This window comes from Coregonus clupeaformis, chromosome 36 (genome assembly GCF_020615455.1).
Source record: "Coregonus clupeaformis isolate EN_2021a chromosome 36, ASM2061545v1, whole genome shotgun sequence".
Classification (NCBI taxonomy): Eukaryota; Metazoa; Chordata; class Actinopteri; order Salmoniformes; family Salmonidae; genus Coregonus; species Coregonus clupeaformis.
The window spans coordinates 16,351,783-16,473,678 of record NC_059227.1 but is presented as its reverse complement, the minus strand read 5'-3'; the positions used below and the strand labels follow the sequence as shown (position 1 = coordinate 16,473,678).

Genomic DNA, 121,896 nt, shown 5'->3' with positions numbered 1-121,896 from the left:
GGTGTTTCGCCCCTTCGAGCCAATGCCTCCACACGGTCAAAGCTCGGACAACAGCAAACAGCTCCCGATCACCAACATCGTAGTTCTGCTCCGCCGGGCTGAGCTTCTTAGAGAAGAAGGCACAGGGGCGGAGCTTGGGTGGCGTGCCCGAGCGTTGAGACAGGACAGCGCCTATCCCTACCTCGGACCCATACACCTCCACTACAAACGGTAGTGATGATCGGGATGGGCCAGTACCAGGGCTGTGAACAGACCCCGAAGTTTGCTGAAGGCCAGGTCAGCCTCAGGAGACCAGCGGAGCCGGGACGGCCACCCTTCAACAGGGATGTAATGGGAGCTGCGACCTTGCCAAAGCCCCGGATAAACCTCCCATAGTAGTTGGCGAAGCCAAGGAAGCGCTGCACCTCCTTAACCGTGGTTGGAGTCGGCCAATTACGCACGGCTGAAATGCGATCTCCCTCCATCTCCACACCTGAGGTGGTAATGCGGTATCCGAGGAAGGAGACGGACTGCTGGAAAAACATACACTTCTCTGCCTTGGCATAAAGGTCATTTTCCAACAGTCGGGCCAGCACTTTGCGAACCAGGGACACATGCTCGGCGTGCGTAACGGAATACACCAGGATGTCATCGATGTAGACCACTACACTGCGACCAAGCATGTTCCGAAACACCTCGTTCACAAAGGACTGGAAGACGGATGGAGCATTCATCAAACCGTAGGGCATCACCAGGTATTCATAATGCCCCGTGGTTGTGCTGAATGCTGTCTTCCACTCATCCCCCTTTCGGATACGCACCAGGTTGTACGCACTCCTGAGATCTAATTTGGTGAAGAAGCACACCCCATGCATTGACTCAATCACTGAAGGAATGAGGGGGAGAGGATAACTAAATCTTATCGTCTCCTTGTTCAGTGGTAGATAATCATGCAAGGGTGCAGACCGCCGTCTTTCTTCTTCACAAAGAAGAAACTCGAGGAGGCGGGTGAAGTGGAGGGACGTATATACCCCTGGCGCAGGGACTCGGTGACGTATGTTTCCATAGCCTCCGTTTCAGCCTGCGACAGGGGGTACACATGACTCCTGGCAGATATAGCATCTACCCGGAGGTTTATCGCGCAATCCCCCACCCGATGAGGTGGTAATTTGGTAGCCTGCGTGTTTGAGAACCCGTGCGCCAATTCGAGGTATTCGGGGGGGTATGCACACGGTGGAGGTACTGTCTGGACTTTCCACCGTGGTTGCACAAACGGAAACACCTAGACACCTACCCTGACACTCTCGCGACCACCCCGTGAGAACCCTCTGTGGCCATGAGAAAGTGGGGTTGTGGAGTGCTAACCAAGGGATCCCTAATACCACAGGGAAAGCAGGGGACTCAATAATAAAAAAAAGTGATCTGCTCACAATGAGTCTCCTGGGTAATCATGGTGACTGGTGCAGTAACTCCCTGAACAAACCCGAACCCTAATGGTCGACTATCAAGTGCTCTGATGGGGAGTGGAATGGATAGGGGAACCAATTAAATGCCTAGACGGCGTGAGAATACCCTGTCCAAAAAGTTCCCAGCTGCGCCTGAATCGACTAGCACCTTACACTGGGGAACTACCATGTGATCGGGAAAGTAGATGGGTAGGGTACAGTGTGCAGCAGAAGGCTCTGAACGAGTGTGGGTGTTCGATACCTGAGGTGATGCGAGAGTGCCCTGCCTGCCACCTCCAGACCCAAAAGAGTGTTGACGACCACGTGTGGTGTACTGTCCCTTCGTGCCACCCGAGTGACACTGTCGCTGTCGTCCTCCGCTCTCTCGGACGGCGGCTCCACCCAGCTCCATCAGCTCGGGATCCGAGTCGGCCGGGGTGGGAACGGGCAGACCCCTTCCAGGACGTCCTCTGGCTGCCAGCTGGTTCCACCAGTTGCGTAAAGGACAACATGGTGTCCCGGCAGGCTAGCTCCCGTCAGACGTCCTCCCGCAGATGGCACCAGAAATGGTCGATCAAGGCCCGCTCATTCCACCCGGACCCCGCTGCAAGAGTCCGACACTCCAAAGCGAAGTCCTGCGCGGTCCTCGCCCCCTGCTTCAGGTGGACCAGCCGCTCGCCCGCCTCTTGACCTTCGGGTGGGTGATCGAAGACAGCCCAAAAGAGGCGAGCAAACTCCCCGTAGTTCTCCAACGCGGCTCCTCCTTCGTTCCAAACCGCGTTGGCCCACTCCAGGGCTTTCCCCGAGAGGCAGGAAACGAGGGCGGAAACCTTCTCCCGCTCTGATGGGGCCGGCCTTATGCTGGAGAAGTAGAGCTCCAGTTGGAGGAGGAATCATTGGCAGAGTGCCGCCGTCCCGTCGAACTCCAGTGGTCGGGATATCTGGATCCCTCCGGGTGCTGGTGTGTGGGTGGCTGGATCCGGTTGGCCAGCTGGTCTCGACAGATCGGGTCCTCTCCTCTCCAGGCGTTGGATGACCTGAAGAACCCGATCCATCGCTTCCCCCAAGCTGGCCAGCATCGTGGAATGCTCCTGGACCCGTGCCACGACTCCAGGCATGCACTCCTCTGCCGCTGACTCCATAGCGAGAGGTGGGTAATTCTGTGATGAGTGTGATTAGAAGGAGTCAGGCGCAGGAGCGTAAATCACAGAATACAGAGTTTATTCCGTTGTACACAGTTGCGCTGGATAGCGACAACAAAATACAGGCACAGGGGAACAATCTACCCCGGCAAGACAAGGTACGGGTAGCTCCAACAAAATACAGGCACAGGGGAATAATCTACCCCGGCAATACAAGGTACGAGTAGCTCCACCGAGCTACACTCATCTCACATAAAACAATCACCCACAAGGACAAGGGGGCAGAGGGAACACTTATACATAAACGAATGAGGGGATATGAACCAGGTGTGTGTAACTGACAAGACAAGACAAATGGAATGATGATATATGGAGCGGCAGTGGCTAGTAAGCCGGTGACGACGAACGCCGAAGCCTGCCCGAACAAGGAGGGGAGGCAGCCTCGGCGGAAGTCGTGACAAACCCTCAGTTTTAGCAACATTTTCCGTGTTGTTAGTCTGTATGTCCCACTCATAAATAAAAAATATGTACAATGCATTCGGAAAGTATTCAGACCCCTTGATTATTTCCACATTGTTACGTTACAGCCTTATTCTAAAATTGATTAAATTGTTTTTTTCCCTCATCAATCTACCCACAATGACAAAGCAAAAACAGGTTTTTTGAAATGTTTGCAAATGTATAAAAAAAAACCTGAAATAATACATTTACATAAGTATTCAGACCCTTTACTCAGTACTTTGTTGAAGCACCTTTGGCAGCGATTACAGCCACAAGCCTTCTCGGGTATGACGCTACAAGCTTGGCACACCTTTGGGGAGTTTCTCCCATGCTTCTCTGCAGATCCTCTCAAGCTCTGTCAGGTTGGATGGGGAGCGTCGCTGCATAGCTATTTTCAGGTTTCTCCAGAGATGTTGGATTGGGTTCAAGTCCGGGCTCTGGCTGGGCCACTCAATGACATTCAGAGACTTGTCCCGAAGCCACTCCTTTGCTCCTTTAATCTTTCCATCAATCCTGACTAGTCTCCCAGTCCCTGCCGCTGAAAAACATCCCTACAGCATGATGCTGCCACCACCATGCTTCACCGTAGGGATGGTGCCAGGTTTCCTTCAGACGTGACGTTTGGCATTCAGGCCAAAGAGTTCAATCTTGGTTTCATCAGACCAGAGAATCTTGTTTCTCATGGTCTGAGAGTCCATTACGTGCCTTTTGGCAAACTCTGAGCGGGCTGTCATGTGCCTTTTACTGACTAGTGGCTTCCGTCTGGCCACTACCATAAAGGCCTGATTTGTGGAGTGCTGCAGAGATGGTTGTCCTTCTGGAAGGTTCTCCCATCTCCACAGAGGAACTCTGGAGCTCTGCCAGAGTGACCATAGGGTTCTTGGTCACCTCCTTGACCAAGGCCCTTCTCCTCCGCTTGTTCAGTTTGGCCAGCTCTAGGAAGAGTCTTGGTGGTTCCAGACTTCTTCCATTTAAGTATGATGGAGGCCACTGTGTTCTTGGGGACCTTCAATGCTGCAGAATGTTTTTGGTACTCTTCCCCAGATCTGTGCCTCGACACAATCCTGTCTTGGAGCTCTAAGGACAATTCCTTCGACCTCATGGCTTGGTTTTTGCGCTGACATGCATTGTCAACTGTGGGCCCTTATATAGACAGGTGTGTGCCTTTCCAAATCATGTCCAGTCAATTGAATTTACCACAGGTGGACTCCAATTAAGTTGTAGAAACATTTCAAGCATGATCAATGGAAACAGGATGCACATGAGCTCAATTTTGAGTCTCATAGCAAAGGGTCTGAATACTTATGTAAATAAGGTATTTCTGTTTTTTATTCGTAATACATTTGCAAAAATTTATAAAAACCTGTCTTCGCTTTGTTATTATGGGGTATTGTGTGTAGATTGATAAGGAAATACATTTTAGAATAAGGCTGTAATGTAACTAAATGTGGAAAAAGGGAAGGGGTCTGAATACTTTCCGAATACACTGTATATAAGATAGAGAACATTTACCAAATTTCATCATGTTGTAATATGTTTGATAGAGAAGTTTAAATCCTGTTCAAGTGTTCACCAGTATGCTAGCTCACTCTTGCTCACTCACAGAGCTATGGCTAAGTTAGGCTCCAAATGTCCACCCTGTTAGAATATACCCTGTTAGGATTATGCACCTAACAGGTTGGAAAATGCACAAAAAAAAAGCTTGACCAATATGTTTTTCTGAAAGTCAAACATGTATTTTTTCTGATAGAATACTGCCAGCCCTGCTTCTGTCCTGTCTTCTCTTTCAACCATTATCTTGTGCTCTGATGAGCCTCATCTTCTTAATGCCCCTAACAAGCGTTCCATTCAGACTGCTTTATCTCATGAATTTCTCACTTTGTTCTCACTCCCATTTATCTCCCACCAAATCATGAGAGAATGGTCTACACAGTTTTTGGCCTATATATCTAGCTAGTAGTCCAACTGCTATTTTAGAGTTCTGGAGGAGGAAAAACTATGTTCTTCCAGCCATCTGTGGTAGTATTTTGGGGACATTTTGTTTCATGTTTGTTCCCTGGTATTTTTTACTCAATCCCACTGTTTCTGCAAATTGATCTGCTCAAAGTGATGGATGGATGGTGGTAGGCAGGCACACTGGGCTGATGTTGAGAGAAACTACACTCAAAGTACAGCATATACCAAAAATAAAAATGTAAATGTTACCTAATGTCCTTGGTTTTACCTTGTGATGTGACAATGGGCTGTCGAAAGAGACCAAGGCAGAGGGAAAGTGTGACATACCTCCAGGTATCTGTTTCACAACATTAAATATATATTTGGACAAATACAGTATATCATTTTTTGCACAGCATATGGTTTGAAACTTTCCTCAATCCTGTAAAAAAAAAAATTGATGTATGTTTTGTTTTATATAAATCTGAACATTAATACAGATTCATGCTGAACAGATTGTAAATTTCATTCCAAACATCACTAAACTGATCAACGCACACACCATATAACCCTAGGTGCCTTAGAAATGCCTTCCTAAGAACTCTAAAGACGTATTTTCTAAAGCTTCCACCCCAAACCTTGTTGTTGTAGTATTGTTGTTTTGTATACAGTATATTGCATATTTAACATTGTATTATTTTAAGTGTTTTGATAGTTTAGGATTTTACTATTTGATAATTATAATATATGATTGACGTTATGATTGTAAATTGGTTTACAATTCAGTCTATGACTGCGCGAAACCAATGAAACCTAATACTACTACTAATATAAATGTCAACCCCCCAAAATATTTTACAGAGCAGACTTTGAACTATACATTTTTTTCTGTGACGTTCAAATAGACAGAAGGCTACATTTTCTCTCAGGTACTTAACCGTTCTTCCAATATCTCACTCAGTATTCTGAACGGCACTCTTTCTGGCTACCTTCAAGGTCCCTCGACTACCTCCCAAAATTCCTAAGTGTCTCTGGGTCTGAATACTGTTCCATTTAAAATTCCAATTTGACCTTTATGCGCCTTCTAAAACTGTCTGGGAACCTTGCATTTAGATTACATTAAAAAGCTATAGGAAGAAAGTTGAGGTCAGTGATTGTGGCACCCATTTTGAAAAGTAGATTTATTAAAGATAGATTTCCAGACACACATACCATATTAATTCTTATTTGTGTTTATGACATGCTGATTTTGGCATTTAGATCCCACATGCAGAGAGAAATTACCATGACACTGAATTAATAGGCTAGTAGATGATACTGCAGTGTGACTCTCCGAGCTTGATTATATTAGGGCACGTAACAGAAAATGTTTTAAAACGTCCTGCAACAGAAAATGTGTTCCATGGTTCCCTGAGATGTGTATAGGCTTTGGGCTCTGCCCAGGTCACTCCCTAGCCACACCTATAGTCACTACCTCTGCATTCAGTTTGAAGAACGTTTTGGGGAAAAGTGTAGTTCAGTACAAACCGTTACGCAACTTAGCACATTTTTATCAATGTTCTTGAACATACTGAGGTGCGTTTGCTCTGTCTGGTGGGGTGTGGCTTGAAGCAATGACTAACGTATTCAAAGGGCATGCTGACAGCTTTCTCCAACCCATGACCCAATTCCTCCCGATTTTTGGAACCAGTCTTTCAGAACAACACCATTTCTGTTTAATTGAACGTTGCAGTCAATTTTTTCGTACTGAACGCAGCCCTGGTTTGAGTGGGTTTGAGGCATAGAGATGTGCCCAAAAGCCCGTTTTAGCATGGGCAGCGCCATTAAAGACTTTCACCATTTTGAAGTAGTCAACTGGGTGGGACTTCCTATGGGTTAAGGAAGGATCACAAAATTCCATCCAGGTCATCAGGAGGTATCAGCCAATGAATTATACTTGTGAGCAAACATTCCATAACTGCAGGTGGCAGTAAATCGCCAACCTTGGGTTTATACCTGTTCAAACAACACACTCTAGGTGGCAGTATGCACACTTTCAATTTGTTTACCAGAAAATTGACTTCTTCAAAATGGAGATGGCCTCAATGGCACCAAAGATATCTAGTCGAGTGACCGCTCTAACAATTGAAATACTGTAAATGTCCTCAAAGATAGAAGGCAGGAGGGAGGAGGCAAGATCAGGTGGGACCACTCTAGCCAATGAGAGGGCAGATAAGCGTGTGACCCTTACAAAAAAGATTGCAGTTTTGAAACTGCAATAAAAGTGCAGTAACTGCAGGCGACTGTGGTATTTTGGACGCAGTAATTGCAGAATAACTGCAGTGTGCTGCAGTTATACTGCACTGTAACTGCAGTTACACTGCAAAAGTACTGCAGTAAAAAAACGGTGTTATTTTGGACGCAGTATTTGTAGCGTACTGCAGTTATACTGCACTCTGACTGCAATCTTTTTTTGTAAGGGCAACAACAGGCACTCTTTTGTGGACTATTGACGTCCAAGGACCAATGTGTGGAAGGCTATTTCTAAGGCATATTTATCAATTGTGGGTTTTTCTCTGTGGATTATTTTCCTTTGGAATATTACACAGACTATCAATTCAACTGGTAAATCAATCTGTCCTTTAAATCAGGGTTTCCCAAACTCTGTCTTGGAGGCCCCCCTGGGTGCACATTTAGATTTTTGCCCTAGCACTACACAGTGGATTCAAATAATCAAAGCTTGATTATGAGTTGGTTATTTGAATCAGCTGTGTAGCGCTAGGGCAAAAAACAAAACATGACATCCCATGTTTTTCTAATGGGTTTAGTGCTGACTGACCATTATAAACAAAAATCAGTGTTTCTTGTTGGACAAGTCCAGGAAATCCCTCCCTGTTTCACATGGCATATGTTTAACAATTAAAACTTGAAGGCAAATCTAAAGAAATGCTTACCTTGTTTGTCCTTCATGATTGAGAGAGGTAGGGGAGACCGGGGCACAAAGTAACACTTATAGGTTTAGCTTATTTTGAAAATATTATTTGAGGTAGATTCATAATATTTGTATACAAACTACATACATATCTTAGCTACCATTACACACTGTAACAGCGTTTCTGGGACAGACCAGTCGTTTACAATTCAACCGAAAGTGGCGGTAACATGCCCCCCTTGTATTTCTACTTGTATTTCTCACGGGGCTAATTGTAACAGGCTGCAAGGTTAATTGAAATCTGCTCTGATTTGAATCTGATATAAACATATTTTCATTTAATCTTTCAGGCATGTAATATTGCCCTAAAACAGAGTAGCCAAAACATATACTTTTAGCTTTCAAAAGTATGAATATGACTTAAATATGAATATACTTTTTCTAAGGTATTATCTTACTTGTATTGGCAAACTTGATGTAAAGAAGTGACAGTTTATATCATTATGTGAATGTGTCTGAATACCATATAAAATACCATTGCATTTTAGGTAAGGGAGAAAATACAACAATAACTATACCTATCAAAAGACCACTTCTTACTGATAAAACAATTATTGCCTTTGTTTGTTAATTAATCATTGTTTATACAACCGGTGGGTCTAATCCTGAATGCTGATTGGTTAAAACCGCATTCCAGCCGATGTCTATTCCACAAGTTACCACCGGCTAAATCTATGACGTTTAAATGCCTATTTACTCTGTTCCATCTGATTGCGCAATCCACTGTCTCATTAGCCCAGCCAGGCAAGTTATAAACTTGATCTCCACTATAAAAAGCATCTAGACCTTATCTCACATTTCTTTTAGACTAACATTTCATTTTCAACAGCGGATATTTGTATAAACCTTGCTGTCTGTCTCTCCGACATTTGCAACATTGTTTCAATATTCAAATTCGAACTCCAGCTGTCCCATAGTAATGAACGTGTATGGATTGGGAGTCGGGACGAGACAGACAGGCAGGCAGTGTTTCTCAGCCAGTCGAAATCATAAATCAGCTGGCATAATTTTTATGGATATATACAAAGAAATGTCAATTGAAAAAAGGTAAAACAAAACGAAGTGCAGCTAGTTTGCAGTCTATCCAGCTTCAGTTTGAAGTTATTGTGTTAGCTGTGTTGTTAGCTAGCTCCCCTGAACAACAGTGTCCTGACGAGAGAGCACATTTTCTTTGCCAGGCAATATCACGCCTCATTAGCTCATTGTTATGGATGTCTCCAAATAAATGTCACTAGAAAAAGCTTAAACAAATGCAAATGAAACTACTGTTGTTATTCTGGCTGCACTGTTTGACATGACTGTAAGTTAGCCGTAGTTGGCTAGCTAGCAAGCAAGGAATAAGAACGTTGCCAGCCAATATGGCAATGGAACATTTAGAACGAACAACTGATACAGAAAGATAAGAATGAACTGGGCATGGTCTAATTCACTGAACAACCAAAAGCACACATCTAAGTTTAGCTTTCTTAATGAACCAGAAAATCTATAGTTAGTTCTGGTTGTTTATCGATGTTAGCTGGCTAAGTGATTGAAACTGCTTTGTAGTGTACCCCTGTGTTTATTTTCATTTTGTAAGTATTGTACAGTCGCTGGCTAGTATCTCCAATTGCAAATAAAAGCCTCACTCTGGGCAATAATATCTGCTCTACTTTGTTGCCTCCTTACTAAAACCTCCACTGCTAGGGCGGCCTCCGTTACAGTTAAAAAATATATATACCTTTTTGTATGTTTTTCATGTTTTGAATATACATTTTGATAAATTCCATCCATAGCCACTTGTTAGGAACATTTGTCACATTATTAATTCAAAGTGTTGTGTTTCTGTGACACCCAGAGGCTGAGAAATTGGCGATTTAGCTAATCTGACATACCGGTGCCACCTAAAGAAAGGAACTAATCTTGAGTCATGAACTCCAGCTGTTTCTGCAAGGTTAGACGGAATGTCTGGGCAGAATGCTAGTAGTGTGCTTTGCATTTTGAGTGAAAGTTTATGAAGACAAAAGCCAAGCGGGCGCATGGAATAATTTCATTTGGATGGATATGACAGAAACGTAAGCAGATATTTGATCTAAAAGGTGGGTGAAATGTTTGCTTCAGTATTCTTTAGTGCTAATGGTATGTGTTGTGTCGCTCACAGGGATTCAAGCATTTTCTGATTGGTTTAGGCTACAGAGAAAGGCATTTAAAAAGAGAAATGGCTTCTGACTAGGCCTATAGTAAAAGGTGTGTTGTGTTGGGTGATGTGGTAAAGTCTTGATGTATTTTGAAAACTGTCAGTGACAGTGTTGTGTTTATTTCCCTTGTGCGTGTGTTGTTGCCCTGGTCAAAATGGGTGCACTATAAAGAGAACAAGCTGCCATTTGGGAGAAACCTCCCTTTCTCTCTCTTTGTTGATGAGGTCTCTAGTGGCGAAGGTGTGAATGACATGTACCCACCAGAGGCAGAGCTCCAGTACCTGTATTTCCATATAGATGGGTCTCCTTCTCACACAGTGGGATGTGGTATTGGGCTCAGGGCAGCTAGCGTGGCTGGCTAAGTGATTAGAGGGTTTGGAGCGTAGTAGAGCAGAGGAAAGAGCAGCCGCATGGTGATTGGAGAAACAGTCGAGTCAGCAAGGTTGGTCAACACCCACAACACCCGCACTAGCTCACTCGCTCGCCTGAGTCACCATATCGCCTCTATGCATGCCCGTACTGAATTAATGTTGTCGAAATTGAATATTTCACAAAGTTATGGGTGCAAAATAAATCACAGGTAGGTAGAGAGATAAAAGTGCTTTCACAACCCTACTACGTATGGAGGGAACACAATTAATTTCCTGATGCACAGGCTCTGGTTAATTTATGAATGAGTCTCGCCCTGCGAGGGTTCTCGCTAAGGTGAGCTCTTGCTGAGGCGGCTACAGGTCATTTATCCCTATTCCCAAGTTTTTCATTTACTTTCTCTCCCCTCTCAATCAATAGTGGCAATCTATCTGTGGTGGTGTTAACGTGGTGTGGTCTGTTATTGGGACAACTGTGCCCTGAGCTAGGGACACACTGAGAGCAAGGCTTAGATGTAACAAACCCATATTTATAGCATCTAGTAAGCTGAATGATCTCCACAATGGTATTTCTGGCATGTATCTTCTTTAATCCTAAAGCAATAGTTTACATTTGAAAGGGCACTGCTTATTTTCAAAGAATGGTAAAAAGAGAATTGGCATTCTTCCATTTGCTGTCATCAGGTGCTCTTTCTTTCTTTCTGTCTTTCTTTCTGTAGATTAAAGGGTACTGTCACTGAGTTCCAGTCAGTTATTGTCGATGGGGTCAAAGGGCCCTGAGGATTCTCCATTGTCTTGGAGTGCTGGTACCTGTAGTTGAGCTGTACATGGGTCATTCCGGTTACATAATAATAATGCCAGGGTTGGCCCATGTAACAATGTTTCCATGGCAACAGAGTTCGCCTACCGTTTGAAGTGAGATTTGACAGGGACGATGGAAGAGTTCAGACAACAGGAGAAAATAGAAAAAACAACATGACGGGGTTAGAAAAATATGAAAGTGCTATTTGGAAAAAGTGCATTCAGTTGAGTTGATCTACAAAGAAATTGAAATCGGTTTTCTTTAGAAAAATGGAAAAGAGAATGAAGTCATTTTCTTGTAGACAAAAGTACATTTTGGACCCTTTTTAACCTGGCTTTTTCAAGGTTACATTCCTCTTCTGTATAATGCTGAGTACTACAACACAACATGTTCTCTTATGTAGCCTCCAAATCAGAGATTGTGGGTTAAGAGAAAGACACATCTCTCACATTCTTTGGATACTTTTATTAAAACATTACTTGCCTCCAACATACCATTTTTGTAAAGAATGTACATAATAATAATAATATGAATAATATGAATATGAATAATACTTTAATTAACACTCACTTCATCAGTTAAGTAGAAACAGTTTGCAGTTTTCAGGTTGGATTGTACATTTATATTTTAACGTTTGTCAATGAGGCTATGTCTGCACTTCTCTGCATTCTTTGACTTCAAGGCTGTACAGTAAGGGAAATCAACATGATCTTTTTCCCTTCTGTTTTTCTGACATGAACACACATTTCTTCTCCCCTTTACTGTTTCTTTCACACCCACTTTTTTTAAGCCACACGCTTACAGTACATCAAAATACAGTTTCACACGAACCCTCCCATCCCGCCCACACAAAGAGTTGGCTGCCTTGAGTAGAGTGTATAGTGCTGAGCTCTGGTGCTTTTATCAGACATTTGGTCATAAAGCGTCACACTGACAGAGGCAGCAGGCTCCAGATAGCTCCTTTCTCAGCAGAATTAAGCAGAGGATGAATTTCACTCTTCTACAACTACCCTTCCCCCACCACAGCTCAAACAAACCTTCTTATTGACCCTTTCTCCCTCCTCTCCTCTCCTCTCCTCTCCTCTCCTCTCCTCTCCATCCTCTCTTTCTCCACTTCAACTGAAGTGCTTCTTCAGAGCGAGTGGTATACCTCCTTTTCTAAGGACAACAAAGAATAAAAGCCACGCAATGCACTGTCGAAAAGGGGCATTTGAAAAAATCCCATATATTCAGGGAGGAACACATTTTCCAAATCACTGTTACACAACATACGTACGTCACTGAGCTGCAGAACATGGAGATTGTCCCATATTATTAATAAAGTTTTAAAATGGTTAATTTAAAAACATTATCCGATACACAATTATATTCAATAAAAACCATGTCAGTTCACTTGTCAGAATCAAGAAGGTGAATCTTTATCCTTCTCCAACAGACAGACAGTCTAGGCTATAAACATTCCTCTAGTTATATCCACAGTTGTTCACAGTTGTATGACAGGAAGAACAATACCATCCTGTCTTGAAACCCATTTCTCTCTTTACACCAAGCTCTCCACGGCTGGATAGTTGGAACCAGTCCAACCAGATCTTAGGGTTTGGTTACTCACTGATCACAACGATGGAGATGCTCCATTGGTGTCCAGACCGTCCCGTGCTGGCGGTCATGTTTCTATGTCGCGCGCTGGCGAGGGTTCATGGGGCAGGTTGGTGGAGTTGGGCAGGGTCTGCGAGTGCGACGTGTGGGGCGTATGTCCATGGCACACCGAGTTCTGCTGCAGCTCCAACGCCATGGCGTTCTGCAGGTGAGGGAACTCCTTCACTTGACGCCGGTACTCCAGGAACGTGGACGCCTTCGTAGCGATCGCCACCACGTTCTTCCCCACGAAGATGGTCGAGACTCTACTGTCCTGGAACAGGACCATGTTGACCCCACGGATCAGGATGGTGACCACGTTGATGGTGACTAGGCTGAGGATGGGATAGAGCATCATCTTCTGGGGCGACACATGCTCCCCTTGAATGGAGATCTCACTGAGCGAGACGCAGGGCAGGATGAGGAGGAGGATGTAGCAGTAGAAGAACATCAGTCCCTCGGCCCAGATGGGCAGGCCGGTCCGCTGAGGCTCCCACAGGTTGGCCTGGATGTCCAGAAGATCCAGAAGATCTAGAGCCACCCAGAAGAGCCTCCCCCGCATGTCCTCCTTCTTCCTGAAGGTCCTCACGTACTCCATGTGGTCCAGAGCCACTAGAACCAAGTAAAGCCCTGGGACGCATATGGACAGTAACAGAGTCAAGGCTTTCCGGGCCACCGTCTCCAGAGACTTCCTATCTGCCTTGCAGTTCTGGAAGACGAAGTAGAGCTTGATCTCCAGCACAAAGATGTAGAGGAACCAGAGGATCATGGCGTAGCCGCGGCGGGCCGTGCGCACCTCGGCGCCCACCCACACGGCCACATAGCGCAGCACAATGAGGAAGCAGATGTCCCCGACCAGCACGATGATGCACACGCCGATCTTCCTGGGCCCCTGGTTCTGCTCCACCAGGTAGGCGTCCATGAAGGCCATGCTGGTCATGATGACGATGGTGGTCAGGCACACGTGGCGTTTGTCCGGGGGTGGCAACACCATGGCGAGGACCGGACCCGACCGCCTGCTGGCTCTCCCCTCCAGTTCACGGCTTCCGAGTTTAGAAAAAGAACGGTTTCCTGTGGGAACACCAGTAAGTCACACAGTTCATCTATTGAGAGTCAGTCCAGTGAGTAAAAACAGTGAAGTCGGGAGGGGGGGGGTCTTTGCAGGGCTTCTGGCAGGTGATTTCTTAGGCCATGTGAACACAGGAACATCATCTCATCACTCAGCGCAGTTCCATTGATCCCCCTCTGCTAGTAAAGCAGGCGCCATAGTGAGGTGCTATATGGCAGACGGTCCATGACTGATACTGGGATGCTAATCCACACACTGAGGGGGAGTGGAGGATACACAGAGGGGTGTGTGAGGGCCGTGTATAGAACACAGTGTGCAATGTGAGGTTGTATGGGGTAGAGAAAAGCAGTGTGTTTGTGCAGCTCAGTCCCTCAGTGCGTGTGGAGGCTGAGAGATTCTGTTGCTCAGTGTGTGGCGGAATCACCCTGTGGGGCAGCACTGGCCACGGTGGTGCAGTGTGTGTGGCTCTGTCCAGTGGTGCAGTGTGTGTGTGTGTGTGTGTGTGTATTTGTGAATGTGAAATCGAGAGAGGAGTCTGCAGTGGCCAGATCCCCAGTAGCCATAAATCACAGAGACAAGGGAGCGGGGTCAGCGGCCCGTGGGGCCCTGCGTCCAAAGGCAGCTTCCCCGGAGGGAGGCTCTCACACTGGGCCAGAGACGGAGCATACTCTCCCCCCTCTGCCACGTGCCGGCCTCGCCACTGCCTGGGGGAGAGAGAGTGAAAGGAAGAGAGGGGGATGGGGAAAGGGAGAAAGAAAGAGAACTGTCAGTGCAACTGGGCTATATAACGCAGCACTCATTGCCAAAGACAGCAGGCCATCCACACGCTAGAAGCCAGGCAATGTGTCAGTGTGGTTAAAATGTGGTCTTGTCTGTTACACTGTAGGGAGGGAGGAAGATACTGCACCACTCAGGACCATTTTAGACCGTCTGTCATCACTATCTCACTGTGTAATAGGGAGTGCCTGAAGACTTGGTCACTGTTAACTTAGAATGGTAGGTAGAGGAGACTGGGGCAATTGTAACAGGGGGCAAGTGTAACACCTTGAGAAACAAGCTAGAGTGATACAACTCACACAGTACATGCCCATTTAGGTTCTCTCTCAGCTTGAAGAGTTACAGCCAAATATATCACTATTTGCATGTTTTATGGGCAAATGTTTGTTTTTTAGGGGTGAAAGTAGTTTTTATCCATTAGCTGTATTTTTCTTATACTGCCCTGAGCATTAATGTGCAAGAATTCAAACATGAATTTACATGAAAGCATTAACATGAATGACTATTGTTGTCTCTTGCTAGGCACATTAGGTTTTGTCATGGCTGCTGGGTTGGGGGCAATTATAACGCAGTGTTAAAATGACCCTGAGCCAAGCAGCCAAATGATGATAACAAGTGATTTTAACTTTATGATTGTATGAATTATACATGAATTATACAAATAATAACTTTAAATAGCCTTGGGGTCCTCTAGAGTGCCAAAGAAGTATAATCTGGGCACCATCAGACTATTCAAGATGTTTTGAGAGGAACTGAATGACCATGCAAAATAATGGGTGTTACTGTAATTATTGGTTTCAAACAAAGAAATACTAATATTTCTTGCAAAATCATTACATACGTCTATGATAATAGATTATTCATATTTTTTAGGTGCTACATTTGACCCAAGCTACTGTTACAATTGCCCCTGGCATAGAAGCAAATGTAACGTCCAGACTTTACTGATTAAAATCAATAGTGTGATCCTACCGTCTTATGTACAGACATATAAATGGTATGAATGATTAGGAGAGAGATGTAAGTTTCTTGTATAAAAAAATTACTAGCATAGTTCAAGTGGTCTCTGAGCAACAGAGTAAAAGACAAAAACTGTTACAATTGCCGCCAGTCTCCCCTATCATATTGTGATAAAAGATGATAGCTCGTACTAAAATAAAAAAAACTGTTTGGACCTTTGCCCCATTTACTCCTACATTTACTCCTAGACAATTCACAGGATCTGCATGAATCCCAAGTGATCAGAAGTGGGTACAAAATTGAATAGAATAGACTTCTCAATACACACACTTTGGAAGTTAAATAGACAGGGTATGTCTATCTATGTCAAATATGTCTCCATAGACAGGAGAAAATGTATATTCTCAATAAAAACAGAAGCCTCAATGCCAGTCAATAAAGTTAGAACATTCAGCCATCCTACTTAGTGTTGCTTAATTTACAGTAGACACAATATCAATGATGTATCAAACTTCCTTTCTGATTCTGTTGAATGATGTTTCAAGGTGCGTGCGGTTTGACCTGCTCAGTATTCATATTGACGTGCACGTTGAGCGCTATGACAGGTGAGGACATGGGTGCACTCGTCTGCGCTGACATTTTGTAAAAAAAATGGATGCTGGGTGCTAAACATTGCCAGCAGGTGCCAGCCACACAAGCTCGTTTTATCCATAAATAACACACCAACATATAAATGTTAGCACGGAGAAGAAACAGAACAGGGGTGTAAAAAGCGAAAGGAGTTAATTGAGCAGAAATGTCTCCTTCAATTGTAATTGGAGCGTCAGTCGTCACACTGTCACATTGTCACTTTGTCACGTTCGACAGCCGTGAGGGTTAACGTTCTGTCATAGATTTTGTCATAATAGGTATCGGTCAGTATAGACAGTGGTTGGGATCAGTCGTATAGAAAGAGAATGAATCACACATTATCCCTGTCACCTTGTCTACATTCTAAATCAACATATCAATTTATGTAGCATTTACATTTTATGCAGGATTTAAAATATACCGTAGATACTCTTGAACAACATTGTTTAACATTGAAGTGTCAGCATATCAATTTATGTAGTCAATCAACATATCAAGCTACACTATATATACAAAAGTATGTGGACATCCCTTAAAATGAGTGTATTCGGCTATTTCAGCCACACCCGTTGCTGACAGGTGTACAAAATCAAGCACACAGCCATGCAATATCCATAGACAAACATTGGCAGTAGAATGGCCTTACTGAAGAGCTCAGTGACTTTCAACGTGGCACCGTCATAGGATGCCACCTTTCCAACAAGTCAGTTCGTCAAATTTCTGCCCTGCTAGAGCTGCCCAGGTCAACTGTAAGTGCAGTTATTGTGAAGTGGAAACGTCTAGGAGCAACAACAGCTCAGCCGTGAAGTGGTAGGCCACACAAACACACAGAACGGAACCACCGATTGCTGAAGCATGTAGCGCGTAAAAATTGTCTGTCCTCAGTTGCAACACTCACTACCGAGTTCCAAACTGCCTCTGGAAGCAAAGTCAGCACATTAACTGTTTGTCGGGAGCTTCATGAAATGGGTTTTCATGGCCGAGCAGCCGCACACAAGCCTAAGATCACCATGCGCAATGCCAAGCTTCGGCTGGAGTGGTGTAAAGCACGCCGCCATTGGACTCTGGAGCAGTGGAAACACGTTCTCTGGAGTGATGAATCACGCTTCACCATCTGGAAGTCCGACAGACGAATCTAGGTTTGGCGGATGCCAGGAGAACGCTACCTGCCCGAACGCATAGTGCCAACTGTAAAGTTTGGTGGAGGAGGAATAATGGTCTGGGGCAGTTTTTCATGGTTTGGGCTAAGCCCCTTAGTTCGGGTGAAGGGAAATCTTAACGCTACAGCATACAATAACATTCTAGACTATTCTGTGCTTCCAACTTTGTTGCAACAGTTTGGGGAAGGCCCTTTCCTGTTTCAGCATGACAATGCCCCCATGCACAAAGCGAGATCCATACAGAAATGGTTTGTCAAGGTCAGTGTGGAAGAACTTGACTGGCTTGCACAGACCCCTGACCTCAACCCCATCGAACACCTTTGGGATGAAATGGAACGCCGACTGAGCCAGGCCTAATCACCCAACATCAGTGCCCGACCTCACTAATGCGCTTGTGGCTGAATGGAAGCAAGTCCCTGCAGCAATGTTCCACATCTAGTGGAAAGCCTTCCCAGAAGAGTGGAGGCTGTTATAGCAGCAAAGGGGAGACCAACTCCATATTAATGCCCATGATTTTGGAATGAGATGTTTGATGAGCAGTTTTCCACATACTGTTGGTCATGTAGTGTATGTAGCATTTGAATTTCATGTACAATGCAGCATTCAAAATATACCTGAACTACTCTTGCACAAAGTTGTTCAACACTGAAATAATTTGGTTAAGAAAATGAATAGAAGTGCATATACTGTACATAGCCTACATTATTCATCCAATAACATACCCTCTTTGTTTGACACTGCAAGACAGAATATCTCAGAGCTACATCTATGTTGATATGTATGCCAACGCCACTGAGACTCAGAGCTGCATTGGACACAAATGTAGATTGACATCTGTGAGAGGAAGTTTCAAGCAAAGAACAGTACATACTGTAGTTTCACTTCTGTTTTAGAGAAACACAAGGCCACGCTGCTATGTGCTTTTGAATAGCCTGATGTGTTAATGCTGGAGGGATGTTCTACAAGCAGTATTAACCAACATTCATTGTAAAATCATTAGGGACACATTCAGTCAGAATTTGTTTTTGCTTCATGAAGCTGACTGTGTAACATGCGTTGACATGAAAGGATAAAGTGAACATTTAAATGAGACATTGCCCCTAAAAGAAATGTAATTATGAAACTATGAAAATCATTTGTTAACGTATGTACCTGGCCAAGAAATATGTTAACACACTGTATTGTGATGATAATGTGATGGAAAAAAAATAATGTATGCACTCAGGATAAGAGCGTCTGCTAAATGACTAAAATGTAAATGTAAATAATTGCCTATTGAATAGTAGGCCTTCAAGGCTACAGGTATAGTAGAGTTGAAGTCGGAAGTTCACATACACCTTAGCCAAATACATTTAAACTCTGTTTTTCACAATTCCTGACATTTAAACCTAGTAAAAATTCCCTGTTTTAGGTCAGTTAGGATCACCACTTTATTTTAAGAATGTGAAATGTCAGAATAACCACTTTATTTTAAGAATGTGAAATGTCAGAATAATTGTAGAGAGAATGATTTATTTCAGCTTTTATTTCTTTCATCACATTCCCAGTGGGTCAGAAGTTTACATACACTCAATTAGTATTTGGTAGCATTGCCTTTTAAATTGTTTAACTTGGGTGAAATGTGTCGGGTAGCCTTCCACAAGCTTACCACAAAAAGTTGGGTGAATTTTGGCCCATTCCTCCTGACAGAGCTGGTGTAACTGATTCAGGTTTGTAGGCCTCCTTGCTCGCACAGGCTTTTTCAGTTCTGCCCACATATTTTCTATAGGATTGAGGTCAGGGCTTTGTGATGGCCACTCCAATACCTTGACTTTGTTGTCCTTAAGCCATTTTGCCACAACTTTGGAAGTATGATTGGGGTCATTGTCCATTTGGGAACCCATTTGCGACCAAGCTTTAACTTTCTGACTGATGTCTTGAGATGTTGCTTCAATATATCTACAACATTGTCCTTCCTCATGATGCCATCTATTTTGTGAAGTGCAATAGTCCCTCCTGCAGCAAAGCACCCCCAGTGCATGATGCTGCCACCCCCGTGCTTCACGGTTGGGATGGTGTTCTTCAGCTTGCAAGCTATCCCCTTTTTCCTCCAAACATAACGATGGTCATTATGGCCAAACAGTTCTATTTTTGTTTCATCAGACCAGAGGACATTCCTCCAAACAGTACAATCTTTGTCCCCATGTGCAGTTGCAAACCGTAGAATGGCTTTTTTAATGGCGGTTTTGGAGCAGTGGCTTCTTCCTTGCTGAGCGGCCTTTCAGGTTATGTCGATATAGGACTTGTTCTACTGTGGATATAGATACTTTTGTACCTGTTTCCTCCAGCATCTTCACAAGGTCCTTTGCTGTTGTTCTGGGATTGATTTGCACTTTTCGTTCATCTCTAGGAGACAGAACGCGTCTCTTTCCTGAGCGGTATGATGGCTGTGTGGTCCCATGGTGTTTATACTTGCGTACTATTGTTTGTACAGATGAACGTGGTACCTTCAGGCGTTTGGAAATTGCTCCCAAGGATGAACCAGACTTGTGGAGGTCTACAATTTTTTTCTGAGGTCTTGGCTAATTTCTTTTGATTTTCCCATGATGTCAAGCAAAGAGGCACTGAGTTTGAAGGTAGGCCTTGAAATACATCCACAGGTACACCTCCGATTGACTCAAATGATGTCAATTAGCCTATCAGAAGCTTCTAAAGCCATGACCTCATTTTCTGGAATTCCCCAAGCTGTTTAAAGGCACAGTCAACTTAGTGTATGTAAACTTCTGACCCACTGGAATTGTGATACAGTGAATTATAAGTGAAATAATCTGTCTGTTAACAATTGTTGGAAAAATTACTTGTGTCATGCATAAAGTAGATGTCCTAACCGACTTGCCCAAACTATAGTTTGTTAACAAGAAATGTGTGGAGTGGTTGAAAAACGAGTTTTAATGACTCCAACCTAAGTGTATGTAAACTTCTGACTTCAACTGTAGGTATGATTGGAGGGGTGTCCAACTCACAGGTGCCAACTTGAATTAGGCTGCATGCCCAATGTTTGGGTGGTCAGTAGTTACCACAGCCACAAAGTCAAAATTGGCTATATAGTAAAAATATACGAAAATAAAAATGTACTTTTTGGTCTTAATTTAAGGTTAGGGTTAGGCATAGGAAAACAAAAATGTACTTTTTGGTCTTAATTTAAGGTTAGGGTTAGGCATAAGGTTAGCAGTGATAAGGGTTAGGTTTAAATCCATATTTTAAGAACAGAAATTGCTAGTAACGACCCATTGTTTGAGGAGAGCCTTGTCACGAAACGTGGCGATGCCTTCAATTGTCTAGGCAACGCCACACACATTCACATAGAACCCCCCCCGAAATGTCCCTTCTCTGTCACGAATGTTGAATACAGTTATTTGAACTTACTCTGCCGATTGTCCGTGGTGTTGGTTCTTCAGCTGGTTGAAATTGTAGACAAAATATCCACGGGAAAGTATTATTAAACCGACTTCAAAACACATGTGTGTGGCAATCAAGATGTTAGTTCATGACCGAAGGCACATGCACAAGATGGAAATACATGCACGCGATGCATGCATAGTAACATGTGTTTATATGGTTTTGTGCATGGGCCAACTGGCACTCTAAAAATGTCGAGCAGCTGAAGGACCAACCGGTAGAGTTATTTCAAATGTAATTTTATTCAACATTCTGGCTTGTACGGAACATTTCCACGATTTTGCAGTGCTTTGTTTCAGACTGTATACCAAGAATTGGTATCAAAGTCAGATGTTTTCGGCAAAGGAGAGCCTAGGATTGTTTGCTGAAAAGAGGGATTCTAGGCCTCTCTTCTCTCATATTCCAGAAAGTTTTAGTGGATAAAGACGGAGCTATCCGTTTCTATTTGACCTTTTGGATTTCTGTTGGATTATTGACTTTATATCTTTGTCTTTTTTTAATGGTTTTTAATTGGACCTAAGACCCAAAGACTCAACCAGCGGTTCAGGTAGGACTAAGGTTTTCATTTACATCTTCAGATTGTTGGCTCTGACAGGACTATTAATTTGTTGATTTGATTAGTCTATTGATTTTCCTATCGATATACTAATATTGCACAGACCAAGTTCTCCAATCTTTTATTTCGGACAAGTTTGTGGTTTATGAAGGCTTGTTACAACTGTTTCAGTGGCACATAATATTTTGTTCAGACAGTAGCTTTGTTTTTTTACTTTGCCTTGTGTCTAGCTCTGTTTCTTGTTAATTATTTTTGTTTGGATGAAATCGATAGATTCACATGTTAAGAGAATGAAAGGAACGTGGTAGCTTTTGGAAAACACAATGGATAGAAGAAGCCTTGTAGAGATTTTGAGAGCTGGTACCGTGCACCTCGTTTGTAATCCTATCCAGTGTTTGAATGTTTAAAACCTATTATGTAGAACAGGGCCTAAGTAAGAGATTGAATTAATAAAATGTTGATTAACTGACTGATTAGCTGAAGGCTGTGGATCATTCACATGCAATAAGGAACAATGCACCCACATATATATCACATAATCATTTAACTGACATTAATTATAAACTTTGTCGGAGATTGTTTTCCTAATGAACGGATTAGTGTCTATATACCCGTGATAACATAAGCCCAGTAAATTGGACGGTTTGGACCTCTTCAGGAATAATGACTTCAGCCACAAAATGGGGAGAACCATGAGATATCATCAATGTTTCAGTGCTAAGTAGCACGTAGTGAAGGGAGGACCTAAAACTGTGATACATTTTGGCAGTAATGGATGATTGTTAATCTGCTCTGTCACATTGGCTGTTAAATCGCCTTAATCTGCTGAAACGTGGAGTGAGGTGTGTGGCAGCGCTTTGCATATCAATTATATTAGCACATTCGTAATGTGTAGCTCATCCACTGTAGATCAATCTTGGGGTTTAACATAGAGCTAGAATAAGTAGAATATACATTCCAGGACAATGATCCATTATGGGGATTGGCAGCCATATTGGGTGTACTATTTAAAATGTTTGATGAATTAACAACTATCACCTTAGGAATGGATATGCAATCAATTACAGTGCCTTCAGAAAGATTCACACCCCTTGACCTTTTCCACATTTTGTTGTGTTACAGCCAGAATTTAAAATTTATTAAATTAAGATTTTTTTGTCACTGGTTTACAGACAATATCCCATAATGTCAAAGTGGAATTATGTTTTTCAGAATTTTAACAAATTAATTAAAAATGGAAAGTTGAAATGTCTTGAGTCAATAAGTATTCAACCCCTTTGTTATGGCAAGCCTAAATAAATTCAGGAGTAAACATTTGTTAAGCAAGTCACATAATAAGTTGCATGGACTCACTGTGTGCAATGATAGTGTTTAACATGATTTTTGAATGACTACCTCATCTCTGTACTCCACACATACAACTACAGTGGGGAAAAAAAGTATTTAGTCAGCCACCAATTGTGCATGTTCTCCCACTTAAAAAGATGAGAGAGGCCTGTAATTTTCATCATAGGTACACGTCAACTAAGACAGACAAATGAGAAAAAAAATCCAGAAAATCACATTGTAGGATTTTTTAATGAATTTATTTGCAAATTATGGTGGAAAATAAGTATTTGGTCAATAACAAAAGTTTCTCAATACTTTGTTATATACCCTTTGTTGGCAATGACACAGGTCAAACGTTTTCTGTAAGTCTTCACAAGGTTTTCACACACTGTTGCTGGTATTTTGGCCCATTCCTCCATGCAGATCTCCTCTAGAGCAGTGATGTTTTGGAGCTGTCGCTGGGCAACACAGACTTTCAACTCCCTCCAAAGATTTTCTATGGGGTTGAGATCTGGAGACTGGCTAGGCCACTCCAGGACCTTGAAATGCTTCTACGAAGCCACTCCTCGTTGCCCGGGCGGTGTGTTTGGGATCATTGTCATGCTGAAAGACCCAGCTACGTTTCATCTTCAATGCCCTTGCTGATGGAAGGAGGTTTTCACTCAAAATCTCACGATACATGGCCCCATTCATTCTTTCCTTTACACGGATCAGTCGTCCTGGTCCCTTTGCAGAAAAACAGCCCCAAAGCACGATGTTTCCACCCCCATGCGTCACAGTAGGTATGGTGTTCTTTGGATGCAACTCAGCATTCTTTGTCCTCCAAACACGACAAGTTGAGTTTTTACCAAAAAGTTATATTTTGGTTTCATCTGACCATATGACATTCTCCCAATCCTCTTCTGGATCATCCAAATGCACTCTAGCAAACTTCAGACGGGTCTGGACATGTAATGGCTTAAGCAGGGGGACACGTCCTGCACTGCAGGATTTGAGTCCCTGGCGGCGTAGTGTGTTACTGATGGTAGGCTTTGTTACTTTGGTCCCAGCTCTCTGCAGGTCATTCACTAGGTCCCCCCGTGTGGTTCTGGGATTTTTGCTCACCGTTCTTGTGATCATTTTGACCCCACGGGGTGAGATCTTGCGTGGAGCCCCAGATCGAGGGAGATTATCAGTGGTCTTGTATGTCTTCCATTTCCTAATAATTGCTCCCACAGTTGATTTCTTCAAACCAAGCTGCTTACCTATTGCAGATTCAGTCTTCCCAGCCTGGTGCAGGTCTACAATTTTGTTTCTGGTGTCCTTTGACAGCTCTTGGTCTTGGCCATAGTGGAGTTTGGAGTGTGACTGTTTGAGGTTGTGGACAGGTGTCTTTTATACTGATAACAAGTTCAAACAGGTGCCATTAATACAGGTAACGAGTGGAGGACAGAGGAGCCTCTTAAAGAAGAAGTTACAGGTCTGTGAGAGCCAGAAATCTTGCTTGTTTGTAGGTGACCAAATACTTAATTCCACCATAATTTGCAAATAAATTCATTAAAAATCCTACAATGTGATTTTCAGGATTTTTTTTTTCTCAATTTGTCTGTCATAGTTGACGTGTACCTATGATGAAAATTACAGGCCTCTCTCATCTTTTTAAGTGGAAGAACTTGCACAATTGGTGGCTGACTAAATACTTTTTGCCCCCACTGTATCTGTAAGGTCCCTCAGTTGAGCAGTGAATTTCAAACACAGATTCAAGCACAAAGACCAGGGAGGTTTTCCAATGCCCCGCAAAGGGCACCAATTGGTAGATGTGTAAAAAAAATATATACATATGGAATATCCCTTTGAGCATGGTGAAGTTATTAATTACACTTTGGATGGTGTATTAATACACCCAGTCACTACAAAGATAAAGGCACCCTTCCTAACTCAGTTGCCGGAGAGGAAGGAAAACGTTTCAGGGATATCCCCATGAGGCCAATCGTGACTTTACAACAGTTACAGAGTTCAATGGCTGTGATAGGAGAAAACTCAGGATGGATCAACAACATTGTAGTAACTCCACAATACTAACCTAATTGACAAAGTGAAAAGAAGGAAGCCTGTACAGAATAAAAATATTCCAAAACATGCATACTGTTTGTGACAAGGCATTAAAGTAATACTGCAAGAAATGTGGAAAAGCAATTAACTTTCTGTCCTGAATAGAAAGTGTTATGTTTGGGGGCAAATCCAATACAACACATTACTGAGTACCACTCTCCATATTTTCAAGCATAGTGGTGGCTGCATCATGTTTGTAATCGTTAAGGACTCAGGAGTTTTTCAGGATAAAAAAGAAACGGAATGGAGCTAAGCACAGGCAAAATCCTAGAGGAGAACCTGGTTCAGTCTGCTTTCCACCTTACCGAGAAAGACATACACTACCAGTCAAAAGTTTGGACACACCTTCTCATTCAAGGGTTTTTCTTTATTTTACTATTTTTTACATTGTTGAATAATAGTGAAGACATCAAAACTATGAAATAACACATATGGAATCATGTAGTAACCAAAAAAAGTGTTAAACAAATCAAAATATATTTTATATGTGAGATTCTTCAATGTAGCCACCCTTGGCCTTGATGACAGCTTTGCACACTATTGGCATTCTCTCAACCAGCTTCATGAGGTAGTCACCTGGAATGAATTTCAATTAACAGGTAGAGGGGGTATACAGAAGATAGCCCTATTTGGTAAAATACCAAGTCCATATTATAGCAAGAACAGCTCAAATAAGCAAAGAGAAACAATTGTCCATCATTACTTTAAGACATGAAGGTCAGTCAATACGGAAAACTTCAAGAACTTTGAACGTTTCTTCAAGTGTAGTCGCAAAAACCATAAAGCGGTATGATGAAACGCCATCCCATCTGGTTTGGGCTTAGTGGGACTATCATTTGTTTTTCAACAGGACAATGACCCAACACACCTCCAGGCTGTGTAAGGGCTATTTTACCAAGAAGGAGAGTGATGGAGTGCTGCATCAGATGAACTGGCCTCCACAATCCCCCGACCTCAACCCAATTGAGATGGTTTGGGATGAGTCAGATGGCAGAGTGAAGGAAAAGCAGCCAACAAGTGTTCAGCATATTTGGGAACTCCTTCAAGACTGTTGGAAAAGCAATACATTTTCAAGAAATGTGCTAAAAAGATTTAAACATGTTTTCACTTTGTCATTATGGGGAATTATGTGTAGATGGGTGAGAAAAACAACAACAATTCAATCCATCTTGAATTCAGGTTGTAATGTGGAATAAGTCAACGGGTATGAATACTTTCCGAAGGCACTGTATCTCTATGCTTATCACATCATCTCTCATAATGACATGTTCTTCATGCAACAAAAATACTATGGACCACAATATCTATTTTAGCCATTCTATTTACACTGAGTGTACAAAACATTAGGAAAACCTACTTAATATTGAGTTGCACCTCCCCTTTTTGCCCTAAGAACAGTCTCAATTCGTTGGGCATGGACTTCACCAGGTGTCGAAAGCCTTCCACAGCGATGTTGGCCCATGTTGACTCCAATGCTTTCCACAGTTGAAAAGTTGGCTGGATGTCCTTTTGATGGTGGACCATTCTTGATACACACAGGAAACTGTTGAGCGTGAAAAACCCAGCGGCGTTGCAGTTCTTGACACAGTCAAACCGGCGTGCCTGGCACCTAGTACCATACCCCGTTCAAAGGCACCTAAATCTTTTTTCTTTCTCATTCACCGTCTGAATGGCACACATACACAATCCATGTCTCAGTTGTCTCAAGGCTTATACATCCTTCTTTAACCTGTCTCCTCCTCTTCACCTACACTGATTGAAGTGGATTTAACAAGTGATATCAATAAGGGATCATAGCTTTCACCTGGATTCACCTGGTTGTCTATGTCTTTGAAAGAGCAGGTGTTCCTAATGTTTTGTACACTCAGTGTACATGGCAGCCACAACCTTGTTATCTTGTTGTTGTTTTAGACATCCAGGGTCCTATCTAGACTCTTCCTCAGGCCCAGCTATGTATCACACCAATGACAGAGGTCGGGGAAGACAGTGGCAGGAAAGCACCAATTTGTTTCTTTGCCAACTGCTCTAAAACACCACTGCCTGGAGAAGGGAAGAGAGGACAGGTGTAACAGGGGATGAGAGAGAAGAAGACAACAAAAAGGTTGCAGAGCTTTAATAGCTATCTAGGTTTAGCAAACACAGAACTTCAGGGGTTTAGAAAAGGATTTACAGGTAGATTATTTGAGGTATTTTAAAATGTTCCTTTCAGGTTTATCCTTTTTTGTTAGATTAGTGTGCTCTCTCAGTTTGCACTTTTCATAACACTTGATTATTTGGTGGATATGTTAGCTTTGTGCCCAAGGGCATTAAAGTATTTGAAAACTACTAGAAGTAGTTTCCACAGAAGTCAATGTTCTTTCGGAATGTTTGTTTGGTGAACTGTTGCCTTGAGTTAGACGTGTGTTTGTGGCAGCAGCACCTTAGAAACTCCATCCCTCATACCACAAAGCATTGAGCATCTGCCTCTTTTTACCTGTGGCTCGGTGTCTTCAAAAAATGCTTACTCATTTATCAAAGTCGTGATGTTTATGCTGTTGGGAAGATGCATTGTTATACATTAATGCATTAAAGAAGTGTACCATAGTACGAAGCTTGGCTACACCCACGAAACAGCTTCCTCCTCCCACTCAAAATACCTCAGGTCGAATATACAGTGTGTTCGCTTCAGTGTTTTATTTAATTCTGTGGTTTACTACTTTAGTTACTTCAATGTCAAATACACTGCAGTGGGGGACAGCTTGGATTTGCTGTGACTGAGGAGCTGCGGAGGCGCAGTCCGTTTTGTGAGATATTTACGTCTCGCTGTCATCATTAGTCTCCAAAATGTGATCCATATGTCGGCCTGGCTCTCTGCCATCGCTATCCCTCCCAGCAGGTGCTTTCTGATTCTGACATCCTTTTGTGTTGGGGCTGAGCAGGGAACACGCTGCCAGTTCTGGTGAGAGGTGGCAGATTGCCTCAGACCCTCCCAGTGGAACGCAGAGGAACTACTCACACAGCTCTCTCTCTACCCTGTTAATGTCTCATTGAAGGGGAGGAGGATGCTGACAGGATGGGTATCGTTGGATCATGTCTTTCTCACATCCACATCCATCACTTCCCGATCACATGCTGTAACCACATGCACCATATGTTTTTTTTTACAGCAGTAAAGCATCATAGCTCAACCACCTGAGTATGTTTGTTATACCACCTACTGGGGCCAATCATAACAAGCCTGAGTATGAGACCTGGGTTCAAATAGTATTTGAGCGTTTGATTGAGCCTGTCTGTAGTGCCAGATCGGGCGGAGTTTGCACTTTTGGGACTCTTCCATTGGTTCCATTGCACCAGGCAAGCTCAGTGGAACACAGCTAAAGTACATCAGAGAAAGCAAGTGCAATGGGATTACCCATATTGCATGACTGTATGTATGTGAGGCACTCTATTATTCAATCTATTGATTTAGCATATGCAAACTGCAGGACTCAGGGCCCTCACGGGGCTAAGCCTTGCTCCCAATGCATAATAATTGCAATTGTATATTTATTTATTGGCTCGAGCTAGGTGTGGAAATTGCCTGCTCTCTTTAGTTCCCTTGAATTTTATTATCATTATTTCAGGCTTATTTGTTTTCAGTCGTTCTATGAAAAAAATATTCCGAAGTCACCTCATGCAATTTAATGCGAGGCTTGGGTGTTTCGCGCGAACACTACACAGAGTGTTCAGCTATTAAGGCACATCTTAAAACCCCATTCTTCTCTCGGTTGCCTTACATTATTAGTGCGGTATCGCGGTATAATTTGGCTATAATTGCTTGTGAGGTTGTGGTGGGGCGGAATACTGAGTAGGACAACCTTTGAGTAAAGAGGCTGTGGCTAAGCTTATTTTACCATCCATTACAGATGATTAAGGTTGATGCTCCTTCACTGTAGCACTCTGTCATATTGTATGTTTAAAGAATTTGAGTGTTTCAATGCACTCTCCTGTGATCAGGATTCCTGAAGCGTATTCAAGCGCTTACACTTTTTTTTAAACAATTGTTGAAATAGGATCAAACGTAATCCAAATCCAATATATCGAACGTGACATGCGTTGGACGCGCAAAAAATACTCCCCTCATACTCCCCTAGGTTACATTTATGTTTAAAGCCCCTAAGCAGTCTCTCACTCAAACTCAGTCTCAACAGTAAAAACAGGGTGTCTTTTTCTCCCTTGTCATCATCAAAAGGCTATAAATGTGAGGAACGTCAAAAGTGGTGCATTCTTTATTCACAAAGCTAGGGGAAAGAATCAAAGCGAATCACGCCAATGTGAGTGATCATCAAACAGAAGCCACAGCCCTCTGACATCACATTCCTCCTGACAGTATAAGTCACTAATGCAGGGGAGGAACGAATAGTACTTGTAAGGGCCAAGCTCCTCATACGTGCAGAGAGTGACACTGTCACTGTGTGGGAGTATTCTTAAAGTCCTTCAAAGGAGAGGGGAATTTCAATCCCCTTTGGTACTTTTGTTACAGTATGGTTGGAAAGGAGAGAAGAAAAAGCGTAACATAAACATTTTAACCCACGAGGCCCAGGGTAGATGCATATTCCAGAGTCGGCAGAGCTACCACCAGACCCCTTGTTAAATAAATAGTCAAAACAGACCCAAAAAAATATATATTTAAAAGTTCCTTTCTATTGAAGTATCACATGGTATCTTTTAGTTTTATTGGTTAGCTAACATAGGGCTATTTTTTGGCCTGGTATTGATATCCCACCCTGTAAGTAGGAGGGGGAACCTGCACCCCTCAGCATAGCCACTCAAAACAGGGATGAAGGATAGGTGCTTCACATGGCAACAGCAAAGAAATATACTGTGGTTATAGTGGTTAGAAATATACTGTAGTTATTCCAGTTCTTGAAAATGCCTTATAATGATTCACATCCATCCTTCATGTCTTAAACTGGTAACAAGCTACAGTGGGGAAAAAAGTATTTAGTCAGCCACCAATTGTGCAAGTTCTCCCACTTAAAAAGATGAGAGAGGCCTGTAATTTTCGTCATAGGTACATGTCAACTATGACAGACAAAATGAGAAAACAAAATCTAGAAAATCACATTGTAGGATTCTTAATTAATTTATTTGCAAATTATGGTGGAAAATAAGTATTTGGTCAATAACAAAAGTTTCTCAATACTTTGTTATATACCCTTTGTTGGCAATGACACAGGTCAAACGTTTTCTGTAAGTCTTCAAAAGGTTTTCACACACTGTTGCTGGTATTTTGGCCCATTCCTCCATGCAGATCTCCTCTAGAGCAGTGATGTTTTGGGGCTGTCGCTGGGCAACACGGACTTTCAACTCCCTCCAAAGATTTTCTATGGGGTTGAGATCTGGAGACTGGCTAGGCCACTCCAGGACCTTGAAATGCTTCTTACGAAGCCACTCCTTCGATGCTCGGGCGGTGTGTTTGGGATCATTGTCATGCTGAAAGACCCAGCCACGTTTCATCTTCAATGCCCTTGCTGATGGAAGGAGGTTTTCACTCAAAATCTCACGATACATGGCCCCATTCATTCTTTCCTTTACACGGATCAGTCGCTGGTCCCTTTGCAGAAAAACAGCCCCAAAGCATGATGTTTCCACCCCCATGCTTCACAGTAGGTATGGTGTTCTTTAGATGCAACTCAGCATTCTTTGTCCTCCAAACACGACGAGTTGAGTTTTTACCAAAAAGTTCTATTTTGGTTTCATCTGACCATATGACATTCTCCCAATCCGCTTCTGGATCATCCAAATGCACTCTAGCAAACTTCAGACGGGCCTGGACATGTACTGTCTTAAGCAGGGGGACACGTCTGGCACTGCAGGATTTGAGTCCCTGGCGGCATAGTGTGTTACTGATGGTAGGCTTTGTTACTTTGGTCCCAGCTCTCTGCAGGTCATTCCCTAGGTCCCCCCCGTGTGGTTCTGGGATTTTTGCTCACCGTTCTTGTGATCATTTTGACCTCACGGGGTGAGATCTTGCGTGGAGCCCCAAATCGAGGGAGATTATCAATGGTCTTGTATGTCTTCCATTTCCTAATAATTGCTCCCACAGTTGATTTCTTCAAACCAAGCTGCTTACCTATTGCAGATTCAGTCTTCCCAGCCTGGTGCAGGTCTACTATTTTGTTTCTGGTGTCCTTTGACAGCTCTTTGGTCTTGGCCATAGTGGAGTTTGGAGTGTGACTGTTTGAGGTTGTGGACAGGTGTCTTTTATACTGATAACAAGTTCAAACGGGTGCCATTAATACAGGTAACAAGTGGAGGACAGAGGAGCCTCTTAAAGAAGAAGTTACAGGTCTGTGAGAGCCAGAAATCTTGCTTGTTTGTAGGTGACCAAATACTTATTTTCCACCATAATTTGCAAATAAATTCATAAAAATCCTACAATGTGATTTTCTGGATTTTTTTCTCAATTTGTCTGTCATAGTTGACGTGTACCTATGATGAAAATTACAGGCCTCTCTCATCTTTTTAAGTGGGAGAACTTGCACAATTGGTGGCTGACTAAATACTTTTTTTCCCCCACTGTATGTAATAAAACAGCCTACCTCTTAAGTGAAATTCTCCCTCAGTGAGAGTTAGAAACATATTGATATTGCCTGTGCAAAACATGGCACATTTCTCTAATGATGATTTGGTGCTCTGATCACCTCAGGCCGGTAGTGATTTTTATCCACTGGTTATGCAGGGGAGATCCACTTAATCTTTGTGTCGATATTTCCCCCCCAACTTCCTGTTTTGCTGTGCCTTGCCATTTATTTATTTCTCTCTCTCTCTCTCTCTCTCTCTCTCTCTCTCTCTCTCTCTCTCTCTCTCTCTCTCTCTCTCTCTCTCTCTTTCAGACTGTTGCATTTTCTGCTCTTGCCCCACTGGGGGAGTGGCGTCTAACTTCATTGTATTCATGTCGTATGGCATTGCTGGTATCATCACTGCCTCACGATATCTACGAAAACGACTCTCAAAAGATGGACACAACCCGAGACCCAGCACAACATAAAATAAAACAGTAATGAGGATTATGGATTTAAATACTGTAATTATTATCTCTTTAAAAATGTCTTTTAAAAGTTGTGAGTTTTGTTGTTGCCCCCGGGCCAGACGACTCCCTGTAGTTCCTATCCAAGGTAAACACACGCCACATACACTCACACACAAACACACAGTCTCCCTTCTCCCGTATGGCGTACTCAAGACCAACGTGTATTGAAGGGTGAAGGGGAGAGAGCAGTCACTTTCATGCACTGGCGCAACTGTGTAGAGTTGGAGTGAAAATAAAGTGGAGAAGAAGATACTGAGGGAGGGAGGTAGGGAGGGAGGGAGGAAGACACCAATACAGAGAAAATGAGGGAGGAAATCTCTCAAACTGATTGAGTGCCAGCCAGACACACAGGGAGAATCTAAAGCACAGGTATAATGAACCCGCCTATGTAGCAGTCCCAGGAAGCTTTCTAAAACAGAATGAATGTACTTTTTCTTTTCAATAGATTTCCGCTGAGACCGACAAATGAGGCAGACGCGTGTGGATATGTCAGACAGGTCTTCCAACCCCTTTGTGTGATTCATAATAATATTTTGGATGTTGTCTTGCGAATAACTCCAAAACAGGAGTTTTGATAAAATGTAGCGTACACTTAAAATGACACTCAACTGTCGCTCTCTCGCTCCCCAGGGCGACACCTGCTCTGTACGATAATGAAATGGAAAATAATATTTCACTCAGGTTTAGAGATTCCTGTTTAACGACGACAAGACACCACTGCATGTTGACTTCCATAGCAACCGGTTTCCGGTGAGGAATGATAGAAAGAAAAAAGTAAAAGTTGGGGAACTGCATCAGTCTCTAGCGAGTGAGTCAGTGTGTATGTGTCATACAATTCATGTGTACCCATGGGAACTGCATCTCCAAACATGATATTTAAAGACCAATGCCAATCTAGCTACACTCTTAGAAAAGGGGGTTATTTGCAGAGGGATAGGGTTCTACCCTTTTTGGAAGACGAGGGTTCTTTGTAAGGCAAAGGGTTCTACCTAGAACATTTTTCATTTTAAGAACCGTTGATGATTCTTTGAAAGGCAAGAAGGATTCTACATAGAACCCTTCTGAATCTGAATAAACTTTTTTTGGTATTTTGTTAATATTTTACCCTCATACTACCAACATATTTGACATACAGTGCATTCAGAAAGTATTCAGACCCCTTGACTTTTTCCACATTTTAATTGACTACAGTTAATGTTTTCCTCATCAATCTACACACAATACCCTAAAATTACAAAATGAAAACAGGTTTTTAGACAATTTTGCAAATGTATTAAGAATTAAAAACAGAAATACCTTATTTACATACGTTTTCAGACCCTTTTCTACGAGACTCAGGTGCATCCTGTTTCCATTGATCATCCTTGAGATGTTTCTACAACTTAATTGGAGTCCACCTTTGGTACAATTGATTGGACATGATTAGGAAAGGCACACACCTGTCTATATAAGGAACCACAGTTGACAGTGCATGTCAGCGCAAAAACCAAGCCATAAGGTCGAAGGAATTGTCCATAGAGCTCTAAGACAGGATTGTGTCGAGGCACATTTTTATTTTTTTATTTAACCTTTATTTAACCAGGTAAGCCAGTTGAGAACAAGTTCTCATTTACAACTGCGACCTGGCCAAGATAAAGCAAAGCAGTGCGATAAAAACAACAACACAGAGTTACATATGGGGTAAAAAAAACATAAAGTCAAAAATACAACAGAAAATATATATACATATCTTGGGAAGCGTACCAAAACATTTTTGCAGCATCAAAGGTCCCCAAGAACACAGTGGCCTCCATAATTCTTAAATGGAAGAAGTTTGGAACCACCAAGACTCTTCCTAGAGCTGGCTGCCTGGCCAAACTGAGCAATCGGAGGGAGAAGGGCCTTGGTCAGGGAGGTGACCAAGAACCCGATGGTCACTCTGACAGAGCTCTAGAGTTCCTCTGTGGAGATGGGAGAACCTTCCAGAAGGACAACCATCTCTGCAGCACTCCACCAATCAGGCCTTTATGGGAGAGTGGCCAGACGGAAGCCACTCCTCAGTAAAAGGCACATGACAGCCTGCTTAGAGTTTGCCAAAAAGCACCTAAAGACTCTCAGCTCATGAGAAACACGATTCTCTGGTCTGATGAAACCAAGATTGAACTCTTCGGCCTGAATGCCAAGCGTCACATCTGGAGGAAACCTGGAACCATCCCTACGGTGAAGCATGGTGGTGGCAGCATCATGCAGTGGGGATGTTTTTCAGCGGTAGGGACTGGGAGACTAGTCAGCATCGAGGGAAAGATGAACGGAGCAAAGTACAGAGAGATCCTTGATGAAAACCTGCTCCAGAGCGCTCAGGACCTCAGACTGGGGCGAACGTACACCTTCCAACAGGACAACGACCCTAAGCACACAGCCAAGACAATGCAGTAGAGGCTTTGGGACAAGTCTCTGAATGTCCTTGAGTGGCCAGACTTGAACTCGATCGAACTTCTCTGGAGAGACCCGAAAATAGCTGTGCAGCGACGCTCCCCATCCAACCTGACAGAGCTTGAGAGGATCTGCAGAGAAGAATGGGAGAAACTCTTCAAATACAGGTGTGCCACATTTGTATCGTCATACCCAAGAAGACTCAAGGCTGTAATCGCTGTCAAAGGTGCTTCAACAAAGGACTGAGTAAAGGGTCTGAATACTTATGTAAATGTAATATTTCCTTCTTTTTTTTATACATTTGCAGAAATGATAAAAAAACTGTTTTTACTTTGTCATTATAATAATAATAATAATAATAATAATAATAATAATAATAATAATAATAATAATAATAAATAATAATATGGGGTATTGGGTGTAGATTTCTGAGTGAACAAAATCAATTTAAACCATTTAAGAATAAGGCTGTAATTTAACAAAATGTGGAAAAAGTCAAGGGGTCTGAATACTTTCCAAATGCACTGCACATGGATTTCCAAGAAGCAACAATCATAGCAAAATATAAATGTAATTCTTATCAAAACATCATTAGATAAGTACATAATGTTACCTGAAATAAAAAATAACCAAAAAAGATAGTTATTTTAGCAAAATGATTTTGTGTATAATGTGAAACGAAAATATAATTTTTTCCCTTAAACAATGTGCAGCTTTTTTCCAAAGTACAATCCACAGAAGTAATAAAAAGCTACTAAGCTTATATGTAAGGTAATTTAGATTTTGTACACGGTCATACCTAGTTATAACCAGTTATAACCATAGGCGAGTACATAATCTGCAGGTGATCTGTCTATCTGGTCAAAATCACTGATACAGGTCCCCCTCCATCCTTTGGTGGTATGGATAACTTGTTATTATGTCTCCAAAGAAACCTGGATTCAAGTAAATACTTTTTTAGATTTTCCCCACAATAACTACTTTTCTCTGAAAACACACCAATAAAGCTCTGTGTGTCGATGTACAGTGAATCTGAGTTCTGTATTGCAGTTCTATCAAGTATTTATACCATTGGCAGACTTTGTATTCCATTGGCGGATTTTTCAATGCACAAATATATGGTGATTTTGGTTTTGTACACAGTCATACGACATGTGGTATAGAAAAGTACAATCTTAGGTGAGTACATGGGGAGCTATATGTCTGCAGGTGATCTGTCCATCTGGTTAATATGATACAGGTCCCCCTCCACCCTCTGGTGGTATGGATAACTTGTTATTATCTCCAGAGGAACCTAGATTCAAAGAAAGGTCCTATCTATCAAATTACTATAGTCGGAATTAGGTGTTTTTGGCTGGGACTTGAATTTGAAAAAAGTCCATACTGATACAGAAACCCTAAACAATGATTTATATTTCTTAAGAACATGTTTATTGGCAAAGTCATGAAAAACTGGAAGACTTGAATGAACCACCTTTGGGATATGATTTAAAAAAATATGCCTCTGGGGTCAAAATGACCCCAGTCGGTAGTATGAGAGTTATATAGTGCCTGAGCACTAGAGTTTACCTCAGCGTTTAAAAAACTTTAACATCAAGAGGTTGAGTAAAGATAGAGATTTGTATGTATCTGGTATTCCCTTCATCATTTTACATATACAGTACTGACATAGTTATCTTTGCCATGATTTCTGTCTTTAAAATGAGTATTTTCTGTGATTTTATTGAGCAGAGAGTCTGAGAATAAAAGGGAATCGGAGTGAACAAGGAGCGTATTGTATGAAACAAAGCAAATTGGCCAGTGCTACCTAGTGTTTTTTAGTGACTCAGTGGTGTTAAAGAACCCCAGTGTTGAGTGTGATTGTGTAATTTTTACTATGAATAGAGTAAAACACTCAAAACCATGCCCATCATTATCATATTTCCCAGCATCCTCTATTGCAGGTTGAGTTTCAGAATTCCTTGTTTCAATATCTGTGTTTATGCATGTACATTGATTGATTTATTAATCTTATGCTGCACAAAGATATATAACATATATTTTTACAAACTAATTCAATCTGTTAGTAGTTGGATTTATTGCACCTGTTACTGAGATGATTGTTCCAGTTTAGATGATTTAGGTAGTCTCAGTAATCAATCATTCCTACCCTGGCAGTCATTCTGAATGGTGGTTGCGGCTGATTCAAAGTTCCAATTGTTGGATACCCTCACTTTGGCTGGATTCCAATAGGAATTACACATCATTTTGCAAGCCAGTGACTTGTGACTTGAAGGACTGATGTGACCTGTAAAACCAGAAGTTTCAGACCACTGTGTTAGGGTATAACTAGGCCCTCAAAGAAAGGCCTTATGATATCATGAAAATGATCGGAGAGGTTGAGGGTAGAGGAAGTTCAGGAGTAAAAACAAACAAAATATAATTATTGTAAAATTGACTGTGTCCATAAAATGTATATAGTATGTATAAACTAGAAGTAGAGGCATTGTTGTTCACTAGTTTACTCCAATTAAGGAAGGGGTGGTGGGGTTGGAAAGTAATAAAGGGAAATATATATTAAAAAAGGAAATGTATATGTGTATGTATTTGTGTGTATATATATGTATATGTATATATATATGTGTATATGTGTATATATATACAGTGAGTGAAAAAAGTATTTGATCCCCTGCTGATCTGCCCACTGACAAAGAAATTATCAGTCTATAATTTTAATGGTAGGTTTATTTGAACAGTGGGAGTGTCACGATCGTTCCATGAAGACTCGGACCAAGGCGCAGTGTGATAAGCGTACATTTTATTTACTGTACTGCACACAAAACAAAACAACAAACCAAAAGATACGTGAAGTCCTAGGTTATACACACCAAACCAAACGGAACAAGATCCCACAATAAACTAGTGAAAACAGGCTGCCTAAGTATGGTCCCCAATCAGAGACAACGAGCTACAGCTGCCTCTGATTGGGAACCACCCTGGCCAACATAGATCAAAACGAACTAGAACCAAAAACATAGAAAACACAACATAGAAAATCCACACCCTGGCTCAACATTAAAGAGTCCCCAGAGCCAGGGCGTGACAGTACCCCCCCCCCCCCAAAGGCGCGGACTGCGACCGCGCCACACCAACACAACGGGGTAGGGGCCGGGTGGGCATTCCGCCTCGGAAGCGGATCCGGCTCCGGGCGTGACCACCACTCTCTCTCTACCCCCCCGTAGTGCCCCTGGTTTGGTCTGGCCCTGCTGGACTGGACACCGGTGGAGCGGATTGCTCTGGCTCCGGTGTGGAGCAGCTGACCGGTGCCGGACCAGGCACGGACCGTGCCGGACTGACGACGCGCACCACTGGCTTGGTGCGGGGAGCAGGAACGGGCCGGACCGGACTGACGACGCGCACCACAGGCTTGGTGCGGGGAGCAGGAACGGGCCGGACCGGGCTGGCGACGCGCACCACAGGCTTGGTGCGGGGAGCAGGAACGGGCCGGACCGGGCTGACGACGCGCACCACTGGCATGGTGCGGGGGAGCAGGAACGGGCCGGACCGGGCTGGCGACGCGCACCACAGGCTTGGTGCGGGGGTGCAGGAACGGGCCGGACCGGGCTGGCGACGCCGCACCACAGGCTTGGTGCGGGGAGCAGGAACGGGCGGACCGGGCTGGCGACGCGCGCACCACAGGCTTGGTGCGGGGAGCAGGAACGGGCCGGACCGGGCTGGCGACGCCGCACCACTGGCTTGGTGCGGGAGAGCAGGAACGGGCCGGACCCGGGCTGGCGACGCGCACCACAGGCTTGGTGCGGGGAGCAGGAACGGGCCGGACCGGGCTGGCGACGCCGCACCACAGGCTTGGTGCGGGGTGCAGGAACGGGCCGGACCGGGGCTGGCGACGCGCACCACAGGCTTGGTGCGGGGAGCAGGAACGGGCCGGACCGGGCTGGCGACGCGCACCACAGGCTTGGTGCGGGGGAGCAGGAACGGGCCGGACCGGGCTGGCGACGCGCACCACTGGCTTGGTGCGGGAGAGCAGAACGGGCCGGACCGGGCTGGCGACGCGCACCACAGGCTTGGTGCGGGGAGCAGGAACGGGCCGGACCGGGCTGGCGACGCGCACCACAGGCTTGGTGCGGGGAGCAGGAACGGGCCGGACCGGGCTGGCGACGCGCACCACAGGCTTGGTGCGGGGAGCAGGAACGGGCCGGACCGGGCTGGCGACGCGCACCACAGGCTTGGTGCGGGGAGCAGGATCGGGCCGGACCGGGCTGGCGACGCGCACCACAGGCTTGGTGCGAGGGACAGGAACAGGCCGGACCGGGCTGGCGACGCGCACCACAGGCTTGGCGCCGTTTCTCCTCTCCTGCCTGGGCATTCACTTTTGCCCATGGCCCTCTGCCCACGAATATGTCCTCCCAAGACCACCATTCGCCCACCTGGGAAATCGCCAACTTCTCCTCCTGGGCACGCTGCTTGGTCCTCTGGTGGTGGGATCTTCTGTCACGATCGTTATGAGAAGCGGACCAAGGCGCAGCGTGATAAGCGTACATTTTATTTACCGTACTGCACACGAAACAAAACAACAAACCAAACGATACGTGAAGTCCTAGGTTATACACACCAAACCAAACGGAACAAGATCCCACAATAAACTAGTGAAAACAGGCTGCCTAAGTATGGTCCCCAATCAGAGACAACGAGCTACAGCTGCCTCTGATTGGGAACCACCCTGGCCAACATAGATCAAAACGAACTAGAACCAAAAACATAGAAAACACAACATAGAAAATCCACACCCTGGCTCAACATTAAAGAGTCCCCAGAGCCAGGGCGTGACAGGGAGACAGAATAACAACAACAAAATCCAGAAAAACGCATGTCAAAAATGTTATAAATTGATTTGCATTTTAATGAAGGAAATAAGTATTTGACCCCCTCTCAATCAGAAAGATTTCTGGCTCCCAGGTGACTTTTATACAGGTAATGAGCTGAGATTAGAGCACACTCTTAAAGGGAGTGCTCCTAATCTCAGTTTGTTACCTGTATAAAGGACACCTGTCCACAGAAGCAATCAATCAATCAGATCCCAAACTCTCCACCATTGCCAAGAGCAAAGAGCTCTCCAAGGATGTTAGGGACAAGATTGTAGACCTACACAAGGCTGGAATGGGCTACAAGACCATCACCAAGCAGCTTGGTGAGAAGGTGACAACAGTTGGTGCGATTATTCGCAAATGGAAGAAACACAAAAGACCTGTCAATCTCCCTCAGCCTGGGGCTCCATGCAAGATCTCACCTCGTGGAGTTGCAATGATCATGAGAACGGTGAGGAATCAGCCCAGAACTACACGGGAGGATCTTGTCAATGATCTCAAGGCAGCTGGGACCATAGTCACCAAGAAAACAATTGGTAACACACTACGCCGTGAAGGACTGAAATCCTGCAGCGCCCGCAAGGTCCCCCTGCTCAAGAAAGCACATATACAGGCCCGTCTGAAGTTTGCCAATGAACATCTGAATGATTCAGAGGAGAACTGGGGAAAGTGTTGTGGTCAGATGAGACCAAAATCGAGGTCTTTGGCATCAACTCAACTCGCCGTGTTTGGAGGAGGAGGAATGCTGCCTATAACCCCAAGAACACCATCCCCACCGTCAAACATGGAGGTGGAAACATTATGCTTTGGGGGTGTTTTTCTGCTAAGGGGACACGACAACTTCACCGCATCAAAGAGACGATGGACGGGGCCATGTACCATCAAATCTTGGGTGAGAACCTCCTTCCCTCAGCCAGGGCTTTGAAAATGGGTAGTGGATGGGTATTCCAGCATGACAATGACCCAAAACACATGGCCAAGGCAACAAAGGAGTGGCTCAAGAAGAAGCACATTAAGGTCGTGGAGTGGCCAAGCCAGTCTCCAGACCTTGATCCCATAGAAAATCTGTAGAGGGAGCTGAAGGTTCGAGTTGCCAAACGTCATGCTCGAAACCTTAATGACTTGGAGAAGATCTGCAAAGAGGAGTGGGAGATGTGTGCAAACCTGGTGGCCAACTACAAGAAACGTCTGACCTCTGATTGCCAACAAGGGTTTTGCCACCAAGTACTAAGTCATGTTTTGAAGAGGGGTCAAATACTTATTTCCCTCATTAAAATGCAAATCAATTCATAACATTTTTGACATGCGCTTTTCTGCATTTTTTTGTTGTTATTCTGTCTCTCACTGTTCAAATAAACGTACCATTAAAATTATAGACTGATCATGTCTTTGTCAGTGGGCAAACGTACAAAATCAGCAGAGGATCAAATACTTTTTTCCCTCACTGTATATACAGTTGAAGTTGGAAGTTTACATACACTTAGGTTGGAGTCATTAAAACTAGTTTTTCAACCACTCCACAAATTTCTTGTTAACAAACTATAATTTTGGCAAGTCGGTTAGGACATCTACTTTGTCCATGCCACAAGTAATTTTTCCAACAATTGTTTACAGACAGATTATTTCACTTATAATTCACTGTATCACAATTCCAATGGGTCAGAAGTTTACATACACTAAGTTGACTGTGCCTTTAAACAGCTTGGAAAATTCCAGAAAATGATGTCATGGCTTTAGAAGCTTCTGATAGGCTAATTGACATGATTTGAGTCAATCGGAGGTGTACCTGTGGATGTATTTCAAGGCCTAACTTCAAACTCAGTGCCTCTTTGCTTGACATCATGGGAAAATCAAAAGAAATCAGCCAAGACCTCAGAAAAAAATGTGTAGACCTCCACAAGTCTGGTTCATCCTTGGGAGCAGTTTTCCAAATGCCTGAAGGTACCACGTTCATCTGTACAAACAATAGTACGCAAGTATAAACACCATGAGACCACGCAGCCGTCATACCGCTCAGGAAAGAGACGCGTTCTGTCTCCTAGAGATGAACGTACTTTGGTGCGAAAAGTGCAAATCAATCCCAGAACAACAGCAAAGGACCTTGTGAAGATGCTGGAGGAAACAGGTACAAAAGTATCTATATCCACAGTAAAATGAGTCCTATATCGACATAACCTGAAAGGCCACTCAGCAAGGACGAAGCCATTGCTCCAAAACCGCCATAAAAAAAGCCAGACTACGGTTTGCAACTGCACATGGGGACAAAGATCGTACTTTTTGGAGAAATGTCCTCTGGTCTGATTAAACAAAAATAGAACTGTTTGGCCATAATGACCATCGCTACATATATATATATATATATATTTGCGAGAGAAAAAAACATATGGGGGATTGGAAGTGATGCAGACAATTACATCGATGGAAGTTACAATCTATCTGCAATATTAAAGCTGATCTACCCCCCCCACCCAAAAAAAAGAAAAAGGCCTTTTGATATACAGTCTGATATATTGTCATAGAAAGTAACATTTTTTAAATAACAAAATAAATGGGTTCTTGGCAGAACCATTCATAGAGGGTTTTAGGAAGAACCTTCAGAAATTGAAAGGGTTATTAGTAGAACCATTTATAGAGGGTTCTATGAAGAACCCTTCATAGAGGTCAAGCCAAAGAACCCTATATGGTTAAACTTAGCACCTTTTTTTCTAAGAGTGTAAACACAATTTACAAATCGATACTCTATATACACTATTCAACAAAAGACATCCATATCAGTCCATCTTATTCCCCTAAGAGGCAGTTATGTAACATTGAAGCCAAACAAAACAACAGAACCGTGTTAGCAAACACAAAATGGCAGCTCAGTGGCAGCTTTCCCCATTGAAAAGAACATACCTCCCCTGCCACTGTACTACACAAACAGATGGTTATCAAAGGGACCTCCAAAGCAAAGCAATCCCCACACAGACAGATGCCATCTACCATCCACAGCCAGGGAGATCCAGCCAGGCTGTCTGGTCTCAATCCCCCCTAGAGGGAACCTAACTGGGGGAAGGATCACAGAGGAGTCTTTAACCCCCCTTCCCTCTTCCTCACCAGACAAGAGTGCCTGTCAGCTGATCGTTTGATGTCTGCGCCTGATAGGCTGGTCAGTGTGTAGTCGGTTAAAAGCCAAAGTGATCAATCAACCACCTGCTAACAGCCTCTCCAGAATGAGGACGGATCCCTCGACGAGCCAGAGAGAGAACCTCCTCTCCTCCTCCCCTCCTCTTTTCCTCCTCTACTCCTCTCCCCCACAGTACATTGTACTGATCTATACCTGACCTCCCACACAACACACAATCTGATCTAAGGCTAAGTGTGATTGACCGGGGTTCAAACCCAGGTCTCCTGTGCACCTCAAGATTTGGTTAGCCCCCCGAGCTAAAGGCCATTAGCCTGAGCCAATGTGAGTATTCAGGTCTAATGTAATTGGTATCTCCCTTTCATCACACGAATAGAAAGGGAGATGCCGATTTTAAGATGAACAAGTTTTTCACAGCTCACTATTACACTATCCCAAAATGTTCACCATTCATTCTCAACAGTATCTCAACAGTCTTCACACTCATCCCAATGTGATATGGATTAGGAAGGGAGCTAGTTTAATGAACCGATTAAAAGCCAAAGTGTAATTGAGAATGAAGAATTAATCAAAAGAGTGTTGGCTGTCAGGCCCTGACAAAACGGGACTAAAACACTCTTGAAGTTGTCAGCTCTCGTTTTAGCCGCTGTATTATTAAGACAGCTCATCATTTTCTTGGAAGGAGAGACAGAAGAAAGACGCTGCGGTGAGCTAGTTCATTTTGGATCTTTGTAATGGCCTTTGACAGAAACAGGCCTTTATTTAACTGCCTCCCACATAGACACGCAATTTAGTTTTTGCCAACTATAGGGTGCGGCACTCATAAATGATTCCCTGCTCCTTAGTGTCTCTCTCTCTCTCTCTCTCTCTCTCTCTCTCTCTCTCTCTCTCTCTCTCTCTCTCTCTCTCTCTCTCTCTCTCTGAGGCATACACACAATTACCAACCCATGCCTTTGAATACAAATACCAAAGCCTGCTGTTTCATGTTATTCATCAATGACACGATTCGAACTGGTCTCTCAAATCAGTAGACAACCAACTCTCTAGTCTCAAAAAACTGCAGGTCTGCTTTAGAAGGATAGACAGACAAGGTGAAGGTAAAACAAAAGCAACCACAACAACAGCAAGAGAAGAAGAAGACAACAAGAGGAAGTAGGAACAGCTGGAGACAACCAATTACTGTGACACTGAGATGCTTGACACAAATCCGCAATGACACGTTGTGTTGCTTGTTAGCGAACGAACGCATCATCACGACAGACGTGCGCTAACTAGAGACTAGTGTATATATATATTTTTTTTAAGAACGGAATTCCGAACTCCTTACATGTTTTTTGGGGGCTGAGTAGGAGCAGAAGCAAGGTGGCAGAAATGCATAGGGCTCATGCACGGATCCAACCCGGATCCCTCTGCTGCAGGGGGAAGCATATGTTTCCGGATGCGAAAGTATTACCCACTTGACCAGACTCTGGCCCGAGTCTAGCATTTCTAATGGGAAAACAAGGAGCTGTCAATCTAAACCAGATACACTTGTATTGTTATTTACTATAGTTTGTGGAACTTTGTTAATTGAGCATTATCGGGGCTGTTGTGATGTGTGTGTGTGCGTGTGTGTGCGTGTGAAGCAGTAAGTGTGTGTGTGTGTCTCTGTGTGCATGTGCGTCCATCTGTGTGTGTCTGCATGTGTGTGTGGTTATGACTGTTAATTGGTGCCGTGTGCCTGTGTTGTTTTGTATGTCTCTCCAAATCCTAGGCATTCTCTCAACCAGCTTCACCTGGAATGCTTTTCCAACAGTCTTGAAGGAGTTCCCACATATGCTTAGCACTTATTGGCTGCTTTTCCTTCACTCTGCCGTCCGACTCATCCCAAACCATCTCAATTGGGTTGAGGTCGGAGGATTGTGGATGCCAGGTCATCTGATGCAGCACTCCATCACTCTCCTTCTTGGTAAAATAGCACTTACACAGCCTGGAGGTGTATTGGGTCATTATCCAGTTGAAAAACAAATGATAGTCCCACTAAGCCCAAAACAGATGGGATGGCGTATCGCTGCAGAATGCTGTGGTAGCCATGCTGGTTAAGTGTGCATTGTAAATAAATGTTTCACCAGCAAAGCACCCCCGCACCATCACACCTCCTCCTCCATCCTTTACGGTGGGAACTACACATGAGGAGATCATCCATTCACCCACACCGCGTCTCACAAAGACACGGCGGTTGGATCCAAAAATCTCAAATTTGGACTCCAGACCAAAGGACACATTTCCACTGGTCTAATGTCCATTGCTCGTGTTTCTTGGCCGAAGCAGGTCTCTTCTTCTTATTGGTGTCCTTTAGTATTGTTTTTTTTGCAGCAATTCGACCATGAAGGCCTGATTCACGCAGTCCCCTCTGAACAGTTGATGTTGAGATGTGTCTGTTACTTAAACTCTGTGAAGCATTTATTTGGTCTGCAATCTCTGAGACTGGTAACTCTAATGAACTTATCTTCTGCAGTAGAGGTAACTCTGGGTCTTCCATTCCTGTGGTGGTCCTCATGAGAGCCAGGTTCATCATAGCGCTTGATGGTTTTTGCGACTGCACTTGAAGTAACGTTCAAAGTTCTTGAAATGTTCCGTATTGACGGACCTTCATGTCTTAAAGTAATGAAGGACTGTCGTTTCTCTTTGCTTATTTGAGCAGTTCTTTCCATAATATGGACTTGGTCTTTTACCAAATAGGGCTATTTTCTGGGGGGGGCGGGTGTATGTTTGTATGAAAGACAGTGATTGTGTGTGAGAGAGAGAGAACGCGAGAAAGAGAAAATGTAATAACAAAGATCCGACTGACCCAGAGCCTGTAAACAACGACTCCCCCCTCAGTTTAGAGCAAGGATCTAGATCTACCGCTGTAACAGTCAACATACGGTACGTTATCCGTCCTTCTCATCCTCATGTTAAATATCCCCCCGCCATCCACTCTCTGTTATAGATTATTGAAATGACGGATCCCTCATCTCAGGAATTAGAGTGGTAGACATATGGGCATTGGATAACACATTCTAGCTGAGCGTATCTCTATGATATACTGACACCTTGTGTGTCATAATGCACTATTACTTCATTCTGAGCTAGGTAGTGGTTACGTCCCAAATGGTACCCTATTTCCTACATAGTGCACTACTATTGACCCAAGCACTATGGACCCTGGTCAAAAGTAGTAGACTAAATAGGGAATAAGGTGCTATTTGGGACACAGGCCAGTGAGAGCAGTGAGAGCTGCATCTGTGTCACCCAGCAAGATTAAAGTCATAAAACCTTGCAGGGAAATTACGTGACACTTCAGCCAGGCAGTAAAACCTCTTGGTCTCGGATGCTACTCTCTTTCGCACTGTACTGTAAATCCACCCCTAGCAGCAAGAGGTTACAGTCAAGTAGATATTTGCATGGAGTTGAAACATGCTAATGTGAGGTCAGGGGACTGGAGAGTGGTGTGTGTGTGTGTGCGACTGTATCTGTATCTGTGTGTGTGCACTTGTGTGTGTGTGAATGCACGTGTGTGTGTGAAAGACTGTGTAATACACAGTGAGTATCTGTGTGTGTGCCCCATCCATCAAGGGGAAACAGAAGGGACAATGAATGACATTGAAAAGCGGCAGCAGACGTATTCTATAGTATATCATATCTGTCCTCCTCTCTCTCTTTCTCTTTCTCTCCCTATCTCTCTCTCACTCCCTCTCTCTCTATCTATATCTGCCTGGGACACAGAGGCCGATCACTGATAGCAGATGTCTCTAATTGCTGAGGGGAAGCTCCGGCCATGTCTCTGTCTCCTCTCCCTCTATCCTTCTCCTTCTGGCCCTGCTAGAAGCTAACAACCCCAGAGCCCCAATCACAGCATCTGTCCATAACAGGCCTTATCTTCCACCTTCAGCATGCCTCTGCAGCCAGCCCCACACTACTAGGGAGGTACAGGGAGAGGGGACATGGAGGGTGAAGAGTGGGAGGAAGATGTGGGGGTGGAGACGGGGAGATGGAGAGAAAGTGGGAGATATGGAGGGAGTGACATTGAATGGAAGAGCGGGGTGGAGGGGGAGATGGAGGGAGATACATGGAGTGGAAGAGAGGGGTGGAGGGAGAGACATGGAGTGGAAGAGGGGGGTGGAGGGGGAGATGGAGGGAGAGACATGGAGTGGAAGAGGAGGGGGAGGGGGAAGGGGTGAGAAAGTGAGGTTGAAGGGGGGTAAAAATGAGGCAGACGGGCTGGGAAAGGAAGAAGGAAAGATGGAGTTAGGGATTAGGGGAGATGGGGAGGGACGGGGAGGAAGACGGAGGGGCTGGATAGAGGGGGAGAGGGGCAGAGTAGCTGGGAGAGAGGGTTGAGGGATGGGATAATGAAGGAGATAAGTAAGAGTGAGGAGAGTGGGATGAGAGGAAGTGGGAGGAAGGAAGGTGAGGAACATGATAGAGGTGGAGAAGGAGAGTGGGATGTGGGCAGAGAGCGAGAGCACGGTAAGGAGGAGTGACGGAAAGATACAGATGGAAAGAGAGAGATGGATAAGGAGGTACTGAGAAGGAGAAATAGCTAGAGAGAGAGACATTGTCACAGACAGAGAGACAGCCAGTGAGGTAACGAGAGAGAGATGGAGATAGAAAGATGGAGCAAGGGAACTTAGGAGTCTATCTCCTGCGCACTGCCCCCGCTGTCTGAGCACTTCTTTAAAATCAATTGAAGAAATTACCATGCAGCCAGAGTTCCAGCATTAGGATTTAATAATTTCATCTTCCTCCAGTGACTTTATCCTCTGGCCTCTCAGTTAATCTCTGCAGCACAGCCCCAGTGAATAATTAACCACGGCAGTGAGCAGGAAGACGATGAGCAGCACACACACACACACACACACACACACACACACACACACACACACACACACACGCACGCACACAGAAGCAGGCATTGACGCACACACACATTCAGGAATACACATACACTATCTTTGATGAACACACACACACATACGTTTAAGAACACAGACACACACTCTACAGTGTATCATTGATGCGCACACACACGTATTCAGGGGGACACACACTATCGTTCACACACAAACACACATCATGGCAGGCACAAACACACACAAGCTATCAGTGTACACATACACTCCTATCGCCCGGCACGGCACACTGTCTCTCTCCGTTTCCTCTCTTTCTCTCTTCTATCTAATTCCCCCCTGGCGCTATAGTAGAGATCACAGAGGGAGTAAAGGCAGGGAGGGGAAAGGAGGAGCCGAGGCCTCGTCCTTCACAGCTTCAGATCCCTGCATGACAACAGGGAAAAAATATTTGGATCATTGTCATGCTGAAAGACCCAGCCACGTTTCATCTTCAATGCCCTTGCTGATGGAAGGAGGTTTTCACTCAAAATCTCACGATACATGGCCCCATTCATTCTTTCCTTTACACGGATCAGTCGTCCTGGTCCCTTTGCAGAAAAAACAGCCCCAAAGCATGATGTTTCCACCCCCATGCTTCACAGTAGGTATGGTGTTCTTTGGATGCAACTCAGCATTCTTTGTCCTCCAAACACGACGAGTTGAGTTTTTACCAAAAAGTTCTATTTTGGTTTCATCTGACCATATGACATTCTCCCAATCCTCTTCTGGATCATCCAAATGCACTCTAGCAAACTTCAGACGGGCCTGGACATGTACTGGCTTAAGCAGGGGGGGGACACGTCTCGCACTGCAGATTTGAGTCCCTGGCGGCGTAGTGTGTTACTGATGGTCGGCTTTGTTACTTGGGTCCCAGCTCTCTGCAGGTCATTCACTAGGTCCCCCGTGTGGTTCTGGGATTTTTGCTCACCGTTCTTGTGATCATTTTGACCCCACGGGGTGAGATCTTGCGTGGAGCCCCAGATCGAGGGAGATTATCAGTGGTCTTGTATGTCTTCCATTTCCTAATAATTGCTCCCACAGTTGATTTCTTCAAACCAAGCTGCTTACCCATTGCAGATTCAGTCTTCCCAGCCTGGTGCAGGTCTACAATTTTGTTTCTGGTGTCCCTTTGACAGCTCTTTTGGTCTTGGCCATAGTGGAGTTTGGGAGTGTGACTGTTTGAGGTTGTGGACAGGTGTCTTTTATACTGATAACAAGTTCAAACAGGTACCATTAATACAGGTAACAGTGGAGGACAGAGGAGCCTCTTAAAGAAGAAGTTACAGGTCTGTGAGAGCCAGAAATCTTGCTTGTTTGTAGGTGACCAAATACTTATTTTCCACCATAATTTGCAAATAAATTCATTAAAAATCCTACAATGTGATTTTCTGGATTTTTTTTTTTTTTAATTTGTCTGTCATAGTTGACGTGTACCTATGATGAAAATTACACCCCTCATCTTTATGAGAAACCTACATTAGGAATGCTAGCAGCTGGCTTGGCCTGTCTGGGTCTGGCCTGTGCGAGGAGGGGGGAGGGAGGAAGAGGGAGAGACATGCTGGGTGAGGAGATGGGATTCACCTTAATCTCTCTTGTTGTCGCTCTCTCTCCTCTCTACTCGTCCTCTCTGGCCCAACTGACCCCGCAACTTGTACAGACGTGTAAGCTGGAGCATTGATACGTTGCCAGAAGCAACCCGTCTGTCTAGAGAGACTAATCATGCTGGGTCTGGGTCTGACTGAGAGAGCTGACCTGGTCTGTGTTGTTACAACCAAGGGCTTAGCATGAAGTTCAACTGTATCTCAAGGCAATAAATGCTGCAGACTCCAGTGGCTGTCTCTGGATTGCTCCTGCAATTCAAACCACTTTCAGAGTCAATGCTGACACTCCAGTGGCTGTCTAGCTTCGGCAATCCACACTCAGAGGCTTTTTGGAATAATCTTATATGGCCATTACGCTCTACTGTTTGGCTAATATGACATCCTACTGTCTAAAGTCCCATTCACACCGAACATCTACTACTAAATTACTAGGTATATCCCCTGGTATACAAAAACCCTCTACATACTACAGGGTGACACTATTTTTTCAAGGTCCTTCCAGCCGGATAGGAACCAGCGACCTAACTACACATGGTGTAAATGAGACTTAAGATGTGTCGCTCGGATTCTGCATGTTAGTGTTTCACTACTGAAATAGTCCCACATTAGATATCCAACCTCCTTCCAAACCTATTGATTAATACCAATAATACTAATGTCAGGCCTTTGGAGAACACGTGTAATAACCACCGGACTCCATCTGTTTTGCAGCCTTTAAACTGTTGAGCATTTACAAATCAGATCCAGTGTGTAGAAGTTATAAATTATGCACATTAGCCCAAGTGTTGACTAATTGTGACCATTAGAATCTTGACACTGCTGGTTAATTTGTTTCCCTGTATATTTATAGTGATAATTTGTTCCTGGGGAAGGCTAGCTCCCAATGAAACATGAGGAGATTATTAGAGGAAGTGAGTTTGATGAAGTTGGAGAGGGAGCTAGGTTGGGGTATAGTTGTATGTGTGTGTGTGTGTGTCACACAGAGCACACATTCCAACACTTCATCCTTACATACAGCAGCTTTGTTACCCGGAGAGGGACAGCTAGCTACACAGAAATAGAAACCCAGCCTCATTCATGAGCAATGGTGTAGGCACTTTGACCTTTGTATGAAATCAATGATGAGGATACACAGGAATATCATAATTAGTGTGGGATAGAGTAGAGGAAATTGGAACATTGATCAGGTAAGCTACAGTGCAGACACAGGTTGCTTCCCAAATGGCAGCCTTCTCCCTATATAGTGCACTATTTTTAACCAGAGCTCTAAGGGGTCTGGTCAAAAGTAATGTACTATCTAGGGAATATGGTGCCATTTGGGACACACTAATAAAACACGGACCAGCTGAACAGAGTCACCTTATGATTAACCTCATCGCCAGGCTAATTGCCCAACACAATCTCACGGTCTCACTTCAGTATTCAACGTGTGTCCGGAGGGGGGGCGGAGGATAAACATCTATGGGTGAAGTGAAAGTAGCTAAGGGTTTGACGGGTAAGGTTGGGCATTAATTCCGAGTGGTTAAGGTAAGGGTTAAGGTTTTGGACAGGGTTAAAACAAAACAAAACAACAGTGCCTAGCACCGGGATTGAACCAACAACCTCGGAGCTATAGCTCGTGGTTTAAGCCCTTCTTCTATCAACATCCAAGCCGCGATGATATTAGATGGTAATAGGCACTCACGTTGCCCCTAGTGGACGGTACTGAAGGCATCTCCCGACGTCCTGGGGACCTGGACAAACATCTAATGGAGTGGATCTGGTGTGACCTGGCTGAATTGCCACTGCATTTATCCGACTGGTGGACGAGATCACCTCATGATACATCTCTTTAAAGGACAATTATGTAGTTTTGTGTACCACCTGACTGATTTCAGATAGAAATGCTAGTTAACGATCTGTCACTCTCATTGAAAACAAGTTTAATAAAGCTGTAGATCTGGGTCCATATTTACAAAGCGTCTCAGAGTAGGAAATTGGTGTTAAGTGCTGAGAATAGAGACATTTTACTCCTACTCTTATGGGTAAAAATAAAAGCTATGCATGAGAACCTTTTTAGTCATAAGATTCCCACCTAGTGGACAGATATTTAGGAGACCTCATGAGGGGTCCTAACAAGGTAAGAGTTACCAGCATGTGTCTTGATGATAGAAAAAGTAGTCAGTGGTTACTGTGCCACATGCTATTAATAATGTAGACATACATGCTTTTGAAAATGATTTCACATAAGCCCTATTTCTCATGATATGCCTAAATGCTTATAACCACAGGCTAATAAATAATCACATATTTTGTATTTTTATTATTTAATGAACCTACATCATGTTATTGAAGTTATCCCTTTGGAGCGCAACATCAAGTTGCGAAAAAAGATTCCTAAATTGGGGAATTAAGGCATCTGAGGCCTGTGTTAACTTTGATTGTGTTCGATTAGAATTATAGACCTTTCTAACGTTTTATGCAACATTATCGGCAGGTGTGTAGCGGGTGACTAGGACGGAGTCAGGCGCAGGAGGTGTGAATCACAGAATATGGTTTATTCGTCAATATGTGGATTCATGAGTACTGCGGGTGAATATCCCGGCGATAAAAGTCATAATGCTCAGCAGAGCTACGATGGGAGCAGGCTAAAAAAAAGAAAGAAAGGGAGCAGCATTGGCTTGAACCAAGTCGGAAGTCTGACAGAACCAGAGCAGCTCCGCAGCGCGCACCGGCTGGGACGGCCAGGAGGACGCGGAGCAGGGTGATCCGGATGGCAACGGTGGAAATCCCGCAACAAGGGGGGATCGAGGACATCCTTCACCGGGACCCAGCATCGCTCCTCCGGACCGTACCCCTCCCACTCCACGAGGTACTGAAGTCCCCCCACCCGACGCCTCGAATCCAGGATGGAACGGACGGAGTACGCTGGGGCTCCCTCGATGTCCAGAGGGGGCGGAGGGACCTCCCGCACCTCAGACTCCTGGAGCGGACAAGCCACCACCGGCCTGAGGAGAGACACGTGAAACGAGGGGTTAATACGGTAATCAGGAGGGAGCAGCAACCTATACGTAACCTCGTTCACTCTCCTCAGGACTTTGAACGGCCCCACAAACCACGGGCTCAGCTTCCGGCAGGGCAGACAGAGGGGCAGATTCCGGGTCGAGAGCCAGACCCGGTCACCCGGTACAAAGACTGGGGCCTCACTGCGATGGCAGTCAGCGTTGGCCTTCTGGCGACGCATGGCGCGCTTGAGGTGGACGTGGGCGGCGTTCCACTTCTCCTCCACGCGCCGAAACCAGTCGTCCACCGCAGGAGCTTTGGTCTGGCTCTGATGCCACGGTGCCAGGACCAGCTGATACCCTAAAACACACCCGTTCCACCTGCCCATTAGATTCGGGGTGAAACCCTGAAGTCAGGCTGACCGAGACCCCTAGACGTTCCATGAATGCCTTCCAGACCCTAGACGTAAACTGGGGACCTTGGTCAGACACTATCTCCTCTGTCACCCCATAGTGCCCTGAAGACGTGAGTAAACAGGGCTTCTGCAGTTTGCAGGGCCGTGGGGAGACCGGGCAGAGGAAGGAGGCGGCAGGCTTTAGAGAAGCGGTCCACAACCACCAGGATGTTGGTGTTACCAGAGAGAGGGGAAGATCAGTTAGAAAATCGATCGATAAGTGGGACCATGGCCGTTGTGGAACTGGTAAGGTATGTAACTTACCTGCTGGAAGGTGCCTAGGTGCCTTACTCTGGGCACACACCGAGCAGGAGGAGACATACACCCTCACATCCTTAGCCAAGGTAGGCTACCAGTACTTCCCGGTCAGGCAGCGCACTGTACGGCAGATGCCTGGGTGACCAGAGGAAGGGGACGTGTGTGTGCCCAATAGATAAGACGATCACGGACACAAGACAGCACGTACCGAAGCCCAGCTGGGCACTGAGGTGGAGATGGCTCTGTGCGTAACGCCCGCTCTACGTCCGCGTCCACCGCCAACACTACAAGCGCCACAATCCAGGAGGCCGGGAGTATGGGGGTGTTGTCAATGGGCCTTTCCTCTGTGTCGTACAGCCGTGACAGTGTGTCTGCCTTCACGTTCTTAGTGCCTGGTATATAGGACAGCGTGAAATCAAACCGGGTGAAGAACAAGGCCCACCTGGCCTGGCGAGTGTTCAGCCTCCTCGCTGCCCGGATGTACTCAAGGTTACGGTGGTCAGTCCAGACGAGGAAAGGGTGTTTAGCTCTTCTTGCCAGTGCCTCCATGCTGTTAGGGCTCTGACAACAGCCAACAGCTCCCGATCACCAACATCATAGTTCTGCTCCGCCGGGCTGAGCTTCTTAGAGAAGAAGGCACAGGGGCGGAGCTTTGGTGGCGTACCCGAGCATTGGGATAGGACATCACCTACCCCTACCTCGAACATGTCCACCTCCACTACGAACAGCAATGATGGATCGGGATGGGCCAGTACCGGGGCTGAGGTAAACAGAGCCCTCAGGTTACTGAAAGCCCTGTCAGCCTCAGCAGACCAGCTGAGCCGGGACGACCCACCCTTCAACAGAGAGGTGATGGGAGCTGCGACCTTGCCAAAGCCCTGGATAAACCTCAGATAGTAATTGGCAAAGCCAATGAAGCGCTGCACCTCCTTTGTCCGTGATTGGAGTCGGCCAATTACGCACGGCTGAAATGCGGTCTCCCTCCATCTCCACACCTGAGGTGGTGATGTGGTATCCGAGGAAGGAGCCTGCCCGAACAAGGAGAGGAGACAGCTTCGGAAGAAAGTCGTGACAAGGTGATTTGATGCCAACTGTGCCAAAGCGATTTAGAGTTGTTAAATGGGAGTGATGAGTGTGTTGATATAACTATAATATTATTTATAAAATCGCTATTTTAACAACTATCAGAATTGTTAAAAAAATATATGCACGTCAACATATTAGCAAAGAACTAAGACTAGGCAAAGTGATTGTGTTAGGCAAAAATTATATCAAACATTTTACCATTGCAAAATTTGACAGTCACATTCACTGTGGTTGTCTGAAGCGTGCACAGCTGGCGATGCCTCATCACGATTGGTTAATCCCCATCATTTGCAACAATGTCAATGATTATCATCACTATCTTTCCTTTGCAGTACCTCAAACTGTCGTGATTACCAGCTGAGATAAACTTTTATGAGTTGATTTTACTCCTGGCTCAGCGTTTGCCTGAGCAGTGTCTTAACATCATCCTAAAACCTACTCTGAGCTCTGAGTTTTTTATTAATTTTTTTTGTCTTAAAACAGGTTAACAGGATTCCTAGGACCTTTTCTGAGATGCTTTGTGGATACCGGCCCTGTTCTATTAGCAATATTTTCTATGCTTCTCCATAAGTGCACTGGGGGGGCAGGTAGCTTAGTGGTTAAGAGCGTTGTGCCAGTAACTGAAAGGTTGCTGGTTCTAATCCCCGAGCCAACTAGGCGAAAAATCTGTCGATGTGCCCTTGAGCAACGCACTTAACCCTAATTGCTCCTGTAAGTCGCTCTGGATAAGAGCGTCTGCTAAATGACGTAAATGTGTCGGGTTTACTTTACATTCTGTTTTGTACATCAGCTTCAAACAGCTGATAATACAATATTTTTGATTATTCAAAATATATTTCACAGGGGTTTAAAGTGTACAATGATCTATACAGTGCTTGTTGTGTCACATACATTTAAATCAGGCAAACATTTTAGACACCAGGAAATAGCAGAGCTACAGTGCTATGAAAAAGTATTTGCCCTCTTTCTAATTTTCTCTACTTTTGCATATTTGTGATACTGAATGTTATCAGATCTTCAACCAAAACCTAGTATTAGATAAAGGGAACATAAGTGAACAAATAACACAACAATTACATATTTATTTCATAAACAAAGTTATGCAACATCCAATTCCCCTGTGTGAAAAAGTAATTGCCCACTTACACTCAATAACTGATTGTGCCACCTTTAGCTGCAATGACTCCAACCAAATGCTTCCTGTAGTTGTTGATCAGTCTCTCACGTCGCTGTGGAGGAATTTTGGCCCACTCTTCCATGCAGAACTGCTTTAACTCAGTGACGTGTGGGTTTTCAAGCATGAACTGCTTGTTTCAAGTCCTGCCACAACATCTCAATTGGGATTAGGTCTGGACTTTGACTAGGCCATTCCAAAACTTCCAATTTGTTGCTTTTTAGCAATTATCATGTAGACTTGATTGTGTGTTTTGGATCATTGTCTTGCTGCATGACCCAGCTGCGCTTCAGCTTCAGCTCACAGACGGATGGTCTGACAGTCTCCTGTAGAATTTTCTGATACAGAGCAGAATTCATGGTTCCTTCTATTAAGGCAAGTCGTCCAGGTCCTGAGGCAACAAAGCATCCCCAAAACATCACACCACCACCACCATGCTTGACCTTTGGTATGATGTTCTTACTGTGGAATGCAGAGTTTGGTTTTCGCCAGGCATTACTGGAACCATGTCGTCCAAAAAGTTATACTTTTGAATCATCTGTCCATAGAACGTTCTTCCAAGAGTCTTGATGATCATCCAGGTGCTTTTTGGCAAACTTGAGTCAAATTTTTGGACGAGATGGGTCCAGTAATGCCTGGCGAAAACCAAACTCTGCATTCCACAGTGGGCCAAAATTCCTCCACAGCGACGTGAGAGACTGATCAACAACTACAGGAAGCATTTGGTTGGAGTCATTGCAGCTAAAGGTGGCACAACCAGTTATTGAGTGTAAGGGGGCAATTACTTTTTCACACAGGGGAATTGGGTGTTGCATAACTTTGTTTATGAAATAAATGAAATAAATATGTAATTGTTGTGTTATTTGTTCACTTATGTTCCTTTTATCTAATATTAGGTTTTGGTTGAAGATCTGATAACATTCAGTATCACAAATATGCAAAAGTAGAGAAAATTTGAAAGGGGGCAAATACATTTTCATAGCACTGTATTTCTACATATTACGCCTTTAACACAGAGGCTTCTGACATGGTTTGGAAAAGACCATCACCAGACAGACCTTCATTCCAATACTATTTGTTTTCTTTCAAATACTTTAGCTGTGATTGATTGAGTTTGCCTGGCGCAATAAAACCAATGGAACAGTTCCAAAGGTAATCTGGTACTCCAGACAAACTCAATCAAATGCTCAAAGTATTTAGAAGATTTCAAATACTACACTCTTAGAAAAAAAAGGTTATCTAAAACCTAAAAGGGTTATTCGGCTATCCCCATAGGAGAAGCCTTTGAAGAACCCTTTTTGGTTCCAGGTAAAACCCTTTTGGGTTCCATGTAGAACATTTTCCACAGAGGGTTCTACATGGAACCCAAAAGGGTTCTCCTATGGGGACAGCCGAAGAACCCTTTGGAACCCTTTTTTCTTGGAGTGCAGCTATTTCAACCCAGGTCTGCCACCAGACTAATACTCTAAATCTGTATTTTAAAATGAAAGCTTGTTGTCTGGCTGTTTACAGTTAGTTGTGGACTTCTTTTGTTATTCCTAAGTTCGCTCCATTCTTCTGCATCTTTAGATATGAAAAATGTATGATGTGATGTGTTTAGTGATGGTCTGTAGGTCTACCCTGCACTTCAATATTATATTCAACATATTATAGTTACGCTCCTGTTTTGATCAACAGTGTCATGCGACGTGAATGCGGTAGGCGAAGTCAAACGCAGGACACCGAGCTACTGGCAACGTACTTTACTGAACAAAGTAACCAGAGTACAAAACAACCTCCTAACAGGTAAGAACAATAACCCGCACAAAATAGCAACTGCCGAATGACGAAAAACAATCACACACAATACACAATGAAAGACAGAGGGTTATATAGGGAATACAATACAACATAATTGGAAACAGGTGTACACAATAAAGACCAAACAAGACAAACACCGAAACATAGATCGGTAGCAGCTAGTACTCCGGGGACGACGAACGCCGAAGCCTGCCCGAGCAAGGAGGAGGGGCAGCCTCGGCTGAATCCGTGACAAACAGATCATATCTCCTAGCTCCACAGCTCCCATACCTAACATATACATTATGGTTCATACTCTGATGTGTTGATAAGAAAAGATGCCTACTAAGTCTTCAAATCCAACAAAATATATGTCAGCCCTTTACAATGATTCTATGACAGATAGAATAGCATACAATACTATTATCAATATGTCAGGTCTGAACATAATCTTTAGAAGGTTGCATGGTGCAGGATGAAACCACATGAATCCTAGTTCTTAATTCTCATAGTGAACTCATACAAAAAGTAAAGATTTTCAGGGCAGGAAAAAAAAAGAGAACGGGAGGGAGAGAGGGAAGGGTAGAGAGAGAGAGAGGGAAGGGTAGAGAGAGGGAGAGAGGGAAGGGTAGAGAGAGAGAGAGAGAGAGAGAGAGGGAAGGGTAGAGAGAGAGAGAGGGAAGGGTAGAGATATAGGGAAGGGTAGAGATATAGAGGGAAGGGTAGAGAGAGAGAGAGAGAGGGAAGGGCAGAGCGAGAGAGAGGGAAGGGAGAGAATAGGGGAAGATAGTTATGAGAAAAAAAGAGAGGCAAAAAGGGGAATGAGAGAAAATGAGACAACTATATATAGTGAGAGCTATCCGTTTATCATATAGCAGCCATCTCTTTTACCCAACATGACTGTGACTGGAGGGCTGGAGTTGGATGGGATACCTGGATGAGTGCTTCCCTGATTATGGCTTTCAACCAGGGCTGCTGCAGCCATCCCTCTCTGGCTCTCAGATGAAACCATGGGCATGAATACTGGGTACCTCCTGCAGTTGGCCAGAGAGCTGTGGACCAAGGTCCAACTATCCAACTAAAACAACCAACAGGCCCAATCTGGCAACCAAAACCATTATATAAAGAGCTATATGGGTTTTACTCCTCATTGGAACATGCAGTTATACTTTTTTGGATACTTTCTGATGTTTTGATGTCATTCAAGGCCAGAGTGAGTCGGGCTGCTTGTTTGTAATTAGCGAATAAGCTTACACCTGTGGAAACTGAAAATGTGTAGCTGTAATGATGATAGTGCTCAGCGCCCAAATGAAGGCTTAGCGATTGGCTAAGCGTGGATTGTTTCATCTTTGTTTATTGATGTTTTTCTATGCTTTTCCAGGCTAATTACAGAGCGCTTCTGCTGCTCTCAAAATGTCTTGAGAAAGAAAGTGGAACAACTAAAGAGAACATGCAAATCACTGAACTGGGATAGACACACAGAGATATAGACTCAGATTTGCACACCAATATGGTACAAATGTCGCATAAACATCACACACACACACACACACACATACACACACACACTCTGTACCCTCTCTTCCTCATCCCACACATACAGACCCAGGAGGGTACACATGAGCGTACAGCACTAGCGGCAGCGGTGACAGCCTTTGTGTGTGTCTCCTTGCATTCTCTCAGTAGCGCAGTAAGTCTTAGTGCAGCCGTGGGAGAGGAGCCGTGCTGTCTTAAGTGACACAGCAGCCATAGCAGTCTAAGGAGCCACAGCTCAGAGCCCAGAGGCAGACACAGCAGCCATAGCAGTCTAAGGAGCCACAGCTCAGAGCCCAGAGGCAGACACAGCAGCCAGCTGCTGAAGCTACTGTAGCTACTGCCCACAGTCAAGTCAAGCAGGCTGATTTCCCCCCAGCCAGTAGACAAGCCAGACCAGACCAGTCCAGACCAGACCAGAAATGACCAGTTCAGACCAGCCAGACCAACTGCTTAGCCTTCTACCCCAGCTAGCCTAATATAGTGTTGCTAAACCTGAGGTTCGCAGACCAGTATTGGTCCCGAAGGTGTTGCTGACCGGTCCCTCAGATGGTTCACTGAGACCAATTCAGTCAGTTCTCAAGTGTTCGTTTTAAAGCGGCACTCCATATAGGAGAACCACAGCTTGGTACAAAAAAAGTTGACAAGCACTGGCCTAGTACATTTCACCCACCTAGGCCTGCTACTGCTGCTATACAGCTCCATGCTCGATGGGACGAGATGCACCACCACACAGGCAATAATGTCCTACAAGCAGGTCACAGAGACCCAGACAGCAGGGTTAATTCACTGTGGCAGTGATCCCCGTCACTGAGCCGTGAGGGCTTGTAGCAGGGCAGGGGGGCAGCAGGGGTCAAATGAGGGGTGGGTGGGGAGGTGGGGGGAGTGGGCACTGAGTGTGTGTGTGTGTGTGTGTGTGTGTGTGTGTGTGTGTGTGCACGTGCACACACACACACACATAGTATGTGTGTAAGAGAGAGAGAGAAAGAGAGAGCGAGAGAGAGAGGGAGAGAGAGAGGGGGAGAGAGAGAATGTGTGGCTGTGTGTGTGCTTGCATGCCCGTGACTGCTCGTGCTTGTGCATGTGTTTGTGCATGCTGTGTGTGTGTGTGTGTGTAATTAAATCACCCAGGCCTCAGTGTTCTGAGAAAGGACACCAGCCTGGTTGCTGACACTGTGGACCTGACTAAATTACACCCAGAGAATAGAATGTAATTACACCTGCACAGCAAACACTGCTTGGGCCTGGGGACGTTCTAGCCTGGTCCCACAACAGATTGTGCTGTCTTGCCAGCACATACTGATCTGGGACCAGGCTAGAGACATTCCCACCAGAGAGTCTGGTGTAATAGGCTGCAAAGTAATGAGAGAGCATCATTTCATTTTACATAGTGCCATTTTTTTTTCTGCTTACATGACATAGTTACAGAGGACATTCCAAAGTCATTGCCACAACATTATTGGAACATAACTTGTTAGTTGGACTGTTTGCAGCATATCATGATCAATATAATCTTAAAAGGCAAATACATCTTCCACATACTGTAGCTTATCATGCAGAGTTAGGATAATGTTTCTCAGTATTTGCTGGCTGTATTGAGCCATACCTTATTTAATCCTCCCTGCTAAATGTCCAAGTTTATAGCCTACAGTTTTTTTCCACACTCCCAAACTCCTGTTCTTACACAGCATGATCATGAACCATAACACAACTTTACCTCTAATATTCAAAAACAAGAGTAACCAACCGGACACTGAAAATACAGGCGACCAACCATAAATTAAAATGCTTTTTATTTTTATTTGCATTATGCAGTGCAAACAGCGACACATTTCACTATCAACTTCATCAGGGTCACCTCTGTCGGTCTGCACAGCTGCACCATAACACAACCTAGCCTCCATCTGTACCCTGTACAGCTGTACACATAAACACATGCTTGCAAACCCATCCCTTGGTGTACGCAAAGCAGCTAAACTGGGCTTGCCTGATGCCTGATTTACAGATCGTCACACTCTAAGATGATCTCCATTCGACTTGCGTCTTAAACGGCGTGGCGGCAGGGGCACCAGATGGCCTAGCCTCTTATTCACCCCAGAGCCCAAGCCTGATGCCAGCTGCCCAGTCCCTATACACCTGCTCTGCCCTGCACACACACAAACACGCGAGGACATAGCGTTATATTTGACAGAGAACGCTGCAGCAGAAGTGAACTCCTTCGTGCGCTACTCTTTCGTCCACATCGCACCTACGCATACGCTCACTTCCACTAAGAGGATAGCCCTCTATGTCCTGGTGAAAATGGGTTTATATTCATCACTTTAATGGATTGTAAAAGAAACAATCTCTCTGGGATTACATGCTATATTAATGTTTATGGCCACTTGGACTGCAGCCACCATTGCCTCTTGCTAACTCACCGTCCCTACACTGTCCCCTGGCCAGTCCGAAGCAGCTTGCCAGCCACTGCGTCTGTCCCCATTCCTCTGTCCCCCTTCCTCTGTCCCCCTTCCTCTGTCCCTCTTCCTCTGTCCCTCTTCCTCTGTCCCTCTTCCTCTGTCCCCTTCCTCTGTCCCACTTCCTCTGTCCCTCTTCCTCTGTCCCCCTTCCTCTGTCCCTCTTCCTCTGTCCCCCTTCCTCTGCCCTCCTTCCTTTAAGCTATAGCCTCTACTTTGAGTGTTATCCCTGTTTACAATCACCCTATGCCAGGGTTCCCCATTTGGCGGCCCGCCGGCCGAATTTGGCCTGTGGGTGATTTTATTTGGCCCCTCAAGTTTTCTGAGCAAAAATCAATAATTATATATATTTTTTATTGCTGGACATAAAAGACTGTAAAAACACCAGCAAATCCGCTCCAAGTTATTTTAATTTTGGAAATCTGTTCCAAAGTCTTCCCACGCATAATAGAGCGATGTATGTGATCGTATACAAATGTAAGCAAGATTTGAAATTATCTCTGTTTGGGCTTCCCGATGTTGAACTGAAATAGCCTCGAGCTGCCATTTCCACCCTGTCTCTAGCATTACCACATTTTGTGCATTACGGTATCTAGGCCTATTGATTCCTGCTGCCATTTGGCTATTGATTGGAGTGGATGCCATTATGTCAGTGAGATTATAGACCTACAGCACTGTTTCTGAAGAGACGAGAACCAGTGATGAGATGACTGCTGACTGCTAAAGCCAATATAGCAAAGCACAGTACAGCACAGCATAGCACAACACAGAACAGCACAGAACAGCACAGTGCTCCAAAACACATCCCACCATGCAGCTTTCTCTCTCTCTGTACTCTGTAGAAAAGTCTGACAAAGTGCACAGCGGAGTAAGTAAGCTCATTCTGTATTCTGAACACACGCATCCCTTATTGGTGTGGCTCATTGCAACCTAATATTCTCTGTGACAGCCACATCCAGCGCTACTGAGTTTGGCTTGCTCTGATCATTCAAATCGACCACAATTGACTAAGAGTGAGGAAAGGGAAAGGGTTGAGGGCTTTGTGTGTGTGTCTGTATCAGTAGAGGCTCCTCAGAGGAGGAAGGGGAAGATCATCCTTTTCTGAATTTCATTAAAATGTAAATAGTGAAACATTAAAAAAGTTATCATTTTTAGATAAAAAAATACTAAATATATTCAGGTCACCGAATAATGGATTAAAACACACTGTTTTGCAATGAAGGTCTACAGTAGCTTCAACAGCACTCTAGTTTCCGTCCTCCTCTTGGTACATTGACTTTAATACAAAACCTGGGAGGCTTGTGGTTCTCACCCCCTTCCATAGACTCACACAGTAATTATAACAACTTCCGGAGGACTTCCTCCAACCAATCAGAGCTCTTGCAGCATTAACTGACATGTCCATCCAATCAAAGGGTTACTAATGCGTTAGTTCTAGTAGCTATGTTGACTTTAATATGGTGACAACGATTTAGGCTGTGTGTAGCGGTTAGTGGTTATGATATGAAGTTTTGGCTTGGAAAGGTTTTTTCGCCTGGTCACAGACAGCTGATGTGTTGTGCACTGAAGTCCACAAGCGAAAGGAAAAGTTGAGAGGAGGAGAGCACGTAGATGCAAGAAGGAATTTTTTAACGATCAAAGGGATCATGCTGTTTGTATGTGGCTGCTATGAAATTGAACTGTGGTTGAGTGTGATCAGGGATGTATTCATTCTGCCGATTCTGTTGAAAAAAAAAAAAATTAAACGGAAGCAAACTGAACGAAACAAGGACAAACATACTTGATTTTGTCCAATAGAAACTCTTGTTTGCAACTGTTGGACTAATGATTACACCCTAGATCAGCTAGATGCAGGCAAGTGTGTGCAAGGCAGTATTGAATGTGTCACTGTCTGTCTCCTTCTCTCGACCTGTGCACCTACGTTGTAAACTTTCCTTCATAGGCTAGGTTGTAGCAACCTCATGATGGGTATAGGGAAATTGTTAGTATCATGTAGAAGCCTAAACCTATCGACGTTACATTGAGCTGGGGGACTGGAATATGAATGACAGTCATCCAATATGATGTAAAAATAAATAAGAAAATAAACATCCTCCCTCATCTTAAACGGCACCGACCGCCACTGCTGTGTATGTGTGTGTGTTTGCATGTGTGTATGTAAATGTTGTGTGTGTGTGTGTGTGTGTGTGTCTCTGTGTGCATGCGTGTGTGTTGGACTGTGTGTCTTTACTTCAGCTTTCTCTCTGCATGTTCATACTGGCCTGCTCTACTGTATGTAGTTATAACATTGTTTGATTTAATGACATCAGTCTAGCAGGGCTTGAATTTAAAGATCCTCATAAATGTGATTCGCGGGGCGTATAGGAACACGAGCCACAGGACAGTTAGCATGCACTCTCATGAAAACGCCCTGGCCTGCAATCGAGATTATGGAAAAACCCCAGTGAACACACTTATCAAACTGTCAGCCAGTCGTATTGGTTTCCTAGAGCTGTTTGTGAGATGAGATGTGTAGAACTTTGAGTGTGTGTGCAGTTCACACTGTGTGGGTGTGTGTGTGTGTGTTTAACTACTCACACCATCAGGCCATGTTCTTCATAGACAGGAAATCCAAGGCAGTGCACCATGTATTCCATAACCCTAGTACTCTCGCAGGACATGAGGATGAATACAGAGCTGCTTTTGGCATTAGGAGTCACACACACACACACACACACACACAACCACACCTAGCAAGTTTACTGTGCCCTCTGTGTATGATGTGCATTTTCATGTCGACAAAATGCAGTTGAGAAGAAATAAGAGGTATATGAATATTTTCTCCTCTGTCTCTGTGGGGAGGCTATTCAACTTCAAATACCGAAGCTATTTATTGTCCAATAAATTGAGCATTACATATTAATTTGTCATTGTTTCACATAGTAAAGATAAAATGAAGCGTTTACAGACGATAGCACTGCAGGCTTCATAACCCACAACTCCTACTTTACAATCAGAGCTCGGACTGTTTTCAGTCCTCAAGGACGCCAGAGTGCAGTCTTCTGGAATAATGTTATTTCTGTTGGTTGCTTCTTCTCATGTCTGTCTGTGTCTGCACCGCTACTTAACAACTAACATTATTTTCAATCACATAGTGTGAAGGACCATATCTTTGTTGTTATGGGTTTACTAGGAAGGAGATTTATTTAGATATTCAGTGTTATGGAACATTTAAAACCGCAATTGGCATATTTGAAGCTGCAACTGAAACAGTTCCTCTTGTCTGAATAGTCGAAAGAGAGAGTGCGAGAGATAAAGAGAGAGTGAGAGTTAGAGAGAGTGAGAGTCAGTGAGTGAGTGAGAGCGATTAGAGAAAGAGAGAGTGAGAGAGAGGCCTGTCATGTTTGAATGGTTGAGAGGGGATAAGATAAGTGGTTGTGTTAGAAAATATAGTTAGAACCACAGGTAATGCAAGGAGTCAGGATGTCTGCATGTGTCCAGACTACTAGACACTGAAGGACAAGGTCCATTGGTTAGTGGCCCCATGTAGCTCAATCGGTAGAGCATGGTGCTTGTAAAGCCAGGGTTGTGGGTTCGATTCCCACGGGGGGCCAGTATGAAAGAAAAAATGTATGCACTCACTAACTGTAAGTTACTCTGGATAAAAAAGTCTGCTAGATGACTCAAATGTAAATTCTGCTACCTCCAGCTCATTTGTAGGCCTATGCATTTAATGCAAATAAAGTGGTTTATGATGTCAGTGTATTTGTGCGATTTTTTTCTTATCTTGATAAGTACAAGCTTGTAGAGGTCTTGAGTCACTGTCAGGCATCGTTTATTAGCCGGTTTGAATTAGGATCTGTGGCGTGAGTGCAGCACGGTTCGGAGCCGGGCAATCTTTTTTTGTGTGTGGGGGGGAGGGGGGGGACTCCTCTTGGCTCCGTGCCAATGGGAAGAAATGTCTCGCGCTGAACACGAGCTGATTTTCTCTGTACAGACTCTGAGTCATGAGCTGATTTCTGCTGCTGAGTGGACACACGCTGACTCCTCAGAATAAATAGCTGCCTTAAATAAACTGAGGGTTTTTCTCTCCCACCGCCTCACCCAAACGGAAGCACAGTCCGTTGACAATTCTGCACGCGCAATCGTTGCTTTACAATCACTTGAGCCTCCATTCACTCTCTCTCATAGTGAACAATATTATTGACCATATACACACGCAGTATGGAAATAGATAGCGCGCGCTAACTTCATATTTATTCTTCTGAATTGTATGTTGAGTAGCCTAGTAAACTTGAGAGCGCAGAGGCAGGGACTCAAGGAAAAAGAGCTGCAGCAGTGTTCATATTCAAACAGTCTGCATCCTTTGGAATGTATTACACACCATCCCCCATTGACCTAACTCCCCCTAAACCCAATTATCGCCTTTGGAAAGGTCTCACCCTCCTCGAATTTATTCAAGGTATGCTAATATTTTGACATGTCTCATTCAAATGTAATAATGCACTTTTCTCCCTTATAACTGTGGTAAAACATTACGCAAAAGACATTTGAATATCTACCACTAGCTGGTAAATTTAGCGGACCCGCTTACCTCAACTGCTAGTCGCTGTCCAGGGTGCTGAAATTCCCCTATTCCTCTGCAGCAGGCTCCGGAGACGACCGTTTAATCCGCTGAGAGCTAGGCACAGCACACAGATGTAAAACGCGGTCCAACTGCTGTGGCTGTAAGTTACGTTAAGAAAATTCATTCAAGCCAACAGCATCGATAGAATAAGCCAACTGTGAAAATAATATGTTCAAAATTGTGATTTTTAAAACCGATGATGCCGAAGTAGCCAAGTGGCTATGCTCTCCACGGCTCCGGGCCGATTTTGCCGGTCTAATTGGCGTCTCTTTGCTATTTGCTTCTTCTTTCCCGGATACTCTCTCCCCCACCCCCCACCCCTCCCTCTCTCTTCCTCTCCCTCTCCTCCCGCCCTCGCACCAGGGAATTGGATTTATGGTCAATTTACTTATGTAGGCTAGGGGAGACCGCCTGTTTCGTAGCTTGTACACCACATGCTCTCTTTCCACCTTTCCCCCCTCTTTCCTGTATAGTCCCGCGGTTTGCTTTTATTAGCGCAACAGTTTCCTACATGACGGTTAGCGACACCAGTGAAGGGGGTGAGGGAATGGCTTTCTCCTTCCCCGGTGGGGGTACTGCGCGCTCTCTCTCTCTCATTGGCTTTCAACACCACATGAAGTGAACGGCACCGACTGCTACAGTAATTATACGAACTTATTGAGGATAGGACCGTCCTTATAAACTTATTCAGGAATCACTTATCCGACAAAGTGATGCTGCTCTCGCGTTCCAACTCATTTTCTCTGATTAGGCCTAGCTAATCAGTGTAAATTAGAATGATTGGCGCGATGTGACGTAAATGCATGAGTGGGGTTGGAGAACTGAAGGTTATATAGGCCTGCCTTGGCTCAATCAAAGTGAATTATCTATTAGGTGTCAAATCAAATCAAATCAAATTAAAGTTTAATGGTCGAGTGCACAATTTAGCAGACGTCATAGTGGGTGCAGCGAAATGCTTACCTTACTAGCAGTGTGTGTGTGTGTCCGTCCGCGTGCGTGTGTGTGTGAAATAGGCCACTAAGGATTCCGCTTCTTTGGTCACTGTATCACAGTTCCATAACCCATTGATCGGTATCAGAGTAACATTTCATTTTATATTATATATATATATGTATATATATGTATATATGTGTATGTGTGTGTGTGTGTGTGTGTGTGTGTATACATACAGAACCAGTCAAAAGTTTGGACACACCTACTCATTCAAGGGTTTTTCTTTATTTTTACTATTTTCTACATTGTAAAATAATAGTGAAGACATCAAAACTATGAAATAACATGAAATCATGTAGTAACCATAAAAGTGTTAAACAAATCAATATATATATATTATATTTGAGATTATTCAAATAGCCACCCTTTGCCTTGATGACAGCTTTGCACACTCTTGGCATTCTCTCAACCAGCTTCATGAGATAGTCACCTGGAATGCATTTCAATTAATAGGTGTGCTTTCTTAAAAGTTAATTTGTGGAATTCCTTTCCTTCTTAATGCATTTGAGCCAATCAGTTGTGTTGTGAGGGGGGGTATACAGAAGATAGCCCTATTTGGTAAAAGACCAAGACCATATTATGGCAAGAATAGATCAAGTAAGGAAAGAGAAACAACAGTCCATCATTACTTTAAGACATGAAGGTCAGTCAATACGGAACATTTCAAGAACTTTGAAAGTTTCTTCAAGTGCAGTCACAAAAACTATCAAGCGCTATGATGAAACTGGCTCTCATGAGGACCACCACAGGAATGGAAGACCCAGAGTTACATCTGCTGCAGAGGATAAGTTCATTAGAGTTTCCAGCCTCAGAAATTGCAGCCCAAATAAATGCTTCACAGAGTTCAAGTAACAGACACATCTCAACATCAACTGTTTAGAGGAGACTGTGTAAATCAGGCCTTCATGGTCGAATTGCTGCAAAGAAACCACTACTAAAGGACACCAATAAGAAGAAGAGACTTGCTTGGGCCAAGAAACGCGAGCAATGGACATTAGACCGGTGGAAATGTGTCCTTTGGTCTGGAGTCCAAATTTGAGATTTTTGGTTCCAACCACTGTGGCATTGTGAGACATGGTGTGGGTGAATGGATGATCTCTGCATGTGTAGTTCCCAACATAAAGCATGGATGGGGAGATGTTATGGCGTGGGGGTGCTTTGCTGGTGACACTGTCAGTGATTTATTTAGAATTCAAGGCACACTTAACCAGTGATATGCCATCCCATCTGGTTTGGGCTTAGTTAGACTATAATTTGTTTTTCAACAGGACAATGACCCAACACACCTCCAGGCTGTGTAAGGGCTATTTTACAAAGAAGGAGAGTGATGGAGTGCTGCATCAGATGACCTGGCCTCCACAATCCCCCGACCTCAACACAATTGAGATGGTTTGGGATGAGTCGGACCGCAGAGTGAAGGAAAAGCAGCCAACAAGTGCTCAGCATATGTTGGAATTTTTGCAAATGTATAAAAAATTAAAAACTGAAATACCTTTTTTACATAAGTATTTAGACCTTTTGCTGTGAGACTCGAAATTGAGCTCAGGTGCGTCCTGTTTACATTGATCATCCTTGAGATGTTTCTAAAACTTTATTGGAGTCCACCTGTGGTAAATTCAATTGATTGGACATGACTGATTGGCACACACCTGTCTATATAAATTCCCAACGTTGACAGTGCATGTCAGAGCAAAAACCAGGCCACAAGGTCGAAGGAATTGTCCGTAGAGCTCCAAGACAGGATTGTGTCGAGGCACAGATCTGGGGAAGGGTACCAAAAAATTTACACGGCATTGAAGGTCCCCAAGAAAACAGTGGCCTCCATTATTCTTAAATGGAAGAAGTTTGGAACCACCAAGACTCTTCCTAGAGCTGGCCCACCGGCCAATCTGATCAATCGGGGGAGAAAGGCCTTGGTCAGGCAGGTGACCAAGAACCCGATGGTCACTCTGACAGAGCTCCAGAGTTCCTCTGTGGAGATGGGAGAACCTTCCAGAAGGACAACCATCTCTGCAGCACTCCACCAATCAGGCCTTTATGGTAGAGTGGCCAGACGGAAGCCACTCCTCAGTAAAAGGCACATGACAGCCCGCTCTGAGTTTGCCAAAAGGCACCTAAAGACTCTCAGACCATGAGAAACACGATTCTCTGGTCTGATGAAACCAAGATTGAACTCTTTGGCCTGAATGCCAAGCGTCACATCTGGAGGAAACCTGGCACCATCCCTACGGTGAAGCATGGCGGTGGCAGCATCATACTGTGGGGATGTTTTTCAGCAGCAGGGACTGGGAGACTAGTCAGGATTGAGGGAAAGATGAACGGAGCAAAGTACAGAGAGATCATTGATGAAAATATGCTCCAGAGCTCTCAGGACCTCAGACTGGGGCGAAGGTTCACCTTCCAACTGGACAGTAACCCTAAGCACACAACCAAGACAGCGCAGGAGTGGCTTCAGGACAAGTCTCTGAATGTCCTTGAGTGGCCCAGCCAGAGCCCAGACTTGAACCCCATTGAACATCTCTGGAGATACCTGAAAATTGCTGTGAAGCAACGCTCCCCATCCAAAGTGACAGAGATTGAGAGGATCTGCAGAGAAGAACGGGAGAAGCTCCCCAAATACAGGTGTGCCAAGCTTGTAACGTCAAACCCAAGAAGACTCAACACTGTAATCGCTGCCAAAGGTGCTTCAACAAAGTGCTGAGTAAAGGGTCTGAATACTTACGTAAATGTATTATTTCAGTCTTTATTTTTGTATAAATTATCAAAAATGTATACATTGTCATTATGGGTATTGTGTGTAGATTGATACGGGGGGAAAAAAAACAATTTAATCAATTTTAGAATAACGCTGTTACGTAACAAAATGTGGAAAAAGTCAAGGGGTCTGAATACTTTCTGAATTCACTGTATATATATATTTTTTTTATTTAGACATTTTCAAAATTGAAACGGGCATAATTCATAGAAAGAAAATGTCTTTCAATAAGCAGACTGAGTAAATTTGTACAAACAAAGATTAAAGAAATTAAAATATTAAAACAATAAGTACAAAAAATAGACAGGGTGGTCTATTGAGGAATCAAATTATAGAGATTATTATAAAGATCAAGGTCTTGTTTGATTTAACTAATTTCAAAGATTGTTTATATACTGCAACTTTACCTTGTTTAAAAAGACAATGAATTAATGAAATATTTTGCCATGAGGAACAAGTTATATCGGAAAGTATTCAGACCCCTTGACTTTTTCCATATTTTGTTATGTTACAGCCTTATTCTAAAATTGATTACATAGTTATTTTTCTTCATCAATCTACACAAGATACCTCATAATGACAAAGCAAAAACTGGTTTTTAGAAATTATTTCATTTACAAGTATTCAGACCCTATACTCAGCACCTTGTTGAAGCACCTTTGGCAGTGATTACAGCCTCTAGTCTTCTTGGGTATGACGCTACAAGCTTGGCACACCTGTATTTGGGGAGTTTCTCCCGTTCTTCTCTGCAGATCCTCTCAAGCTCTGTAAGGTTGAATGGGGACAGCTATTTTCAGGTCTCTCCAGAGATGTTCGATCGGGCTCAAGTCCGGGCTTTGGCTGGGCCACTCAAGGACATTCAAAGACCTGTCCTGAAGCAACTCCTGCGTTGTCTTGTCTGTGTGCTTAGTGTCGTTGTCCTGTTGGAAGGTGAACCTTTGTTCCAGTCTGAGGTCCTGAGCGCTCTGGACCTGCATGACAACGTGAATTCGATTGGTCTACACTCAGTTGGGTGGGGCGTTTCTCCATTCATTGCCCAATGGGATTTCTATCTCCTTAATGTAATATCTATGTTTCCCACAGACACAGGGCGCATTGTGACATGGTAACTTGAAGAAGAAACGGAGTTGAATAATTTAGTATACTGTTTAGATTGAGCACATCTAAGCGAAATATATACTTTGTCATGATGATATAAATGGATGGATGTGTTCTCTAGACTAGTATGCCCATACCATCTATTGGATGATTTGGCTATCTGGAGAGCAGGTAATTGTTTTAAAAGCGTTATGAAATGTGATAGTGTGTTATCCCCTATCTCCAGTGATGAGAATGATGTAGCTATGACGCGTTCCTACAGGATTTCCTGATTTTCACAGATGGACCGCTTAGAAGTTAAATCATAGGGAATTGTTTAATTTTACCCACTGACAGAACATAGGCTTTCACCAAAGAGTTTCATGAGCTTTATTTATGTGGGTGGATTATACCTTTAAGTAATGTCACAGGGTGCGGATTGTCTATATATCCTTATGTTTCCTTACGTTGATGACTTTTTGCCACGTTGATTCATCGTCATAACATTGATTTATTTTTCTATGTAACGTGGAAGCAACGTTGATTAAACAATTTTTCCCCCCAGTGTATACATTATTTCAAGGCATCAAATAACAGTGTTTTTATATCTTCCCCGAATAATTTATAGAAATTTGAGGTCAGTTCATCTTGTCCTGGTGCTTTCCCTAATGATATTCTCTTAACAGCATTGTCAAGTTTTTTCATACTGATTTCGGAGTCACAGGTCTCTTTAAATGCTAAGTCTATCTTGGAGATATAGGGTTTTGTACTTTTAAGAAAGGCAAAAGATTAATCAAAAGAGCAGAAGGAGGAATAATTTAGTGTAACATCTATATACTTCAGAAAAAAATCTAGGATCTGCACATTCAACAGCATTAATGAATAATACATTAATTGCATTTCTCTCCTGTCTCCTTTTTTATAAACCACTAAAGTAAGAAAAGTTGTTTTCCCCTTCCTCTATCCATCTATCTTGAGACCTACATTTAAGTTTTTCTGTATTCAGATTGTAGCCTACTGAACACAGACTATACTTTCCTGTTGAGACACAGAGGAGGAATCCACTTTCCTCTTCTGACAGGCTTAAATTATGATTGGTATTCTTGGGTCCTCCTGCAGCAAATATGCATTTCACGCTTGCATGCACACACAGTGGCAGCTGCAAAGGACCCTCCAGTGACCAAGCGCTGTAGCCAGTCACATAGTCTCTTCAGATGTGTCCAAAATGTGCTCGTGCTTTGATATGCAACTTGAGCTTATGAGCCTTGGGGAACACCAGTCAAAATAACTAGCTAATGGGGTCATGTGTCACAGACTGTATTTGTATGGTTAGCAGTTAGCACTGCTGCATGTACTGGTAACTCATCATCAGACTTTGACCTTTACTAGATTAGAGAGTGTGTGATCACATCATTATTTTTGTCCCACATAAAAGTGGGATTTGACACATTCGGCCTGTCTGCCTACTTTGCAGACTCTGTACCCTTCTGCTCAGCAGCCTCAGCCCCATAACCACCTTGCCTCTGTCTCATTACTGTCTCTCTCTCTCTCTCTCTCTCACACACACACACACACACACACACACACACACACACACACACACACACACACACACACACACACACAAGGCATAGCGTAGGGGATCGTGCCACTAGTTTGGGATTGTGTGTGTTTGTGTGGTATAGTTTATGCAAGCGTGCATGCATTTGATTTAGCTACCTCTTTTGATATTTGGGCTCATCTGCATGTTTCCTAGCTGCATTCATGCATGCTACACTCTCTTTCTCTCTTTTCTTCCCTTTGTAGCTCTATATGTCCAAACTGTGTCAAGCCAAGCCAAGCTATGGTGGCTGAGTAACCAGGCCAGCCAGTATAGCTTGGCTTGGCTTGACACAGTTTGGACATATAGAGCTACAAATGAGAGCTGTGCTGGAACGGACAATGTGAACAGAAAATACGGCTCTGGTTGGCATTATAGTGTGAATGAGATAATGTGTGTTGTCCCAGCTAGGTCAGGGCGATATAGTTAAAATATAATGTCACAGTATTTCAAAAAAATTTGATGGTATGACGGTACTTGGCGGTTTTGGAAAAATATAAGTTGTAAATACGTTTTATGCAGTGATGTAGTGGTAAAATAAGTGGGTAAACTATAAACTCCAGTGGGCGATCGAGATAAGAAGAACAACAGACATAAACGAAAACGTCAGACATTTCTAGAAGTACATTGTTTGCATTTTGATTGCTATAGTGAAGGCCTAATGTAATTTTCTGTACTTCAAATATGGCACACATGTATTTGGGGAGTTTCTCCCATTGTTCTCTTTAAATTCTCTCAAGCTCTATCAAGTTTGATGGGGAGTGTCGCTGCACAGCTATTTTCAGGTCTCTCCAGAGATGTTAGATCGGGTTCCAGTCCGGGCTCTGGCTGGGCCACTCAAGGACATTGAGAGACTTTTCCGAAGCCACTCCTGCGTTGTCTTGGCTTTGTGTTTAGGGTCGTCGTCCTGTTGGAAGGTGAACCTTCGCCCTGAGCACTCTGGAGCAGGTTTTCATCAAGGATCTCTCTGTACTTTGCTCCGTTCATCTTTCACTCGATCCTGACTAGTCTCCCAGTCCCTGCTCTGAGGGACGACCGTGTTGAGGGTCAGCGTGGCGAATGTGTTGTTGCCTACCCTCACCACCTGGGGGTGGCCCGTCAGAAAGTCCAGTATCCAATTGCAGAGGGAGGTGTTCAGTCCCAGGGTCCTTAGCTTAGTGATGAGCTTGGAGGGCACTGTGGTGTTGAACGCTGAGCTGTAGTCAATGAACAGCAATTCAATAGATATTGCGCCATCTGTCTTTTTTTGTTTGGGGGATGTCTGTAGACACGGCAGGAGTCTCGGGACATTTAAAATTGCAATAATGAGTGGGTAAATGCTCATTAACAAAATACAAAGGTGCGTAAACGGCATTTACACGTGTTTACCCTCATCTACATCCCTTGTTTTATGAATAGTGCATGACCGTAAGACGGCCACAAATTAATTATAGGTGGTTTTAATGGGCTTTCTCCATTCTGATTGTTTAATACCGAACCAAACTAGTACAACACTGACATTGAAGTAGTCCAATTTGTAGAACTTTTTATTTATTTAGCACTGTATCAAAATATCGTTATATCCATACCAGAATGTGGATCCATACCGGTACACTCTTAGAAAAAAAGGTGCTATTAATTCATAATTGATATAACGCTTTTCTACCAACTGAGGTACTCAAAGCGCTTTACATAATAGGGGGAACTCCAATGTGTAGCACCCACCTGGGTGATGCCCAGCAACCATTTTTTTTGTGCCAGAATGCTCACCACACATCAGCTATCAGGTGGAGAGGTGAGGAGTGATATATGCCAATTAGCAATGAGCGGGATGATTAGGTAACCATGATGGAATGGGGCCAGCTTGGGAATTTAGCCATGACACCGGGGTTTACACCCCTACTCTTACAATAAGTGCCATGGGATTTGTAATGACCACAGAGAGTCGGGACACACGTTTCACTTCCCATCCTAAAGATGGCACCTTACGCTCGGCAATGTTCCCTTCACTGCCCTGGGGTATAGGGCTCTCCATAGACCAGAGGGAAGAGTGCCCCCTACTGGCCCTCCAACACCACTTCCAGCAGCATCTGGTCTCCCATTCAGGGACCGACCCTGCATAGCTTCAGAGGCAAGCCAGCAGTGGGATGCAGGGTGGTATGCTGTTGGCAATAGAACCAAAAAGGGTTCTTCGGCTGTCCCCATAGGAGAACCCTTTGAAGAACCGTTTTGGTTCTACATGGAATCCAAAAGCGTTCTACCTGGAACAAAAAAGGGTTCTACATGGAACCAAAAAGGGTTATCCTATGGGGACAGCCGTAGAACCCTTTTGGAATCCTTTTTTTAAAGAGTGTATACCTTAAAATACAACATATCGCCAAGACCTAGTAGCAGACTTAAGTTAAGTGGCGTGTTGCCCAACCCAGTCTATAGCCCTACCCTACTTAGTTCTCTGCATGACCTCATTGGTCTTGGTTGTGCCCTGTAGGGTGATCTGTGTATCTAATGAAGTGCCACCCTGGCACTGCACCAGCATACAGTCCTTTCATCTGTATATCTCTCATAGCGAGCGTGTTTCTTATCCTCTGGCAAGAAGAGGTGTCAGGTAGAAGGCAATGTGCTTCGGAGGAGTAGAAAACAGCTCCCCCTCCTCCTCCCTTCCTCCCTCCCTCCTTCCAGCCTTGTGCTTCTCCTCGCGGCTCTTTCATCTGTGCTGCTCTATAAACAAACCTCTTTACCATTTCAAAGATTCCACCTGCATGCTCTTTATCCTGTATACAGTTCTACAGCACTGCATCACATCACACCATGCCATAGGGAGGGGCAGGGCTGTGCCACCCACTGGCTATGTGGCAAACCAGGTGGTGGGAATTTGGTAATTTGGAAAAGGAGGAGGTAGGTGTAGGTATGTGTTTTGGGGATGTGAATATAGGTATGTCTATTTACTAAAGGTATTCAGTGTTCATGTTTGTTTGCAAATCTACATTATGTGCACAGTTCAGTAGTTATGTGAGAGCACTGTATGGTGTGTGGGTGTAAGTGTTGAATAAAGAGAGACAGTGTTGGAGAGAATATCTGTCATTATGTCGTTATGTGTATTTCTGAATGGGTTTATGTGAAGGAGAACGAGGGATAGAAGAGGCATTGTGAACTGTAAAAGTGTGTGTGTGTGTGTGTGTGCGAATGTACCTTGTGTGAGTGTGTGTAGATGTGCTGTCGGTGTGTGAGTGGGAGCGTGGAGGTGCGTTAAAAGGTTGGCTGGCAGAGAGAGTGAGAGCTGTTCCAGCCTAGGACTCGGCTTGGGTCAGCATGTTGAGTTTTTGCCAGAAATATTCTCCCCCTACAGAAGTAATATCCTTACTAAAGCCATATCTTCTCAAACCAAATGTTTTTGTCCGGCACAGCACTTGGTGAAGGGGAAGTTCAGTATTTTACAACTCAATGTTAGATGGTTCCTCACCCTGAAAGTAGTCTATGGGCCAGGAGAACCATGGATTACAGTTTTTACATTAAGTTGTAAAATACTGAACTTCCCCTTTAATAGACTAAGGAGACTTTTCTCCCAATTGTTCATTTATATTTCATTTTAAGAATATTATTCCTTAATTCTAAAAGTTACTTTTATTGTGGTTTTATATTAATTTAATGGCTTACTGTATTTAATCCTTCATACTTGCTTGCTGTCTGTTGTTTTATGTGTTACATTTATTTGTTAGGTAAATACTTTGACACAATAAGCATTTCTAAGCCATGCCAATATAGCAAATGAAATTTAATTTCGGACTGAATTTAATGGAAGTGTCCTTAGAGAGTGTGATAGAGATTAGAGAGAGAGAACGAGTGAGGAGAGAGATTATAAGGTAAAGAGGGAGGTCAGAAAGAGGTATTAGAGGTATGGGGAGGGAGAGAGAGAGAGTAGAGTGAGAGAGAGAGAGAGAGAGAGAGAGAGACCGAGAGAAAGAGAGAGAGAGATAGAAAGAGAGGAAAAGAGAGAGAGAAAGAAAGGAACGATAGGAGAGAACGATAAAGAAAGAGAGAGCGAGAGACAGAAAATAGGGGCAGTCATGCAGACGAACAGCTCCTGACTTGTTATAACTTTCTGGTTGTTAAGAGTGAGTTTACAAGAATTATGCCTTAATTACTGTGAGACTTTAAAACTATAAACGTACACTCAGAACCAAAAAAGCACAGTACAACAGCAAGCAGCTGGCACTAATTGAGGAGTCCATAAACACAAACAACTTCTGGCAAAATTGGAAAAACTATACAAAATGGTTACATTTAAAAACACTCTACAACACTGTTCAAATTGATGCAAATGCAGAACAATGCCAGATTCATGAGAAGTTAAATGGATTACAAAAAGCTATAAAGGACAATCAAAATCCATTGGACTCCCCAATTACTGACCAGCAGCTCAAAAAGAAATTTTTCTTAAAGCATGCGAACCTGATGGCATCCTAAATGAGATGCTCAAATTCACTAGTGCAAAGTTTCAATTGGCTATATTAAAACAGTTTAATTTGATCCTGAGTGTAGGTTATTTCCCTGACATCTGGAATCAAGGACTCATAACCCCAATCTTTAAGAACAGAGACAAATTTGACCCTAACAATTACAGAGGCCTTTGTGTGAAAGTAACCTGGGGAAGGTTTTCTTTAGTATTATAAATGTAAGAGTTCTAAACTTCCTTAATAAGCACAATGTCTTGAGTAAGAGACAAATTGGATTTATACCAAAACATCGCACAACCGATCATATTTACACCCTACACACCCTGATAGATAAACATGTCCACCAAAATAATACCAAAATATACACTTGCTTTATCGAACTCCAAAAAGCATTTGATTCTATTTGGCATACAGGACTGTTCTACAAAGTTATTGAAAGTGGTGTAGGGGGTAAAACACATGACATAATTAAATCAATGTATACGTGCAGCATCAACATTGGCAAGAAAATAACATAATTCTTTAACCAGGGGTGGGGCCTTCGTCAGGGTTGCAGTCTGAGCCCTACACTCTTCATTATTTACATCAACGAATTGGCCACTATTCTAGAAAAATCCTCAGCCCCTGGTGTTAGTCTCCACAATTCAGAGGTTAAATGCCTGCTCTTCGCAGATTACCTGTACCTGCTGTCACCCACAGCACATGGCCTACAGCGGAGCCTAGACCTGCTAGAGCAGTACTGCCAGACCTGGGCCCTGGCAGTAAACCCCAAAAAGACAAAAATAATGATTTTCCAGAGAAGATCCAGATCTCAGAGAACTATGTTCTCAATTGGTACAAAATATACAGAGTACTGCACACACTACAATTACTTAGGTACAAAAATAAGCTCAACTGGACACCTTAATGAGGCAGTGAATGAACGGAGAGAGAAAGCATGCAGGGCATTCTACGCCATTAAAAAACACATTCAAATGGAAATACCTATTAAAATGTGTCTAAAACTAATTGAATGTGTCATTGAACCAATTGCACTTTATGGCAGTGTGGTGTGGGGGACAAACACCCCATTGAAACCCTGCATGCAGAGTTCTGTAAGATTATCCTACATGTCCAGAGGAAAACTACAAACGTCACACCCTGATCTTTTTCACCTGTTTTGTGATTGTCAACACCTCCCTCCAGGTGTCGCCCATAATCCCATTATCCCCAGTGTATTTATACCTGTGTTCTCTGTTTGTCTGTTGCCAGTTCGTTTTGTTTCGTCAAGCCTACCAGCATTTTCCCCTTTCTCCTGTCTTTCTCAAGATCCTGTTTTCTAGTTTTCCTGGTTTTGACCATTCTGCTGCCCTGACCCTGCCTGCCATTCTGTACCTTGTCACACCACCCTGGATTATTGACCTCTGCCTGCCTTGATCCTGAGACTGCCTGCCGTTCTGTACCTTTTGGACTCTGATCTGGATTACTGCCCTCTGCCTGCCCTTGACCTGTCGTTTGCCTGCCCCCTGTTTTTGTAATGAACGTTTTTTACTTCAACACTGTCTGCATCTGGGTCTTCTCCTGAAACATAGTCCCGTGTAGCTCAGTTGGTAGAGCATGGCGTTTACAACGGCAGGGTTGTGGGTTCGATTCCCACGGGGGACCAGTATGAAAATGTATGTAGTCACTAACTGTAAGTCGCTCTGGATAAAAGCGTCTGCTAAATGACTAAAAATGTAAAATGTAAAAAAAATGATACAAGCATTGCATGCAGGGCAGAATTAGGGCAATATCCACTAATAATAAAAACAAAAAATATATAAATTAAGTTTTGGAAACATCTCAAATACAGGACGATAGAAGGGGAGGAAAGACATGGAAGAGAATAGAGAAGAGGATTAGAGAGAGGCAGAGGAGGAGAGAAAAAGAGGAGGAAGAGGAGAGCAGAAGAACAGGAGAAGGTAAGCGGAAGAGAATGAGAGCAGGAGTGAAAAAGTGTGGAAGAGGATAGGAGAGCAGGAGACAAGGAGGAAGAGGATTGGCTTTAGACTAGTATACGCGGCAGGAGGGAGCCATTCAGCTCTATGTGTGTTAGCACAATGATAGATTTACACAACCCTCAAACGCTGACCTTTCAGTCTCTCTCAGCAGCTCCACCAGACGCCCACGTTCCCTCTACTATCCTCCCCAGACTGAGCATCCCTTCTTGGGCCTACCGTAGCCCAGAGATCCTTGCCGCTTCAAAATTCCCACCCGCCTTCCACATCTCTTTGTGCTGATGATTGAAGAGTCAGGCAGGATTTGACCGCTGAGCAGAGCTGAAAGGAGAACAGAGAAAGAGAAAGGATTTGTGGGTTATTCATGCCAGTTCTTTAGAGATTGTAGATATAGAATGGAACAGAGGGCCGAGGATCCATTCATTTCTCTGGCTGTTTTCTCTGAAACCCAATCAGAATCGCACTACAGCTGTGTAATCGCGATGGCGTTTTACAGAGATACTGTATATCATAATAGCAGCTCACTGTATGCTCGTCATTATCTTTCTCTGTCCTTCTCTCCCTCTCTTTTTCTTTCTTCCCATCACTTGCTTTTGCTTGCTGTCTATTTATTTTGCTCTCCTCCTTTTCTCTCTCTCTCTCTCTCTCTCTTTCACTCTCTCTCCCGTCCACTCTCTCTCGCTCTCCCTCTCTAGTCCTTTTTCTTACTCTCCTTTTTTTTCTAAAGCATGGTAGGGTAAAAAATATTGGCCCAATAGCAGTGACCCAATTACTCAAAGAGTGGTCCCACCCCTGTAGGATGTCTCTGTCCCTGGGGAGCAAATCTGCCATGGAGAAGCTATCCATCACTCTGCCCACCCTCTCAGCCAGACACCTTATACTTCCTCCCTTTATTACTGTGTCACACAGACACACACAGACACACACACACATACACACACACTCCCTCTCTTTCTCCCTCTCTTTCCTGATGGAATATCAGGTTGTGTGGAGTCTGACATGTGTACGCAATTATTTCCTTAGCGCTGGCATCTCATCACACCTCCTGTCTTTGTTTGCATAATCTTGTCTGCGTTGTACAACCCTGTCATTAGAATTTGATGAAGGGGGTTGATGTAGCAGCAAGTGGGTAACTATTAATTTGCAGAATTTACGTTCTGCTGCAAAAGTAATAAAAGTGGCTGCTGCTGAAAATAGGTGCTAACGGTTAGGAATGAGATTATTATAGTGATACAAGGTCCATTACCAGAGTGCATATCTATTTAACATGACAAATTGAGAGTGCTTGATGTCAACCAATTTTGTAATGTTTATCTAAGACTGTTTGTCCTAAATTGAATCTCATCCATGCTGAGACGTATAGACAACCTACATGCACGCACACACACTCATCATCCCCCCCACCTCCCCCCCCCCCCCCCCACACACACACTTAGAGCAGAAACACACAGAGCATGAGAATAATAGTGTGATGACGTTAGCCCTTCTCAACCTGAGCATATCTTTCCTATCTGTCAGATCAGCGGAGGAAGCCTAGCAAATGGGGAGAAATGGGGGAACATGATTATCTTCCAGCCGCGAGACGAGATTAGTCAATAAACAGTAATTGATAAATGGGAGATGTCAGGAGATGTAATTGTGGGTCTAATCATGCTCATTAGTTTAATGGGGAGAAATGCTGAAACAAGCGAAGAATGGTCCATTCTTTCTCTGTGGGTATAATATATTATGGGTCAGAATTAGGGTCGCAAAACTACTGGTAATTTACCCAAGTTACCCAAACTTTCTATAATTTTGGTAATTAACAGGTAATATATGGAAATCTATGGTAACTTTGATAATTTATACTTGAATAACAGAAAAAAAAAGTATTCATATATTTTATATTTTTTTTACATCTGTGTCCATATTGTCCATGATTTTCTAGTTGATAGACCATATGGTTAAAGAGAAAATAGCCTAATTAATGAAAAAAAAACATCTAATCAACAATGGCATTATTTTCAATGAACTGTGAAACTCTTCCAACTATTGACTTTGTGTGTACAAAAAAATTATAAAGGATATTTCATGCTGAAACGCTCATATTAAACACCAATGGTATTTACTATGGTTTTTTTTTTACGAGCCATGTGTCGTCCGAAACAAGACCCCACCAAGCCGCACTGCTCGCTTAACCTGGAAGCCAGCCGCACCAATGTGTCAGAGGAAACACCGTACAGCTGGCGACTGAAGTCAGCGTGCATACACTTAGCCGCCACAAGGAGTTGCTAGAGCATGATGGGACAAGGACATCCCAGCTGGCCAAACCCTCCCCTAACCTGTCTCATGGGCCTCCCAGTCGCGGCCGGCTGCAACACAGCCTGGGATCGAACCCGGGTCTGTAGTGACACCTCTAGCACTGCGATGCAGTGCCTTAGACCGCTGCGCCACTCGGGAGGCCCCATACATTTAGAGATCGACTATCCAAATAAAGTGTTACGGATCCTTCTACGTCTTCTGTTCTACAGCGTTTCTATCCCTATAGCGCTCTATAAAAGGGTCCGTTCACTCTGTATCTCTTATTTGTTTGTACCTTGACGTACTCCCTCTTCTGTCGCTGTGTACCGCCTTTCTGTCGCTGTGTACTTCCAAATATACGCCTTTCTGTCCAAATATACCGCTTTCTGTCCCTGTATGCTGCCTTTCTGTCCCTGTATGCTGCCTTTCTGTCCCTGTATACCACCTTTCTGTCCCTGTCTGCCTTTCTGTCCCTGTATACTGCCTTTCTGTCCCTGTATAACACCACTCTAAAGCCCTCTGGACTCCCTCAGCCACTCCTCATACCCCTTACGGCTCCTCTACCTTGCGAGAAGATCTTTCTCCCTATAGACCACTGCTCTGTTTCTGTACCAGTCTAAAGCCCTCTGGACTCAGAAGACTCCCACAGCTACTCCTCATGCCCATCACGGCTCCCCACCACAATCCTGACATCAGTCTATAAAGCCAGATAGGGCCCTGAGGTTATCTGTCCATCTGCCAATCAAAGACTGAAGTGGACTACAGTCACCCGACACAAAGGAGGAAATATGGTTGAGAGGAAGGACATGTTCATATTCACTATGGAATGGGGAGAATCAGGGTTTGACTGGTGGATTGTTTTCTCCCCTCCTCTCCTCTCCTCTTTTCCATAAGCGGGAATCTGATTTGTAAAAGATGAAAGACCTTCTTGACATGCTGCTCCCTTCTTCTCTTAGAGAGACAAGAGAACATGAGAGATGATGTGGAGTACGGTTAATTTGATGTTGTGAGGAAGAGATGGCTGAGTTTGTGTGTGTGTGTGTGGTTGTGTCTATTTGTGTGTGTGTTTAAGGTGCTGGCATGTGCACATCTGAAAATGTCTGCGTGTGTGTGTGTATCTGACAGTGTTTGTGTGTGTCCCGCTGTGCTCCCCCATATTGGAGCTGGGAGCTGCCTACGAGACAAAGCGCCCATTGAACCATTGTGCTCTCTAGCTCTCTGTTAGGCGCCCATTAGAAGAGATAGCTCCTATTCTCAGTCATGCTCCCATGCTCTCATTACCAGCCTACACCACAGCGGAGGCAATATGGCTGTCATTTAAACATGAACCATTATACTCTACCCTACTTCCTATCTAGCCTGTGTTAATTGACTGAGTTAACAAGCGGGTTAAAGACTATGGAAACTGCATTAATGATACAATGTGAACTTACTAAGTCAGGGTTGGTGGTTTATCCAAAATGTGTATTATTTATGGTAAGCTTTTCAGTAGGATATCATCTCATATGTTGATGATGCATAGTTTTTCGGGAAAAAGTTAATGCTTTCAAATACAACTTTCACTACATACGCAACTTTTCAGTACTGTAAGTATGAAACATACAGTATGCTGTGAGTGTGAGCATGCAGTAGGTCATCATTATGGTGGCCTCTTGCGTAACCCCCTCTCATTACAGGTGCAGATACATTCTGGTTTTCATCATGTTTAAACCCATAAGGTCAGCTGGCTGAGACGAATAGCAAATTACTAAAACACTGAATGAGTGTGTGTGTGTGTGTGTGTGCGAGAGAGAGAGCAAGAGAGACACAGAGAGAAAGGGAGCGAGAGAGAGCAAAGAAAGACTGAGCAAGAGAAAAAGTGTGAGAGAGACGGAGTGACGGAGAGGTAGAAGGAGCAAGAGAGAAAGTACCAGAGAGATGGAAAGAGATGAAAGAAAGAGAGAGAGTGCCACTGCGCAAACAAGCTGACACTCAGTCACCATGGCAACGCTTTGATGTGCAGGTGCCATACCTTCTGCCAATAGGGGAGTTTCTGTAAAGTATGTTTCAGTTTGTCTAAGTTGTGCAACTGTGAATTGGGGCTTTTATTGTTTTGTATGTAGAGAATGATCTGTGTGGGTATATTTCAGTGAGTTTTCTGTGTGCGTCATTCTATAGGGGTGTGCAGGAAAGACAGACAAAGCTTATTGGCTGATCTCTCTCTCTCTCTCTCTCTCTCTCTCTCTCTCTCTCTCTCTCTCTCTCTCTCTCTCTCTCTCCAATTTAAAGGGGATTTATTGGCATGGGAAACATACACACAGTGGACAGTTTATTAGGTACACCACCCCGTTTACTAAAGTGGTTTGCTCCTACAGACAGTGAGTCATGTGGCTGTGGCTTGCTATAGAAAGCAGGCAGACCGGCATCGAGGCATTCAGTTACTGTTCGATTGAATGTTAGAATGGGCAAAACGAGTGACCTAAGTGACTTCAGTGGGCACGTAATCACCAACACTGGACAATTGAGGACAGTGGGAAAACATATCCTGGTCCGACGAATCCCGGTTCCTGTTGCGTCATGCTGATGGCAGAGACAGGATATGGCATAAGCAGCATGAGTCAATCGCCCCATCCTGCCTGGTGTCAACGGTACAGGCTGGTGGTGGTAGTGTAATGGTGTGGGGAATGTTTTCCTGGCACACGTTAGGTCCCTTGATACCAATTGAGCAACGTTTCCATGCCCTGAAGAATTCAGGCTGTTCTGAAGGTAAAGGGTGGTCTGACCCAGTACACGATGGGTGTACCTAATAAACTAAGTGTGTGTTTACATTGCCAAAGCAAGTGAAATAAAAATATATACAAAAATATGTACAGTAAACATTGCACTCATAAAGTTTTCAAATGTTATATTACCAGCTACAGTGTTTTTAACAATGTGCAAATAATTGTAGTACGAATAGTAGGGGAAGATAAGTAAACAGATAAATATTGAGTGTATTTACAATGTCGTTTGTGCTCCACTGGTTACCCTGTTTTCATGACAAAGGGTCACAAATCTTGCTGCTGTGATTTCACATTGCAGTATTTCGGCTAACAGATATGGAAGTTTATCAATGTTTGATTTGTTTTAAAAATCTTTGTGGGTATGTGTGATCTGTGGTTTTTAATATGGTCATACCTTTGGCAGGAGGTAAGGAAGTGCTGCTCAGTTACCACCTCATTTTATGGGCAGTGGGCACATAGGCAGACCTGGCTCTCGAGAGAAGAAAGGCTAAGGCAGCCTTTTTTTAATAGCAAGGCTATGCTCACTGAATCTGTACATAGTCAAGGATTTTCCTAATTTTGGATCAGTCACAGTGGTCAGGTATTCTGCTACTGTGTACTCACTGTTTAGGGCCAGATAGCATTCCAGTTTACTTTGTTTTTTGGTTGATTCTTTCCAGTGTGTAAAATAGTAATCTTTTTGTTTTCTTATTGTTTGGTTGGGTCTAATTGTGTTACTGTGTTAGGGCTCTGTGGGGTCTGTTTGCATTTGTGAAAAAATACCCCCAGAACCAGCTGGCTGAGGGGATTCTTCTAGAAGTGAATCTCTCTGTAGGTCAGGGCTTCGCGGTGGAATGTGTGGGCATCACTTCCTTTTAGGTGGTTGTAGAATTTAACATCTCTTTCTGGAGAAAAACATTTGCGGGTATAGTCCATAATTCTGCTCTGCATGCAATGTTTGGGGTTTTGCATTGTACATTAAGGATATTTACAGAACTCTGTATGCAGAGTCTCAATTGGGTGTTTTTCCCATTTTCTCAATTCTTGGTTGGTGAGTGGACCCAAGACCGTCAACCATGGAGAGCAATGGGTTCTATAACGGATTTAAGTATTTTTAGCCAGATCGTAATTGGGATTTCGAGTTTTATGTTCCTTTTGATGGCACTGAAATCCCTTCTTGCCTTGTCTCTTAGATCGTTCACAGCCTTGTGGAAGTTACCTGTTGCGTTGATGTTTAGGCCGAGGTAGGTATAATTCTTTGTGTGCTCTAGGGCAAACAGTGTCTAGATAGTATTTGTATTTGTTGTCCTGGCAACTGGACCTTTTTTGGAACACCATTATGTTTGTCTTACTGAGATTTATGGTCAGGGCACAAGTCTGACAGAATCTGTACAGAATATCTAGGTACTGCTGTAGCCCTTTTTGGTTGGGGACAGAAGCACCAGATCATCTGCAAACAGTAAACATTTTACGTTAGAGTCTAGAAGGGTGAGGCTGGGTGCTGCAGACTGTTCTAGTGCCCTCGCCCATCATTGATATACAGTATATGTCGAAGAGGGTGGGGCTCAAGCTGCATCCCATTCTCACCCCACGGCTCTGAAGAAAGATATACAGTATGTGTGTTTATTGCACACTTGTTGTTTGTGTACATAGATGTGTACCACTTTCCATCAATTTGTACAGCAGGCCCTCATGCCAAATTGAGTTGATTTCAAGCATGTTGATTTCAATCTCTCTCTCTCTCTCTCTCTCTCTCTCTCTCTGTCGCGCTTGTCAGAATTTCCTTGATTCGCTGGTAGGGAAGAGTGAGGGAAATTATTTGAAAGTTGCAAGCTCACTAATATAGTATTGGAGACCGGGGGAAGTTATAACATATTTTGTATATTTATTTACACCGGTTTGAGTGTGTCAAGAACTGCAACGCTGCTGGATTTTTCACACCCAACAGTTTCCAATGTCTATCAAGAATGGTCCACCACCCAAAGGACATCCAGCCAACTTGACACAACATGGGTCAACATGGGCCAGCATCCCTGTGGAACGCTGTCAACACCTTGTAGAGTACATGCCCCGACGAATTTAAGTTCACCTAATGTTTTATACACTCAGCATATATATATATATATATATATATATACAGTGGGGAAAAAAAGTATTTAGTCAGCCACCAATTGTGCAAGTTCTCCCACTTAAAAAGATGAGAGAGGCCTGTAATGTTCATCATAGGTACACGTCAACTATGACAGACAAAATGAGAAAAAAAGATCCAGAAAATCACATTGTAGGATTTTTAATGAATTTATTTGCAAATTATGGTGGAAAATAAGTATTTGGTCACCTACAAACAAGCAAGATTTCTGGCTCTCACAGACCTGTAACTTCTTCTTTAAGAGGCTCCTCTGTCCTCCACTCGTTACCTGTATTAATGGCACCTGTTTGAACTTGTTATCAGTATAAAAGACACCTGTCCACAACCTCAAACAGTCACACTCGAAACTCCACTATGGCCAAGACCAAAGAGCTGTCAAAGGACACCAGAAACAAAATTGTAGACCTGCACCAGGCTGGGAAGACTGAATCTGCAATAGGTAAGCAGCTTGGTTTGAAGAAATCAACTGTGGGAGCAATTATTAGGAAATGGAAGACATACAAGACCACTGATAATCTCCCTCGATCTGGGGCTCCACGCAAGATCTCACCCCGTGGGGTCAAAATGATCACAAGAACGGTGAGCAAAAATCCCAGAACCACACGGGGGGACCTAGTGAATGACCTGCAGAGAGCTGGGACCAAAGTAACAAAGCCTACCATCAGTAACACACTACGCCGCCAGGGACTCAAATCCTGCAGTGCCAGACGTGTCCTCCTGCTTAAGCCAGTACATGTCCAGGCCCGTCTGAAGTTTGCTAGAGTGCATTTGGATGATCCAGAAGAGGATTGGGAGAATGTCATATGGTCAGATGAAACCAAAATAGAACTTTTTGGTAAAAACTCAACTCGTCGTGTTTGGAGGACAAAGAATGCTGAGTTGCATCCAAAGAACACCATACCTACTGTGAATCATGGGGGTGGAAACATCATGCTTTGGTGCTGTTTTTCTGCAAAGGGACCAGGACGACTGATCCATGTAAAGGAAAGAATGAATGGGGCCATGTATTGTGAGATTTTGAGTGAAAACCTCCTTCAATCAGCAAGGGCATTGAAGATGAAACGTGGCTGGGTCTTTCAGCATGACAATGATCCCAAAAAAACCGCCCGGGCAACGAAGGAGTGGCTTCGTAAGAAGCATTTCAAGGTCCTGGAGTGGCCTAGCCAGTCTCCAGATCTCAACCCCATAGAAAATCTTTGGAGGGAGTTGAAAGTCCGTGTTGCCCAGCGACAGCCCCAAAACATCACTGCTCTAGAGGAGATCTGCATGGAGGAATGGGCCAAAATACCAGCAACAGTGTGTGAAAACCTTGTGAAGACTTACAGAAAACGTTTGACCTGTGTCATTGCCAACAAAGGGTATATAACAAAGTATTGAGAAACTTTGTTATTGACCAAATACTTATTTTCCACCATAATTTGCAAATAAATTCATAAAAATCCTACAATGTGATTTTCTGGATTTATTTTTCTCATTTTGTCTGTCATAGTTGACGTGTACCTATGATGAAAATTACAGGCCTCTCTCATCTTTTTAAGTGGGAGAACTTGCACAATTGGTGGCTGACTAAATACTTTTTTTCCCCACTGTATATATGGACACACCTACTAATTCAAGGGTTTTACTTTATTTTTTCTATTTTTACATTGTAGAATAATAATGAAGCAATCAAAACAATGAAATAACACATATGGAATCATTTAGTAACCAAAAAAGTGTTAAACAAATCAAAGTATATTTTATATTTGAGATTCTTCAAATAGCCACCCTTTGCCTTGATGACAGCTCTGCACACTCTTGGCATTCTCTCAACCAGCTTCATGAGGTAGTCACCTGGAATGCATTTCAATTAACAGGTGTTCCTTCTTAAAAGTTAATATGTGGAATTTCTTTCCTTCTTAATGCGTTTGAGCCAATCAGTTGTGTTGTGACAAGGTAGGGGTGGTGTACAGAAGATAGCCCTATTTGGTAAAAGACCAAGTCCATATTATGGCAAGAACAGCTCAAATAAGCAAAGCGAAACGACAGTCCATCATTACTTTAAGACATGAAGGTCAATCAATTCTGAAAATTTCACTTGAAAGTTTCTTCAAATGCAGTCGCAAAAAACATCAAACGCTATGATGAAACTGGCTCTCATGAGGACCGCCACAGGAATGGAAGACCCAGAGTTATCTCTGCTGCAGAGGATAAGTTCAATAGAGTTATCAGCCTCAGAAATTGCAGCCCAAATAAATGTTTCACAGAGTTCAAGTAAAAGACACATCTCAACATAAATTGTTCAGAGGGGATTGTGTGAATCAGGCCTTCATGGTTGAATTGCTGCAAAGAAACCACTACTAAAGGACACCAATAATAAGAAGAGACCTGCTTGGGCCAAGAAACACGAGCAATGGACATTAGACCGGTCGAAATGTGTCCTTTGGTCTGGAGTCCAAATTGGAGATTTTTGGTTCCAATCGTCGTGTCTATGTGAGACGCAGTGTGGGTGAACGGATGATCTCCGTATGTGTAGATCCCACCGTAAAGCATGGAGGAGCAGGTGTTATGGTGTGTGGGTGCTTTGCTGGTGACACTGTCTGTGAGTTATTTAGAATTCAAGCTTAACCGGAATGGCTACCACAGCATTCTACAGCGATACGCCATCCCATCTGGTTTGGGCTTAGTGGGACTATCATTTGTTTTTCAACAGGGCTATGACCCAACACACCTCCAGGCTGTGTATTTAACCAACAAGCAGAGTGATGGAGTGCTGCATCAGATGACCTGGCCTCCACAATCCTCCGACCGCAACCCAATTGAGATGGTTTGGGATTAGTCGGACCGCAGAGTGATGGAAAAGCAGCCAACAAGTGCTCAGCATGTGTGGGAACTCCTTCAAGACTGAAGAATCTCAAATATAAAATATAATTTGATTTGTTTAACACTTTTTTGGTTACTAAATGATTCCATATGTGTTATTTCATCGTTTTGATGTCTTCACTATTATTCTACAATGTCAAAAATAGTAAAAATAAAGAAAAACCCTTGAATGAGTAGGTGTGTCCAAACCTTTGACTGGTACTGTATTATAGACCTGTTTGGGTTAGTGATCATTTGTTGTGTGGCTCTCTATTTGCCCTCAGCATGCATTTTTTTCACCATGGTGAATGTCTAAAGAATCCATATGTTCTTCTGAAATATCAACACAGAAATACAGGACATTTATTTACTCTTATTATGGTGGCGATTTGACACAATTACAATCATGGTCTTGAATTGGACTCGCATTTTTCTGGTCTCAGTCTTGACTCGGTTTGGACCCCTAACCCCCCTCCAGGCTTGGTCTTGAATCGGTCTCGCTTTAGGTGGTCTCAAACACAACGCTGCTATATAGTGCACTATTTTTGACCAGGGCCCATAAAGCTCTATGTAGGGAATATGTTGTCAATAGGAACACAGCCTGAGCATCAACACATCAAACAGAGCCAGACATGCAGATAAATTATTGTCACATACACCAGATGGGTGCAGTGAAATGTGTTGTTTTACAGGGTAAGCCATAGTAGGACGGTGCCCTTGGAGCAAATTACGGTTAAGTGTCCTGCTCAAGGGAACATTGACAGATTTTTCACCTTATCGGCTCTGGTATTAGAACCAGCTACCTTTCGGTTACTGGCCCAAAGCTCTAACCGCTAGACTACCTGCCGCCCTATAATAATTACATTTAAGTCATTTAGCAGACGCTCTTATCCAGAGCGACTTACAGTTAGTGCATACATTATTTTATTATTTTATTTTTCATACTGGCCCCCCATGGGAATCAAACCCACAACCCTGGCGTTGCAAACGCCATGCTCTACCAACTGCCATGCTCTACATCCCTGCCGGCCATTCCCTCCCCTACCCTGGACGACGCTGGGCCAATTGTACGCCGCCCCATGGGTCTCCCGGTCGCGGCCAGCTACGACAGAGCCTGGATTCTAACCAGGATCTCTAGTGGCTTGGCCTTAGACCACTGCGCCACTCGGGAGGTAATAATAATAATAATAATTCCATGCTGTGACACACAAAACACCTGTAGAGACACACACACAGATCCATATACACACCACAACAACATACATAATGTACACACACACACACAGACAAATACAGTCAGACACACACGTGCACACACACACACGCACACACCAAGACTCCCCCTTAGCAGCACTCCACCACCTGCAGCAAAGTGATTCTCCTCAGGATCCTGTAGGACAGAGTGAATAGGAGTGGTGTTTTCTGCCCCTGTCAGGTTGCGGTGCCTGTACTGCCTGTAAAGCCTTTGAACAGTGAGCCAGTACGCACGTACTCACGCACATGCGTACACACACACAGCGATTAGGAACAGGCCTCAATAGGAATCATAAATAATGACTGTCATATTCACACGCCTCCACCCACGCCAAAGCTACTGTGCTCCTTATGCTGCGCCGCCTGTCACTCACTCCCTGCTCGGAGGTATGGGGGTGTTTACTCACACATGAGTGTCTGTCTGTGTGTGTGTATGTTCCAGAAAAGCACAAGCATATTATGACCTCTGCCATCTCCTTAACCGGCAGCTGATTCTTAAAGGCTACCCTCCTTCACTCCCTCCATATTTCCCCCCATCCCTATCCTCCTCCTCCCTAGAGGTTTATGCACCCCCTCATGCACACTGGCAGTATACAATATGAGACACAGGTAATCACTAACACACACACTCACTCCTACAAAACCTATACCTATCATAGGAGAGGCTATGGATGAATTCCAACAAACACCCTCTATGATGTATGTCTCACAGAGAGAGCTCACACTTTTGGGATTTGTCGACTCATACAATTTTCAAGACTATAAAAGTTTTCTACATAGAAGAGCCAGGCATATTACAGTCATGTTGAGGGTTTCACTCTCACAGTCTCAGCCTTTGATGTTCACATCCCCGTCAGACTTTGAGAAGTTGTGGGGAGAATATTGAAAGTGTGTGTGTGTGTTTGTGCGCGTGTATGTGTGTGTATTTGTGTGAGCGTGCGCGTCCACACACATTCCCAAATGCACACCCTACAACTCAAGCATCATTCTCAGCAGTCTATGTGCTTTAACTCCATACAGCAACAGAGGTAGAGGGGCTTTATTTTCAGTTCAATGAACAATGTCAATAGACAATTAGGCATTTACGGGATTCTCCCCGAAAGCTAATTACAAGTCCGTAATTAGTGGGAGCGAAAGCTTAAGTGTTCCCAAAAATGAAACAGCAGAGAGCCATTTCCCGAGTGCTGCGCTGTGCTTGAGCCTGACACTACAGCCTCTCACCACGACCTGAGACCCAGGAAAGACACTCACTGTAGAAGGACTGGAGAGCTAGGGGACAGGAGGAGCACAGCAACACACCACACACCACACACCACGCACACACCCACTTCGACCTGAGAACCATTCACCGTAGAAGAGGGAATGAAGAGATAGGAGATGCTCAGTGCTACATTATGGTAGGCTAAGGAGTGACAGGGGGCTAATAAGAGTGCTGAATGAGACTATATTTCACTCTTGGGAGGGGCACTATAGATGCTTGACCAGCAGTTATGGGGGAGGGTGCCACCATCAGTCTTCCTACTTCCCTCCCTTCTGCTCCCTCTTTCTCTCCTTCCCTCCCTCCGTCTTTCTCTCCTTACCTCCCTCCCCCTTCAGACAGCCCCTTGACAATCCTCTCCATACAGTCTGGCTCCATTCCATTTAAATTCAGCCCATTCAGGAAATTGAATTGAAATCCCAGTCGAGAATTTGAAAATAAATAACATCTTCTGTATTGACTTAAAGGACAAATCCACCCAAAACCACTCATTCCTTTAACTTACAGTGTTAAATAACACTAATATGTGAGAACAATATGTTTTGTGAACAAATGTTTTATTTTTCCATTTTAATAAGGTTGGTAGCAGCTCAAGTCGACTACAAAATCCACAATATCAGCATGTAAATTAGCTAGTTAGCTGTAAAATCGCCTAAACAAACTACACTATATATTTAGGAGTCTACAATCTCACCATGTTCAACCTGCAGGTTGATGTGTCTCACAGAGTGGAGTCTGACGTTCGCAACGGCAGATATACTTTTGAGGAGATGGGAAACGTTGCCCATGCTACGTCAATGGGCCGGGCGGTGGATTCTGGGCAATTCTGGGACAAAGAGCGCTCTCCTTCAAGGAGTGAATTGGAGTCTATTGGGCGCTAGCTCAATAACCCAACATTAGCACGAATTTCGTCAACAAGAAGTACAACATTACACATATTTTCCGACATGTGAGATAATTAACTTGCTATCTGTAATATCGTATAGCTTTGGAATCGTGTCATTACATACTTTCAAGGAAAATAGGCACGGGTGGCGCAGCGGTCTAAGGCACTGCATCTCAGTGCTTGAGGCGTCACTACAGACCCCCTGGTTCGATTCCAGGCTGAATCACAACCGGCCGTGATTGGGAGTCCCATAGGGCGGCGCACAATTGGCCCAACGTCGTCCGTGTTTGGCCGGTGTAGGCCGTCATTGTAAATAAGAATTTGTTCTTAACTGACTTGCCTAGTTAAATAAAGTTAAAATAAAAAAAATATATATACTGACTTTGAGAAGGGATTGCGTAACTATTAGCTTAGCATCGTGAATGCAGCTTGACATCGTGAACGCGATTGGTCGACAGTCTGCTGGGTGGGGCATTATAGGTTCCTTCATTCATTGGATTCCTTTCTCCTTTCTATATTATCTCTGGCGATGGCACCATGCAATGCACCCTGGACTATAGAGGCAGACAAATAGGAAAAATGTGCTATAAACTACCCTTCATTAAACTACACATTTCTCGAGGTAGGAATATCGCAAAAATATGATCAATGGCTCATTCGAGAGAAGACATCCTCCCAAGTTATGACATGGGCCAGTATTGAAATTTCACATGTATGATAGACGTTTAGGCGATCTATAAGTCGTATTCCTGTTAACTTCCAGTGTAGTGAGAGCGACTTTATCACAGTGCTACGTCATACCGGCTGGATTTCTGCCTGCTTGAATGCCAATAACTCAGATATACATGAAAACATGAAATGACGCAGGGAATCGATAGAACACCACTCAGAGATGCACAAAAACAATATAACATTCAAAATGGGTGAACCTTTCTTTTAATGGAAATGGAACTGACCCCATTCAAACCCTGTATTCTCAACCTCTTGACACCCCTTGCACCTTACCCCCTTCCCTTCTAGGTATTCCTTTTCCCTTTCTCTTCTCATTGCTTTCCCTCCCTCTCTCTTTGAGTCCACGTGTGGTGACGTCTCTCTTTCTCTCTCTCACTCTCTCCTTTCAGATCATAATGAATACGAATATATCGACAAAGGGGACCTGATCCTAGATCAGCACTCCTATTCTGAGATGCTTTATGAACACGGAACCAGGTGTCCCAGCTCTCTAATTAGAAGAAAGAATGTTTGGATTATGACTTCACAGTGGCCCTGTTTCCTCCTTGTTAGTTCTCTCTTTTCCTCACCTCATCAATAGCCTCTTTCTCTTCTAGTCAATTAATCTATAATATCCCTTCACCACCAGACCAAATCACTCCGCCAAACCAAATTAATCCTCCCAGCACTACAGCAACATTCCTAGTCCCTCTCTCAAACACTTAGACTCCAATCAGAACTTCTCTCTCTCAGCTTGTATCTGTCTATCTCTCTCTTTCTCCATCATTACTCTTCCTCTCTTTCTCCTCCTCTCTTCATATGTGTGTGTGACAAGACTGTGTTGTTGCTATCTCCTCCTGTGTGTGTCACAGGAGTGTATGTTGCTTTCCTCCTGTGTGTGTGTGTGTGTGTGTGTGTGTGTGTGACAAGAGTGTCAGTGTGTGTTGTCTCTCCTTAGGAGTGTGTGTTGGCGTTACAGAATGTAGAGTCATTGGGCTTGTTGTGGCATTGTGTAGCTGTCAGCCCCGCGGCTGGAGGAAGATGTATAGAGAGACAGAGACAGGAGGACAGGAGTGCGTCAGAGAGGATTGACCTGTCACTGATTCACAGCAAATTGCTAGGTCATCAAAATGCTGCTGCTCAGAGCAGGTCAGTGAGAGAAAGAAATAAAGACTCTTATCTCCCTCACTAACTTTAAGCATCAGTTGTCAGAGCACCTTACCGATCACTGCACCTGTACACAGCCCATCTGAAATTAGCCTACCCAACTACCTCATCCCCATATTGTTATTTATTTTGCACATTTGCACCCCAGTATCTCTATTTGCACATCATCTCTTGCACATCTATCATTCCAGTGTTAATACTAAATTGTAATTATTTTGCACTATGGCCTATTTATTGCCTTACCTCCATAACTTGCTACATTTGCACACACTGTATATATATTTTTTCTTTAATGTTTTGTTTTACTCCATATGTAACTCTGTGTTGTTGTTTTTATCGCACTGCTTTGCTTTATCTTGGCCAGGTCGCAGTTGTAAATGATAACTTGTTCTCAACTGGCTTACCTGGTTAAATAAAGGTTAAATAAAAAATTAAATAAAAATGAGGACCACCAAAGGAATGGAAGACCCAGAGTTTCCTCTGCTGCAGAGTTACCAGCCTCAGAAATTGCAGCCCAAATTAATGCTTCACAGAGTTCAAGTTACAGACACAGCTCAACATCAACTGTTTAGAGGGGACTGTGTGAATCAGGCCTTCATGGTCGAATTGCTGCAAAGAAAGCACTACTAAAGGACATCAATAAGAAAAAGAGACTTGCTTGGGCCAAGAAACACGAGCAATGGACATTAGACCGGTGGAAATTTGTCCTTTGGTCTGGAGGCCAAATTGGAGATTTGTGGTTCCAACCGCCGTGTTTTTGTGAGATTAACGGATGTTCTCTGCATGTGTAGTTCCCACCGTAAAGCATGGAGGAGGAGGTGTTATGGTGTGGGGGTGCTTTGCTGGTGACACTATCTGTGATTTATTTAGAATTTAAGGCACACTTAACCAGCATGGCTACCACAGCATTATACAGCGATACGCCATCCCATCTGGTTTGGGCTTAGTGGGACTATCATTTGTTTTTCAACTAGACATGGGCTTAGTGGGACTATCAATTATTTTTCAACAGGACAATGACCCAACACACATCCAGGCTGTGTAAGGACTATTTTACCAAGAAGGAGAGTGATAGTGCTGCATCAGATGACTTGGCCTCCACAATCACCCGACCTCAACCCAATTGAGATGGTTAGGGATGAGTCGTACCGCAGAGTGAAGGAAAAGCAGCCAACATGTGGGAACTCCTTGAAGACTGTTGGAAAAGCATTCCAGGTGAAGCTGGTTGAGAGACTGTCAAGAGTGTGCAAGGCTGTCATCAAGGCAAAGGGTGGCTATTTGAAGAATCTCAAATATAAAATATATTTTGTTTTGTTTAACACTTTTTTGTTTACTACATGATTCCATATGTGTTATTTCATAGTTTTGATGTCTACACTATTATTCTTCAATGTAAAAAATAGTAAAAATAAAGAAAATCCCTTGAGTGAGTAGGTGTGTCCAAACTTATGACTGGTAGTGTATACATATATTTTTTAAACGAGTGCCTAGCACTGGGTTGGAACATGTGACCCTCGAAGCCGAAACTCGCGGCTTACGCCCATCTGTCCACAACACCCTAGCAAAACCCAAGCCTACTTGATGGTAATAGCACTCACCGTTGCCCCTAGTGGCCGGTTTTGAAGTCAACTCCCGAAGTCTTGAGAGAAAATGAGACAATGTTTACAGTATCTGTCTCTGTGTTTGTGTGTATCTGCATTTCATTTTCAATTAATTTGCAAAAAAATCTAAAAACATGTTTTCACTTTGTCATTATGGGGCATTGTCTGTAAATGTAGATGTCTAAAAATATTTTTGGAATTCAGGCTGTAACCACAGGAGTTTGGTGACACCTTAATTGGGGATGATGGTCACTTGGTAATGGTTGGAATAAGTGGAAAAGTATCAACAACATTAAACTTATGGTTTACATGTTTTGATGCCATTCCATTTGCTCTGTTCCAGACATTATTATGAGCCGTCCTCCCCTCAGCAGCCTCCACTGGCTGTAACACAACAAAATGTGGAATAAGTGAAGTGGTATGAATATTTTCTGAAGGCAATGTATGTGTGTGTGTGTGGATTTATTCAAATGCTTGTATGTTCTATGCGTGTTGGTGTACTTACTATTTTAATGTATGTGTGAGTTTTAATGTGTGTGTACTATACCGGCACACGTGTATGTGTGTGTGTGTGTGTATGTGTGTGTCTATGTGTGTGTGTGTGTGTTTGCATCCATGCTTGTACTATCTCTGCTCCTGTGGGTGTGTGTAGCGCTGGCCATCTGCTCTGACACTGATAAATGTCTGTGGCTCTTTGAGGAGCGGTGCAGAGAGCCTCAATCCCTCCTGCCTGCCTGTCTGTGCTCATTGCTCCCTCCTATTATTTATTAGTGAGCTAGGAGCCTAGCTGCAGCCTGGAGCTCCTGGGTGGGGCTCAGTCTGTCAGGCTACAATCAGTCTGCAGTAAGAAGCCTCAGTCCTGTCAGAGAGGGAGTCACAGAGGCTGTGTTGACACTTTCTCCCCTCTGCTAATTTACTCACTTGGAATGATACATCTCAAAAACAAATGGATAGAGATACAGAGCTTTGTAGTCTACCCACACCCAATTATTTCCACAGGTGAATAAAGCTTTCTGGGGTACCACTTTCCTGCCCCATGACTTGAGGTCCTTACAATTCACATAATATACCTTTCTTGGCTTGGTAATACTGCTCCAGATACAGTGACTTGTGCCAGTATCACCCAATTATTTCCAGAGGTGAATAGAGCTTTCTATGGTACCACTGTCCTGCCTTTATGACTTGAGTTCCTTACAATTCACATAACATCCCTTTACTGATTTGGAATGATACTGCTCACAAACGGTTAGGGACACAGATAGAGCTTTGTATCTCCCAATTCTATGACAATTCTGGCATATGACTTGATGTCCTTACAATTCACATACTATTATACCTTTACACACTTGATACGGAATGATACTGCTTACCAACAGATGGAGATGGAGAGTGAGAGCCTTGTACCATCACCCCCCGATCAACCTTTCCATTTGATTAATTCCAAAGGGCATAAAGCTTTCTAGGGTATGTCTATTCTGCCTTATGACTTGGGGTTCACGTGCTATAGTAGACAATAGACATACTTAATACTATTATTGTTGATACTATATGATACTATCTCCGTGCTGTATGCTGTGTACAATTAACTGTATGCTTACTTAAGTCTATTTAAAAGCAAAGAGAAGGGTGTTGTTAAGACGAGAGAATGAATAGGCTGTTGTAACTTCAAATTGATAATGCACCACCCCACCAGTGTTTTAATTAACTGGGTCATGGACCACTTCTATTCTGTCTGTATGTGTCTGTGTGTCTGTGTGTCTGTGTGTTTGTGTGTGCATATTACTTTGTGTGTTGTTTTTGCAGACAGAGAGAGAGAGAGAACAAGAGAGAGAACGAGAGAGAGAATGCGAACAAGAGAGAACAAGAGAGAGCCAGAACAAGAGAAAAACAGGAGAAAGAGAGAGACACACAGAGAGAGAAAGAGAGAGAGACACACAGAGAGAGAGCGAGAGAGAGAGAGACACAGAGAGAGAGAGAGACAGAGAGAGAGAGAGAGAGAGAGAGAGAGAGAGACAGAAAGATATGCATAAACAACAACCAGTTCTGCCTCTTGGTGTTGCATGTTATCTGATGCACATTTGTGTGTTTCTGAGAAATGACTAAAATCCCATTTTCCCTCAACAGTTCCAGATATGGTCCATCCATTTTGCACGACCAGCTGGGTAACGTAGAATGAGGAAGCCAAACGGTCGCTCAGAAATCTTTATCAGAAGGGAATTACAGTTTTCTGTAGAGCCACTCTATACTGGGCCACTGGGGTTGACGAATGGCTCCTTTTAGAGCACAGATGTTGCTTTTCTGCCGCTGTGATTCTGTTGAGCTGGCACAGGTTTTGGGAAAAGAGAGAGAAATGTGGCGAGAGGAGGGGCACACTTGTTTGCTCGTTCCTGTGGCACTCTTTCTCTCTGGTCTCTTACTCTGTTTGGCGTTAGCTTTGGAGATTCATTCCCAGAATCAGGACCGGATTCTGCCAGCCTGCCTTTTGTTCTGAACACGACCTTTCACATTCAATCATATCTAGGTGATTTACTCTGGATCCTGTCCACCTTTTATGATTGTTTATTTGGTACACATTTTGATTAAATAGCTGAAAAGGCTTCATCTAGACCTAATTAAACAATTTATGTGTGTGTTGTTACCTGTTTAGTTTGAATACACATAGCAAAAGTCCAGATAAACAGTGCTCATTTCCAAGATGTATCATAGTCTGTAAGCTATCTCCTTTTAATGCTATTATCTTTCCTCCATAGTGTTTCCTTTCCTCTGTGCCACTGACCAACAGTTAGTTAATAGGTTGACTGTTCTAGAGTATTCTGGTGTTCTAGCCTGTTAAAGGACTGTCATGGAAATTACCACTATGGACTCCAAGTCAAAGTTAAATGAACAGATCTTTATTATCATTGCCGGAGAGATTACAACAAACGTAATACTCAAAGTACAAGTCTGTCAGAAGCTCTGAAGGGATGATCTCCCTTCAGCACTCTTTATACTCATGCACAAACTAGGCATCTCTGCTCTCAGGGTGCAATATGCTGATCATGACCTTGCACACATAGTTTCTAGGCATTGGGCCAAAGTAACAATGTGTTCCCTTCTTTCTGTTCTTCTTCTATCAGCACTTTCCCTGAGAGCAAAAACACAGAACATCCGAACACAATAACAAGAAACAATATGCTACATGTAGTCACGCATTTGTAGAGACACAGAGGACACTGAAAATTCCACTACACTCCCTCCTTTTATCACTATACACTACCAGTCAAAGGTTTTTGAACACCTACTCATTCAAGGGTTTTTCTTTATTTTTACTATTTTCTACATTGTAGAATAATAGTGAAGACATCAAAACTATGAAATAACACATACGGAATCATGTAGTAACCCAATTTTTTTTAAACAAATTCTTCAAATAACCACCCGTTGCCTTGATGACAGCTTTGCACACTCTTGGCATTCTCTCAAACAACTTCATGAGGTAGTCACCATGAATGCATTTCAATTAACAGGTGTGCCTTCTTAAAAGTTAATTTGTGGAATTTCTTTCCTTAATGCGTTTAAGCCAATCAGTTGTGTTGTGACAAGGTAGGGGGGGTGTACAGAAGATAGCCCTATTTGGTAAAATATTATGGCAAGAACAGCTCAAATAAGCAAATAGAAATGACAGTCCATCATAACTTTAAGACATGAAGGTCCATCAATTTGGAAAATGTCACTTGAAAGTTTCTTCAAATGCAGTCGCAAAAACCATCAAGCGCTATGATGAAACTGGCTCTCATGAGGTCCACCACAGGAATGGAAGACCTAGAGTTACCTCTGCTGCAGAGGATAAGTTCATTAGAGTTATCAGCCTCAGAAATTGCAGCCCCAAAAAATGCTTCACAGAGTTCAAGTCACAGACACTTCTCAACATCAACTGTTCAGAGGGGACTGTGTGAATCAGGCTTTCATGGTCGATTTGCTGCAAATAAACTAAAGGACACCAATAAGAAGAAGAGACCTGCTTGGGCCAAGAAACACGAGCAATGGACATTAGACCGGTGGAAAGTTGTCCTTTGGTCTGGAGATTTTGTGTTCCAACCGCTGTGTCTTTGTGAGACGCAGTGTGGGTGAACGGATGTTCTCCGCATGTGTAGTTCCCACCGTAAAGCATGGAGGAGGAGGTCTTATGGTGTGGGGGTGTTTTGCTGGTCACACTGTCTGTGATTTATTTAGAATTCATGGCAGACTTAACCAGCATGGCTACAACAGCATTCTGCAGCGATACGCAATCCCATCTGGTTTGGGCTTAGAGGGACTATCATTTGTTTTTCAACAGGACAATGACCCAACACACTTCCATGCTGTGTAAGGGCTATTTTACCAAGAAGGAGAGTGATGGAGTGCTGCATCTGTCACGCCCTGGCTCTGGGGACACTGTTATGTTGAGCCAGGATGTGTAGATCTATGTATTCTATTTCTATGTTGGCCTGAGTGACTCCCAATCAGAGGCAACGAGTGTCAGCTGTGAATGGTTGTCTCTGATTGGGAGCCATATTTAAACTGTCTGTTTTTCCCTTTGTGTTTGTGGGTTCTTGTTTCTAGTCTGTTGTGTTAGACCGTGAACTGTCACGTTATCGTTTTTTGATCGTGTCTCTAATAAAGAGTATGTTTGCCTGCAACGCTGCGCCTTGGTCCTCATCTCTGTTAGACGATCGTGACAGAAGAACCCACCAAAACTGGACCAAGCAGCGTGTCCAGGAGCCATCGCCAGGGGAATCGCCAGCAGATCTCCGTGGCAACCTCGACTGGGTCAAGCCTAGTGAGGAGCAGAAGGGGTGGACTTGGGAACAGTGGAGGAAGAGCTTCGACTGGGTCAAGCCAAATGAGGAGCTGAATGGCGGGAGTTGGAAGCAGAAGAGCGAGAGTTGGGCGAGAACTATAGAGGCCTGGCCCACGGGGAGGAGAGACCCCCAGAAAATTTTTAGGGGGGGGCTCACGACGTCGGGGCAGCAGGAGGCCGCGATAGAGCGGTCCAGCGGGTTGGCAGAGGAGGCCGCCAGGTTACGGGGGCCACTGGTCGAAGAGGGGATGGAAGGTGTAGAGGCACGGCGAGAGGTACTGGGGTGTGTTACCAGTCCGGTCCGGCCCGTTCCAGATCCCGGTGTAGGGCCAGTGGTGTGTGTCCCCAGTACGGTCCGGTCTGTTCCTGCTCCTCGCACCAAGCCTACGGTGCGCGTCGCCAGCCCGGCCCGGCCTGCTCCTGCCCCTCGCACCAAGCCTACGGTGCGCTTCGCCAGCCCGGCTCGGCCCGTTCCTGCCCCTCGCACCAAGCCTACGGTGCGCTTTGCCAGCCAGGCCCGGCCTGCTCCTGCCCCTCGCACCAAGCCTACGGTGCGCTTCGCCAGCCCGGCTCGGCCCGTTCCTGCTCCCCGCACCAAGTCAGTGGTGCGCCCGTCAGCCCGGCTCGGCCCGTTCCTGCTCCCCGCACCAAGTCAGTGGTGCGCTTCATCAGCCCGGCTCGGCCCATTCCTGCTCCCCGCACCAAGTCAGTGGTGCGCTCGTCAACCCGGCTCGGCCCGTTCCTGCTCCCCGCACCAAGTCAGTGGTGCGCTCGTCAGCCCGGCTCGGCCCGTTCCTGCTCCCCGCACCAAGTCAGTGGTGCGTTTACGTCAACCGGTTCGGCCCGCTCCTGCTCCCCGCACCAAGTCAGGGGTGCGTTTACGTCAGCCCGGCTCGGGCCGTTCCTGCTCCCCACACCAAGCCAGTGATGTGCGTCGTCAGTCCGGCACAGCCCGTGCCTGTTCCACTGGTGCCTGGTTCAGCACGGGTCAGCTGCTTCACGCCGGAGCTAGAGCAATCCGCTCCACCAGTGTGCAGTCCAGCTCCGGTCAGCAGGGCCAGACCGGACCAGGGGTACTTTGGGGGTTAGAGAGGGAGTGGGGATCATGCCCGAGCCGGATCCGCCACCAAGGCGGAGTGCCCACCCGGTCCCTCCTGTGGTATTTAGTTGGCGCGGTCGGAGTCCGCGCCTTTAGGGGGGGGTACTGTCACGCCCTGGCTCTGGGGACACTGTTATGTTGAGCCAGGGTGTGTAGATCTATGTATTCTATTTCTATGTTGGCCTGAGTGACTCCCAATCAGAGGCAACGAGTGTCAGCTGTGAATGGTTGTCTCTGATTGGGAGCCATATTTAAACTGTTTTTCCCTTTGTGTTTGTGGGTTCTTGTTTCTAGTCTGTTGTGTTAGACCGTGAACTGTCACGTTATCGTTTTTTGATCGTGTCTCTAATAAAGAGTATGTTTGCCTGCAACGCTGCGCCTTGGTCCTCATCTCTGTTAGACGATCGTGACAGCATCAGATGACCTGGCCTCCACAATCACCTGTCCTCAGCCCAATTGAGATGGTTTGGAATGAGTTGGACGGCAGAGTGAAGAAAAAGCAGCCAACAAGTGCTAAGCATATGTGGGAACTCCTTCAAGACTGTTGGAAAAGCATTCCAGGTGAAGCTGGCTGAGAGAAGGTGTCATCAAGGCAAAGGGTGGCTATTTGAATATTTTGTTTAACACTTTTTTGGTTACTGCGTGATTCCATTTGTGTTATTTCATAGTTTTGATGTCTTCAATATTATTCTACAATGTGGAAAATAGTAAAAATAAAGAAAAACCCTGCAATGAGTAGGTGTGTCCAAACTTTTGACTGTTACTGTATGTGATAACAAAAATTTTATTTTACTTCTAAACATACATTCAGTCTATCAACAGGAGTGCATTTAGTAAATACTGATTATTACATACAAGAGGCATGACAATAGACAAAGATCCATCTTCATATCTGATCCTTTTTCCATGACCCTTTACATTATAAGGTTGCTGTCGTTTAACAACCTAACTTAAAACCTTCAGGTACTTAATCAAACATGGATACTAACTCATTCTTGCATATTATCATCCATTATAGGGCGAAAGGGGAGTTCCTGGAGAGACAGCAAGTTATCAGTATCACCTTCTTTAGTAGCATTGAACATGATAGTTGCTGAGACTCCAGTTGCCAGGGAAGTACAAATGGCCTTACAACAAGAAAGCAAAATGATCAAACACATTAAACAAATGATTCCAGCTATCAACCACTGAGCTATCTAGGAGTCCCAAGCTCCAAAGAGGCCAAACCAGTAAACACCCACTCTGATTCCCCGGAATGAGACTTTGCAACAGTGGCAATGTAGTTAGCAAGATCAGTCACATTTGATGACACATCTGGGATAAATGTGCAGCATTCGTCGCCAATAAGTGCACAAGTAGCCCCTTGACCAGCCAATAAGTAGTCAAGTGCCTCCCTGTTTCGCAGGGCCACCTTGCGGAGTGCTTTTACTTCCTCATTCAGAGCAACAAAGGCGTCTCTAGTAGCATTTCCCATTTTCTCAACTTGAATAGCCAAATCTTGAATTTGATTTAAGGCACATGCAACTCCATGTTGGGGCAGCAAAACACCAGCGAATCGGGAGAAAAAGATATGCACCTGAGTGACATCTGCAAGGGATCGCTTGTTAAAACGAGGGGTCGGCTGATCATAGTCCCTGAACAGAACCCTGAATTCTGTTTCAGTGTTTCCAAGAACTCTCATGGCCGGCACCACAAACCCAACAGTGCACGTACCTCCCCAATTAGGTGGTAAACTTATAATGAGCAAATCGGCCACACAAGCAATAGGTACCATTTGGGGCTCCTTTCAGTGCGATAGACTTATTGTAGACAAAAATTGTATAACTCACATTTCCTGGTGCTCCTGTAACAGAATCATGTACTACAAGAGAGCAGTTATTGCTCCCATTAACCAACATAGTACAGTTACAAACATTTTCACCCAAATGGTTACTCCCATTTCCTCTAATACACCAGGGGGCTACCAGGGATCCTACTATAGGATAGGACACTGCAATTGTCTGGCTTAGGATATGCAAGGCTAACAGAAGCATTGTAGGTTGCAAAATAAGTCATAGGGTCGGGATTCCTTGTGGGGGAAGTAGCCAATTACAGAATTGGGGACAGTGAAATTATTAAGTTCACCCCCAAGGGAACCCCTACATGTGGGAGACCCTTACCTACTCCCAAAGGACTCAACCCACATACCCAACAAGAAGTCTTATATGAGGTGACATTTGCCACCATTTCAGCTCTAGAGAGGGGAACAGATTCCCTCCCTCATCTTGACCTTAAACTTCTCTTTTCGTCAGCTGACTTCTCCTTCTGGACCACTACTCCGGGTCTGCGGTTGTCCCTTTGGCTCGGGACTTTCATCTTCACCTGAACGGTCACACACTGGAGGGCAACCAACTCTTCCAATAAATATAATGCTGCAGATCCAGACAGGTAGGCCACACAGCCTAAGGGATGGGACTCCCACCATCCTCCTCAGGGGCAGGAACTCGTCGGGGTGGTCAGCAAAACCTGATATGGTCCTCTCCAATGAGGATCCTTCCAGCTCTTCCTTCTGTAGTCTTTTACCACCATGAAGTCTCCAGGGCGCAGACAATGCTCAGTTCCTCCTGATAGGTAGGGCAGAGAAGCCTTCATCCGTGGGAAGAGAGTCTTAAGAACATTGTTAAGTGAGACAGTATGCTACCATGTTTTCTTCCATTCCCTGCAACGTCAACCTGTTTTGAGGAAATGGCGTGTTAGTCATTCTCATGGGCCGCTCTGTCAGCACCTAATGGGGAGCGAGACCAGTGACTGTGTGGGATCTCTCTCAGAAGAGCCTTTGCCACTGTAGTTCTCATGCAAGGGAAAGCCTGAAAATTTTGAAAATGTGTCAACAATCACCAAACAATACTTGTTCCCCTCACAAGGGTTCAACTCAATGAAGTCCATCATCAAGTGCTCAAAAGGCCCTTCTGGCCTGGGATGGGAGACGGGGGTTACTGAAATTCCACGTCCAGCATTATTAGTCATGCAGATCACACATTACACATTTCAAATGTTCAGCAAACACGGTAAATACTCCAATATGTATTTACAAGATCCACCATCCCTCCTTTTGACACATGGTTTTGCCCATGTGACAATTTAGCAAGGTATTGGAAAGTACAACGGGGCATGGCAGGCTATTAGAATCATCAAGCCATACACCCGAGGTGTCCTTGTGACACACTGCCTTTTCTCAGTCGCATCAGCTGCTGCCTGCAAAACAACAACATCATTAGGAGAGAAGGGGTCAGTGGGAACAGGAACTGCTGCCATCTGTAGAAGGGGGGAAACAGAAGAGGAAGGAGGCAGCTTGGCCGCACAAATCAGCTTTAGCGTTCCCTTGAGAAATACTGTCCTTTGCAGAAGTGTGTGCTTGGCACTTAAGCACTGCAATAGATGAGGGGAGCTGAACGGCCGTCAGCAAAGAGGAGACAAGATCACTGTGAGCAATAGTTTTTCCAGACAAAGTTAAAAATCCTCTATTCTTCCACAACGTGCCAAAATCGTGCACAACACCAAATTGACTATCAGTGTAGATATTATTAACAGAGCAATCCTTAGCCAAAATAAATGTTCTCGTTCAACTAAATAACTCTGCTACCTGAGCAGACAAGTGAGGGGGAAGTCTAGCACTTTCCACAATTTGAACAGCGGTGACAACAGCATAGCCTACTAAAGGTTCACCCTTGTCGTTTCGCTGGGCAGAGCCATCCACAAAAAACTCAAAGTCCGAATTCAAAAGAGAAACGTCTTTTATGTCAAGCCTAGGGCTACAGTCACGCTACAGTCAAAGAGAGTAGAGGGGTTAAGTACAATACATCTCTTCAGTGTAACATGAGACATCGTCAAAAGGATGTTCTGATAATCTAACATTCTGGCAGGTGTAAGATGGACAGTTTTGGCCTGTGTAATAATGGCATGAACCGCATAGGGAACATGCACCATTAGCTCAGTCATTGCTACAACATCAGAACATACCAAAACCGCCTCATTTGCCACAGTAACAGAGCTGAAGCAGGAAACCATGCCTTGGATAACAGTGTCTAAACGCTTAGAGTAGTACCCCACTGGCCTATAGCCAACTCCGGGGTACTGTGTCAACACAGCAGACATAAAAATATGAAATGGTCTGGAGTGGTCAGGCAAACCCAAACAGGGGGTCGACATTAGAGCCTGCTTTAACTTAATCAAGGATTTTCAGCCTCGTGTCAATTCCACCACTTCAGACATTTCCATCTTTCTGCCATAAATACAATCCTGCAGCGGCTGTACTGTCTCCGCATAGTCTTTCAACCATGGGCGACAGTATCCAGCCACTCCCAACAACGACATCATATGCTCCTTAGTAATCCAGTTTAGGCATGGACTTTATCACCTTAAGACTATCTTTAGAGAGGGCGCGACCCTCAGAAGTAATGTCATGACCCAAATATTTTACAGAACTTCTACACAACTGCATCTTAGAGGGGGAAGCTTTATGACCATTTTCAGCTAAGAAACAACAACAATGCCTTAGTATCTTTGTGACACATTTCCTCAGATGAGGAACAGACCAACAGGTCATCAACATATTGAACCACAGTACTACCTCCAGGGGGAATAAAACCTACCAGGTTCCTCGCCATTTCCTGGGCAAAAATGGAAGGTGATTCAACGTAGCCTTGTGGCATCACCGTCCAAGTCCATTATTTCCCAAGAAACGTAAAAGAGAACCAATCCTGTGACCTAGGGTCAACAGGGATGCTGAAAAATGCATTAGCCAAATCTATAACCGAAAAACAACTGCTCTCTGGGGGAACTTGGGAAAGAATAGTAACAGTGTTCTGCAGCAGGGGTGCTCTTGCATGAACAGCATCCTTAACTATTCTAAGATCTTGCACAAAACGATATTCACCAGATGGCTTCCTAACAGGTAAAATAGGGGTGTTACTGGGAGAATTTGGGCATGGGATCAAAGCCCCATTTCCAACCAAGGCCTGATGGATGGGAATAATACCCTTTTCTGCTTCTATTCTAAGAGGGTACTGAGCTTTATATGGTCTGTGATTATTCTTCGGGACAACTTTCACATGGGTGGCACCTCTCGTCTTCCCAATATTGGTCTTGGAGACAGCCCAGAGCTGTTCTGGCACTTCATCCAGCCATGGTATGTGGGAGTTATCTTGGGATACGACCATCATACTTTCAGTAGGAATAGGTTCTTTACCGTTCGAGTAGTAACCCAGAAAGGGGAGAAAAAGGTTGCTGTTGATGGAGACCACTTCCCATCCCCCTCCCAGGCCACCCAATCTGTGGCTATCATCAATGTCTTCATCCAAGACCCAACATCTTTCCATTCTTGATTGGGGGTTTTCGACATACTACGGTGTGGAACAGCGCCCAGTACTTCATACAGCAATCTCTGTACATCAGACAGCAAAAACAATTAAAATGTTAAAAGCTAAAACAAGAGCAAGGTATTGCTCTATATACAGAAATCAATATTTCCAACTTCCATCTTCCCATTTAACGTGTAGGGGATAAGTTAGGCATTCTTCAGAGGGAATTCCTGATGCTCCAACAGTGTGGACTTTCTTTACTTTCAGGGCAGATTGTTTCAACACCGAGATAGCAGCCCCGGTGTCTACTAGGAATGGAATCTTCTGGCCAAGTATTTCAATTTCAATCAGGGGATTTTCAGATGAAAAGGTGGTAAGTTTCAGCATCTAATAATAATATGCCATTTTAGTAGACACTTTTATCCAAAGCGACTTACAGTCATGCGTGCATACATTTTTAGGTATGGGTGGTCCCGGGGATCGAACCCACTACCCTGGCGTTACAAGCGCCATGTTCTACCGATTGAGCTACAGAGGACCACAGCATCAGGGATGCTTCTTATGGTTCTTCATAATCAGAGTCTTCTTCTATTTCCACCTCATCCTATGTTCTTTGCCCACGAAAGGGATTTCCAACCCTTACATCTTCAGGTGGTCCTGGCCATTCACCCTGGTCATCTCCATCACTAGGACAGTCCCTTGCAAAATGTCCTGGCTTGCCACAGTTATAGCAGCTCCAGTCTCTCCCTCCAGAGGCATCTTGCACTCCTCGGCCTCTGCCTCTTCTCCTTCCTCTACCTCCTCCTCGGCCTTGTCCTTGACCACCACCTCCATGGTATCCTCCTCCTCCAGCGAAAAACATAAACTGTGCAGCTTGTAGTTTAGCACCAGTCTTGGAGTTCTTCGACCTGATCTGTCTTTCTGCATGGATGATGTGAGGTTTGACATCAGCAAGGGTCTTTGTCTCCCACCCAATGCATATAGTGGTCACAGCTGTCTTTAGGTCTTGTCGCAGGCCAGTAACCACAGCATGGCACAGGAGGCTGCCATATGATTCAGGGGTCAGACCAGAGTGCCGGAGGACGATCTTCTCCATTCGTTCCTGATAGTCCTCAAAGCTCTCATCGCCCTTCATCAAGCAGGTTTTCTGTCCAAAAACGTTAATTTAATAGCAACTGGTTCATAGAAAGAGTGTCTGGAATACTCGGTTACTGCAGAATTAATATAATTCCAATGCAAGAATCCAAATGACGCCCCTTGGTATAGCTACATATCGGTATGTTTCATCATAGAAATACTGTATACACATTCTATTATGGTTTTCTTGGTAGCCTATTGGTTTTTGTGGTTGTACTGTAAATGGAACTGTACATATTGGAAACGTGTTTATGGTAGGCTGGCATTGCTTAATTGATTATGTGGTTCGAATTTGATCCACAGAAGTGTATTTTGCCATATCACAACATGTTGCTGAACCCATGAGTGGCATAGTTTTTCATGTTTGAAGCGGGCCTATAGGACTATTTATTTGGCAGGATAGCTGTGCATGGCTGCATCTCACTGTATTAGACTGTAGGCTATGTTTCGGTTATTTGGATCTCCATTTGCCTTTTGTTTACTGCGTTTGTTTACTGTTAATGTATATAACTAGCCTAAATATAGATTGTGTCATGCCTTTATTGATCTGATATTTTGTTTACTAGGCCTACTTTGTTACCGCTGTTTTGTTCTGTTCGCATTCATTCGTTTGCATTTGCAGTTATGTCGGTATTCTAAGCCAAACTGCTATTCAGTATTTTTGTTTGCGTGCATGAATAACAAGGCCACTACTTTCAGCATTTAGTTTGCATTATTTTGGTAAGACAGCTGTGTGTACAACTGAATTCACATAGGCTGTTTGTAATAGGTGAATTACCCTATCTATCTTGTAGCCTATATTCATTACCAAACGGCCTTGCTTTAGTGTGTAGGGCATTGTCCATTCTGCTGATACAGCCCAGCAGAGATAGGCTACAGATTTCATGCCAACCTGGCACTCAATCAATGGTCTCAAAGTCTCGGCATTTGAACTTTATGTTTATTGTGGTATACCGTGATAAAAGCAGAATTTAATATAATTCCAATGCAAGAAGCCCCTTAGTCACTTAATCCGGCGCAGGGTCTTTCAACATTAGCATTATTTACAGTACATCATTCAAATGTACCAAATTATTTTGTTTATAAGCCCACTAGGCTCTCATTTGTTGTCATTAAATGTCCTGAATAATAGAAAGGAAATAGGCTACATTGGGTGTTCGCGCAACAGCCTAGGCTATCCTACACAATTGCGCACAGTAGCCTAGACTCGGTGTCCAATCCAATGCACAGAAACATATGAAAACATTAAGTCATTACTTTGATGCTTTTTCTGTTAAATCTTCTAGACCTTGCTGTAAATGAAGCAGACAATAGCAGATAATCAACATAAATGTAGAGGTATTGGATTGGATCCAACGTGGATCACAACTGTCTTCACTGGCGCAACGAACGAGACATCAAAATATTCTGGACATTCTTCTGAAAACCGTTTTCCCGCACTGGCTGTTTTTGCAGGGTGTTGATTTTCTATTGTTTAGTTTTCTAGGTTGTGTTCTAGTTCGTGTATATCTATGTTGGCCAGGGTGGTTCCCAATCAGAGGCAGCTGTAGCTTGTTGTCTCTGATTGGGGACCATACTTAGGCAGCCTGTTTGGCACTGTTATTTTGTGGGATCTTGTTCCGGAAGGTTTGTGTTCAACCCAGGACTTCACGTATCGTTTGTTTTGTTGTTTTGGTTCGTGTTGTGTACACTAAATAAAAGAATGTACGCATATCACGCTGCGCCTTGGTCCGCATCTGTCGACAAATGTGACACATGGTGTGCAATAGGCCTATCACAACAGCTGTTTGTCACTTGACTATCATTCAGAAAAATATTTCCTTGACTAGCTGATGATGGTACACAATATTACTAACCTAACTAAACAGCTGGATACCAAATGCGGACCCAACAAGTAGGTATATTAGGCTACGCATAGCCTATTGAAGAACCACGCAAGTTAGGTGACTCTTTCGGTTAGAGGCATTCGATTTTGCAATCGCATAGGCCAACATCATTTTGGATTCGTGTGCCCATGAAAACTGTTTTCATGTCATAGCCTAAAATATCAATATGAACATTTGATAAAGCGGTGCTGCCGTTAATAGCGCACTATCTCATAGACTCAGCAAGACTTTTGTCCCGCTGATGGCCTATAAGGGGTCAATGGGTTTCGTATTCAGATGATAAGCTTTCTGAACATTCGCACCTAGCCTACTGGTCAATCAGTTCACAGTCGTCTGGACAGCTCACAGTCGTCTGGTCCTATGTCTAGTGCAGGTCAGTCATATTGATCACTATCGCCTAATACTTATTAAATTATAAGGTTGAAATAAAATGTATTCATACACTGAACAAAAATATAAACGCAACATGTAAAGTGTTGGTCCCATGTTTCAAGAGCAGAAGAATAAAAGATCCCAGATATTTTCCATATGCACAAATAGCTTATTTCTCTCAAGTTTTGTGCACACATTTCTTTACATCCCTGTTAGTTAGCATTTCTCCTTTGCCAAAATAATCCATCCACCTGACCGTTGTGGAATATCAAGAAGCTGATTAAAAAGCATGATCATTACACAGGTGCACCTTGTGCTGGGGAGAATAAAAGGCCACTCTAAAATGTGCAGTTTTGTCACACAACACAATGCCACAGATGTCTCAAGTTTTGAGGGAGCGTGCAATTGACATTTGTATTAATTTATTTTATACAATATTCTGCCCATATGAACAAAGGTATATACAATATTCTGCCCATGTGAACAAATTAATTTGAGGGCCTAAGTGAAGTATATGAGAGCCTTCAGACAGGTTTGAATTAATTTCCCCACGGAAGAGATATGAGAGCCTTCATGGGTTTCCCCACAGAGCCATGGAGCCACCAGCGCACAAGAGTTGTTCCCCAGCCAATCATGGATGAAAGAGTTTCTGACAAAGAAGTTCGCTTGCGGCAGTGCTTCGTTCAATGACACACCTGGCCTCTTCACTGCGTATTAACTATTCCTCTATCTTGTGGATTTATATAGAAAACTGGTGCAGATTTGAATTATTTTATGTGTGGTATGTGTCACGCCCTGGCCTTAAGAGGCCTGTTGTTTTTAGTTGGTTTGGTCAGGGCGTGAGAATCTATGCTGGAAATTCTATGTTTGTGATCTAGGTTTTGTATTTCTGGGTTTGGCCGGGTGTGATTCCCAATCAGAGACAGCTGTCGCTCGTTGTCTCTGATTGGGGATCATACTTAGGTAGCCCAGTTGCCTACTATGTTTGTGAGATCTTGTTCTGTGTTAGGCTTGTATGTGTTTAGCCTGAGGACTTCACGTTATGTTGTTTCTTGTTTTTGTTTAATGTTTATTTCATTTAATAAACATGTTCACATACCACGCTGCACCTTGGTCTGACCCGTCTCTCAACGATCGTGACAGAAGATCTCACCACCAACGGACCAAGCAGCGTGCCCAGGAGGAGCAAACACCCTGGACACAGGTGGGGAAGATGTGGTCTTTTGAGGAGATATTTGCGGGTAAAGGACCATGGGCGAAGGTAGAGGCCCAGGCAGGAGAGGAACACCGACGGCGCCGGCCGAGGAGGACACCCGAGAAGCAGCCCCAATAAAAAATGTTGGGGGGGCTAAAGGGGTGGTCGGGGAGCGAGAGAGAAGAGCCCCGACAACTGCACCTGGTGGGTTTCCAGTTTGAGTCCCTACGACCATGGGAACAGGAATGGGAACAATTTTATACTGAGGAGTCGGAGGATGACGACGATGAGTTTCTGTTCCCTAACTCGTGGGGGCTCCCGGAGGAGTCCTCACTGGAGGAGGATTGGGCACGGAGAGTAAAGGACTGGTACAGTCGTAGAACTCCAGCGCCGGTTCCCAGTCCGGAATGCCTCGTGCCTGCTTCTCGCACCAAGCCAGTGGTGCGTGCTCCAAGTCCGGTAAGATCCGTGCCTGCTCCTCGCACCAAGCCAGTGGTGCGTGTCCCCAGTCCGGCTCGGCCCGTTCCTGCTCCTCGCACCAAACCAGTGGTGCGTGTCGCCAGCCCGGTACGCCCCGTACCTGCACCCCGCACCAGGCCAGTGGTGCGTGTCTCCAGTCCGGCCCGGCCCGGCCCGTGCCTGCACCTCGCACCAAGCCAGTGGTGCGTGTTCCCAGTCCGGTACGGCCCGTGCCTGCTCCTCGCACCAGACCAGTGGTGCGTGTCCCCAGTCCGGCCCGGCCTGCTCCACCGGTGCCTGATCCGGTCGGTTGCTCCACTCCGGAGCCAGAGCAGTCCGCTCCACCGGGTCCAGTCCAGCTCCGGTCAGTGGCTCTACTCCGGAGCCAGAGCAGTCCGCTCCACCGGGGTCTAGTCCAGCTCCGGTCAGTGGCTCCACTCCGGAGCCAGAGCAGTCCGCTCCACTGGGGTCCAGTCCAGCTCCGGTCAGCGGCTCCACTCCGGAGCCAGAGCAGTCCGCTCCACTGGGGTCCAGTCCAGCTCCGGTCAGCGGCTCCACTCCGGAGCCAGAGCAGTCCGCTCCACTGGGGTCCAGTCCAGCTCCGGACAGCGGCTCCACTCCGGAGCCAGAGCAGTCCGCTCCACTGGGGTCCAGTCCAGCTCCGGTCAGCGGCTCCACTCCGGAGTCAGAGCAGTCCGCTCCACCGGGATCCAGTTCAGCTCCGGTCACCGGCTCCACTCCGGATCCAGAGCTGTCCGCTCCACCGGGGTCCAGTCCAGCTCCGGTCAGCGACTCCACTTTAGGACCAGACGTCAGCCCCTCTGCAGGTTCGGGGCCTCCCACACCAGGGTGGCTTGGTGCATCGTGGGGGGATTGCCGATCCAGGCCCAGACGTCAGCCCCTCTCCATGTTCGGGGTCTCCCACACCAGGGTCCAGACAGGGCTTTGTGCATCGTGGGAGGAAGGAGAGGGGAAGCATTGCGCCAAGGACCAGACCAGGGGTGCAATGGGGAGGCAGAGAGGAAGAGGTCGTCACGCCCGGAGCCGGATCCGCCTCCGAGGCTGAAAGCCCACCCGGACCCTCCCCTAATGAGTCAGGTTGGTGCGGCCGGAGTACGCACCTTTGGGGGGGGGGTACTGTCACGCCCTGGCCTTGAGAGGCCTGTTGTTTTTAGTTGGTTTGGTCAGGGCGTGAGAATCTATGCTGGAAATTCTAGGTTTGTGATCTAGGTTTTGTATTTCTGGGTTTGGCCGGGTGTGATTCCCAATCAGAGACAGCTGTCGCTCGTTGTCTCTGATTGGGGATCATACTTAGGTAGCCCAGTTGCCTACTATGTTTGTGAGATCTTGTTCTGTGTTAGGCTTGTATGTGTTTAGCCTGAGGACCTCATGTTACGTTGTTTCTTGTTTTGTTTAATGTTTATTTCATTTAATAAACATGTTCGCATACCACGCTGCACTTTGGTCTGACCCGTCTCTCAACGATCGTGACAGTATGATTGCTAGTAAACCTATTGCATATCTGGAAAACGATCCAACTACCACAATTGTCACTATGGATAGACAGTTAACCGGTAGATTATATTGACCTGTGCTATAGTAAGCTGTGCACAAGGGAAGTACCAAAACACCTTGATAGGGGAGGCACATGCAAGCAGATGAGGAAATTTGGCTATATGGAAGACATTACAGTATATAGTAAAACCGGCAAAATGGCGAATGTAAATCAAGGAAAAAAATGCATTACCTTCACCTGTGCCCAATAAATAAACACTCAACCCTCCTCAACGCAAAAATAAAGAAAAACCCTTGACTGAGTAGGTGTGTCACAACTTTTGACTGGTACTGTACATATATTTTTAATACAGACTAGATAAAAAGTACGTGAAAATTGACAAATTATCCAATGGATTATCATATTTTTCTGTAGAAAAAAAAGTGGAGGTGCAAAAGCATAAGTTTGTGGCACAGTGGTCTAAGGCACTGCATCGCAGTGCTAGCTGTGCCACTAGAGATCCTGGTTCGAATCCAGGCTCTGTCGTAGCCGGCCGCGACCGGGAGACCCATGGGGCGGCGCACAATTGGTCCAGGGGTAGGGGAGGGAATGGCCGGCAGGGATGTAGCTCAGTTGGTAGAGCATAGCGTTTGCAACGCCAGGGTTGTGGGTTTGATTCCCACGGGGGGCCAGTATGAAAAAAATAAAAAATAATGTATGCACTCACTAACTGTAAGTTGCTCTGGATAAGAGCGTCTGCTAAATGTAAAAAATGTAAATGATTTATACAATGTGGGTAGTTCAAATCCAATCCAAATGTATCATACTTTGACTAGAACGATGACTTATTGACTTAAATCGTTTTGCAACATCATGAGTAAGCTCTGGCCATTGTCTTTCAGCTCGAATAAGTGGATTTCTACCGCTAAAGCGAAATCCCACAAATATCATTAACCATAGATCTTCTGATTCTAACATAATTGTTTGAGGAATGGCCATGACTAACTAATGAATGATTATGGACTGTTTCTCCTGTCTGTTAGATCTTCTCAGGTCACATCATGGCTAACCAGGGTCAATTGCTCCCCTCTCTTCATAGGAAGATCTGTAGCTTTCCTTCACAGTAGAGACAAGCCCATTCAGCAGTGCACTGTATAGTAGCTCATGTTTGTAGTGGAGTTGGTATTGTAATCACTGTTTTTCTCCTAGCCTCTACCAGGCTTTCACCTCACCTTCGGTATGAAAGCCTGTGGAAGTTCTTGCCAATCAGTCAGAAGCAGCTGGCAATCAGCACTAGCAATCAGTGCTCAACTCATGTAATTTCAAACCAAATTATAAAAACAAATATACATATATTTTCCTAAATAAAAAAATATATAAAAAATAGTGTGCTTGCAATGCTAGCACCATACATTTGCTTACTCTGGATAAGTTGCGCTTCTGAAGAGGGATGGAAGGGGTAGTTGTTTTTGAAACATCAATGTCTACTCACACAGCCAATCAGCCAGCAGCCGCTGGCAATCAGCGCTCCACTCATACCTACTTTTCCAGTATGAACTCCCCCAGGCTCTAGAGAACAACGTGAGGCCTGGAAGCCAAGGCTATGTTTCTCCCAATAGGAGTCATAGAGACTGCATAGTTCTCTATGAAGTTCAGAGACTGTGTATGTGTCCAAAATGATGCCGTACTCTCTATGTGGCGCCCTATTCCCTATGGGCTATGGTCAAACTAGTGCACTATATAGGGAATTTGGGATGTAGCCTTTGTAGTCAGGCATAACAGAAGAGACAGTCACTGACAGGGAAATGGAATCAAATTTTGATTACGCAATCCTTCACTTACCACTTATCATATCAAATAGCTTTGCTATTGTTTTCACTCAGTGATCCTAATGCAAATATACAAACATCAAATTCATTAAATAAGGAAGGTAATTTATCTCCCCCCCCCTCTCTCCCTCTCTCTCTGCAGCGTTAGCATTTTTTGTTGTTGTGTCGGCCTACGGTAGGTGTTTGAGGAAAAACAAAGATTGAAGGGGCCAAATTGAAACTTGAGCCAAATTCTCGCTGCCTCTCTCTCTGACACACACACACTCCAAATTAATTTACGTTTGGGATGGAGGCCACCTCTGAAATAGCCTGTGTGTGTGTGTTTGGACGGGAAACAGACAGCACACATTGACCATGGCCAGCGGCTGTTGTCCGACTTCCCTTTCCGCAGGGAGAGGAACAAAGCAAATAATTTCTACTAATTATTTACTATGATTTTGTGGGGTTTTTCCCTCCAGTATTATGACAACAGAAAATAAATAAAATGTACAACCATAAACTAAATAAAATGTACAACCATAAACTCCAAGGAAATGATTTTGCATGGGCAAACTAGTATGCTTGTTTGGTCCTGTGGTTCAGTTGGTAAGAGCATAGTACTAGCAATGCCATAATAGTGGGTTTGTCTGCGTTTACACAGGTAGCTCAATTCTGAACTTTTGCTCAATTATTGGCAAAATATCCTATCTAATTGGTCAAAAGTGGCATCCTTTGATTCCCACTGAGGTCCCAAACTAACGTGTATGCACTGACTGAACTGTAAGTCGCTTTGGATAAAAGCATTCGTTAAATGGCATCTTTTCTGTTTTGTTTGAATAGGATTACCTGACAAGAGTGTAGCTAGCTGCAGCACCCAGAGGACAGACACGTGCCATCACACATTTACTAGAAATGATGATCCCATGGAGCCGTCTCTCTCTTTCATCCCTCTATCCGGCCAGAATAACAAACAGGAACTATTTTCTCTTCTGATGGAGAGATGACTGACGCTATGGCTGTGAAAAGGGTCAGCTTTTCTTCAATCATTCCCCTGCTCTGTGGATGTGTGTGTGTGTGTGTGTGTGTGTGTGTGTGTGTGTGTGTGTGTGTGTGTGTGTGTGTGTGTGTGTGTGCGTGCGTGCTAGACGTGTGTCTGATTGCCTGGACTCTCCTCATAAGGAATTCCTCTACTGTAGTCAGAGGCAATTGTGAAACACCCCTGCTGCTCTAGCCATTGTTGTGTTCCTGAAGTTAATATAACTGACAGTTCCAAACAGCCTACTGCTCTAAAACTGGTCACGTGCTAGGAACATTCATCCTCTTCAGAGGTACCCCGCTACTCCTACAATTGCCTGCATGGACTCTGCCCCCTTCTACCCCAGCACTAGTCCCCTTACTTGATTCCTAAAGTCACCTCACGGCTCCTAGTGACAGAATTAGGACAGCCACCTCATAGGGGGGCATCAAAGAAGAAGAGGAGAAGTAGATGGATTAATAAGAAAAGAAATGTATGACACTAAAAAAAGAATGAGTTAAGCCAGATCACACAGAATAAGATGCCTCATACTAGGCTCCCGAGGGGAGGGGGAGTAGATTGAACCTGAGTGTTCTTTCTCTCTCGTTAGTTCTCTTGTTCTCTCTCTCTCTCTCTCTCTCTCTCTCTCTCTCTCTCTCTCTCTCTCTCTCTCTCTCTCTCTCTCTCTCTCTCTCTCTCTCTCTCTCTCTTTCTCTCTCTTGCTCACGCTCCCTTTCTCCATCAAAGAGATCCAACATGTTTATGCTTCCCATCCCGGCGGGAGCGTCAGAATGGGGAAGCATTGTTCCCCGAAAGATGGACGGCCCCTCTAATGTCTGCCGTCTGGAAGGAGAGGAACATCAGGGGGACGTGTTTGTGCCCGCATTTACCTAGCATGCCCCTGTTCATTATTCAGCCAATCTATTTTTTTTTTTTTTTTTTATTTCACCTTTATTTAACCAGGTAAACCAGTTGAGAACAAGTTCTCATTTACAACTGCGACCTGGCCAAGATAAAGCATAGCAGTGCGATAAAAACAACAACACAGAGTTACATATGGGGTAAAACAAAACAAAAATCAAAAAATACAACAGAAATACAATTAATATACAGTGTGCAAATTTAGCAAGTTATGGAGGTAAGGCAATAAAATAGGCTATAGTGCAAAATAATTACAATTTAGTATTAACACTGGAATGATGTGCAAGAGATGATGTGCAAATAGAGATACTGGGGTACAGATGAGCAAAATAAATAACAATATAGGGATGAGGTAGTTGGGCGGGCTAATTTCAGATGGGCTGTGTACAGGTGCAGTGATCGGTAAGGTGCTCTGACAACTGATGCCTAAAGTTAGTGAGGGAGATAAGCGTCTCCAGCTTCAGAGATTTTTGCAGTTTGTTCCAGTCATTGGCAGCAGAGAACTGGAAGGAATTGCGGCCAAAGGAGGTGTTGGCTTTGGGGATGACCAGTGAGATATACCCGCTGGAGCGCAGACTACGGGTGGGTGTTGCTATGGTGACCAATGAGCTAAGATAAGGCGGGATTTGCCTAGCAGTGATTTATAGATGGCCTGGAGCCAGTGGGTTTGGCGACGAATATGTAGTGAGGACCAGCCAACAAGAGCGTACAGGTCACAGTGGTGGGTATTATATGGGGCTTTGGAGACAAAACGGATGGCACTGTGATAGACAACATCCAATTTGCTGAGTAGAGTGTTGGAGGCTATTTTGTAAATGACATCGCCGAAGTCAAGGATCGGTAGGATAGTCAGTTTTACAAGGGCATGTTTGGCAGCATGAGTGAAGGAGGCTTTGTTGCGAAATAGGAAACCGATTCTAGATTTAACTTTGGATTGGAGATTCTTAATGTGAGTCTGGAAGGAGAGTTTACAGTCTAACCAGACACCTAGATATTTGTAGTTGTCCACGTACTCTAGGTCAGACCCGTCTAGAGTAGTGATTCTAGTCGGGTGGGCGGGTGCAAGCAGCGTTCGGTTGAAGAGCATGCATTTTGTTTTACTAGTGTTTAAGAGCAGTTGGAGGCTACTGAAGGAGTGTTGTATGGAATTGAAGCTCGTTTGAGAGGTTTGTTAACACAGTGTCCAATGAAGGGCCAGATGTATACAAAATGGTGTCGTCTGCGTAGAGGTGGATCTGAGAGTCACCAGCAGCAAGAGCGACGTCATTGATATACACAGAGAAAAGAGTTGGCCCAAGAATTGAACCCTGTGGCACCCCCATAGAGACTGCCATAGGTCCAGACAACAGGCCCTCCGATTTGACACATTGAACTCTATCTGAGAAGTAGTTGGTGAACCAGGCGAGGCAGTCATTAGAGAAACCAAGGCTATTTAGTCTGCCAATAAGAATGCGGTGGTTGACAGAGTCGAAAGCCTTGGCCAGGTCAATGAAAACGGCTGCACAGTACTGTCTATTATCGATCGCGGTTATAATATCATTTAGGACCTTGAGCGTGGCTGAAGTGCACCCATGACCAGCTCGAAACCGGATTGCATAGCAGAGAAGGTACGGTGGGATTCGAAATGGTTGGTGATCTGTTTGTTGACTTGGCTTTCAAAAACTTTTGAAAGGCAGGGCAGGATGGATATGGGTCTGTAACAGTTTGGATCTAGAGTGTCACCCCCTTTGAAGAGGGGGGATGACCGCGGCAGCTTTCCAATCTCTGGGGATCTCAGACGTTACGAAAGAGAGGTTGAACAGGCTAGTAATAGGGGTTGCGACAATTTCGGCGGCTAGTTTTAGAAAGAAAGGGTCCAGATTGTCTAGTCCAGATGATTTGTAGGGGTCCAGATTTTGCAGCTCTTTTAGAACATCAGCTGTCTGGATTTGTGTGAAGGAGAAGCGGGGGGCATGGGCAAGTTGCAGCGGAGGGTGCAGAGCTGGTGGCCGGGGTAGTGGTAGCCAGGTGGAAAGCATGGCCAGCCGTAGCAAAATGCTTGTTGAAATTCTCGATTATTGTAGATTTATCGGTGGTGATAGTGTTTCCCTAGCCTCAGTGCAGTGGGCAGCTGGGAGGAAGTGCTCTTATTTTCCATGGACTTTACAGTGTCCCAAAACTTTTTGGAGTTAGTGCTACAGGATGCAAATTTCTGTTTGAAAAAGTTAGCCTTTGCTTTCCTAACTGCTTGTGTATATTGGTTCCTAACTTCCCTGAAAAGTTGCATATCACGGGGGCTATTTGATGCTAATGCAGTACGCCACAGGATGTTTTTGTGCTGGTCAAGGGCAGTCAAGTCTGAGGAGAACCAGGGGCTGTATCTGTTCTTAGTTCTGTATTTTTGAATGGGGCATGTCTATTTAAGATTGAGAGGAAATTACTTTTAAAGAACAACCAGGCATCCTCTACTGACGGAATGAGATCTATATCCATCCAGGATACCTGGGCCAGGTCAATTAGGAAGGCCTGCTCGCTGAAGTGTTTTTGGGAGCGTTTGACAGTGATGAGGGGTGGTCGTTTGACCGCGGACCCGTTACGGACGCAGGCAATAAGGCAGTGATCGCTGAGATCCTGGTTGAAGACAGCGGAGGTGTATTTAGAGGGTAAGTTAGTCAGGATGATATCTATGAGGGTACCCATGTTTACGGATTTAGGGTTGTACCTGGTAGGTTCGTTGATAATTTGCGTGAGGTTGAGGGCATCTAGCTTGGATTGTAGGATGGCTGGGGTATTAAGCATATCCCAATTTAGGTCACCAAGCAGTACGAACTCTGAGGATAGATGGGGGCAATCAGTTCACATATGGTGTCCAGGGCACAGCTGGGGGGCTGAGGGGGGTCTGTAGCAAGCGGCAACAGTGAGAGATTAATTTCTGGAAAGGTGGATTTTTAGAACTAAAAGCTCAAACTGTTTGGGCACAGACCTGGATAGTATGATGGAGCTCTGCAGGCTATCTCTACAGTAGATTGCAACTCCACCCCCTTTGGCAGTTCTATCTAGACGGAAAATGTTATAGTTGGGGATGGAAATTTCAGAATTTTTGGTGGCCTTCCTATCTATCTATCTATCTATCAGCCCCCACCAGTCGAAGTGGTACCGCGGGGGGTGGCGGGGGCTGTGCCGTTTTACCAATGTTTAACAGAAGTCTGGCTGTTTTTGTAGGAAGTAGGGGAGAGCGGGGAGAGCTTCAGAGATGCCTTCAAGGAAGAAAAGAGAATAGTATTTCAAAAGAACACATTTAAAGTTTTGGTGGAGTCAGCCTTCTCAACATGCATCTTCTGTCTTGAGAAAATTGGCAAAAGAGAACAAAAGTAAAGCTTTGGAGAGTTGGCCTTCATGATACTGTAAGACCTTCGACTTCTGTCCTGCTTGCTCGCTTCTCTTTCCCTTCTTCTCTCTCCCCAACTCACTCTCTCTCTTTGCTCTTTCTGTCTCTCTCTTTTGCTCTCTCTTTCTCTTTCACATTACTCTGTGTAGATCAGTGCTTTCTCCCTCTATCCTGTGAGAGTATTTGCCATAACTGTCACACTGTATAAGATATGTGGGCTTATCTTGACATTTAAGCAGACACGTCCTGTCTTGAACCCTGCTACAGGAATCAGTAGGACATGAACACCAGTTACCCAAAACTGTATTTCCCCTGCAGTCAATATAGTTGAAGTTCAACTCCATCAAATGAACAGTAGTTGTTGATATAGTATAACACTTTTATCAATTTGTCGCACCCTGTTCCCTTTATAGTGCACAACTTTTTTTAACAGGGCCCATAGGTTTCTGGTCAAAGGTAGTGCACTAGCGTGCCATTTGGGACGCACACTCGCTCTTGCTGTGGGTTTCCCATAGATGCTTAGAGGTTGATGGGCCTTCGCTGTTTATCAGCAGTTATCGGGTGCTAAAGTATAATCTTTATGACACGGGAAAACAGCTGTGAAATTTTGAAGAGCAGTAAGGTAAGGTCATCCTTCTATGCCAGGCTAGCTTGTCTGTGTGATGTTGCGATGTTGTCTCGCTCTCATGCTCTAACCAGTCAGGGCTTTCAGCAGCCGTCCAACCACGGCTCTTCCTGCCAAAACGCTCCTCCAACACCTGCCACGGTTTATTACTGTACAGCACACTCACTCACACACACACACATACACACATACGCACACACACACACACAGACACACACTCGCTAAAAGACAAACTAGAATGTTACAGGACAGTAGCTGCAGAGGATGAGTGTGTGTGTGTACATACACACACACACAAAATAAGTCACAGACACACACACTCATGCACCCATAGACACACACACACACACACACACACACATCCCAACCTCACCCCCACCGTCTCATCCCTCCATCCCATCTCTGACATAGAGGAGAGAGGATATTATACTGTGTCTAATAAAGTGTGTGTGTGTAATAAAACTGGCTCCTCCTCCTCCATGCTAATCCATGCTGACAGGTCCTGACTTTAACTGTATGATTAATGTGACGCTCAGACCGCTACCGACCGGACGCATTTAATGTCATCCGACCGCAATATCACCATCACCCTCCATCACCCTCCATCACCCCCACTCTCCACAAATGAGAGTAGCGCAAATGTCATAAATCCTTTGGCATCTTGTCCATTTCCATTAGTAACAATTTTACAATTTATTCTCAGGTGAGAGTTTGGTTGTTTCTTTTTTTATACACTGCTTATAAATTCAGCCAGATCGCTCATGACTTCGATATTTGAAGTCTGTCCATGTCATGAGGACGTCGGGAAATGCCCTCAAAACCGACCACCAATGGCGACAGTAATCCCATGACTCCGGATCCGAAGGTCGCTTGTTCAATCCCAGTGGTAGACAATCATTTTTTTGCCATTTTTTTTACACTACCACAAACCATAACCCTTAACCATTCAGAATCAATGCCTAAACGTAACCTTTTTACATGAGAGTTCCAAATATCTCTAACGGTCCCCCCAGAGTGAGTTTTTTAATGACGTGACGTCAGAATGCGTTCACTGTTCTAAAATGTGATTGTTACTCAACAGGACGCTGCCCTCAAACCAAGACACGCTGCCTGCTAATTATCTATAGGCTATGTTTCAACTTGTTAATTTCAAATTATTTTCAAACAGTTATATTTTCAAACAACAGTTTGAAATGAGGTGTGTTCTGCCTCCTCATTAATTCAAATAAAAGTAACCCATTTCACTGTGGCAGACAATTTACTTCTGAAGCATGTAATGCTAGTGTAGGGCGAGGATTAGCTGGATGAGCCAGACAAACTTCTCCCTTTTGATGAGAGCCCAAGCACTCCTCCAGTGTTTCCCCAGGTCAAGTATGCA

The 121,896-nt window shown here is 44.2% G+C and overlaps 1 protein-coding gene and 1 long non-coding RNA gene across 2 annotated transcripts; both read right to left on the bottom strand.

Moving 5' to 3' along the window:
• Nucleotides 1–11,767: 11,767 nt before the first annotated feature.
• On the bottom strand, nt 11,768–14,101 carry LOC121552129 (transmembrane protein 121). Its single transcript, XM_045211194.1, has one exon. It carries the CDS (start codon nt 13,944–13,946, stop codon nt 12,981–12,983), a length of 966 nt encoding a protein of 321 aa, XP_045067129.1. The 5' UTR covers nt 13,947–14,101; the 3' UTR covers nt 11,768–12,980.
• A 323-nt stretch (nt 14,102–14,424) lies between these two features.
• LOC123482700 lies at nt 14,425–65,705 on the bottom strand. Its single transcript, XR_006657831.1, has 2 exons — nt 65,227–65,705; nt 14,425–14,725 (listed from the first exon to the last, which is right to left on the bottom strand). It is a non-coding gene; the product is annotated as an uncharacterized LOC123482700 (long non-coding RNA).
• Between the last annotated feature and the right edge of the window lie 56,191 nt (nt 65,706–121,896).

Coding starts and splice junctions, on each gene's coding strand:
- LOC121552129 (XM_045211194.1), bottom strand. CDS start 13,946: ATGGTGTTGCCACCCCCGGACAAACGCCACGTGTGCCTGACCACCATC.